General features: G+C 38.0%; 1 protein-coding gene and 1 long non-coding RNA gene across 6 annotated transcripts; one reads left to right on the plus strand and one right to left on the minus strand.

Annotated features, from left to right (window-relative positions):
* Positions 1–12,319: 12,319 nt before the first annotated feature.
* On the minus strand, positions 12,320–102,808 carry Ldah (lipid droplet associated hydrolase). Of its 5 annotated transcripts, none has more exons than XM_070025067.1 (7): positions 102,723–102,808; positions 92,049–92,204; positions 87,148–87,291; positions 77,125–77,294; positions 46,158–46,392; positions 28,048–28,130; positions 12,320–14,181 (listed from the first exon to the last, which is right to left on the minus strand). In XM_070025067.1, exons 2-7 carry the CDS (start codon positions 92,200–92,202, stop codon positions 13,990–13,992), a joined length of 978 nt encoding a protein of 325 aa, XP_069881168.1. In that variant the 5' UTR covers positions 92,203–92,204; positions 102,723–102,808; the 3' UTR covers positions 12,320–13,989. The 5 variants fall into 5 exon arrangements, with proteins under 5 accessions (XP_069881168.1, XP_069881166.1, XP_069881167.1 ...); XM_070025065.1 differs by lacking the exon at positions 102,723–102,808 and adding an exon at positions 102,540–102,634; XM_070025066.1 differs by lacking the exon at positions 102,723–102,808 and adding an exon at positions 102,112–102,530.
* Positions 102,809–103,001: 193 nt separating this feature from the next.
* Positions 103,002–106,342, plus strand: LOC138829076 (uncharacterized). Its single transcript, XR_011372480.1, has 2 exons — positions 103,002–103,094; positions 104,240–106,342. It is a non-coding gene; the product is annotated as an uncharacterized lncRNA (long non-coding RNA).
* The last annotated feature ends 37,837 nt before the right edge of the window (positions 106,343–144,179 follow it).

Below are 144,179 nucleotides of genomic sequence, written 5' to 3' on the forward strand. Positions count from 1 at the left end.
GTTTCCAACAGGATGTTTGCTTCCTGTAAGAATGCCTCGCGGAGCTCCCCAGATCTCCGCAAAGGTCAGCACCGCCCCGTTTGATCAGGCCCAATTTGGAGGGATCCGACACGTGGTAAAGTGTGTTGTTGTTGTTTTATGGGGCAGGCGAGGGGAGTGAAATGAAGGAGAGCTTTACCGCTGTCAGAGCTGATGTGACCTTGGGGGAGGGTGACATCTGCCAGGTTCAGGAGCCCTCCCCCCTCCCCCAGTTGCTCTGAGGGAGGCTGTGGCAGTGTCCTGAGGGCAGGCAAGGAAGTGAGGGCCAGGGGCAAGGCGGGGGGGAGGGACTCGTGGTCCCTACAGACTGCCAGGACGGGGTTCCTAAGAAGCTGGGCAGCCATCAGGGCATGGGGCTCCAGTGTATCCAGGCCAGCTCCAGCGGCAGGGTTTCTCTGCCAGGTAGCTCAGCTCCAGCGCCCCCAACATATGCTTGTGCTTAGCTTTACAATCTGCCTTGGCCTTTATGTGCTTGCAGCACTCAGTTGTTGCTGTCGTTTTATTGGCAGTGTGATAGTAGTGGGAAGTGAAGGTACACACAGAAGTGCTTCACCCCACACCACGCTTAGTCAGACTTAAATTCACAGTCCAGACTTTCAGAGCAGGAGGAAGGCTGACCCTCCTCCCACACCCTCTCTTTCTCCTGGCTCTCAGTTTGGCTGCTGTGGGTCCTTTCTGAAGAGCAGGGCCTTGTGTGGGTAGAGCTGGTTGCAAACCTGTCTCTCAGTTTCTGACGTTTGTTCCCAAGAGTCTTATCCGTGGCAAGATTTTCTAAAACTGAGCTCCAGCATGCTAGCCTTCGTTGTTTGCTTTGCTTTGCTTTGCTGATGCCACCGTTCCTTGTGGCATTTCTGCTGATGGCTGGAAGAGAAAGAGAAGTCAGTTGGACCCCACCTGTTCACAGTTTCTTAAAGAAAAACAAAACAAAACAAAACAAAAAACCCTCCCCAAACTGTACTGTTGTTTAAAGCTGGAGCTTTTCTCTTTATTGTCCTGGAGATCCATTAATTCTGTCCTTGGCTTGGATGTCAAGGTCCAAGGCAATTTATATGTACCTTAATTCTTTGTCGTTACACTTTACATTCTTGAGAGACAGGAAAGACAAGGCTACTTTCTTTCGGGGTTCTACCTGAGTCCTTTAAATTTTTTAAAATTCTCCTAAAGGGGGTAAAAAAATCTGTGTATAAATTATTCTTAACATTAAGATGTTCCCCTTTTATAATGTAAATGTATATGCCATTGCTATGTGAGTAACTATAAATAATCAGAAAAATTTGAGTCTCCTAAGCTTAAAAAAAATCCCATAATGGCTGCTCTGGTTAAAAAAAAAACCAACAAAAACAAAAACACAAAACAATCCATCACTTTTTAGTGCTTGGTCAAGATGGTGTCCAGATTTCTGGATTTTGCCAGGGACTCCCTCTTCTAAGTGATGATGTTAATATTGATTGAGCTGATGTCCATCATAATGGAAAAAAAATTAAGATACTAGCTAAATGCTGTTGAATTAGAAGATTTAGAAAGTAAGTTAATGAGAAGTCACAGTTTATTATTTTGAGGAAATTTTAGGGTATTTTCTCTCTTTGAACTGAAGCAAGCATTTTGATACTTTTTTGTTATTAGGAGAAAAAAAAACAACTCCTGGATGAAGAAATGTTTTTGATTTAGCTGGAGATTTTTATAGTAAGAAAAAATGTCCTTTTTTTCTTTCTTATTTTCTGCTGCTTCCTTGTAAAAAGCTGTGCTGTGGATAGCATAGCAGTAAGCATCGCTCTCAATCTTTCTAAGCCAAACCTTGTGAGAGAGGAAGGGTCATTGTCCTCTTCAACAGAATGGTTTCTTTCCACTGCCCCTGAGGCCTCCTATGCTGTTTATTGAATAGAAGGAATGGTTCCTCGTTTTTCCTGGGCCTTCCTGGACCCTCCAGGGACTGCAGTAGATGCCCTATTCCAGCTGTGCCTAGACCTCTGTTCATCCACTGTATAATAGCATGTGTTTCCCTGTGAAAAGGTTCATTTTTGACATAGGGTTGTCAGGTTTCTGTTGCTAGACTGTGTTTAGACTGGTTTTGCTAATAAGCCTCTGTCAGCACAGTAGGTAGCACCCTGCACTGTCTGCCTATCTTTTAGGTGATAGGAATGGGCTGGGATAAGCAGCACACTCATTTGTACCACTGATGGGAGTGTGGAACAAGGTTCAAAGGTGTCAGGATTGTGGGTGACGCCACCTCCTGGCTGAAGGAAATTTCCTATTAGAATTAGACACTACCACATGAGGTCACAGCACTCTATCCTGAGTCTGGGGGTGGGACAACCCTGCTCAGGGAGAAGGGCTGCTGCTGAGGCTGCCAAACACCAAGACGATGTTGTTATTGTGGCTGTTGCTTGAAGCCAGAACTTCTGTATTAAAGGAGACCCTCCCCCGCCTCCCTACATTGGTGGACGGGAATTTCTAGGATTCCCAAAGGCTGGCCTCACAGAATTCTGGCTTTTCAAGCAGCTGGGCTGGGTCTTCCAGTGAGGGTAGCAGGCTTGCTTGGTGTGTCAGGCTGGAGCTAACTGTGCTCCTTTGGTACATACTCGTTTGGCAGTTGAGTGCTCCAGTGCCTGGGGAAGAGAAGCAGCGCACAGGGCTGGCTTTCCCTGACTGCACTCCAGGCGTTGGCAGGGAACAAGGTGTGACTCCTGAGGAGGGGGGTGAGGAGCTGATATAGATCCTCTGCGCCCCACATTGTCAGCAAGCTCACCCATTCACACAGGGTGCCACTGGGGCTGTAGACTGCTGCTGTGCTCAAAATAAGGAACAGAACTGCATTCTTTCTGTGAGCAGCTTTTGTACAAGAGCTCTTGTACAAGCACATCCTTGGCTTGTGTGGCCTTCAGAAATGAAGTAAAAGGGACAGGACAGGGAGACATCCCCTTCCCCCTCCTCCCCCCCTCGGGCCAGGGGAGCTGAACCCCCTCCCCCAGTGGGCTGAGAGAAGGATCAGCAGCAGGTAGGAAACAGAGTGAAGGGCTTGCATTTGCCCTTCATGAAGGCCAAGGGTGGGAAGGGAAGAGAACAAGCAGATGACCAAACTTGACAGATATCATGCTTTTGGGGGGAGGTGGGGAGTTGTTAGGTCCCTGTGGGGGCTGGCATGTCTGAGTGGCAATAGTCATGCCTATGTGGGCTTCAGTATACCACAGAGTCAACCACACTGCTCCACCTACTGTGTGGTCTGCACCTGCCCGGAGGGAAGTCACTCAGGTGGGGTTCCAGGGTGGATCTCTTCCCCACCCCCCCCCCCAGCCCAGAGGCAAATTGGTCATGACAGCCTCCCTGCTGGAGGGGACTTGTCTTTAAAATGAGGCCCTCTGAGCTGGGAGCCTGTAACCCTAGCTACTCAGGAGGCTGAGATCTGAGAATTGCGGTTGGAAGCCTGGGCTGGCAGGAAAGTTGGTGAGATTATTAGCTCCAAATAACTATCCCTAGCCCCCCCAAGTGGAGCTGTGGCTCAAGTGGTAGAGCACAAGCCATCAAAGTTCAAGGACAGCGTCCAAGTGAGTTCAAGCAAAAACAAACAAAAGTGAAGCCCTTTCCAGCCCCTGAGTCCTAGGATGCGACTACAGGAAGCTCACTCAGCTGCTTCCAGTGCACAGCAGAGCAAATGAGACTGTTCTGAGCAAAAGGGCCTCGTTGGAACCAGTCACAGCTGCATCTGGTCAGTTGTACAACACTTGTGGCATGTGTGCCCATGCAGGCATATATATATGTGTGTGTGGGGGGGTGTCCATCTTAACTCCAGCCTCTGCTGATGCTTTACCTGTGTAGCTTCCATTTCCCCCTGGTATGAGGCTGGGTGGAGGAGGCCAGGACCTGGGGCTGGGGGAATGGGGCGAGGGGATGGGAGTTGGCTTTTCTAAAGCAGGAGCTGTCTCATGTCCCCTAGCTTAGGTGAGCACTGCTTACCTAGCTCCCCCGATGCTCCTGTGCTCACACTGGGTGAGTAAGTAGGTTGAGGTTGGTGACTGCCAGCGTTCCTCTGTGGAGGGCAGCAGAGGGCAGGGAAGGCTGAGGCCTGAGGACAGCCCAGGTGGACCTGTTCCCAGAGGCTGGGAATGAGACAAGCATGGCAAGGCAGACAGGCCTGTCTCTAGGTCTTCAGTCTGGGCCAGAGCTCAGAAGCGCACAGAGGACTCTGAAGGACGTTCTGGTGAGGGTCTTCTTTTTAAATTTATTTTCAATTTTTTTTTTTGGAGGGCTATCCTGGGGTATCACCTGCTCAGAGCAGCCTGCCGGTACAAGGCTGGAAGTTGGCAGTGAGTGTAACAGGGCAGGCACGCTTTGTTGTGATGTATGTATGTTCCTGGTGTAACCAGAGCTACCTTCTCCCATCCATGCAGCAGGGGGTAGTGGTGGGGTGTGTGTGGGGGTGGTGGTGGGAGGCTGTACTGTGTCTACAGCTGGCCTGAACTTAGCACCAGACTTCAGCCAGGCTGAGTTGGAGTTGGTTCTTTATAGTGGGTGGCAGTGGCAGCATCAGCAGCAACAATTACTGCAGAGCAAGCAGGAAGGGGTTGGGGAGTTGGGAGGTCACAGAAAAATCAGTCTGTATTTCAAAGCCTGCCTCTGGTGGGCTGAAAAATCTCAACTTTATCTCCCTTCCCCCACTCCATCCTTTCTAGATCTTGCAGGCCTCCAGCATCTGTGCGAGGTAGGGGTGTGTGTGTGTGTGTGTGTGTGTGTGTGTGTGTGTGTGTGTGTGTGTGTGTGTGTGTGTGTGTGTGTGTGTGTGTGTGTGTGACAGAGCCAGGACTGGTTTCTCTCACACGCATCTCTCTGAATGGCAAGAAGGCTGTGGTGTCCACAGGGATTTCCTGTTTGTGCACAGGCAGGTGTTTGTTGGCGGGACCGCTTGGTGTGAAGGCGTGAGCAGCACAGTTCACTCTTGTCAGGTGAACTTCCCTCTGCTGGGCTGGAAGCTTCATTCAGAGGGTGCCCTGAGAGAAGTGGTAGTGCGGGAACTTGTCATCCCATTTCAAGGGACACGGAAATAAGGTCTAGAAAGGCAAGGAAAAGCTGAGACCAAACCTAGGCACCTGCAGGTGAGGTGGAACAGACTTTTACGATGATGCCAGCTGTTTTGTTTTTGCATTTGTGTTTTATCACCCCCACTCCTTTTTTATTTTAGCAAACAGAAGCACAGTGAAGGCTGGAGATGTGTTAGGTCAGGCAAGGGGCTTTTTTTTTTTTTTTTTTTTCAGTCTTGTCTCCATTGCTTCATCTGACCATCGGCAGCATCCACACTATCATTTCTATGTCTAGAGATGCCTTGTTTTGAATCTGGGATCTCTAGAACCATGGCTGGCTCTCCAGGGGTAGAGAGAGTAGCCTAACATTAAGCTCAGTCTCAGAGTCCTGCTGAATGAAAAGTTTGCAAAGGTTCATTAGCAGTGTACACGTTTCCCTGACACTCTGGGCTTCTAACTGTGCACAACCTGTCCCTTTTTGAGGAGAACCCCAGGGGTCCCCCTTCCCTGAGCCTGGCCCTGCCTATTCTACTCACAAGGGCCCTGGCGTGGGGTTCTCTGTGAGACAAATCTGAAATACAGTGATAAGGTGGGTTGAGGGCCTTTTCTTGCCACAGATGTGTGTGTGTGTGTGTGTGTGTGTGTGTGTGTGTGTGTGTGTGTGTCTCCTAGCCTTGGGACTGGGGGGACTTCACCTAGGCTTGAGGGAAGTGGGCTGGCTTGAGGAGCAGGCCCTCCACATGCTGCATGTTTCACTGCAGCTTCACTGCTGAGCCAGAACAAGTCAGCATTCTTGTTTAGAAAATGATGATCCAGGTTGGTGAGAAAGAAAACTCAGGATGAAATGTGTCTCCTGGCTGGGAAATAGGCAGGTGTTCCAGGCTAGGAGCAGAAACTCTACAGAGCAGAATGTCTCTGGCCTTCTCTACTTCGGATAAATTACAGATTAAACATGAGCATCTTTAGTGTGATTTTATTTTTGCATTTCACTTATACCATGGGGCCAACACCTTCTATGTTTCCTTTTTACAAAGAATTAGAATTTCATCACATTAGGTCTCTTAGCTGGTTCTACTTCAAATGAAAAGTCAGTTAATCCATTAAAAAGTAAGGATTAATGTGCTGTCTACAACTTGTCCTTTTAGCTAATGAAAATAGGGGCTCTGAAAAGTTTAGGATTTTTGTTTTGTTGTGTGTATAAATGAAGAGGCAAATCCTTTTGCTGTGAAGATTGCTGCTGAACTCGTGCACCTGCCTTCAGAGGGACGCTGGTTAAATAGGCCGTGGGTGGGCAGAATGCAGTTAGTTCATGGTGAGTGGCTCGCAGCTTAAAAAGCAAATTTAATCTGATTCTCAAACGTTGGTCTTAAGGAAATGGCAAAACTCAGTGACGGTAATGCCATCAAGGCTCCATTACACGCCATTCCCTCAGCCACTAAGAACAAAATTAATTATTTTCAGAGGAAGTCTCTTTCATTTTGCAACAACACCCACTGTTTCTTAGCTTGGCTTGGGAGTAAGAAGGTCGGGGGATGTGGGAAAAGTTTTACAAACTCATTTGGCTCAAACTGAAATCTCCTTGCAGGCAATCTGCCAGCTCTGGTTTGGGCTGAGCAGAATTCTGGGGCTTTCAGGTTGCAGATTGACTGTGTCCTGCTGCCCAGCCTGACTAGGTGGGCAGCCCTGGCTGGCATTGTGAGATGGAATTAGTGGCCAGGCCAGCCAGCAGAGAACCTTTCAAGAAGAGGTAAAAATCCACATGGGTATATATTCTCACATTTAAATAGACTGTACATATTGAAATGTAAATGACTTGTAAAACAGCAAACTCTATTTTTCTTGACTATTACATAGCAGTATATATTTGCTTAAATATGCTTGTATACTTGTCATTAACCATTTGAATATTTTGTACAGATCCGTTGATTAAATATTTTATTCATAAAACTGCTTATGACTGTTGTTTAAAGATTAAGATTTGGATTTTGTTTAGATTGTGCTGATCTAATCCTTTTCTATAACAGAAAACAGATAGCATGACCGCAGGTGGGATCCTGCTGATCTTTATGCTGACCACTGCCCTCTGAAACACAGGGTCTCAGGTGTGGAGTGTGTGTGTGGGGGGAGGCCCGCTGCACCCTGGGTTCCTGTGAGCACTGTAAAACCACATAGGACACTGTGCGTAGCCCACACTGCATGAGGTCACTGCACAGGAAGGAGAAGAATCAGGCTTGAACTCTGGAGAAGAGGCCAAAATGCACTGGAAAATATTCTGACTTTGGAGAAATGATCATTACAATTGTAAAGAAGGACCATTCATTCCAAACACAGTGGAATGGAAAGGTTTGGGGTCTGTATACACCAGAGGCTGCTGTAAACCTAGCGCACTGCAGAAAATGTGAGTCGCTCCCCACTCCCCCCAGCACAGGCCATATAGCCAGGCCTCTGAATTCATGAGGCCTCTAGTCCCATGGGAGTAGCTTCTTCTGCAAGACCCTGGCACTTTTCAGAGAAATCACCTGAGCCTTACAGCAAGTTTGACAAGCCATTTTGCTCAGTCTCTGCTAGACAAGGTCAAAGATCCCATGTGCTTGGTGACAAGAACGCTAGACTTATCTTTCTCCAACAACATCTGCCCCAGGGTTAGACCTAACTTCTCTGCAGATGAAGGAGAAGTTTATTTCATGTGTGTTCCTCACACAGGCTGGGAGATGATTTTGTGGAGGAGCTGCAGTGGTGGGAAGCAGCCAGGGCCTTGCTTCACTAAGGACTGGCTCCCAGGGCCTCCTCTTTTGGGATCCACCTTAGGTGGCAGCATGGGTGTATTCTGACTGCAGTTAATGCAGGGGCCTGCGGTTGCTCATGTGAGCGCCCCTCTGCTGACAGATAAGCCTATTCTCTTTCTGCTCCTTAGCTTCATCACTCTTAAGGAAGAATTCTTATTTATTTATTTAAGGGAGAATTCTTTTTTATTGAAAAAGAAAAGAAAGACCAACCAAACAAAAGCAAACTACCTTCCTCTTTTTTTGGGGGGGGGGGTCAGTCATGGGGCTTGAACTCAGGGCCTGAGAGCTGTCCCTGAACTCTTTTGTTCAAGGCCAGCGCTCTACCACTTTTAGCTACAGCTAAAACCCATTTTCTGGTGGTTAACTGGAGAGAAGAAGGTCATGGACTTTCCTGCCCAGGATGGCTTTGGACCATAATCCTCAGATCTCAGCCTCCTGAGTATCTAGGATTACAGGCGCACCTTCCTCTTTTTAATGAACTCACTTGCAGGTCCAAGTGATTAGCAGGCCCTGTAACATACCATAGAAAAATGTAAAGTCTTGTCAAGCTTCGTTTACAACAACCCTAGGCAGATTCATCATGTTCCTGTTGATCAGTCTCACGTGGCCTCAGCATTCTGTGCAGAGCCTTTATACATCAGTAGGGAAGAAGTGGCTCCAGGAAGAGAGTAGCATCAGGGATGGTGTTTAAAATTGTATCGCTGGGCACTGGTGGCTTTGGTGATGTGGGGATCACAGTTCGAAGCCCTCACAGGCAGAAAGTCCCCATGGGACCCTACTTCCAATTAACCACTCAAAAAGTGGAAGTGGAGCTGTGGCTCAAAGTGGTAGAGCGCTAGACCTGAGCAAAAGAGCTCAGGGACAGTGCCAGGCCTTGAGTTTAAGCCCCACAACTGACCAAAAAAAAAAAGTATTTAACTTCCTACACACCAATGAGAGCAAGTCTATAGTGACTGATGCTGAGAGGTAGCTACCACTGATTGGCCTGCTCCCTTCCTGAGCTGCCATGGTCTTTATGTGATGCTGTTCATTTCCAAGCAGGACTAAGTACCAGTCCATTGGGGCATGGATGCATACAGCTTCTGTGCCTCAGGAACCTGTACTCATGAGCTTGGAAGGAGCAGCGATCTAGGGAGAAACTTGTCTATTGGGATTTGTTGCCAGTGCTCAGGCATCAACCTTGGGGCTGCCTGTGGGCGTCTGCCTGTCCTAATGACATGCAGGTGTGTGGCCCTTCAGCAGTGGCCAGTAGAAGAAAACCCAGATGTTCTGGAGATCCTGAGAAGGGTGGATTTGCAGGAAGGGGGAGCTAGTCCCTCTTGGAGGGAGACCCTGCAGGTGCACCACCCCCCACCCCCTGGCTGTAATGGAAGCCCAGTCATGGGGTCACATTCCCATCCCAAGGAGAGGAATTTTCCCATAGACTTACTCAGAAAGCAAATCCACCTCAATGCAGAGAGGTCAGCACAGACCCCATTTGCCAGAACATTTGAGGAATGCAACACCAAATGCGAGTATCTCCAAGCAGTCCTGCGTATTGTTGCTGTAATTCCCACTTGGGAGGCTGTGTTGGGGTTAGTAGTTCTCAACAAGTAAGCCATGTATTTAGCAGTTGCCAAACTCCAGGGCTTTTCTAATCACAGAAGCATGGAAGTAACAGTTGCAGGCATACCAACGGGCCAGGAGGTATCAGGGCCTGTTTTCTTGGGTGCCAGGAAGCAAACAGTTGATGTCCTTGAATCTATGAGATACAGTTGTACATAACTCTGATGGAGAAATACGAGACAAAAGTGTCTGTGTCCAACACTTTCATGGACATACATACACAATTTGAATGTGAAGATGTCCTAAAATGTCTCTTCCTACTCATTGTGAGAATTGGCACTATTTTTTTTTCATGCCAGTCCCTGGGCTTAAACTCAGGGCCTGGGCATTGTCCCTGAGCTTTTGTGCTCCAGGCTAGTTATCTACCACTTGAATCACAGCTCCACTTCTGGCTTTTTGGTGATGAATTGGAGATGAGAGAGTCTCACAAACTTTCCTGACGGGGCTGGCTTTAAACCATGATCCTCAGATCCTAGCCTCCTGAGTTGCTAGGATTACAGGTGTGAGCCACCAGTGCCTGTCAGGAATTGGCATTTCTTGACTGCTTGCCTATTAGGTAGGGTAGAGAGGTATTAATGAAAATACCTGAATTTGTACTATATTCTTCTGGCATGCCCAATTTTCTAAGCATTGCAAGGAAAGAAAAGACTGAGATACAAGTCTGTCTTCTAGAACGCTCCTTTGAAGGACAGGAAGTGGCATTGGTGGCTGGCAAAGAGAGGAGACAACCAGGAAAGGTTCTGTTCCTTTAGTGATGGTGAGAATTTCCATTTCAGTTTCTACTGCAGTAGAACGTGGCCAGAATGCAGAAGCTGAGAGGAGGGAGGGAGGGCGGGCTACGGGAAGAGAAGCTTTTGGTAGTTTGGGCCAAGGTTCAGCGTGTGAAGTAGATCATGCGCACGATTCCCGGGGGGTTGGAGAAGAGTTGATGAGGTGCTGGATCCAGTATCTCTCTGTGGAGCACCAGATGGCTAGTTGGGCATGGCAAAGGTGCTTGGTGATTAGAACCGCAGACCTGACAAACTCCCAGCACGTGGGCTTCCTCTTTTCAACCTAATGCTGGATATACTTTACATCCAAAATCCAGTGAGTTACAGCTGTCAGACTTTTACAAAGACTCCATCGTTACCAATTAGCTACTCTTTATTTCACCTACCAACAGCTGTAGCTGTCCTTGGAGCCTTTGCTAGGTTTGCTTGTTGTGGCCTCCAGGGCTACAGGAGGCAGCATGATGCAGGACCTCTGGAGTGGCTCTGGAGTAGAGGCTGTACTAGAATCCCAGCTCTGCCACCCACCAGCTGCAAGGCCTGGCACCTTGGTAGTGATCTGTGTGACAATCACAGCCTTCCTGGATTGGGAGCCCACGTGAAACCTGTGATTGTGCAGAATAGTCTTCACCAGAGATTATTCTCTATGCCTCCAGGAGCTTTCTATATAGAACTATGACAATCAGGGCTCTGAGTGACACCCTTAGAGCCTCATCAGGTATCACTTCCACTGACAGCAGCCTTGCTCTAGAGTTGCCTTCAGTATAGTGGGAGAGGTCAGACCCAGACCATGCCCCACAGCCACACCCGGTGTAGTGATCACTTAGCCACATCTATCCGTAGGGGCACAGGAAGGAGTCAGCCACTTGGAAAGCGATGAGGAGTGCACCCCCAGCCCCACCCCCACAGAAGGCCAGTTAATGTTAACACTGATCAATCTGTGAAAATTATCCTAATAATTCATTTTCTAACAAGAACCTGTAATCCATATAGGAGTCATGTTAGGTTGTCATATTTCTTTAGTCTCCTTTAATCTGGCTTGTTTTTGTTCTTAATGTCCTGTAGTTTGGCTTGGTAGGAGGGCCCTGGCAGCTTTCAATACGAGTTCCCCCAGCTCCTGGGGTTGGCTTCTAGAGCTTAGCTCTGGACTGCCCCAGTGGCTCAGAGCAGACTAGGAACTACACTGGGCACGGAACAAGGCTACCACTGATGCTTTTCACTCAGCCTTGGACAGCTCTTCTGGAAAAGAAATCATGGACAAAGAACAGCCATGCAGAGGACAGACTTTAAAAGGTATCTCAGCTACTACTATCTTATCAAGTTTTGTCCTCTGTGTAATTTTTCTTTTCAGGAAAAGGATTTGAACTCAGGGCCTTACACTTACTAGGCAAGTACTGTACCACTTGAGCCATACCTCCAGTCCCTTTCTGCTTAGTTATTTTTTAGATAGGGCCTATGTTTTGGTGTAGGCCAGCCTCAGACTACAAATCCCATGCTTCCTGCATAGCTGGAATTAAAATTACAAGCTACTATGTCTGGCTTGCTGAACAACTAACTTTTTGCCAGGGCTGGCCTCAAGTAATGATCAGCTTGATCTCAGCCTCCCAAGTAGTTGGCATTAAAGGCATGAGCCATTGCACTTAGCTCTTAAGTGTAATTCGTGTGTGTGTGTGTGTGTGTGTGTGTGTGTGTGTGTGTGTGTGTGTGTGTGTGTGTGTGTGTCTTTGCTAGTACCATGGCTTGAACTCAGGGCCTTAAGCCTTTGCTTGGCTTTCTTGCTCATTGCTAGTGGATGCTCCACTTGAGTCACACCTTGAGCCAAATCTCCAGTTTGGCTGGTTAACTGGAGATAGAGTCTCTTAGACTTTTCTCCCTAGGCTGGCTTTTGACTCTCAATCATGCAGGTCTCAGCCTCCTGAGTAAGTAGGATTATAGGTATGAGCCATCAGCACCTGGGTTTCCTTGGTGTAATTCTTAACGAGAAACAATGAATTTTGGTCTTCTAAAATCTGATTCTTCCTTGTTTAAAAGCAGTGAGAAAGTGGGTTTTCTAATAACAGTGACTCAGATAAATTGCTCACAATACACAGAGATTGGGCCAGACACTAAGTACTGATAAAACATTTATTTTGAAAATTAATAAGGTGTTTAGATGAGGAAAGGGAATTAGGGGCCAGAATCTCTTCAGTTCTCAGGAACAAAAGATACAATTTCATAAAGCACACTTTGGAAATAGAGAGTAATGCCAACTAACCTCTCAAAGAAAAGCAGTGGATATGACTCTTGTTTGTGGGAGATCTGATTTAACAGTACTTGTTTATGTGCATCAGTTTCATGCTATCAAGCCTCTTGTGTATGCAAGGCTCTCAGACGTGAGTCCCAGCTTCCAATGTCAGCTTCCCTGGCCTCCCATAAGAATACCAAGAAGGACTCAGGCAGCTCTGGAGCTGTGGCCTGAGTACCTCGTGACTCTTTCCCTGGGACAAGAGCACTTTCTGATCTCAGGTGTGGTTTCTTCCTTCTGAGAAGCCAGTTCCTTTGACATGAAGCATGCTGAAGCCTGGGGAACAGCATATTGCCAGGGCGGAATGGTTCATCAGGGGGCTTTTGGTTTGGAGGGAAGGAATGAGGAAGCATGAGAGCTTTTCCTTTGAGAGGAAATGGAATGTTTCTGACTGATCATCAACTGTCACTGCGCACTGCAGCTGATGGGATTTGCTGGCCCAGAAGGTCTCAGTATTGAGTCAGTTTAGGGAGGTAGCACTACTGTTGGCCCTTCCCTAGCCAGAGAGAGGCTTCTTCTTTACTACACTTAATGTGTCCAGGAGGGGTGAATTCATAAAATTTAATAGCTAATACTTGGATTCATTAGTGAAATGATTTCTAACGAAGTTAATGCAAATGGAGAACCAATTTATATGACTAACTCAGCAATTTATAACATCTATCAGGAAGTTACTTACTAAGACATTTTCAGAAGTAGGTAAGAACATCAGCATTAATGACTAGGATAGTAAGTACTTGGCTTGTGTCTGGTCTCCAACTGAGCATTACTGCAAGAATCATGGACACAGCAACTGCATGGCTGGCCATGGAAGTCTGATTCTGGACAGCCCCATGCCTCCTTGACTGGCTCTGGAGAGGCATGGAGGGTTAAGGCTCAGCCTGGAGCCCGCTTATTGGTTGCCCTGCAGCAGGAGGCAGAGTTGGGATCCAGAATTGGTTAGTTGACCAGAGTAATGTCTGCCAAATGTCTGGCAAACTTGACTATCGGTCAAATCAGGAAAAGCATGAAGTCAAACAAGGATTATACACCATTAGTCTGGGCTAATTTTCATCTTCTGTCTTTAAAAGAAACCCAAGTCCACTTCCTGCTATGGGAACAGAAGTCTGTTCTTGTCATGATCCCATGCCCTTCACATATCAGACTGTGTAATTCAGATCCACTCATCTCTTTTCCATTTGCTAGTAGGTATTTCAAGGTTTCTTCCAGGAGAGTCTATTCTGCAAGGAAACTCAAAGCCACCTATATTTAGCTTTTTCCTTTTTTTTTCCTTCAAGGATCCTGCTGGCCCCAATCCACTATATTGTGCCACTGGCTATCTTTTGCAAAGGAAGTCATTTAAATGACTGTGTGTGCTCCCTGATTGATTTTAAGCCAAGTGGTGCTCACATGTTCCTTTTCTAATATCAAACATTAAAATCAAACATTTACATCTTATGCATAGGACACCTACTGTTTCACATTCGGCCCATAGGTGTTCATTTCTGCGTCAGTTTTTATATTTTGGACAGATTATCCTTTAGCCAGTCAGCAACTATGACAGCTATTTCCTGGCTAAAATTGAGGATAAAAGCATGAGGTATATTTTTCTCACAGAGTCGAATATCTCCTTCTGGAAAATCTTTCTTGATGTCTTCATAGTATTTTACTGGACACCAACCATCCACTGTGCCATAGTAGAATGTAAGCTGAAAGACAAGGCAAGAACATCCCATTAGGCCACGCTTTCCCTCCTGGCACAGGGATGGTACCAGTGGACTGCAGTGCTTTGAAGGCAGCATCTATGTCTGGCTCCCTCTGCCCACCCCAAGGCTCCCTCCAGAGTGTGGCTCTCTTGAGGTGGCAGGCCTTGTGGGTCCACGTTCATTATATTACAATGCATTCCTTATAAGACCTGAAGGAAAGAAATCCATGTAGGGAGACTGCTGTGTGAACTGGTGTGAAGGCAATGAAGGTTCATTTGATAATAAACAATGGTTTTCACACAGACATATGGGTCCCATTCGTTGATGGAATACAAAGAAAAATCAAGAGAAGGGATGGTAGGGGAAAAACAAAGGAGGAGGTTACAATGCTGGATAGGAAATGTACTCATTACCTTGCTCATGTAACTGTAACCCTTCTGTACAGTATTTTTACAATAAAAATGTATATAAAAAAAGGAAAATCAGACTGATTCAGAGTTTTCAATGTAGCAGATAAAATGTGACGTTTCTAAGAAAATGCTCCAAGTAACAGGGAAGAGTGTTGAATTCAGTGGAGAGGCTTTGTAAACATACGTCAGATGACTGTGTGCAGGATGGATGGAGACAAGACTCTCCTTTGAGGCATTACTGAGATCTTTACTAGAGACATATCTATATCTGCATGAACTATAGGGATAGATACAAGTACCACAGAGATGTCACATATACTCTACTAGGCTGCTATGTCACTGAATAACTGCTATATATTCTGTATCTGTTTAAAAGAGGCAACAAAAGTTTTTTTTTTTTTTTTTTTTGTCCGGTCATGGGGCCTGAACTCTGGGCCTGGGCGCTGTCCCTCAGCTCTTCAGCTCAAGGCTAGCGCTCTACCACTTGAACCATAGCGCCACTTCCGGCTTTTTTCTTTTTGCTTATGTGGTGCTGAGGAATCGAACCCAGGGCCCCTGGCATGCAAGGCATGCGCTCTACCACTGAGCCACCTTCCCAGCCTGGCAACAAAAGTTAAATGTTATATCCAGAAGGGCACACAGTAGTGTATGTATATATATATATATATATATATATATATATATATATATATATATATATATATATATATATATATATTTTTTTTTTTTTTTACAAAAAATAAAAACTAAAGCTTAAGACCCTTATGACATGTCATCACTGAAGAAAAATTCATGACCAGTTCTGGCCCCTAAGTGGTCAAACAAAGCCACTTAGAGCTTCCATAATCTGCCAAATTGGCTTACTCACTCAAATAATCACTTATTCAGTAATTTGTTTAGCAAATAAGGACTTCCTTTGTAGTGCAGCCTGGGAGACAGATAATAAACTTACAAGGCTAGGGATGCCTGGGGGAAGCAAGGCAAGATGGAGTCCTCAGACAGTTAGCTGATGCCTGAGTGGAATCTTCAAGCTTGGGTGCACACTGTGGGGGCAGACTAAGGAAACCACAAGCATTCAAGAGCATGGTGATGCTGCGAGATTAGAATGAAGAGAGCACGGCTGGACTATCTGGTGGTAGGAGACAAGCCTAGGGGGGCAGAGTGTGATCAGGTCATGACAACTTTCCATGTACACCAAGGAGGGCACAGAGGAGTCAACAAAAACTGTCCCAATGAAGGGACATGATCAGGTGTGCCTGTATGAGTCAATCTGGCTGCGTGGGGAGAACAGAGGGGAACCAGTGTGGGGGATGAAGGGATGGGAAACACACTGCCAGTGGATTGTTTTCCATTAAATCAATCATGTGAATAAGGGAGTAAGTGGGACTACTCTTATAAAAACACTGATCTTTATTACAATGACATTTGACATGAACAATAGCTAGAGACTCAGGGAATCAACTATTAACAACTAAACCTGAATGGCATATAGACTAAATCACTTCACCGATTTTTCTGGTTGTCACCTAATATATTCTTTCATTTTCCTATTTTGCTCATTCCAAAGTCCCTAAAACCCCAGTTCTTTTTGTCTTGGCTCTTAGCAGGGGAAGAACTATTTTTGCTTTGCAATTGTCTGGTTCTTCCTTCTGGTCTCAGCTCTTTGGATAGCTGTAAAATAACTTGTTCCCCAGTTCTGAGCTGTGACCTCACCACCAATGGTATCTATTCTAGCCAGTCACAGGGAGCAACCACTCTGCTCCAGCTTCCCTCTAAAGAAACTGCTGCAAGCACAAGTGATCTACAGGCATCAGTCAAACTACCAATAGGGTGAGTGATAACTTCAGGTTCTCCCTAAACCACTGCCTGCCCTTAACCACCAGGAATCCGTAAAACTACTCACACAAGGGCACATGTGGCAGTTGCTCCGCACGGTGAGTCAGTACTTATACAGAACATGAACTAGCATTGAGAAATCTAGAAGTTCAGACTTGGGTCATCACCTACAGGTCTGCTGCTCTGTTCTAACACATGCTTCTTATGGGCACTGCAGAGGCCATTTTGCCTTCCCTCTCCCGTGGTCAGTACATGCCATGGTGGTGAGTCTTGAGAAAACTAGTGTCAGTCAGAGGAGAAGCAAGGCAGAAAATACCCTCACAAAGTCACCTGGACAAGGTCATCACTGTCCGTCTGCACTTGCTGTTGCTTTCCGCTGCACATTTCAAGAACAGTTTTGAAGAACTTAACATGTCCTTGTCAGAGAAGCATTTCTAATGAGAAGCCCAGCTTGATGAGCCCCTCACACTGGCAAACTCCATCCCTTTCTTCACATGTGAAGTTATTACAGCTGAATCAACATGGAACTCTGTACTGACCTTAGGGTGTCAAGAGGAAAATCGTGTCCCAGCAATTACAGGCACAAAGTGCCCATGCATGGACTAGGAACTTAACAAAAAGTGGTTTTAGTGGTGTAAGACAGCATAGCATAACAGCAAAGATTCTCAAATTTCCTTATGCTCATCTGAGTTTTCTTTTTAATTCTTCATTGTAACTGCTTACAATGAGCTTCCTGAACTGATGGTCGGGCCAAGCTCTTTTGAGCTTTCTTTTGCTTAGTTTTAAAAATTCCTCTTACTCTATACACACTGATGGCCTCTCTTACAGTTTTTGGCTTCCAGGTAAAACATATGGCTATCTAATGGGTTTGTAAACACTAGCTTGAGCTACTTCCTGTTCCATACAGATTATAAATCACAGGCAATAGATCTGACCAGAAGTTACCTGTAACCTTAAACAGGAAAATGAAAAGATATGGGCTGTGCGAAGGTAGTGGTGGGAGATGGAAGAGGACAGGTGAAGTAGAAAGGAAGATGACTAACTGGACACCAAAACATAGTGGTGAAGTGTGTATGTTACCATACTGTCATATGAAAGAAGCTGCAATGGGTTATGGTGAACTGTAGGAAGTGAGAATGCTATGTAGGCTCTGTGCTATTGGCATTCAAACTATTCTCTCAGTGATCCTTGTAACAATATTCGTAGGGATGGTTTTTGTCCCTATTTTTCAGAACAGGCTTAGTGTAAGCAATGAGTAAGTTGTAAACCTGGGTTATAAAACCCAAAGGCGGTGGGATGCTAGTGGCTCATGCATACCTGAAATCCTAGCTACTCAGGAGGCTGAGATCTGAGGGTCACAGTTCAAAGCCAGCCCAGGCAGGAAAAGTCTGTGAGACTCATCTCCAATTCACTACCAGAAAACCAAAAGTGGCACTATGGCTCCAAATGGTAGAATACTAGCCTTGAGCAAAAGACCTTAGGGACACTACGTAGGCCCTGAGTTCAAGCCCCATGACTGAAAAAAAAAAATCCAAGGGTAACATCTCCAAGGGTTACTACTATACCACTTATACCCAACAATGAACAATGCTACCAAAACACAAAACTGGAAGAATAGACTGTATGTAGAAACTAACAACACTACGGTAATTGTCAACAAGAATAAACCCAACTTCCTTCATTTAAAGCTGTCTCCAACTTTATATTCTACCTAGACATCTCATGCTACAGAAATGATAACTACTCTGAAAATATTAGAATTGTTACCTAAGAATTTCAGGCTATCAGCAGGATATTTATATTCAGAGATTTTGAAGAAAACAAATTATTTCTTTTAGATTATTTCTCATAGCATTTGTTTTGATACTCATGAGAACTGATTAAAAAGTTCATATTACTGAGATGGAAAATTTTGTTTCCAAATTGTTGTCATGCTAAGTAATCCATTTTTCTATTAAACACACAGTTTACTTTTCTCAGTTCTTCTAGATATTGATTTACCTAGGTTGCCCTTGGCTTTTCCTCTTGTGTTTTCTACAGAAAGGTGGATCATAATCTCTCTGTATTTTCCTTTAACGTGTTCCTCCTAAATGTTTCTAAATTGCTGCAGCTTGTCTCCACATAGAAGCCAATTGTCTTTACTCAAGTGTTCCTCACCCTGGGGTGCGTGTGCGTGCGTGCTGTATGTGCGTGTGCGTGTGTGTGTGAGCATGCTGTACGTGTGTGCGTGTGTGTGTGTGTGTGTGTGTGTGTGTGTGTGTGTGTGTGTGTGTGTGTGTGTGTGACAGAGACAGAGGCAAAGGCAGAGACAGAATGTTTATGAACAGGCATTTTTAAACACAGTAAACCAAAGAAGCTGAGAGTTTCAAATGAGTTCCACCTAAAATGACTTTGAACCTACCCCACTTCTTGTACTAGACTATGTAGTTGAAACTTATGAGTAAGACAGCCTTTGATTCGGAGAAGTTCTCAGGTCAAGGACCAGGCCTGAAACAACTGTTTCCTAAACACAACAGGTGGAGATGTGTACAGAATACTGTGGAAACCCAAAGAAGAAAACAGAATTCTGCCCTCTGGGGGCCAGCAAAGCTTTGTTTGAATACATACTTTGGGTTGCTGGCTTTTCTGCATTACTTTAGAGGATTTATGACGAAGAAATATTAGAAAGTATAGCGTGATTTGGCTAATAGCAAACAAAACCATTTCAACATCTTAAAATACTAACTACAAAGAAAAAGGCACACAGAGAAAAATATCTTAATTATCTCTATTCAATAGCCCAGTAGGACAACAGGCATTATAGGAATGACAACTCTCATAAAATGTAAGTGTGTGTCAATAGAATTTTATGCTTCCATCAGAAAGAACAACATTGCTCCATTCGTAAGGAAATGGAAAGATAGAAAAAAATTATATTAAATGAAGTAAGCCAGTCTTAAAAAAAAGTAGGTTGCATGATCTCCCTCATTTTTAAGAGCTAGAATATGTATATGATATTCTTAACAGGGGATCTCAATAACCCAAATGCTTAGTTCATAGGACCATATAATGTAGCATATCAACATGAACTCCAATATATGGAAATAAGAGGTCTTACTAGACCCTGTATGTAGTTTGTTCTTTTTTTTTCTATTGCTTTTTTTCTTTGCTTCTCTTAGTTTTTTGTACCTCATGTTTTGAATATAAGATTAAGCAATATGTGGAAAGGAAAGGGAACCATAGAAACAGCAGGACAACAGATGAACCAAAGCAACATTGATACTCACTTGACACTATGTTGGATATGAACATTACAACTTGGGGGGGAGGGGAACAGGAAGGGGAAATAGGAGATAATGAGGGATGGGGTAACATTGATTAAAAACAAATGTACTCATTGCCTTACTTATGTAACTGCAACCCTTCTGCTCATCAACTTTTCAATAAAAGAAAAGAAAAAAAGTGTGTTTGTGTGTACATTTTTCTTGTTAGTCTTATGGATAAACCAAATTTTATCAGCTCCTTGGGTTTTAATTCTCCAGCCAAGTTCAACACAAAATCAACTTTATTCCTCTGGCAGTTTGTTTCACAATACAGTGTATGTCGCCTGAGGAGCCCAGCACGTGGTTTTCCTGGAGGTGGCATGTTCATAGTCAAAAGGCTTTTCATAATGCCTTCATGCTATAGTATGGTGAAGTTATTTATATTATGGTAATCGTTTGTGACACTGTTCAAGTTCATTATGCAGGAGCTGGCACTGGTGAGCATGATGAAGAAGATGGCTCGCAGTAGACCTCCATCTCTACTTAAAGAAAAGAATGTCACTTCTGCCGTCTCCACTTTTGCTTTCCTTTTCCCCAAAAACGCCCTCCTTTTTTTTTTCTTTGTATGTTTGAGTGTCGGTAAAAGAAGCAAATGTTTAGATACAAAGCACCTAGTTGCTTTACCCAGGGATCAAATTAGTGTCCATACATGGGAGCCTCTGTGTTAGTCTGATGCCTGAGATGCTTGATTTACAAAGAGAAAAGGTTTATTTTTGCTCTTAGTTTCAGAGGTTCCAGTCTATGACCCTCTGGTCTAGATGCTCTGGGCATGGGTGAGGTAGCACATCACAATGGGAGCATGAGGAACTGCTCACCTCAGGCAGTGGGGAACTGAGGCAGAAAAGAGTCTGCATTCCCACGATCCCCTTTGAGGGCACACCTCAAATAACTTACGAACTCACATGAGGCCCCTCTTTGAAGGTCCACCACCTCCTAATAGCACCATGGTAGGGCCACGCCCTAACACTACCTCAGGGGATAGTCCAGATCTAAATGAAAGTAGCCCTCTAATTCCCAGCTAGATTTCCCTGTTTGCCTCCTTGCTGCCCTCCTCACCTTCCAGTTTCTACCTAGGGTACACTTTTAGGTCCTCCAAAACATTGCCAATTCTGAGGTGAATCTAGGACAAGCTGGATGACAGCCACAGGCTTCTGCTTTCTCCTCTCACCAGAGTCCAAGACACTTAAAACTCTGACCTTATGAAGCTTAAGGGAAGCCTACAGGCATTTCCTTTAAGTCATTTAAAAGTCTTATCTTTGTGAATACACAAATGGTTATAGAGCTTTAAACTTTCACTGTGACCTTTCTGAACAACCTGAGCAATTCTGTCAGAACTGTCAAAGAAAGAGAGATGATTTGGGACATTTTCATTTCAATTTTTTTTTTTTTTGGGTCCGGTTGTGGGGCCTGAACTCTGGGCCTGGGCGCTGTCCCTCAGCTCTTCAGCTCAAGGCTAGCACTCTACCACTTGAGCCACAGCACCACTTCCAGCTTTTTTCTTTTTGCTTATGTGGTGCTGAGGAATCGAACCCAGGGCCTCAGGCATGCAAGGCAAGCACTCTACCACTGAGCCACCTTCCCAGCCCCATTTCAATGTTTTGTTTCTACCTTTCATCTTTTTTATGGCTTAATACTATTCTTGAGAAAATAGGAATTGAAATCTCCAAAGGAGATAGAGGGGAAAACACAATACTTCCACATGTAGAACCCCATCTCCTTTTGCAGGCACCAGGAGAGCAGTGGGAAATTTTCCTTGCCTGGCCCACTAGTGTTTCCTCAGACACCCAGGAAGCAAGAGTTGGTCTCTTTGCCTGGCCCACTCTTGGTGTTTTGAACACTATGCACACCAAGGTGCTTTACGCAAGGCTAACTGGTACAAGGCCAACACTGACTCTTCCCGCACCGAAGTCCCAAAGATATCTGGTGATTAACTTCATCTTTCTTGTGTGGTACTGAACTACTATCCTCTGGAAGGTAGCCAAGTTTGAGGCACTGCGAACCAATTTCCCTAACTGTATTTCTGTAGCTTCCTGGTCCACTGGCTCGGGAAAGTGGAAGGAATGTGGTGATAATCATATTTAACTGAGATATGGCAGAGCCCAGCTCATCAGCATTTCTGCACTTGGGTACAGAGCCTGAGTCCTGGTCAAAATTAAGTACTACTGTTTTCCCTTAGTAGTGATAGTTCCCTTAGGCATGTTAGGGAAGAAGAATGGTATGGGAGCCTCTCGGTCACATACTTAATGTCATTAATATTTTTTATTACACAGTAAAAACATATAGGAAGGAAACATATAGGAAAGGAGAGGAAAAGTTACGAAAATAAGTCTTTCTCTGAAAAGTAATCAGAGGCATATCTGAGCTACAACTAACTTTATAGCAGCAATGTACATTTATTGAATACTAACTACACACTAGACACTCCTAGCAGGCCTGAATGACAAGGTATGGGTTGCAGTATTATCCTTCTGGAACAATGTTATAGGAATAGATCCTAGTATTAAATGATTTAATTGATGGAAAAAAGGAGGCACAGTAAGGCTCACTAACTTAAGGTCTCATAGCTACCTCATCAGCAGAGCTGGAGTTTAAACCCAGGCTGTGGTCCTAAGGACTCTGCTATGCAACATTCACCCCATTTCTAACAGGCTCCACCAGAAAACTTGATGGTATATTAATGCACTTGCCTCAGATGAAGCTCTTAAGGTCAAAGCGGTTGAGATAAAAAGAAATCTATCTGTTTCCAGGATGATTATGACATTCTGGATGAGCTTCAAATTAAACAGGCAGAACTAACACAATCCGTTTCAGATTCAGGCTCCGCAGAAAGGCAGCACTGGTTAGTTGGTCCAGGGAGCACTTCCTATGCTCCACCAAGCAGGACGTGTGCATGTCAGAAGGATTTGCATGTCCATTCGGCAAGCAGCAGCAGGGTTGTTCCTAAAAACAGCATGCACCAGGCAAACTAAGGAGAGGATGGGGAGAGAGCCAGGGCAGAGGGCTCCTGCTCCTGAGGACATGTTGCCTCTTTTTCAAGGCACACCCAGACTGAGCCTGGCCCTCGGAGGCAGAGACAACATGCCCTACAGGCAGGCCATTTACTGTTGCCCACTTTCACCCAAATGCTGCACTCCATGTGAACAATTCCAGACTCTTGTGTACTGACAGTGAAACTCAGATTCAGTCTGGAAGTAGCTTAGAACAGCTGTTTCCATAAGTTTGGGCCAAAGATGGTCATGGCAGTTTAGAATTTCCCTCCTAAGTGAGTTTTAAATGAAAACTTCAAGTTTATAACCAAATACGAATTCACTTTTGTATGAATGAGACATGTATCCTCTATCGTTTAGAACAATGACCTCCTCACTGCCTCAGATACACCAGGTGCCTTATGAAGCGGAGCAGACTCCAGAGGCTCCCAGACAAATTGGGTCTGGAGTGGTGAAATGAAGTCAATTTTCTCCCTTGGTTTATTCCATCCTGTTTCTCAACTATAACTCCATTCCCTTTCTATTCTCATCAGCTCCTACTCCCTCCCACTCATTGCCCCAGTTCTTTTGGGCTCCTCAGGGACTGATCTTTAAAGGTCTTCTCTCCTATACTGCATACGCACACATCAGTACAATGCCACCATCCAAGCTCCTGGCTTCAACTACAGGCCTCTCATGTCAAAATGAAATTGGAACAGTACTCTCTTAAGCTTCATACCATACACTGGGCTGTCAGAGATGTGCCCACCTGGATGTCCCACAGGTATCTCAAACCCAAGTACCAAAATAAACTACTCTCTCAGCCAGCCACCTTCCAAACCTTTAAGCTAATTCTCCTTTCCGTGTTACCAAATCTACAGACAGAAATAATCCTAGATTTCTCCATCTTCATTACTATCTTTATTCACACCAAGTGCCTTTGCTTTTACCACCTAAATCTTCCCATCCCCAAGCCCACTGGCCCTTTTTGGGGTGGGGGTAGAAGTCTTATAAATGGTCTGCCTACTAAGTCTTATAAATGGTCTGCCTACTTACAATTTCATTGCTTTCTAATATCCTGCTGCATATTTCTCCCAAAATAATGACTGTGATTTGTTAATTCCCCATTCCTAGGATAACTGATATGTACTGGTGCCTCTGAATTGACTGTTGGCAGCTCGTTCATGTTCTGATTGGTCAGTGGCTCTATCACATATAATGGTCAAGTATTCTGAACAATATCCCAACTGTTAATCTTTTACTAAAATCTTTCAATGGCTCCCCAACAACTTAATCTCTTTTGTACAGAGATCATGGCTTGCTCTCAGGCTAGTGCCCAAGCCATCATACGGAGCGATCGGGCCTTTTCTCATTTCTCAAATGCAGGGCTTCATTACCTGTGCAGGTCCTTGAAGGTCCATGGGTTGAGGTAAGTTATGTAAACTTAGAAAAGGAGTATCTATATTTGTATTTACTTTTAACTGTAATCTAATGATTCCTCAGTTATAAATATAGACAATAAGCCCTAATATCAGTAATATATTTTGTCACTTACAGAAACTATAGGTATTTTCAAATTATAGTAAATTTGCTGCAGATAACTAAAAAAAATTAAATGATACCCATCACTACAAGCTTTTGATAGTAATTCCAACTGCTATTATATCATGCTAGTCAATTGTGTTAATATAGGTGAGTCCATTATTAACCACAAATTAGTTTTTAAACTATTTTGGTAGAATCCCCATCAATCTGTTTTTCCACTTCATCGCCTTAGATTTATTTACTGACTTCTTATCAGATACTAAAAATTGTCTTGGGACTTGGCGATTTTAAGATGAGAATAACAATTCCATACCCCAACGTTGGGGAGAGGGGATGGCTGATCATTTATATATGGTGTGACAGATTCAGTATTACAACTTTACACATGAAGCCGTGAGAACCAAGAGCTAGGACATCTTTCTAAACCAGGCTAGGCAAGATCTCCTGCAGATGATGATGAAGTCAAGTCATAAAGAACACATAAGGTTCACTCAGGTGAAGAAATAACACACCTATGATGCCACACCATAATATAATCTTTCAGAAACAACTATAAATTAGATATATTTGTTTCAGGCAAGGGAAATTACTACCCAGCCCCAAAGCACTAAGACAAATACAAACATCCATTATTCATTATGAAGTCTCTAGATTTTGGAAGGAAAATCATTAACCCAGTAGACATTTCAGAGACCAATTTCCATTCTGTAGGTATACCTCAGTAGTACAACACTTGTCTAGCAAACATATGGGACCTGGGTTGAATCCTAGCACGCCAAAAGAAATAAAAAAATCAATTTCCCCAAGAATTAAAAGTTCTCTTTATGTGGGCAATGGAAATCAGTGGTAGAAAATCTGAACCTAGAACCCAAACTTACTGATTATAGTATGAGAATATTCTAGGGTAGGAGAGAGAATCAGAAAATCTTCTCCAAGATTAGCAGTGAGGCTAATATTTTAGACTGGTTTTCTCATAGATTCTTGGCTAGATGACACAATTAATTATTTTTCAGGATATTTTTTCACAATATTTGTTTTTTCACAGTATTTGCTTTCTGTTGAATAACAGATATGTGACATAATTTTTGCAGTGATATGAGGCTCAATAACTCTTCATATTGGAGACCGTTGGTTAAATGTGAAGTTTCTGAGGAACTTTCTTTAGATGGAAATGGGATAGAATGTCCTTGACTAGAGTATCTAAAATAAGTTCATGCCAGGTGCCTGTGGCTCACGCCTATAATCCTAGCTACTCAGGAGGCTGAGATCTGAGGATCATGGTTCAAAGCCAGCCTGGGCAGGAAAGTCCATGAAACTCTTATCTCCAATAAACCACTAGAAAACCAGAAGTGGTGCTGTGGCTCAAGTGGTAGAACACTCGCCTTGAGCTGAAGAGCACAAGGACAGCACCCAAGCCCAGAGTTCAAGCCCCATTACCGACCAAAAAAAAAAAAAATAAGCTCATTCCTAATCTCAGGAATTGTTTTTCAAGTTGACCACTTTTAAAGAGTATTTTGAAGGCAAGAGTCAGTGCTTTGACTCGGAAATAACCATGTGCTCTGTTGACTTCCCTTATTTTCTCAAGCAGACTAGGGTATATTATGTTTATTAAACTTTTATCAATATTGAACTATAGCATGTTTCATCTTTTTCAGTACAGAAACAAAAAACTGCAATAAACTTCCTGTCTCTTTATACCTAGTTTCACTTAGGAACTGCAATTGTACTATTTGAGTGGAGGGCTCAAATTTAACTGGTAGAAAACACAATCAATAAACTTCAAGGTAGTTGAGGACCATTAAACTAAACAATGTCTTGTTTCCTCAAATTCTGTAAGTACATTTAATGTTGTCTTAGAAACAAAATTATTCCCATAAAGTCCATTCGTGTGACTGTGTGTTAATACTAACCTTGAAATGTCTGCCACCTACCATTATACCCCCATATTTCTCCATAAAAGTTTCAGTAAACTTACAGTCCTGACACAGTATGAACAAACCTCTATCTGGGAATGATTAAACTTGCATATGGATTTAACTTAGCACAGGAATAAGTTAGCACCTTTCTTTGACCTCTTTCTGAGCATAATACACACCAGGATCTAGAAGTGATGAGGATTTTATAGCAGCTGGCTTCCCCAGGTGGTAAGACAGGCTCTAACACATGATGGGTCCAGTTATTTGGCAAGTGTGAATTTTGGAAGTGAGTATCCTCCACTCTTATTATAAACTGGGAGTTGAATTGTTTTTATGAACTTCTACCCTGGAGAACTTAAAATGTATTGTTGAAAACAGATGAGCTTACAATTTAACTGGGAAGAAAAATTCTGTTTTCTTGCATTTTCACATGCTTTGATGGTTAGTAGTTGAGAGCCTTGGAGGAAAATTTCTCTCCTGTGGCTCCTAGCATTCTCCATTAAAAAATGAGGGCTTGGGCTGGGAAGGTGGCTCAGTGGCAGAGCGCTTGCCTTGCATGCTCAAGGCCCTGGGTTCGATTCCTCAGCACCACATAAGCAAAAAGAAAAAAGCCGGAAGTGGCGCTGTGGCTCAAGTGGTAGAGCACTAGCCTTGAGCTGAAGAGCTGAGGGACAGTGCCCAGGCCCAGAGTTCAGGCCCCACGACCGGACCCAAAAAAAAAAAAAAATGAGGGCTTCCTTCTGATTTAGATCTATCTCTAGATAACTGCTCTTTAAGAAATATAATGCCCACTCTGGCCATAAGACAGAGATTGCCATTTGTTAGTCCTTTCTAGATGAATATTTTCAGTATGTTGAAAATATTTTCAAAGATATAAATATTTCAAAGAAATAAATATAATTTCTTTCAATTAGTGCTTGGTAACATGCACAACTTAAAAAAATTTTTTATTAAGTAACTAGGTACTGGTGGCTCATGCCTGTAGTCCTAGCTACTCAGGAGGCTGAGATCTAAGAATCAAGGTTCAAAGCCAGGCAAGGCAGGAAAGTCTGTGAGACTCATATCCTATTAACAATCAGAAAACTGAAAGTGGAGCTATAGCTCAAAGTGGTAGAATGCTAGCCTTGAGCATAAAAGCTCAGGGACAGCACTTAGGCCCTGAGTTCAAGCCCCACACCCAACAAGAAAAAATTCTAGTAACTATGATAAATGGTACAGAGGAATAGGTGAAATCACCATTTAATATATTTTATTTAATATGTCTTAAATATTATTCAACATTCAGTTGGCATAAGTACTTTCCCTTTTAGGTAATAATTTTTCCCTTTCCTTTTTCTTCTCTTCTCTTCCTTTCTCTCCTCCCCTCCCTAACCCAGCAAGAAGAATTTTAGTGAAAATTAGAGACTTTCCTGCCTGGGCGGTCATTGCATCTCTAGCTTCAGATCTCAGCCTCTTGTGTAGCTAGGATTACATGTGGGAGCCACTGGGGCCCAAGTCAGAAAATTGCTTTCTTTTTTGTGTGCATTAAACAAGCCAGTCTTACTCTAATGGCTTAAGAGTAAGAAAGAAGAAACTTACCAGTCACCATGTCACACATTATTTATGTTTTAACATAATCTTATCATACAAATAATTTTAATTCTCCTTAGTACTATGCACTGTCAAAATAGATAAGAATTCTAAAAACAAGTTCAATAAAATAGGTGACAAAGTATATTCAAGTAGCTAATCAGCTTTACTTGCACTATGTAACTTTTAGGGATAACATTGATTTGAACTAGAAGTAGAACTCTGTATAAACTGACAAATCTTTAAGGTCATACAGAATTCCAGCCCTTCATTCTCAATAAAATTTCTGTATCTAATTAATTGCTTGTAGTATTTAAGTGATTACCTTGGATAAATTCTGCCTTATGGTTTCGTCATCTCTCTTCACCACCTGCATCATTTCTTGGGCTCCAAGGTAGGCAGCATTAGCTACATTTAGCAAACAAAAAGCCAGATACTTAGAATGTGCAAAACAAACACAAACATGAATTAAGTTTTGTAAACTCACACATCTCCCCTTTTCAACAGGTCAAGTGCTGATATGAGATATTGGTAAGGCCATGAGAGAGACATATGCAGGTAACACATATGGCATCTGGAAACGAACAGATCTTGCTAAATTTAGTACATTTTTAATGTTGGGGATGGGCAAATACAAACAAACAAATACATAGTACAATGTGAGACCAAAATAAGCTAAGGAGATAGACTGTGCAGAAATGTGGTATCTATTTCATGTAAAGTACACTGGAGTGCCTCAAAGAGGGATGTCTGAACTAGATTGACATGAAAAGAAGGGGTTGGGCCAGCTAAACTGCGGGAAGAAACATTTCAGACAGAAAGGGCAGGGCAGACACTTTCTCTAGCTGAGGATTGTAGAAGCCCTATGCAGCTAAGGATAACTTTTAAGGGAGAAAGCTAGCATGGGTAGGGGATCTAGTTTGTTGTTCCCTCTCATAGTGGTGCTTGCCTGTGGTTCTCTCTCTGTTGTTTTGTTGAGTGTTGTTTTTGATGACTTCTTAAAGGAAAGCATACTAGAATACATATCCTGTATTTTCTTAGCCTACTTTCTTAAGTTGAGACTGGACCTTTAGTCTATAGCTATACATTAAGCAAGTGCAATACAAAGCTTTAAGTCCTATTTCCAAAGTCAGAATATCTTTGTTTTCCTAACAAAACATAAGGTATTTATAATAACTGAATGGATTAAAGCAACAGGAATTTGGTTACTACATTGCAGTTCATCCACTCAATTACTCTACTATACTCTATGGTGATGAATACAGAATGTCAAATACATATTTAAGAGTATCATAAAAAGGAGATTTTAAAAAATGCCTTGTGATCTCATTGTTGTAGAAACAGTGTATGGTTGGGATATGTATGAAAAGATGGAGAACAAAATAATCACAGTGATTATTTGTGGTTAATGGACTCTCAGGGGATTTGCTTGCCCTTCCTTTTACCTTCTTCCCTTCTACTGGTGACAGTGTTTCTTTTTTTCCTTTTGTACATTCTCTGTCTTTCTATAATTAATTATTTCATTAGTCATGCACAAAAATTCCCTTTTTCTTCAATAATCTATCAATGTTTGCAGATTTCCATCAAATTTGATTCCCAAGTAACCAACAGACCTAATAATTTGTCTATCACATCCTTCTTCCTGTACAGCCTTCCTTTTCTTTCTTTCTTTTTGCCTATCTTAAACTGATTGCTCTCCAAACTTGCTGCATAGCTGTCACCTGTGGGCTTTTCTGGACTAGATTCTTTGTTTTGCAGATTCTATCCATGACTGTCTTTCTTTGGTTTATTTTTTTCACTGAAGCACATTAGTTAGATTTTATAAATGTTTACATACCTAATTTTTTTGCATTGATTTATAGTTTGGCTGTGTATAGAAGTTTAAGCTAGGAATGGTCAACCCTCCACAATCTAGCATTCAAGGTTAGTGGTTACAATTCTAGTTTTTATGAATTTAACTACTTCCCTCAAATTCTTCCCACCTCCTTCATTCCTTTACTCTCAAGCTCAAGAACTCTTCTTAGTATCTTCATCTCAATTCTGTAGGAACACCAATTCATAGGAATTTTTAACATATTAGGGCCAGACACCTAGTCGGCTTATTTATTCCTGGACTCATTGAATTCATTTCTGAATGTTTCCGCCCCCCCCCCCCGCCCCCATTATTTCTTTGATAATTTCTTGTCCTATTTTCTCTACCTTTCTGTCTGGAACTTCTACTAGTAGGCTATTAGGCCTCAGAGATTCATTTGTTAAATTATGTTTTTCTTTTTTTCTTTTTTTGGGTCCGGTTGTGGGGTCTGAACTCTGGGTCTGGGCGCTGTCCCTCAGCTCTTTAACTCAAGGCTAGCGCTCTACCACTTGAGTCACAGCGCCACTTCCGGGTTTTTTCTTTTTTGCTTATGTGGTGCTGAGGAATCGAACCCAGGGCCTCAGGCATGCAAGGCAAGCACTCTACCACTGAGCCAACTTCCCAGTCCTAAATTATGTTTTTCTATAACCTTTCTCTCTTTCTATTTCCCTTATTCTCTAGAAGATTTCTTCAACTGTTTCTTCAGCAAAGATTTTCCTGTTCTTTTTCCATTTTCATAGCCTTTTTTCTTTGTTTTACAGATGTTTTGTCACCTTTCTGAGATTAAAGAGCTTTTAACAAATGTCTTCCCCCTGCTTTTTCCTGTTTGTTGCATTATCCATTTCCTTGGAGTCTTCCTTTCTTTGAGCCTGTATTTCTGTTTTGGTCTCTCTTATCTTGAGGAAATTCCTGATGTACTTGCATCATATAAAGCAATCTGCTCTTAAAGCAGCACCTGATTCTCTTTATCAGTCTTTAATTTTGATCCAGACTTAGATTACTTGCTTGCTGTTCAGAGCTACAAAATCATGAAGGACAACTGTCTTACTGATTTGAAAAGATTTCATTTAATAAACGTGTCTGGTAGATGTCCATATTTTCCTTCTGTGATAATTGTTTCCTATTTTTTCATGACAAATTGGTATACTATTATTTCTCCTTCAGAGATAGGAGCTATAAAGTTGAGGAAAAGCATCTTTTCATGTATCCTCCCTAGCTTTGACTTTCTGAAAGTCCAGATCCTATGTTCCTAGACCTGTGTTCACTTCTGGATAGAATTCTCCCACTGAGATACAGGCAGGATGCCAAGTTTCTTTTCTGTTACAGCAGGTCTTGATGGGCAGCCATCCATCCCCAGCAATTCTTTATAATGGGGTGGTCACTGAGTGACATGGATAGGCTAGCCTCAGCTGAGATTCTGCATTCTTGACCCAGTACTTCCAAAGCACTTTATCTGCAGTGTAGACTCATTTAGTCAAGAGGGTACACAGGACTTGTTCCTCTCCCTTCACTGTAGACACAGCCTGTTTGGGTTTTATTACCAACAGACTGAATGCCAAACAAGTGCTTTCTCCTACATGAAGTAAAAGCCCTACTGGCAGTCCTCATTAGTGCACTTTTCTCTTAGGTGGAATTTTCCCTATTGCAACTCAGGGCACTTGAAATCAACACAAAAAACATGGATAACTGACTACTGATAAAGCATTACTCTGTCATTGTAAACAGATTTATCCTTACCCTTTTTCAGAGATCCTATAATCAAGTCAATTCAATGTTTGTTTCTTGTATCAGAAACAGAAAATGTTTGCTAGAGCAACATACCTTTAATTAACCTTCCTATAAAGATGTCATTATAGATAGTCCAGAATCTACAAGGGGATTATGTTACAGAAGTTGGACTAAGTGAACCAAGTTGAACTTGGTACTTGTTTCTTCAAGGTGGTGGAGATAGGGATGGGGAAGGAAATTCCTATAGTAATACAGGCTTACATCTTACCTACTACCTAGATAACTATGATAACCTAGATAACTGATGCTAATATCAGATATCCTCCAAGGTCAGTTAGTCCTCTCTTATCACAGAAGACTGTACACGCAGTTTGAAACCTGGTGTGGTGTGGGAAGGCCCAACTTTGGTGCGTGGCAGCCATATGAGATGCTTTCTGGGCTGCCCACACCTATATATTTTGAAGTATACGGTTTTGTAGAATTAAATGTGCAGTTTTCATACCTTGTACTTGGCATTTTGTTAATAATAAAGTTTTATAGGAAATACTCCAGTCATTGTTACTGAAAAAATTTTGACTTTAAGCTGCTTATAAAAAAATCCTTATGAAATTTAACATATACAGTAGATTTCTATGAAATAAAAATGTTTTCGGAGATGGAAATCTCAACTGAATTTTGATTTCAAATGGAAATAACTTCACAGTTCTACTTCTAAATAAAATGGAGTAAGAGGGACAAGATTTGCCATCCTTCCTAAAAACAACTAAAAAAGTAAGACAAAATATATGAAAAAAAAGTTTTTGAGATTCTAGATAGTGGGCAAAGACAGTGATCTCGGAGAAAAGAGTAATCAATTATAGAGTAATAAAAGTATAGAGCAAAGTATAGAGCAATGAAATGAAAAGAATCACAAAGCACATGGATGAATATTGCAAACACTATGTATAAAAAAAGCCAGCCATAAGAGAATGTACATTAGGTAATTTGAATAGGGCAAAATTCAAAACCAGGTAAAATTAAATAATGTAACTAGATGTCAAGGTGGTAGTTACAGCTGGGAGTTCAGATCAGCAGAGGCAGAGGGGAGGCCTTTGGGATCTGTGCATTGGTGACTTTTTGGTGGGGTGATATTTATGGAATTCTGTTTTGTGACAATTCAGGTAAGTATACATTTGTGTTTTAAGCTTTTTTTGTTATTCTTAAATTAGAAAAAAAACTTAATTCAAATAATTTATAAGGAGTCTTATATTTCTGGAAACCAGTTCTTCATTGGGGAATGTATTAACTTTATTCTTATTGTTACTTATTTTGTCCTGCTAATATCCCATCTAAATATGTAATAATAATAATAATATATAAAAAGCACATAATACTATTTCCTTTTTCAGTAATTGCTCTGAAGAAGCCACCTTTGTCATTCTTCAAAAATGCTCATAATGCAATTCTGTGCTCAGAAATAATAATACCAAATAGAAGTGTAATTTCCTAAGTGGAAAACACATTTCTCTTGGCAACAACGGTTAACAACATTCCTGGAAATACAGCAGAATTCAGAGCGCTTCAAGGACCATAGTGAAGGAAATGTTTAGTACCAGGAGTAATGGAAATAAAAACATGGAGAGGGAATGATTTATAAGAACGCAAATTGCTTATTTTCCTTCACTAAAAATCTAAACACAGGTATAAAAAAGACTTGGAGGAGTCTAAAATTCACTTGCTACTATCATCATCTAACACCTAAGGTATTCAACATATGGATGTTGTGATGGGACATCAAATGAGAGCAGGAGCTGAGAAGTTCAGGATAGCTGAAAAGTGAGGATTAACATTTGAAGCTCAACAGGGCCTTCATCTCACATTTCAAATGTTTTCACTGCTATTTTCCCCAAGTGGTACATAATCAATGCCAGAAGGCTGTCTTCTGTCCTTCCCATTGTCTATTTTGATGCCATTTTGTCAGCCTAGAAAAATCCCAAGTCCTTTTCAGATCCAAGCTCATGTATGTTCTTCTGTTACTTATCTAGGTAGAACTGATCTCTCCTAAGTATCATTCCCACCCTGTGTCTGTTTTTATGATATTCCTTCCATGATACAGTAAACACTTTTCACATTTGTCCCCTGTAATGTACTCCAGTAACTCAAAGGCATTTCATTCATTTTCTCCTGTGTTGGAGCTAGTTCTAGCTTCATTGCATATGTGTGTGAGGAAGAATTGTTAAAATAAATAGGAATGGCCTGAAAGTGGCAGTTGGTCAAGTGTTTTGAAGAGGTGTAGAGAGGAAAAGTTTGCTGCATGATTTGAAGTGGTCCTTAGCTGACATCACAAGAACTAGATGCTGAAGTACGCTCATACTTGATAAGCCAACCTAGAAGGTAGTAGTGTATAAGTGGCATAAATTACAGGAAAGAGGGCAACTTTAAAAGTTTTTCTTGAGATTAACCAGAAACTAGTTTACATGAACACAAAGCATCCAGGGACAATGTAAGCAATAAGTAATAATAATTAATAAGGACTAATTATTATAAATACATGTGCTAGGTGCCGGTGGCTCACACCTGTAATCCTAGCTATTTAGGGGGCTAAGGACTGAGATCTGAGGATTGCAGTTCAAAGCCAGCCCTGGCAGGAAAGTCCGTGAGACTCTTTTTTTTTTTTTTTTTGTCGGTCGTGGGGCTTGAACTCTGGGCCTGGGCGCTGTCCCTCAGCTCTTCAGCTCAAGGCGAGCGCTCTACCACTTGAGCTACAGCGCCACTTCCGGTTTTCTGGTGGTTTATTGGAGATAGGAGTCTCATGGTCTTTCTTGCCCGGGCTGGCTTTGAACCGCGATCCTCAGATCTCAGCCTCCTGAGTAGCTAGGATTACAGGCGTGAGCCACCAGCGCCCGGCCCGTGAGACTCTTATCTCCAATAAATCACCAGAAAACTGCAAGTGGCACTGTGGCTCAAGTGGTAAAGTGCTACCCTTGAGTTGAAGAGCTGAGGGACAGTGCCCAGGCCCAGAGTTCAAACCCCATGACCAAAAAAAAATTATATACTGCAAGATTATATAAGGAGCTGCATAAATAAGATCATAAAGCAAAACATAGAGATGGAAAGTCAAACTAGTACAATTTCCAAGTAGAATGCCCTGGTATTTTATTTTGCCTTCATATTGGTAGAAAAGATCAACGGTGCTAAAGCAAAGGAATTCCTATAGATGGTCACAGTTTAATCAGGACAGGTGAATTGTGGAGATAGGAAATTTGCCATATATGGCTGTGTATATTGCAGTGAAAAATGTGATTGTTATGCTCTATTCTGGCAAAGATATTTCTAGGCACTTTGAACTTCTTTAAAAGGGTTGACAGATTCTATACGTACAAAATAATCCAAGTAAAACTTCATCTCTTTTAAAACTTCATCTCATTTCGAGATTTGGTAGATATGAAATGGGTTTGGTATACTCATCTCCATGATGGAAGAGTGGCTGGGGAAAGACTAAAAGAAGTGACAGAGTAAAGTTTTTATTTGGATGTGGCTCAGTGGTAGAATGCTTGTCTAGCATGTGCAAGGCCCTAGGTTTGATTTCTAGCACCACAAGAAAATTTTTATTTTAAGTGAACTTTAAAGTTAATAAAGTACACTAGTCACTATGGGAATTGAGATGGACTCTAGTATGAATAGGGATATCTAGACATGCTTTCAAAACAAGCAGCAATTAGGAAATAAACTACAGACCCTAATCTGAGGTTATCACACCAGAGCCTGTGAAGTCCAATGACATTCTGGGGAAATGAGGCTATGGTATTTTAATTACAGTGGATTTCAGTCAGAGATTGGGGTGACATGCCTGAATGAGGTGTTGGGAGGTGATTTACTTATAAAAAGATGAGTCTCAAGACTGTCTTGAATTTGAACTGTAGTAGTGTACAATGTATACTTAGTAGTATACAATATACTTCTCCAAAAGCCAGCAACAAACCCCCTCAGTTCCCGTGACTGCTTCTACTTAGACATGAAAGACAAAACAATGACTTCCTGGCTTCTAGTTTATAGAAGGAATATTCTGGGAAAGAATCTCTCCCTCCTTCTTTCCTCTCTTCCCTAGGCTGACCTCAAGCTCAACATCTTCCTTAGCCTCTGGAGAGATGGGATTACAATCATGTGAGTCTTTTCTTTATTAATAAGTCAAAGGTAATCAGGGACAAGCCTTTTTTTCTCTCTTGTTCCCTTCCTTTCTTTCAGTGTTATACGGGAGGCACAAGGTTGCAAGAGGAATCATGTGACTATGAGATACTGAGCAGGAAGAAGCCTAGATACTAAAGGATAACAGCGTGGAAATATAGAAAACCCACATCTCTGAAGGCCCAGTGGGACATTTGTTTACTTCAGTCTCAACCGCATACAGCTATATGCTTTGGCCACTGTGATTTAGTTTTCTGTTAACTACAGTCAAACTCAATCCCAGCAGATGAAAAGTGAAAATATGTCCTTTACATTTTCTGGGTGTTTGTGGAGATGTTCTGCTTACCTTCCACAAGATTCTGATATTGAATATGGGAGGAGGGTGGCATCATGGCATATCTATACACATCCACAGCTTCCCTGGGAGAAGGTAGAAGTAGTAGCTGACTATAAAAGAGATTTTCCAAGTACCCTTCTCAAAATCTGCCCATCTCAGAGATGGCAAGATTAGCTAGGAATGCTTGAGTCAGGCAAAGGTGCACCGTGGCAGGATTAGGGACATATTTAAGACTGGAAGATCCTGGAGACATGAGCAGCAGCTAAGTAAGCAGAGATTAAAAATGACAGAGAAACTTGGTCAGAGCAAGGTGAGAAGTCAGAAAGGCATCAGACAGGAGGAGTCTGTCCGAAGATTAAGCCAAACTAGAAATGTAGGTAAAGCTGCTGAACAAGGGAAAACTGTTTAGTAATTCCTTATTATCTTTTTCAGCTTGTTTTCCATCTTTTCCAGTGGTGCCAGATGTGGCTTTTAAGAAAGTAGAAACTAGACACAGAAAAGTTCTTTCATTCTAAAAGTTCTTTATGATTTGGAAAAATGTTTCTTATTCATTTATTTTATTATGCTTCTCTACGGCTGGGCTTCTGGTTGTTAGGGTCCTCCTTTCAGTCTGTAGACAGATACTTTACTCAAATGACAGTGTGTTCACCACAGTGAAGAGTACACAACTAAAGGGATTTAAAAAACTCTTTAAGCTGGAAGATAATGTAAAAACATAAGCAAATATCAACATACATGGTATCTATATATGAAGCTTGTATAAGGAAACTTGCTAAACACTATTAAACAATGGAGGGGGATGGGGAAAGAACAACAGATGAGCTTAATCTGACTAAATCATAATATGTGTATGTGTGAATATGATGTGCATATATTATCATGATGAAACCCCTTTGTACAATTAAACACTCTAAAAATGAAATGAAAAAAGAAAATGAAAACAGGCTACATTGGGGGGCAGATACAAGAGGGAGTAGAGTGGGCCACAAAAGAAGTTAAAGGAAAGTGATCGAAATACTTTGTATACATGGAAAATAGAAACAGAATATATAGAAAAATGAAAATAGAACAATAAAACCTGTTCAAATTGTGTTAAGAAGGGAGGAGGGCAGATAAGGGAGAGCTAGAAGAGGGAAGTTCGACTGAGTTACATTGTAGGTATGGAAATGCTACAGTGAAACCTTCACTTATACAACTAAGATGCTAATATAAATCTTAATAAAGAATAAAAACAATCAAAATTTCATTTAGAAAAATAGTAAGATATTAGCATGTCTTAGTTTTAGACAAGTGATGCTATCTCAGCTCCATATCTAGTCACCTTTGGTTTTAAATCTAATACAATACAATTTTTTCCTCATTCCTGGATTTTAGGCTGTTTCTATATATCATTAAACATTGCAGTTGGGTTTCATAAACAGATTTCACAAGCTTCTCATTTAAATGAGTGAATAGTTAACATGGGATTCTGAGTTCTTGTTAAAAAAATTATTCTGGAACTGGATTAAAATATTCCAAGAACTCAAGGATTTGTGATTCTTTTAGTGAAGCTTGTGTTGTTAGCTTGCTAAACAGTTCAGTCATTTTATATTATTGTAAATGTTTAAAAATGTTATTTCCACATTAAGTTTAAGAATGATTAAAGTTTCATTTAAAAGAAGGTATTCAATGAGGTAACATAACCCTATATCTCTGTGCTATGTTTTTCTAGTTAGGTAACTGAAAGGAACTAAAACACCAATTTAGCTGAATGAAAAGACCTTCGAATATTTTAAAAAGTTAATTATTTGACCTGTGATACTGCTGAGCTAAAATATATTTTCTTTTACTTTGATCAGAAAATCCAATTTAGCTGTCTTGGAAAGTCTATTTCTCATGAAATGGAATAACATCTATTTTAATGAAAATATGTAGTAGCAAACATTCCAGGATTGAGATTACAGAGGAGAAAATCCATGTTCTTTAAAATAACTTTTAAAACAATCTAGTTACAGAATTTATCCTCATGAATTCTCTGGCAACTAACTTAGAGCTACTCTTCTCTTAATGCTGGCTAGAAAATGATGTTTTACTTACTCATATTGGAGAAGATTATCTAGCTTCAGCCTACAAGAAAGGATGGGGCATCTTTGCCAAAGAACAGCAGCACTAGACATATTTGAATAGTTTGGTTCTTGAAGTTTTCAGACTTTATACCAACAACAACAACAAAAAAATGAGTGCATAAAGAATACAGAAAAAGTTTCTATCTAGATCAGGCAGGACTTATTATCCACTATTTGGACTTGCAAATTTCCTCCATTTGTTTCCGCAAGATCTGTACTGAAGCACAGACATTACATAATGTGCAAACACTGCAAGGCCTCCTAGGAGTCAAGCTGGCAAGCTAAAGGTCACCGTCTGGATGTCAGGCCATAGAGGAACCGGTCTGTGGGAGGAATGTCCTGCTGCACCCAACAGGACCACTGGGAATAAACTCTGACTTGGTCTTCTTTTTTCCTGACAACTCTTCTCCTCATGTCACCTGAAAACTATGCCACCAGCTAATGTGGCTTGTAAATCCTGGCTGCCTTCACCATTCACAGCAGCAAAAGCTCTGGTAGAGCCCACTAATCACTACAAGGGTGAAGGTCTTTCATTACAAGCAATGTTCTCTCTCAGCCAGACCTTCATCCACTTGAAGTAAGCAAGGTACTAGGAGTCACTTAGGAATGCCTGGGATATGGTTGGTAGCTGTAATGATTGTTGCAAGAGAAGGCAGGGTGTGACTGAGGATTCCGGTGGGACAAACTAGGGACTAGGATGGTTGAGATGCTTGCTTAATGATCAGCCAATAGTCATGCCTAGGAGAAAAAGAACATCTAATTCAGGCAGTTAGAATATAGTGGTCTTCTATCCCATTGAAGAAAATAAAAGTCCTTAGCTGGAAAATGCTTTTCATTTTTATTCAACTTTTAAGACAATTGTAGATGCACTTGTAAAGTACAAGAAATTCAGAGACATGGCTGTGCAACCTTTACTCAGTTTCTCCAAATGTAACATCTTATAAAACTGTAGAAAATATACACTGTGGAATAATAATACATTAATACAATGAGGTTACAAAGTAATTCAGTTGTCTCTCTCTCAGTCTGAGACTAAGTCTCACTATGTAGCCCAGGCTGGCTTTAAATTCTTGACTTTCCTGCCTCAGATTCCTGACTGCTGGGATTATAGGCATGTACCACTATGTACAGCCTAAAGATCTCTCTTATTGCTCTTTTATAAATGCACTCACTTCTGTCTTTGCCTTTTTTCATTTTGAAGCCTTAACAACCACTACTTTGTTCCCTATTTATAGTTTTATCATTTCATGAATTCTGTGTACATGACATGCTATATCTATGTTGCTTTTTATTTTTTTCCTCACAGAGCATAATTCTCTAGAAACCCATCCATGTTTTGTGTGGATTACTAATATATTCCTTTCTGTTTCTGAATAGTGTTCTGTGGTATGATTCTACCATAGTTTAACCATTAATCCACTGAAAGATATCTGGGTTATTTCCACTTTGGTGCTATTATGGTTAAAGCTACTATGGAATTCAAGTAGGTTTTTGTAATGTAAGCATTCTTTGAACAGGGATGAAAACAAGGATGCTTTGGTATTATTAGACCTGTGATCTCATTTAAACCTTTTTTTTTTGCCGGTTGTGGGGCCTGTACTCTGGGCCTGGGCGCTGTCCCTCAGCTCTTCAGCTCAAGGCAAGCACTCTACCACTTGAGCTACTATAGCGCCACTTGCTTTTTTTTTTTAAAGGGAAAGACTCATCTATAAGAAATTTCCATTTGATACCAAGTCTCCTGTTTGTGCCAGGAAGATGATTCTGGATCAGTAGAGGCTCTGTTAATAGACAGGGAACAACTTATACCTATACAACAAACCTTTCCTTTGCTTAATTTCTTTTTCTGGGCACCTGCCCATTCCTGAATTCCTACATCCTTTGGTTTGTTTCGTATTTCAGCCTGAATTCAAGGCCATCTCTTTGAAATGTACTCATTTCTCTGTGAATCTATGTGTATATAAGATGTTCATGTTCGTAAATTTATACCTTTATTTTATTAATCTGTCTTTTGTTGCAAGAGTCTGTTACAACTAAGAACTATAAGGGTAGAGATTTGTTTTTTTCCCCCTCCCCTTTCCTGAACCTTTGGCTGAAGACAGATGATGATTTCTTTGTCTCTGGCATTTCTGGGTTGCTGGCTTCATGTCTAGGATATATGCAATAAAAAAGGAAAAATGAGATCTTATGACTTTTTTGAGCCTTAGGTCTCAAGGTCCTAACATAGCCTATCTTTTTCCCCCTCCACCTTACAAAATCTTCTTATGCTTGTTTAACCTAGAATATTGATAGTCTTTACTACGTAGCAGGAGAAATGGGAAATTTGTATTTATACCCTATTCCCTAAAGCATAATTTCTAGGAAAAATAAAAGCCTTTAATAGAGAGTACTTTTAAAAATCCTCTGGAAAGATACAAGGAAAATGTCAAAGAGGGAAGCTGTGAGGAAAATTAAAATGGCCTTACTGAAATATAAGTGGAAAGTTTCACATACAATTATCACAGGTACGTAGAAATTGCTTTTGTTAAAAATAATGAACTCCTCACTTAGGCCTATCAGTTAACTAAAAGCAGGATAAAAACCTCAAATTGCTGCTTTCCTTCCTCATTTGTCTCTGATCGAGTCTTTCTCTCCTGTAGCCATCTTGTCTTCTGGGACTAACATCTTTATGACAAAGGAACAAAAGTCTCCCCAAGGAACAGCAGAGGGCCACAGGACAGACACACCCTTCTCCAAGCCAGCAGTAGTAATAATCTTGTTTCCCTCAAGTGATGACAATGGTAACGATGTCTCCAGAAACCCTTACAGAACTGAGAAATCAATTAGACTACATCTGAACTACTACTGTTTAATCATATCTACCTTTTGCCCCTTGCTCCCTGTCCTGATTCTTCTATTTAGCCTAAATCTCATGTTTGTATCTTTACCAATACACAATCTCTCTCCTCCCCCTCCCCCCTTCCTTCCTCCATCTCTCTCCCTCCCTTTCTTGGTCCTTTTGGAATCTGATCTCAGTGCTTACACTTGGCTGGGTTGTACTCTATCCTTGACCCAAGATTCCAGGCCTTTTAAAAATGGTTATTTTTGAGAAAGGGTCTTGAGAAGTTTTCTGCCTGGGCTTAAAGCATTATGCATAGTAATTCTGCTCTCTACCTCCTGAGACAATTTCTATGTCTGTCTGAGCCTTGCTTCACTTTCTTTCTATTTCATCCTTTTCTACCACAATGCTAAGGCTATATTCAAAAACAGGAGTTGAGGAGAGAATGGAGAGGAAAACCAAATTGTGAATAGAAAATGTAATATTGAGTCTTGTATTTACAATAACCACATTTGGAAAAAATGTCTATCATATTTACCTCTACAACTGGAGAGGCACAGAAGTGACTTAATTTTAGATTCACTATACATATGATCTTGTGGCATTCTTAAGATGGATAATGATGCTAAACTTCGGGAGTCCTGGCTTTACCAGTAACTAGGATAAAAAGACAACAGGAGCAGCAATAGTGAAAGGTGACAGTTTGCTTGAATTAGAACACTATTCACTAATTGTGTGAATGAGCTAACAACACCTTAGTTTCTCCATCTGTAAAATGGGAACTATAGCAATCCTAAATCTTAGTTCCTCTGGAGATCATAAGTAAAAGCTTGAAACAGTGCGGTTAACTATGCTTACAATGACTGTTGGGGTATTGGAGGCCTGTTACAAATAAAATACTAGATAGATAGAGCATATATTACTGCATTTAATTCTGGAATAATATTTTGAAGTATGGGGCATTATTATCCTCACTTTTATAGATTAAGAAATTAGGATTATTTTATTATGAAAATCATTTATGGATATAGGATGTTATCTAAAAATATAGATTACATTCTTGAAGTAACTTTTGGGGATAAAAAAAATAAAGTTCCAATTTTCCAAAATAGACCACTTTTTAGGTCACAAAGCAAACTTGTCCAAATTCAGAAACATTGAAGTTATACCTTGCATTCTCTCAGACCACAATGGAATAAAATTAGAACCTAACACCAAAAGCCACCAAAGAAAGTCCTATAACATATGGAGACTGAACAACACACTGTTGAATCACCAGTGGGTCATGGAAGAGATTAGAAATGAAATTCAAATGTTCATGATATTCAACAAAAATGAACACACAAATTACCACCTCCTCTGGGACACAGCAAAGGCAGTACTCAGAGGCAAGTTTATAGCTTAGAGTTCCTACATCAACAAATTGGAGAGATATAAAACCAACAATTTAATGAGACAGCTGAACCTCCTTGAAAAAGAGCAGCAAGATAAACCCCAATCCAGTAGACAGAAAGAAATAATTAAAATTAAATCAGAATTAAATTAATTAGAATCCCAAAAAACCATAGAAACAACAAAACAGAGTGGGTTTTTCAAAAATATTAACAAAATTGGAAGTGGCGCTGTAGCTCAAGTGGTAGAGCACTCGCCTTGAGCTGAAGAGCTGAGGGACAGCGCCCAGGCCCAGAATTCAAGCCCCACGACCGACAAAAAAAAAAAAAAAAAAAAAAAAAAATTAACAAAATTGACAGACCCTTAGCAAATCTTATCAGAAAAAGAAGAGAACACACCCAAATAAATAAACTCAGAGATGAGACTGGAAACATCACCATAGAAACAACCAAGATTCAGAACATTATAAGGGACTACTTCTCAAACCTTTATGCTAATAAGTTTGAGAACTTGACAGAAATGGATCTTTTCCTAGCAAATATCAACATGCCGAAACTAAACCAAGATGAGTTAAACTATCTTAACAGGCCTGTATCAAGCACTGAAATAGAAACAGCAATAAGAGACCTCCCATCTAAGAAAAGCCCAGGATCAGATGGATTTACAGTGGAATTCTACAAGGCCTTCAAAGCAGAGCTCACACCAATACTCCTCCAACTCTTCAATGAAACTGAGAGAGAAAGTTCACTACCGAACTCATTCTATGAAGCCATCATAACCCTCATCCCCAAACCAGGCAGGGACTCATCAAAGAAAAAGAACTATAGATCTATTTCTTTGATGAACACTGATGCAAAACTTCTCAACAAAATTTTGGCCAATCGACTTCAACAATTCATCCAAAAAAATCATACACTATGATCAAACAGGATTCATTTCAGGGATGCAAGGCTGGTTTAATGTATGCAAATCAATTAATATAATTCATCACATCAACAAGAGCAAGGATAAGAACCACATGGTTATCTCAATAGATGTAGAAAAGGCATTTGACAAGATCCAACACCCCTTTATGATGAAGGTTCTGGAAAAACTAGGAATCCAGGGAACATTCCTCAATATAATAAAGGCTTTATATGACAAACCTACAGCCAGCATTATACTTAATGGTGAAAAACCATTTCTTCTTAACTCAGGAACGAGACAAGGATGTCCCCTCTCTCCACTTCTCTTCAATCTAGTATTAGAATGCCTAGCTACAACAATAAGCCAAGATAAAAACATAAAAGGGATCCAAATAGGGAAAGATGAAGTAAAACTCTCCCTCTTTGCAGATGACATAATTTTGTATTTAAAGAATTCCAGTCTCCACTCCCAAAATACTCAAGATGATTCAAAACTTTGGCAAAGGAGCAGGGTATAAAATTAACCTTCAAAAATCAATGGCTTTCTGTAAGCAACACTGAGAAAAGCGTGGCTGAAATCAGGAAGGCAACTCCATTCGTAATAAATAAAATAAAATACCTAGGACTTAACAAAAGCAGTAAAGGACCTCTATGATGAAAACTTTAAAAACTTGAAAAAGGAAATCAAAATAGAACTTAGTGCAAAAACTCCCATGCTCCTGGATTGGAAAGATCAACATCATGAAAATGGCAATACTTCCCAAGGCTATCTACAAATTCAATGCAATACCTATCAATATTCCAACCTCATTCTTCAAGGAAATAGAAGAGGCAATCCAAAAATTCATATGGAACAATAAAAGACCCTGAATAGCAAAAACGATCCTTAACAGAAAGAACAGTACTGGAGGAATACCAAATTTCAAACTCTACTAAAAAGCCATTGTAATCAAAACAGCTTGGTTACTAGCACAAGAACAGACCTCAGGACCAACGGAATAGAATTGAAAGCCCAGAAATGAACCTACAGACATATAGCCATCTAATCTTTGATAAGGGAGCTAAAAAAAATAGAATGGAAGAAAGACAGCCTCTTCAGTAAATGGTGCTGGCAAAATTGGTTAATCACTTGTAGAAAACTAAAGCTAGATCCTTATGTATAACCCTACACCAAAATCAACTCCAAATGGATCAAAGACCCCGGAGTCAAAGTAAACACTCTGAAAACATTACAGGATGGAATAAGAGAAACCCTAGGTCTCCTTGGCACAGGCTGAAATTTTCTTAATAGAGACCCAGAAACACAACAAATCAAAGAAAGGTTGGACAAATGGGATTGCATGAAATTGCAGAGCTTCTGTATGGCAAAGGACATAGCTAGCAAGATCAATAGAAAGCCCACGGATTGGGAGAAGATCTTCACTAGCCATATAACGGGTAAGGGTCTCATATCTAAAATATACCTGGAACTCAAAAAGTTAAATCCTCCCAACAACAAATCCTCAAAGAAACAACTGCCCAATAAATAAGTGGGCTAAAGACTTAAAGAGAGACTTCTCTGAAGAGGAAGGAAGGATGGCCAATAGACATGAAGAAATGCTCAAACTCCCTAGCCATAAAAGAAATGCAAATCAAAACAACATTGAGATACCACCTCACCCTAGTTAGAATGGCTATAATCAAGAACTCTAATAACAACAGATGCTGGAGGGGATATGGACAGAAGGGAACCTTACTTCATTGTTGGTAGGAGTGTAAACTTGTTCATCCACTTTGGAAAGTAGTATGGAGGTTCCTCAAAAGACTCCACATAGAGCTCTCCTATGACCCAGCAATCCCACTTTTGGGCATTTACCCAAATGATCACAAACAAGACCATACTAAAGCTACCAGCACAACTATGTTTATTGCAGCATTATTTACCATAGCTAAGATGTGGAACCAACCCAGATGCCCCTCAGTAGATGAATGGATCAAGAAAATGTGGTATATATACACAATGGAATTTTGTGCCTCCATCAGAAAGAATGACATTGTCCCATTTGTTAGGAAAAGGAAAGACATGGAAAAAATTATATTAAGTGAAGTAAGCCAGGCCCAAAGAAACCTAAGTCCCTTAGCAGAAAAGGTCAGATAAGTTGATGTTAGGGGAAATGAACCCCAAGATAAGTATTCAAATGTTTTTTCTTTCCTGCGATTGTTTCTAATATATTTATAAGATGATTTCTTTGTTGCTTTGTATGTCCCTCCCCCACAGTATAACCCCTGCTTTCATTGTATTTGATGCTGGTATAATTTGTGGAGGGGAAAGGCAAAAACAAACCATTTAAATAGGGATACAGGTGGACCCATTGCAACAGTGAGATGTATAAGTCCTTATGTGGAAAAAAACGAACTTTACAACTTTGGCCTGGGGGTGGGGGGGAGTGGGATGGGAAGGGATAGGAAGGAGAAACAAAGGAAGAGGCAACAATGCTTGATAAGAAATGTACTCATTACCTTGCCCATGTAACTGTAACCCCTCTGTATGGTATTTTCACAATAAAAAATTAAAAAACAATAAAGTTCCAAAAATACTTCCTTGCACATTCAGAAAATATATTCAGCAAAGCACCCAATATTAAAATATATTACAATGGTGATTATTTATTCATTTTTAAAAATACAGACTTCTCCAAAAATTACTTAAAGGAGAAATAATGGGCCTGATTTTCTCAGGCTGTTTTTGCAAAATGGTAAACTAATAGGGCACACCCAGGATTTCTGTATGGGTTTCAGACCTGCTGTACACTATCCACTGAATGCTTCTCTCCATGTTTGCAGTGGAGTGGAAAATAAGAAGTGTAAGATTAAAAGAAAGCTAGCTATCATTCAATTTTGAATTTTCTTTATTTCTAGTCTTAAACTTTTGGAGGAAAAAAATTCAGCAATGGCTTGCTGGGATTTTATCAACTGTCTGAGCTTATTCTGCTACTATTTCCTTATATAACTTGATGGGTGAGGTTGAGATAGATGCAGGGTGGGAGAATGATGAAAGGGATGAAACTGATCAAGATGCATTGCACACATAAAATAATACGTTAAACTGAAACGTTTCTGCCTAATTATTCAAAGATTTTTTATCATCTTTTGCTTACCGAAGCAGAACGGCTGTAATATTTCTTGTGGCAAGCATTCACGCTTCATGTTCATGAGATGAAGGCTCATTTTGATCACCAAGGACTTGATTATCTCAGGACACAGTTTAAGTACAAAGTAGCCAGGAACGTAGAATATATAGCGAAGCCAGCACAATATTGGAGTGGCAATCCTGCCATTGGGTGACTCAGATAATCGTTCAATTGTTGGGAACAGCAGAAAGGTGTGAAAGACCTACAATAAAGAAACACACTTTGATGAGATGTTTTCTTAGGGGATATGCCACTGCTTTATTGTTTTCCTATATTCTACTGACAACTGGGTTTTAAACTATGACTACAGAATAAGGAGAACCACCATTAACTACCCTCTCATGCCATAAAGCATGAGGATGATATTTGCTATATTAGAGCTAATTTTTAGGAAGAAGAACCAGATTCCCAGAAAACTCTGAGATTATGACAAAAAAACCTCATGATTCCTTGAAGGATTGCTAAAAACACAATTAATGTACTACTTTACTAGTTATACCAGTTCAACTACTGATGATACCAGGAGCAAACAGAGCCATATGAAACACTCCATCACCAACCCAGCATTGCTTTTGCCAGTGGTACTTAGTTCACTTCTGAAAAGCTGTTTTACTCCTTAATTCTACCAGCAAGAGTCATCTTTTAACATCTTGCAACAATGGTTTGATCTTAATAAAGTGCTACCTAGATATAAGGAAATGGAGGATTTCTACCTACATAGGAAAATGTTTAAAGAGAAAAATATTTGTTCAACACAATCTGTTAAGACAGTACAATATATATTTTAACAAACTGACAGAAGAAAAAGCATCAGCAAAACCATTTGAAGTCTAACATTACTTACCATATTATCATTTTGAAGTTAATATATACAAACAAGTTCTATGGGGATGAGAAAAGTCAAAATAGTTAAACATAACTGCTATTAATAATCTAAGTGGAATAGATGAATAACACGAAAAGATTGCAGAACAGGAAATGAGACTGAATATAATATTTTTATCTTTTCTAAAAGACACATTTCAAACTGTTAAGTATAGCACACATAAAGTAAAGTACATAAAGTATAAGTATGATGTAACAACTAACTATAAAATGAGGTTAGATGAGAGGAGTGAAATAGTCAGAAGTTCTGCTTGTATATCTGTTCATTACAATTCCTTTCTCTGCTCATAGGTGAAGTAACCATTCCTTCCTATCAATATTTGTCATCTCAATGATATACCGACTTCCTTATATTGTTTCACACCAAAACTTATTTTCTTCCGTGTGTGTGTGTGTGTGTGTGTGTGTGTGTGTGTGTGTGTGTGTGTGTGTGTGTGTGTGTGTGTGTGTGTGTGTGTGTGTGTGTGTGTGTGTGTGTGTGTGTGTGTGTGTGTGTGTGCGTGCGCGCGCGCTGAGGCTTAAACTCAGGGCTTAGGCACTATTCCTGAACTTCTAGGCTCAAGGCTAGCACTCTACTATGGTAGCACTCTAGGACAGCTCCACTTCTGGATTTTTGGTGGTTAACTGGGGATAAGATTCTCATAGACCCCCACGACTGACCCCCTCACCCCCCCCAAAAAAAAGATTCTCATAGACTTTTCTGGCCTTGTGGGCTTTGAACTGTGATGCTCAGATCTTAGCCTCCAGAATAGTTAGGATTACAGGTGTGAGTCACCAGTGACCAGCTAATTCTTGTTGATGAATCTCATGAAAATACAATCACACCACATGCTTTTGTGGTTTTACTTCTTTCACTAAACTTTGTAAGATTTATCTATGTTGCATACCTGTTTATCTTTGCTACAGCTTATAGCATAGGATTTACCAGAAGTTGTTTTACTGATAGATACTTCGTTTCCAAATTTTATGCAGACCTGAATTTCTGACCTATATTATTTTCCCTCTAAAGAACTTTAGTCATTTCTTGGAGGGCAGATACTGACAACAAATTACTTCAATATTTATTTGTTTTAGAAAGTCTTTGTTTTTCCTTCACTTTTGAAGGATAATTTCACAGGGCACAGAATTCTAGTTTTTTCTTTCTTTTCGCCACATTAAATGTTTCACTCTAATCAGTTTGCATGGTTTCTGAGAACTGTTCCTTTGTTCTTTCTCTTTAAGGAACTTGTTTTTCTCCTCTGTCTTATTTCATCAGAATGTTCAGTTTTGATTTCTTGTAGTTAAAAAAATGATGTCATTCTTATTTGTGTTTATATGTATATATAGTCAATGAGCACATCAATTTGCATGAGAAAGACAGAGAGGAATGTTCTTTTTTTTTTTTTTTAATTGTGAAAATGCCATACAGAGAGGTTACAATTACATGGGCAAGGTAATGAGTACATTTCTTATCAAGCATTGTTGCCTCTTCCTTTGTTTCACCTTCCCATCCCTTCCCATCTCCCCCCCCACCCCTGTCCCTGTCCCCTCCCCCCCATCCTCCCACCCCTGGCCAAAGTTATAAAGCTCGTTTTTCCGACCTAATGTCTTGTACATCTCATTGTTGCAATGGGTTCACCTGTATCCCTATTTAAACAATTTGTTTTTTCCCTTCCCCTCCACAAATTATACCAACATCAAATACAGTGAAAACAGGGCTTATACCATGGGGGAGGGACATACAAAGCAACAAAAAATCATCTTATCAATATGTTAGAAACAATCACAAGAGAGAAAAAAACATTTGAGTCCTTATCTTGGAGTTCATTTTGCCTAACATCAACTTATCTGACCTTTTCTGCTTGACTCATATATATACTAGATATTGCAAATAAGGGAAACCATGGGACCTATGTTTCTTTGGGCTTGGCTTACTTCACTTAATATAATTTTTTCCAAGTCTTTCCATTTCCTAACAAATGGGGCAATGTCATTCTTTCTGATGGAGGCATAGAATTCCATTGTGTATACATACAACATTTTCTTGATCCATTCATCTACTGAGGGGCATCTGGGTTGGTTCCACATCTTAGCTATGGTAAATAATGCTGCAATAAACATAGTTGTGCTGGTAGCTTTAGTGTGGTCTTGTTTGTACACATTTGGGTAAATGCCCAAAAGTGGGATTGCTGGGTCACAGAAGAGCTATATGTAGAGTCTTTTGAGGAACCTCCATACTACTTTCCAAAGTGGTTGAACAAGTTTACACTCCCACAAACAATGAAGTAAGGTTCCCTTCTGTCCACATCCCCTCCAGCATCTGTTGTTATTAGAGTTCTTGATTTTTGCCATTCTAACTAGGGTGAGGTGGTATCTCAATGTTGTTTTGATTTGCATTTCTTTTATGGCTTAGGGAGGTTGAGCATTTCTTCATGTGTCTATTGGCCATCCTTCTTTCTTCTTCAGAGAAGTTTCTCTTTAAGTCTTTAGCCCACTTATTTATTGGGCAGTTGTTTCTTTGAGGATTTGTTGTTGGGGAATTTAATATTTTGAGTTCCAGGTATATTTTAGATATGAGACCCTTATCCGTTGTATGGCTAGTGAAGATCTTCTCCCAATCCGTGGGCTTTCTATTGATCTTGCTAGCTATGTCCTTTGCCATACAGAAGCTCTGCAATTTCATGCAATCCCATCTGTCCAACCTTTCTTTGATTTGTTGTGTTTCTGGGTCTCTATTAAGAAAATTTCAGCCTGTGCCAAAGAGACTTCATTCCATCCTGTAATGTTTTCAGAGTGTTTGCTTTGACTCAGGTCTTTGATCCATTTGGAGTTGATTTTGGTGTAGGGTGATATATAAGGATCTAGCTTTAGTTTTCTACAAGTGATTAATCAATTTTGCCAGCACCATTTACTGAAGAGGCTGTCTTTCTTCCATTCTATTTTTCTTAGCTCCCTTATCAAAGATTAGATGGCTATATGTCTGTAGGTTCATTTCTGGGCTTTCAATTCTATTCTGTTGGTCCTGAGGTCTGTTCTTATGCCAGTACCAAGCTGTTTTGACTACTATGACTTTTTAGTAGAGTTTGAAATTTGGTATTGATATTCCTCCAGTACTGTTCTTTCTGTTAAGGATCATTTTTGCTATTCGGGGTCTTTTATTGTTCCATATTAGTTTTTGCTATTCGGAGTCTTTTATTGTTCCATATGAATTTTTGGATTGCCTCTTCTATTTTCTTGAGGAAAGAGGTTGGAATATTGATAGGTATCACATTGAATTTGTAGATAGCCTTGCAAAATATTGATATTTTCATGATATTGATCCTTCCTATCCAGGAGCAGGGGAGAATGTTCTTCTGGCTCCTTCCCCTGCAATGTATATTATTGATACTACTGTAAATATCAATTATGGTTTCTGCTTTTAGGTATGTTTTGTGATTTTTTTCTTGGTAGGTGGACACGATGTATCAGGTAAAAGTAACTGCTGTAAATATGCCATCAGTAATAAGTGGCAAAGTGTGTGTAAAGGACATTCTACCGTCCTGTGATGTCAGTTTTTATGAAACTGGTGTCTCTAGATTGTGAACTCACATGTATTCCTCAGCATTTTTCTCCCTTCTTTGTTGGGATAGGATGGCTACAGTTGGATGGATTGGGTATTTTCTTTCTCCAATGTGGAAGGTTAAAGTTGACTGGAGTTGAATATTTCTGTTTCCTCAAGTCAGTGGTCTCCGATTATATACCAGCAGGTTAAAAGCTAGTTTGTCTTGAGAGCAGGCCTTGTCTAGAAGGTACATAGTTCAATCAGTTCCTTTTTCTTGCTCCATTCCAAAAAAAGAAGTACAAAGGATATTCCGCCTCCCCCTCCCCCCCGATATTTATCATGAAAAACCAATTGAGCTCCTGGAGGTAAATCTTAAAAAAACTGTGTAGTTCCTATAATACTGAATCCTCTGGAACTTTTAACTCCCAGAGTTTTCCACAGTGAGCCTCCAGAACTTTGCTCATTATAGTGTATTTGTTCTAACTTGGTTTCCTGCCACAATTTTCCACTTGTGTATCTATGGTCTGGTAGCTGTGATCTTTTGTATTCCCGTCTCTCCAATATTTGGAAACACTGGTTTGCCTTGAGTCTTCTTTCCTAAGAATCCAGGAAGAGTTGTTGGGTGTTGTGTCTGTTTAACTTGTTATTTTTTGTTAAGATGGGATGTCAACTTTTCCAAGGTCCTTTTTGTGGTTACTGGAAACCAGAATTTCTATTAACGTTTTGGTACATGTGTATGTGTATATATTTTTATTGGCTACATCATCCTGAAGCAGCAATTCTGAGTCATATGGCATGCAGGTGTTCAGTTTTATCAGACAGTTCCAAATACTTTTCCAAAGTATTTGTTATCTATCTCTTCTATCAGTAAACCCTGTCTACCAACAGTGCACAAGATGTACAAAGGTTCAATTTTTTCATACCTTCATCAAAATTCATTTTTTACTTTTTTAATAGTCATTCAAACATGTGTTTAGGTGATATAGCATTTGGTTTCCATTTGCATATCTGTAATGATTAATGATGCCAAGCACCTTTTTGTATACTTGGGGCCACTGTTTATCTTCTTTGAAGAAATAAAGGTCCATTTAAATTCCTTGCTCATTTTTAAATTGGGCTCAGTCATTTATAGATATTGCCTGTTGTCTTAAAAGAAACTGCTTTCTAACATGAAATCACAGACATTACCTTTTTCCATTCAAAAAATCGTTTTTGTAAAAGTAGGTTAGAGAATGCTATCTCTTATCTACAATGTAGGCTTAAGCTTCAGATTGTTAATATCAGCTGTGAGTCTGTTCTTTGATATCAGATATCAACTATGACTGCTTTAACATTTGTTTGGCTTCTGGTAGATGCTGTGCATACAGGTAGTGTTCTTCCTTTATCTTCTGTGATGAACAGCCTTTCTCCTTGTAATCTGCATACTGACATTTCCCAGATGTCACAGTTTATCAGACATTCCCTGCAATTCTGCCTTCAAGTCTCCTTAGTAGAGAACCTCATGTTGAATGAAACCTGTAGAGGACTTTTTTCTTTCTAGTCTTCTTGTTTTTCCTTAGTCATATCTCCAGGCTGAGTGCTCAGCCATTTCCTGTATTTTTCCTTTTCTCTTATAAATAACAAATATTTTAGTTGTTTCTTTTTTGATACTATAATTTGACCTCCATTGGGTCTCCTTCTGTCATGTAACTAAGAGCATACATGTTCTTAAAACACCTGTATGACTTTGATGATTTGTAAAAAGTATTCTTTGCGAAGAGGGAGCAAGTGTTCTCAGTCTTAAAGTGGCAAATTTTCAACAATAGATCGCAGATGCTTCTAATGTGTTTTTTGAATAAATGCAGTTTTAGCTATAATGTAAAAATGAGATCCTCTTTTTTCTAACATTTTCTCAAGTATAAAGCACAGGCAGAGTCATTGGATGAACCTGACTGTCTTAATAAAGGCTTTAGGCAACATCAATTGGTAGTTGTAATACAGATAGTAAGGGTTCCTGAATGTTGTAAATAACAGGCTCTAGATTCCTTACTCACAGCCAGTTGCTTGTACTGCCACGGGCTTATACAAAGCTTATACACAAAGAGTCACACAAAGTTATGGGGCCTATGTGAAGTTTGGTTGGACAAAAACATCAATAAGGAATCATCCTTTCTGGATGCCATTTTCAGATCAAAGCATCAAACACAGACAGAAGAGGACATGAGATTAGAATTTTTTATGATGTTTTGTCATCTTCTTTCCCCAATTCTAGCCTCACAAAGGAATATACTATTTCTGATTCAGCAGTAATCACTACAGTGTTGAGAACACATGAAAGGCAGGAAAAAGTTTATCAAAAATGATAAAAAGCTAACCTTTCAGCTTGGGCTAATGGGGAAGCCTTGTAGGCCACAGTTTGCAGTCACCTCAGGGTCACGGGCAGCCAATGATATTCTTTAGAAATCTCTGGAAGAGAGCAGTGTTTTTGGCTTTCACACTTAGGTCCATAATCTACCTGAAGCCAATTTCATTATATGAGATGAAATATGGATGTAATTTAATTCTTTTCCCATATGGAAATCCAATCATTCCAGCATGATGAACTGCATCAGCGGCCCTCTCCCTGTTTTTCTGAAGTGACACTTCTGTTGTAAATCCTGTATATGTGTGAATGGACATATGTTGGGGCTTTCTAATCTGTCCTACTGGTCGACTTTTCTAACTCTACACCGAGTACAATGTCTTATTTAATTAAAGCTTCATAATATAAGGTAAGTTAAATCCCATCTTCTTTATCTTCAAGAATGTTTAGGTATTTTTGGCTCTCTGCATCTATGTAAATATTTTAGAATTAGCTACCTAAGTTCCAAACACATCTTGTTGAGATTTTGACTGGTACTGTACAACATTTAGTTATATCTTTATAATATTGAATCTAATAGTCTATGAAAACAGAACTGTTTTTCCTTTATTGTAAATATTTATTAATTTCTCTATAAGACATTTTGTGCATTTAACCTGGTCACTCTGCCCCATCTTTGTCAGATACTCATCACTTCTAATGTTATTGCAAAGAATATACATATATATATATATATATATATATATATATATATTTTTTTTTTTTTGTCAGCCGTGGGGCTTGAACTCCGTGGGCCCTGTCCCTCATCTCTTCAGCTCAAGGCTAGCGCACTACCAGTTGAGCCACAGCGCCACTTCCATCTTTTTCTGTTTATGTAGTGCTGAGGAATCGAACCCAGGGCCTCAGGCATGCAAGGCAAGCACTCTACCACTGAGCCACATTCCCAGTCCCTGCAAAGAATACTTAAGAATTTATTTTCTAAGTGGGTGTTGCTGATATATAAAATAGAAATATGTATTTGCATATTGATTTTGTGCCCAGTAACTTACTAAAGTCTCTTATTAGGTCTAGTAAATTATCTATAGATTCCTTAGGATTTTCTAAGTATATGCTCCCATCCCACATATAATGACACTATTGTTCTTTCTTTGAAAATCTTGTGTCTTTTATTTCTTTTTCTTACTGAATTGGCCCAAACCTAAAGTAAAATACTAAATATTTGCAGTTCTTGCTCTTAATCTTAAAAGAAAAACAATTCAGTTTAATCTTAAAAGAAAAACTAATTCAGTGTCATCATCTGAATTAGTCAAAATAAAGCATATATGAAAGTTTTATTTTTTTTTCTCTACTCATTCTTTTTCTTCTTTTCTTTTTGAGACAGTCTTGCTATTTAGCACAGGTTGGCCTTGAACTCATGATGTAGCCCAGAATGTTCTTAAACTCACAATTCTCCTGCCTCACTTCGTGTGTGTGTGTGTGTGAGAGAGAGAGAGAGAGAATTTGAAAGTTATAACCTTTTACATTCTCCTTCCCTCCCTCCCTTTTTTTCTTTCTTTCCTTCCTTTTTCTTTCTTCTTTCCTTCCTTCCTTCCTTCCTTCCTTCCTTTCCTTTCTTTCTTTCTTCTCTTTCTCCTTCCTTCCTTCCTTCTCTCTTTCTCTCTCCTTCTTTCCTTCCTTCCTTCCTTCCTTCCTTCCTTCCTTCCTTCCTTCCCTTCCTTCCTCTCTTTTGCTTGCTTGCTTGCTTTCTCTTTGCCAGTCCTGGGACTTGAACTGAGGGTCTGGATACTGTCCCTGAGCCTCTTTGTATTCAAAGCTAGCACTCTATCAGTTGAGCCACAGCACCACTTCTGGCTTTTTTTTTTTTTTTCTGGAGATAGAAGTCTCATGACTTCCCTGACCTGAGATCCTCAGATTTCAGCCTCCTGAGTAACTAGGATTACAGGAGTAAGCCACTGGTGCCCAGCTCTCACTTTCTGAATTTCTATAACTTATCTAATCCTATAATTTTTGTTTTTGTCTAGTACATTAAATATATTTTTACCTACAGTAATTGCTAACATTTTCTATTAAATCTAAAATACAAATTTCACATTTTCATTCTGGGCCTTAAAAAAAAAATCTTCCTATTTCTTCTTGTCTCTCACCATATTTTTATATAAAGACATAAATAAAAAAACACAAAATGCATTCATCTCAATAGATGTAGAAAAATAATCTAATGAAAATTCAACATTCTTTCATGATTAAAAAAATCAATGAATTAAGCACAGAAGAAATGTAACCTATTCTAAATTCTATTTATGACAATCTTACTGCTAGTGGGATACAGCATAGTGAAAAGTTGAGAACTTTTTCTCTAAGATGAGAAATAAGCCAAGAATGTCCAGTCTCACTACTACGCAGCATAGTATACTACTCAGCATTAGACAAGAGAGAGAATCAAAAGGTATCATGTTAGAAACAAACAAGGAAAGTTGTTCCGGGTTGCATGGAAGATTGCTGTATGTATAAAAATATAAACAAATATATAAAAAACAAACCAACCAAACAAACCCACACCCTAATAAATGAATTCAATAAAGTTGTAGGATTAAAAAAATCAGATATCAATGGACGGAAATCAAGAAAACAATTCCAATTTTAATATCTGTCTAAAATGAAATTAAACACTTAAGAATGAGTTTAATCAAGAAAGTGAAGACCAGTACACTGCAAGTTATAAACTTGATGAAATAAAGTGAAGGCTGGGTGCTGGCTCACACCTATAAGCCTAGCTCCTGAGGAGGCTGAGATCAGAGGACCAAGGTTCCAACCCAGCCCAGGCAGAAAAGTCCTTGAGATTCTTATCTCCAATTAACCACCAGAAAGCCAGAATAGCACTGTGGCTCCAAGAGCTACATAGAGCTAGGCTACCCTTGAGAGAAAAAGCTTAGGCCCTGATTTCAAACCCCATGACCAACACCCCCACCCCCCAAAAGCAGCAGAATGCAAGGAAATGGAAAAATACTCAATTTTTTAAATTGGAAAGATCGAATACTTTAAAATGTGCATATTCCTCAATGCAATCTATAAATTCAATGCAATCTCTATCAGAACTCCAAAGACATTTTTCGAATAAAGAAAAACCCTGAAAGTGTATATAAAGCCACAGCCAACTACATCATACCAACTGACTTGAAGCAAAATATGCTGAAAAAGAACAGCAATTAAAACAACATGATAATGGCATAAAAAACAGACTCACAGACCAATGGAATCATAAAGAATCCCTTCCCCCATGCATTTTCACTCAATATATTTTCAACAAAGGTTCAAAGAATGCACAATGGGAAAAAGACTGCCTCTTCAATAAATGGTATGGGGACTACTAGTTCTCCCTATACAGAATAATGAAATTATACCCTTACCTCATACTATAAACAAATAACAAATATAAGGCCTTAAAAATAAGACCTAAAACTATAAAACCACTAGAAGAAAACAAGAGAAAAGCTTGCTGAAATCAGTGTAGGCAATGACTTTCTTTAGCTATGATCTCCAAAACAGGAGCCACAAAAGCAAAAAGATATTCAAAGAATTGCATTAAACTGCAAAACTCCTTTATAGCCAAGGAAATGATCAACAAAAATGAATGTAAAAAAGAATATAATGCACCATCAATAAACTGTGAGAAAATACTTGAAAATTATATATTTGATAAGAGGTTAATATAAAATATGTAAGAAATTAAAAATCCTTAAAAGCAAGAAAAGAAATAACTAGGCTAAAACTTAGGCAACGGATTTGAATAAGCATTACTTACACAAGTCTACCAAGTATATAAGAAAATATACAATATCATTAATCATAAATGAAATTTAAAAACTCTAAGACATATTACCTTAAACCCATTAAGATGATTATTATGAAAGAGAAAATGCAAGTCTGGGTAAATATGCAGAGAAAACCAACTGCATTTATATATTATTGTAGATTACAGAAAATACTGTAGCAAAATGCTTCAACAGGAAAATGAAACTAAATGATATCTTACTATATTGCTTATGAATGTAGACATATATGTTAAATACACTACAAATGTATTAAGTGGGAAAGTTAAAAATAAATGTTCTTTCTTGGTAAATTTCTAGTTAACTGGGATAATCAATTAATGAAAACAATCTGCTTTTCAAGAAACTTGATCATTTCTTTAGTCTTGTATGGTAAGCATTATTCATTTTAGTTTCCAGTTTATTCACTCCAAAATGATATACTTCCTTATGTTTGTTAATGTTCTTCAAAGACTTAAGGAATTTAAAAGGTTAATTCACTTACTATCAAACTAAAAGTACCACAAAGATTCCATACTAGTTATGTAACTCATAGTACATTGGAACTTCAGACTGATCAAATCAGCTGGCAGAAACAGGAAGCAATCCATTACTTTTATAAATGATCCCTTACTGTGACCCATGTTAAAACAAAATTGCATGCAAGGGAAACTAAACATACATGAGCAACCATGGGTTATATTTGGTTGATCTATATCAATAACTAATTGAGAATTAAAGTGCACTCTGAAATCATGGGAATGGACCAAAACAATAAGGAAGTTCTAATATTTTCTCTGAAAGCCTCACTGCCTCCCCAAAATATAAGAAAACCAAAAACTCTTTATTATAACTAATACTTAGTTGATGGGACAGGGTTTTTTCTTTTGCCACAGGAGAACAATTTTTATCTGCTGGGTGAAGCATATTCTCCCTAGATACCATAATGATACTTTCAATGAAATTTATAGTCTAAATTTAAAAAGGTAAGTCAAAATAATAGGAATTAAAAAAAATTCTTTATAGTGAAACAAACTGGCAAAAAAAATCACTCAGGTCAAGGAAGTATACCTAATTTTATAACACAGCTGTGCAGAGAAGGTTTCCAAATCTGTATATATGACAAAACATTTTCTTATGTTACTGTCTCATTAAAGAAAGAGCTTCCAGGCCAACCAAATCATTCTGCTCTAGGAAAATATTTTCACATATTTCACATTTTCATTTGAAATCTACCACAGTCAGCTTTTGATAATAAAGCATGAGCAGCACAGGAAAGTAAATATGCACATTGGGACTTATATATTGGCTACATTTGTAAGGATTAGTGACAGTATTCTGGTATTTATTTTCCTTGAATTTATTATTTTTATTAGTCATTCTTTAGAAAATAAGTTAAAAAACAATTTGAGGTGACTACAGGTAAAGAGTATGATGCTCAAGTGTGGTTTGTGTGCAATATTTTAAATAAATAGGATTTATTTATTTTCTCATGGTGCCTGAACATTAAAGAGAGCAAATCTAAAACACCCTTCATGAACTTCATCATTTAGATAGCTACCACAGATGCATCCATTTTCTTAGGAGAGCAACAGTAATATCTTCTATGTTACAACTAAGTGAAGCCATGACAAACAGTACTTTTATACTGTCAGAAGAAGAGCACCACCACTACCCTCTTATTTGTTTATTAAGTCAGCCCACTGGGTGTAGTAATGTCAGTGTGCTTTCCTGTTCTACAAGAAGAAAGCTTATATAGCGCATAGTTTTTCTTTTTATATAATTTGCCAACATTATTAAGGCATATCTTAGTCAATGTGAAATATAACCCAATTGCCTTGAATGATAAAGTAGAGATCTAGAAATAATCATTGTTTCATTTGTCTCTTTCCCATAAGGTCATGTTTTCCTGTCCTTAGAATCAGACTGGAAATGCAGGTTTTGTTTAAGTTATTTCTATAACTATGGAGCTTATAAACTGCCATTGCATTTTCACCTTAAAGAGTATGTTTTTTGAGAATTATACCTGTATTTAAACTTTCATAAGTCAGAAAGACAGGAGTATGTTCCACAGTAGGGAAGTACATAAATACTAATAAAATTATTGACAGAGATATGAACCTAAGCCACCGAAGTGTGGCTTTTTAAACCACTTTTTAACCATTAAACAGGCTATACACAAAGTAATTTTTTGTAATAATTATTGCTTGGAGAAATAACTTCCTTACAGTTGAAACAATGACTACTGTTATTGTTAGACATGCGTCAGTATTTACAAGTACCTCAAGTAAGTTAGCTTCAGAAATAAATACCTTCATATCCTAATAAGTAAAGCATAAGGTTTTCCAGCCAGAAATTACTAAGATAATATTAAGCTATTTTAGTAAGCTTTGGTTAAGATGGTATAACCTCATTTACCATTTTTATTCATGTGAATTATATTCAGACCGGGGAAAAAGATTTGTCTCTACTTTACCCGAATGTAAAAAACAAAAACAGATTCATATATATTTCAGTGACACATCAAGGTAGCTAATTACAAGGAGTGCTTGCAGAGATCTTTATATAACTTATACAAGTATTTGAAATTTAGTTCAAAACCAGCTTATAGCTCCATTCTTCTCAAGTTTTTATCATTATATATCTCTCACATTTATTTTACTTTGAGTGTTAAGTAATCTTTTCCTCCATGTCAAATTCCTTAGAATTCACTTTTGAATCTTTCTGATTCAGAACTACCTTAATGATTCTTAAATTCACTCTGAAAATAATTCTCACAGGCTCACTGCAGATATTCTCCACACATTTTAATCTCTTATTAAGCAGGTAGCTTCAGAATGCAGTTTGTGGTGATAACAGCAAACCTACCTTCATGTCTATGGCTACAATATTTTCACATTAAATATTAAAGCCTTTGGCCTATTAGGCCCTTTTCATATTTCCAATGGCAAATCAAAACTGAATGTGAAAGATAGTTTTGTTGACCAAAAAATTCCTGTTGCAAGTACTCTGAACTTGAAACTATAGTACTATGTCTCTGTCATGAAGCCAGAAAACACCAATTGTTTAGCAATGGTACTAAGACTGTTTTAAATTAGAAACTTAAATCTTTAAAAAACTTAGGGCCAAAATGAAGAGTTATGACTAGGAGAAAGAATCATGAATACATTATTTCTATTGGTTGTTTATGTGCTTGTTCAGATATATTAGGTACTTAAAACATGCCATATGCTACGCTGTATTGTGTATTGGAGATACCACAGTGAACAGGACTGTCTCTGCTTTCAGACAACTTAAAATTAGGAGAGATATGTATGACAGTGGGAAAAAAAATCAGTCAGAGAAACTAACACCCCAAGAGACAGAGACTACAACTTGAAAATACAAGCAGTTAACATACGCAAAGGTTAGGTTCAAGTAACTGAGAAGTGCATAAATTTCCAAGTAGCCTAGATAATGAAACAGGCATGGATCTGCCTTGTTTAATTCAGGAAAAGCAAAACTGTATTTTCTTCCTCACAGGTCTCTGGAGGGGGTGTTCCTCTTCTCAGGGACTCCCAAATACATCAGCTTTATGAGGCATATCTCGAGGGTGCCTAATCTCAGGCTTAGCACTAACTTGCCTTAGTGTGCGAGTCCTCGCACATCCTCCTTGCATAGTTGACGTCTCAGCTTTTACAAAGCTTAGGGAAAGGGACAACTGCCTCTGGACTCTCACCTCTTCTGACAGGACTGGACAACACTCCTGACAGCCTATAAGGTATTGCTGCCAGCTTTGAAGAAAGACTACTTGGTTCATTAAACTATTAAACTAGTTCACTAACTAAAATCAATCAAAATATGTCCCGGGTATTTGAAAATGCTACATAATTTTTAGCTATCTCTAAAAAAACAATCTAATCAACTTATTGATCTTGGATAGTTGGTTAGTAAGTTGTTTAGTATTGATATTTTGCAAATATATACAGAGAAAGTTTACACTAAGATAGTAAATTTGGCGCTATTAAATCAAAGCAAACTGCTTTTGAAAGAATTTAAGCTCCATTTGTGTTTTGAAGGTAAAAAGCATTTTATTTGCAGCATTGTGCAACTTATATGAAAAGATTCTCTGAATTATAGGTTCTACTATAATTAGTCATGTAATAAAAGATATACATTCTCTTAGGAAAAGTATACTGTGAGTACTTCTAGTTAGTGTTCTACACATCACTATAAAATACAGGATATGAGATTTTATATTGAGGTAAAAATGTTTCCTTCCTTGAAAACAAATCACTCCAAAGCAAGAAGAACATGAAACAAACAACTTTCATCTCTAATAAATCTAGAAGACATCTATAACAACAAACTACCATATATATTCTCTCAATCTTATGAGGGTAAATGACCCTAAAAAGTTCCACATATAAGCATATCCTATTGAACTCAGAGCCAGGCACTGTCCCTAACCTTTCTCACTCAAAACTGACACTCTACCACATGAGCCACACCCCTACTTCTAGCTTTTTTTTTTTTTTTTTTTTTTTTGGTGGTTAATTGGAGATAGTTCCTGCCCAGCTGGCTTTGAACCACAATCCTCAGATCTCAGCCTCCTAAGTAGCTAGGATTACAGGTGTGAGCCATAGATGCTCAGTTTTAAAAATTACCATTCTTTTGTCAATTTCAGAGAGAAAACTGTACTTTAGATCCTAAACATGTATCTTTGAAATCCACTAAAAGACTGACAAAAATCACTTCAGAGATGAACAATTATCCTAGCTGGATTGCAACATTATATGAGTGGTTTGGTGATGCAGGGGGTGAGGTGTGTGCGTGCGTGCATGCGTGCGTGCGTGCGTGCGCGTGTGTGTGCGTGTGTGTGTGTGTGTGTGTGTGTGTAGGCAGGAGTTGGGGGAGAGAGCATGGGTATAACTCAGTATGTAGGAATTCACTCCGGTGATATAAATGGAATTTTTGGCCCTTCCAGACTTAACTATTTCCATAATTGTCTTCTTAGGAGAAGCCTGATCACTACACTAACATTTGAGATTCTTGACAAAAGAGATGACTTGTTTCTAATCATTACACAGGGGAGCCAGAAGTCCATGCCATTAATAAGTCTAGCTCGTGCAGAGAGATCTCCACATAACAAATTTAATATATACCTTAAATGTAAAAAAGAACCAAGAGGTTAACAAACTTAAGAGTAAAATTCCTAACATGGGAGACAGAGAAAAACTAACCAAAAAAATGGAATGAAATTCAAAGGACAATGAAGGAACAAACAAAATTATAATTTGTTTAGAAATAAGGAACTATTACATTAATAATGAGCAGGATATATGAGACAGTAAGGCAATATTTCTTAAATATTAAAAATAACTGTTCAATTAAAGAAGTCAAAACTCTGGAAGATTAGGAGTGGAAAAAATCCCATTGAAATCACAGAGACGAGCAAGTAGAAAGAAAATTAATTAGCTGAATCCAGGAAAACTAGAGCTCTACTAAGTGAATTCCAGGAAGAAAAGTCATAGAGAAAGCAGGAAGGGAATCTAACAGAAATGATGCACGACCATTTCCTGGTAAGCCAGATGGATAAGTCTTCACACTGTAAAACCACTCAATGTCAAGGATAGTGTAGCTGTTTCCAATAAGGGTTGCAATAAGGCACCACAATTACATGGTTCCAAGTAACAGAAATTTACTTGCTTGGATTTGAGGGCAAATGAGTCTTTCTGGGCTGAAACTGATATGTTAGTAGGGCTATAGTGTCAGGAAGCTACTTACTCCTAAAGCCTAAGAAAAATGAAAATAAAGTCCATGTAACCTATTATAAACAATAAAACAATAAAATATGGATAGCAGATGAGAGAGAATTACCAATAGCAGACCAGAGATGTCAATCTATTTTCAGAAGCTGGAGAGTAGACGGAAAAAGACCATTTATAGAACTTTTAAGGAGGGAGGATACTCACTGAGGTATCAAGCTGAAAATCTTTCATTTCCCCTACTCTTCAAGTTGCTAAATCCAATGGTCGATTCACAGTCCATACTTAACCTAAAGTATATGACATTCTTATCCATACACTTACTGTTATAACTTGTTTTTCTTCTCACTTCTCTGACTTGCCCATTTCAATCTCTTTTGATAGTAACACCTCAGACTTATTTTTTTTTTTTAAAGAAAGTAACTCTCCATTTTCAATTGGGATGTCTAAATATCACTTCAGCTGTAGTATTCCAAATCTAAATTTATGACATTTCTCAAAGTGAATCCATCCAAATTTCCTTAGCTCACGTGATGGTCACTCATCTATCTTGTTGCTCAGCCTTCAACTTGATAGCCAGCCTGATTCCTTCTTTACTCTCATAGTCCATATTTAATCAACTAAGAAATTCAATGGCTTCCACTTCAACACTTCTGCCCCCTCCCTGCTCCCCGCCCCCCCACCACAATTAGAACACTTTAAAAAAAAATCAACTGTTATCTTTATTATCCAATACATATGTATGCTATCATCTTTCACATGAATTACTGCAACAACTGGCCTTCTACTCTTTTCTCTTCATTCTAAACACAACAGCAAGAATATTTCTTTAAAAATCAGACTAAGGATGTAGCTCAGTGTCAGAGCACTTGCCTAGCCTACACAAATCCCTTGTTTCCAACCTCAACACTAAAATCAACAACAACAAACAAACAAACAAACCTAGGTCAGGTATTGCTTTCCTACTTAGAGCAAAGTCTTTTAGACAACTCTCCTGTCTATTATTTCCTACTCTACTTTTCTCCAACCACTTGGCCTTCATGCTATTCCTCAAACACACTTCTGGCCTTCAACCTTTGTAAAACCCATTTCTGCTGCTTAAAATCTCTGTCCCTGTGAGAATCACATAGTTAATTCTACCTCCTATAAACCACTTCTCAATTACGCCTACTTATTATCTTGCTTAAAAACAGAGTCAGATTGAAGGGGTTCCTGCTGGCCAATTTCCCCATCCATGTAATTAACTGCAATAGTAATTCATATATCTTTAATGAATCAAACAAGTCCATGCTGACAAGTAATCACATACACGCATAAAAAGGTCAAAAATTTGAAAGTAGAAATTTTTTGATTACAGAAGACTGAGTGCCAAGTGGGATATATGGAGAGAATATTATGGTTGGAAACCCATTTTTGCAACCAACATGGCAAAGATTAGATAGGAAAGGATAGATAAATGTTAAATATGGAAAACATCTTTGGAAAATTTTTTGGCTAAGACTGGGTTATTGCTTATAATCTTAAAAATGACCCATTACATATTGTTTGTTATTTGCTAAAACAAGGTAGCAACTATTCAGTGGAGTTGACTGGGTGTTCAGTAACATCACCAATGAAGATAAGCTTTGTGTAGCACACTTACACATGTACAACCCTGAGAAGGCCACAGCATCACCTACACGGCACTGTGTCCAAGGATATACAATCCCAATCTATTATAAGGGAACATGAGACAAACAGGAGATTCAGAATAATATTTTTGGTCTTTGTCTTTTTAAAGGAATTGTGTTCCTTAAAATGTTAGTTTGTGAAGAAACAGTTTACGAAGATGATTCAGACCAAAGGAGAATAGAGATCTGATAATCTAATGCAATACTTGATTCCAGACTGGATTCTCTGGTGGAATAGGAAAAATAGGGCATTAGTGGGTGAAACCACACAACAGGAATATGGTAAGTAGACTAGGCATTACACACCATTATGAAATTTACTGAAGTTGACAACTACATTGTGGTTAAAGAGACTCTCTTGTCTTAAAAACTATACATTTAAGGATGTATGTAGGGATATTCAGAATATTTAAATTAACCTCAAAACAGAATGACACCTGTACATGCACATACGTAGTAAAAATAAAGCAAATGAGGTAAAATATTAAAAACAAGTAAATCTGGGTAAAGAACATATGTTCCTTACTTTCTTGTGTTCTTCCAATGTGTTTTGCTTCTTTCATTTTATTTTTGCCTTCAAATGGTTTTACAATGGGGTTATAATTTAACGTGCCCATTTATTTGTCCAGTGCATATTGCTCAGTCACCCCTTCCATCATCAATTCTTGCAATCTTATTTGAAATAACTTCCAAGGAAAATGATAAAAAAGAACTTACAGTCCACCACTGCCCTCTATCCATCAGCCAAGGCACTTTCAATTCCTTGCTCTACTTTTTTTTGTTTTAATTTACTTTTTCCCCCTATTAAAAAAAAAATCACCTCTGAGAGTACTAATTTACTCACTTTTATGCTTATTTCCACCTCCTCTTAGTAGACTGTAAACCCTGCAAAGCTACTTCCTGTTTTGTTCACAGATGTGTCCAAGTCCCTCATAGGGGTGCACGAAACAGTTATGGCACAGAGGAATCTAAATTAATGGAAGATTTGCTGAAGGTAGCTAGTTAACCAGGATACCGGCCTTATCTAGTAACTCCACACAACATCTCTGCAACCTCAGTACAGTCTTGACAGTTTACTCTGTATAGGAATGGAAGGAAAGAGGTTCTGGACCTGGGCATATTAGGATGTGAAAGAGGCTGGAGGAAAGTGAATCATATGAAAAAGCGGGCAAGAGAAAACCGAACACTGAATGTGAGACTTTCACATGCAACATCAACCCTGTAGACTATGTGCTTCAAGGATACTGCTCTCAGGGAAGAATGCTGAAGATTCCTCCTGACCCCCTTGGAGAATCACAATGGCTCCAGAAAAACATATACAGAGGTAATGTATGTAGGAAATACTAGACACAAAAATATCATGGTACCTATGCTTGGGACTGTGCTGCTTTTTTTTATTTTTTTGCATTAATTTTTGATTATAACAGATTAACAAACAGGAAAATGAATTCAGAAATGAGATAAAGCAAGACAAGATTCTCCAATTTTGCTAAGACAGATACACAAATTAAAGGTTACTACAAAAAAGACAAGAAATTCATTGGATACAATTTGCATGAATGCTGAGATTAAAAGTTTAATTAGATTATATTAATTATATTAATTAGAACATAAAGCTGGAGAAAATACCCCATGTTTCTCATCATATAGAACTGAAAAAGAAAAGAGCTGGATGATGGAAAAGAAACTATGAACAAAACTATTTCTGAAAAATGTAACAATAATGAGAACAAAAGAAAAAAAACACGTGAATATGAATACTTACATAGTAAATATACCATTTCCAGATAAAAAAGTGTAAGCAGTCTAAGAAATATCATTCTAAAATATAATACTGGGGATAAAGTGAAGATTCTAAACTTTCCTGAGAATAATTCTCATATAAAGTAACAAGGTTCAACAGAATGACACACTTCTCAGTATCACAACTGGCAGGACTTAAAGCCAGGCAACAGCTGGTAATGGTGCGCAAAGGAAGAGGGGAGAGGACTACCTTGCTGCACTGTAGTCTTCCTGTCAGGAACATTGGGAAAGTGGGGTAAATACAAAAATCTCCTTGAAGAGCAGAGGAAACTGAAGAAAAATATTTTGGGAAAAAGGAAACGCAAAGAGGAGTACTATAAATGGTTTTTCCTTGTTATTTACTGATTTGTGGGCAGCAGTTAAGAGTCTCAGAAGCCAGAGGTTTCTGAAAATATTGAAGGAGAAGGTGCTTTAGGCTTTCAGTGGGACTATGGGCTTCAGTCTTTATATATCAGTATACCTCCCAATACCTAACAATATTACTTCTTCCTAACCAAATACAAATAGACTGAGCAGGCCTGGAATGTGAGATCTCGAAGTGACCACATTTTATTCTTGTGAAGTATCTTCCATTTAGTGCCTGCTAGGCTTTTTCCACTTCAGGGTTTTTTTTTTTTTGAGTGGGTGAGTAGGTGGGGTGACATTGCGTTTTGTTCACAGATTTTCCACACAAGAAAAAAGTGAGCTTTTATACAAGAAGCTCTTACATGGATAACCATAGTAGAGAACTTTTTCCTTTTGAAAGATCACACTCAGATTTTCATCTCCACAAATAGATCTAGAAAGCTTCAGGGTAAAATAAACAATACCCACAAAAAGGGAAGTTCCACAATTGCTGTTCATCTGTCTCTACTTTCCTGCTCCCAGTTCTCTACTGTAACAGTTATGCTCCACCCACTGAAACGTGAATTTGCTCTTGTTTGAACAAAGTTTACATGTGGAAAGATGCAAAGGTATATTTTCCAGACCTGTAGTCCTCCAATCACTGGGAAACTTACAAATAAGGTACTCTGCCATAGCAATACCCATGAATGGTATTGTTGGATCACAGGGTAGTTCTGTAGTCATTTTTTTGAAGAATCTCCCAACTGTCTTCCATAGTGGTTTTTCTAGTTTACATTCCACCAGCAGTGTATTAAGATTCCGTCCCCTCCTCACTCCCCATGTCTATACCAGTATCTGTTGTCTGTAATCTGGATGATGGCCATTCTAACTGGGGTGAGAGGGAGACGGAATCTCAGTAATGTTTTGATTTGCATTTTGGTGAAAGAGATGGGGCATTTCTAGAATTTTTAAGGTTAATTTTTCTTTTTCTGTGAAGAACTACTTGGATTTTGATAAGGATTGCATGGAATCTACATTATTTTTAGTAGTATGGCCATTTTCATACTAATTCTGCTTACAAACATGCCAGGTCTTTAAATCTGGTGTTTTCTTCAAGGTCTTACAGTTTTCATTGTAGAGTTCTTTCATCAAATTAGTTTTCTATTAGAGGTCTGTATTTAAAATAATATAGGTGCTCGTATCTATAAACTTTTCTCTTAGCATTGCTTTCATTATATCCCAAAGGTTCTGTTAGGTTGTGTTTTCATTTTTATTATATTTTAGGAACTTTTTGATTTCCCCCTTATTTCATCAATGACCTGCATTAACAATGTGTTGTTCAGTCTCCATGTGTTTGAATGTTTTCTGTAGTTTCTTTTGAAGATGATTCTAGTTTTATGCCACTAAGGACTAAATAGCGCCCCTCACTTAGAGGGGGCTATTTCAATTTACATTAAATATAAAACAGAGATGAGGTACTTAGACATTTTCTCTGACCTAAGCAAAGAAAACTCAAGGAATAAGTTAATTGGTCTTAATGACCCATATAAAAGAAAATACAAGCCAGGTGGCTCCTGACTCATTCCTGTAGCCAAAGCTACTTAGGAGGCTGAGATCTGAAGATAGTGGTTTGAAGCCAGTCTTGGCAGGAAAGTCCAGGAAACTGTTATCTCTAATTAAATGCCAAAAGGTCATGGCTCAAGTGGTAGAGTGCTAGCCCTATGCACAAAAGCTCATGGACAACACACTGGCATGCACACACACACACACACACACACACACACACACATGGGCGCATGCATATACACACACACAGGAAAATCATATAAAAGTATAATCTCAATCTAGTATTTACAGTGCTTATCCATATATAGGAAAGACAGGTGTTGAAAAAAGGGAGAATAGGAATATGAAATGATGCATAAAAGGCAACTAATTTTTCAGAAATTTTGAACTGTTGGGTTTATCTGGGTTGGGCACAAAATGAAATGAAATAGAAAATAAAAATATAAATATAATAAAATAAATACAATATACATATAAATTATATATAAGTATATAATAAATATAAAAAACCTGTATAAAGTAATGAACTTATAAAACAAGTATCTTCAAAATAAACTGTAATGAGATCTAACTATACTTTTCCTTTAGGTGATTTCACATATCAAGAAACTATGTGCTTGATAAAAAAAAGCAGTTTGTGGTACAAAGTCTGTTAGGTTTCTCTAAACACTAATTTTTAATTTACTTTTTTACCTCTAAAATTTGCAAATGCCTTAACTTTTATGATTAGGAAAAAAACACTCAGAGAATGATCTTGCAAATCAATTCCAAAAATACATTTTGGGAACAAAGAAAATCTAGATATGAACTATAATTGATGATATTGAAGAATCATCATTAGCTTTGATGGGTATGATAATGATATGGTAGTTATATAAGAGAATATTCTTTAAGACACCATGAAGTAAAATGAGTCTAATATAGGCATTATAATGCAAGTATTTAAAAAATATTTAAGGAAAAAGCAAAGATAATAAAAGCTTATTAGCTATGTTCTTCTGCTTTTGGGAGATTCCTTTCATGTTTATTTTTATTTCTCTCAAAATCTTCATAACAGAAATTTAAATTGTCATATAAATGTCTCTTCTTTTCCCTGTCTAATAGCATACACAGCTAAATGTCTCAGTGAGATGGTTTTCGACTGAGTATAATTTTAAACTCTTTAAGTTCCCTTAGGCTATGCCTAAAATTCCTGTCCTTAAACTAAACCAGGCCCAAATTAATTGAAGGCTCACACCCACTGATGTATGACATCCATCACCAGGATACTATTCTCATGAGTTACAATGCCATGGACATTAGAGTTTGTTGGAATGTGAAGGAGAACTGTAAAGCATAGGACTGAAAATTTTCACACAGAAGAGTAGATATTATTTACATCAGTTTCAACTGATGGACCTGATACCTTGCTGTTTAAATCTTGGAACTTAAGACTTCAAAGATATGAGAATGAAATACTATACACTACCATCCCAAATTTTATACAGATAACTCAAGAGAATGAGTTAAAATAAATCATGGAGGTGCCATTGCTCTTAACAAGCTGGAAGTTCTGTGCTGTAGACAAGGTCATAGGTGAAAAGAGCTTCAGTACATTCATACAGAAAAGACCAGAGAACTTGATTAGTATTGTTTCCTACTTCCAAGGGAAGACAGCTGACGTTACAGAAAGACCCAGGACAAATTTAATTGTCCACAGCTTTTTAGATGCATTCTATGTCTCAAGCTTTCAAAATGCTTAGTTCAGTGTTTCTCATGCTTGATCAAGCACCAGGATTGCTGATTGGTGGGCAACATTCCTCAGAGCTTCCATTCCACCATTGTGGTGGGGCCTCACAATGTGCACTTCATATGTATATGTGTGCATGTGCTGGTACTAAGGCTTGAACTCAGGGCCTGGGAACTACCCCTCAGCTTTTTCTGCTCAAGACTGACATGCTACACTTGAGCCATACCTCCACTTCCAGCTTTTTGCTGTTTAACTGGAGATAAAAGTATGACATTTTCTGCCAGAACTAGCTTCAAATCATGATCATCAGATCTCAGCCTCCTGACTAGCTAGGATTATAGGTATGAGCTACTGGCACATTATAGAATATGCATTTCTAATAGTATTCCAGGTGACAGAGCTACTGCTTTGAGAAATACTGGCTTTGATATCAATGTCTAGCACGATTTGTTATACTATTCATAACTATTCTTTGAATAGGAAGAGATAGTGACAAAATGCATTAGTTGGTACAAAGCTTTCTCGAGCCACTAGTCACTTCACCTCATTGCCATATCTATCCCTTTAAACACAACTCATTAACTTGCAAGGGTTGAGAGGATAAGAAAAGCTTTCTCTACTTGACAGTATATCATGGATATACAAACATTAAAATGGCTTAATGGTTAAACTTGAAGTGTTAAAAAATTCTCAGATGAAATGCATTAGATAAAGAACTAAGTATTAACATGCATGAAGAATGTTCTATTATAAACCCCTGTTTTCACTTTCTTTCAGCTTTCCAAAAAAATTAGCCTTTTGTGGTAAAATTTTCCATGCTTGGTTTCAGCCCAAAGGTGATTTTTTTGTGTGCAGACTTTGAGAAAATATATTAAATAGTTTTTGAGTTATGAAAAGATGAAAAAAGCCCACATAATTTTTCCACTTTGAAAGCAATTTCAAGATTCTTAAAAATATTCAGATAACTAAAAATGGCTGAAGTTGAAAAGTTGAAACTTTCCATGTGTCTAATTTTCAGCAAGGTATTCTCCAAGATAATTCTGAAAAGGCTATGTGTGTGCACAAACATAAACAGATACACATATAAAAATGCTTAAGTCACCATATTCAATACCAAAAATTTTTTTTAGAGTTTTACTATTTTCTGAAATGGAGTCTTCCACAAATCAGAGTAGTCAGTTACCTACTGCCTAACCTTTGTAGTTTTAATCCACCAGGATTCATTAATAAGTTATTCTGATTTCCATTTCTACCTTTGGCCCAAGCTTCAATGCCAGCTCTCTGTCTTCTATGTTTCCCAGCACTCACACATTCTCTCATTTCTCCAACTTTCTCCAAACACTCTTCAAAGCATTCCCTCTGATGTATCTGAAGAACCCAAGTATGCAAGAAACAGCAATAGAAATCTTAAATTTAGGGCGAATTGGATTTAGTGATTTCTGTTTTTTTTTGGTACCATTACTGTGGCTTGTACTTAGGGCCTGGGTGTTGTCCCTTTGCTTTTCTGCTCAAAGCTGGTGCTCTACCACCCACTTGAGCAATAGCTCCATTTCTGGCTTTTTGGTAGTTAATCGGGGAGAGTCTCCTAGACTAGTCTTCTATCTAGGTTGGCTTTGAACCGTGATCCTCAGACCTCAGCCTCTTGAGCAGCTAGGATTACAGATGTGAGCCACGGTACCCAGTCAGATTTACAGTTTCTGGAAGTAACTTACTCCAACCATCTATAATCTTAAATTTTGTAACGAATTCAAAAGAAAGCAGATATTGGGGAAGTTAGAAAACAACACAGTGTACTAGTTCTGCCACTTATTTGTGATTGACAACTGGACCAGGCAATTAGCTCCTGGAATTTCAGTACCATGAGAATAATTTGGTTTTTAAATAACACTGTTTCATGTAAATATATTTTGTGTATTTCAAATGAACATTATGTGTCATTATGGTTGGCAATGACAAAAATATCAACGTTAAAAGTTGACTCAGTCTTCTAAGATTGACTTGGAGAACCAAGTACAAGCACATAAAAATCTCCTCACTGAAAAACATTTTTACAAGGACGCAAAGATTAATGGTCTCAATTTTCAAGTGAACAAGCCTAAAAGCTAAAGAGAAGGAAATCTCCAATGAATATTCTCCTTTCTCTCTTATTTGCAACATCTCTGTTGGGTTATTCATCTCAGCATGTGTTAAAATCTCTCCCACTTATAGGAAAAAAAATGTTCCACGACCATTATTCCTTAATTAACATTTCATTCTTTCACTGGCTAACTCTTGGATGACTTTCCATTTCTTACCTAATTTCTTATATCTTCCACTAAAAATGGTTTCTCCAAGGTCATTGATGACTCTTCAATTACTAACTCCAGCAGACTGAAGTTCTCATCCTCTTCAACTTTTGTTGACTCAACTGTTGCCTTGTTTCAATTACCTATTGATGTGTAAAGCACCCTCCCATTCTTATAGCTTAAGATTACAATGAAATTTTTCTAAAGGTTTTATGGGCTCAAAATTCAAATAGTGCCCAAGTAGGTGGTTTGGCTGTTCTACTTTTTTTTTTTTTCACTTTGACTCACAATGAAAGATACGTTTCACACTGTGGTCCAAGTTATCAATACATACTGATAAAATGTGAAACAAATGTTTATATATATCTATCACAATATACTTATTTTATGTCTTTAAAAATACTGTTTTAGCATTCACAAACACATGCTTTCTTTCTCAGGGGAGGATCATACTGCCCACACTGATCAGTCTCAGACTTGGTCATGTGACTTGCTCTGTTCAATGAAATGTGAGTGGCCAGCGTTACTTCCAAGAAAGATTTTAAAATGCAGTTTTTGGTTCACTACTTCCTTTCTCTTCTCTGCCACAAGAATATTCCAGATAGAGGCTACTTGTTGAAGCTCCTGAACATTGTCTCTGTGTCATAGCCTATATCCATAAACAATTCACTGTTGTAATACACTGAATGATGCAGGATCCATTCATGAACTTATGGCAACAGTTTGAAAAATTACTGTGCTTTCTCTTTCTTTGTTTTTATTGTTCTTTACACAAAATGAAGCTCCTTAATATGTACATATCTATGATACTTTCTTTTCTCTAACAATCTCCACCAGCAATTTTATCCTATACATTGTCTTCATCATTTCTCATCTGGATTGTCAACTTGTCTATCAGCTGGTTGCCTTTCATTCTTTCTCTTCCCATTAGATCCCTTTGTACAGTCTCTTATACTAACACCTCACTCTACAATACAAACAGAACCAAGGTACTTTCCTCTTCTTACTTGTAAAAAAAAAAGATGGGTCTAGACTGCCTCTAAGGCCTACATCATTTCTAAGATCTAGGAGTCTAAAAACAATTTAATTTATTATTACAAGTCATGGCAATAATAACTTAGTCTCCAATTAACTAATTTCTTTTAAAATGCCTCATTCTGGACACTACTATTAAAATGATGTATTTCTACAGTTCTGTGTATCAAAGCCGCTTAAAAAAGAAAAAAAATACATGTACAATATAGTTTTAGCAGAGGCAATTATTCTTCAGTGTACTGAAATGTAGGTCATATAATCCATCTGACATATACAATGTCATTTATAACAATTTAAGATCCAAGTTGCTTATAATTAGTTATAAAAATATTGCAAAGAACTGAACCAAACTGAAAAGCCCAACAAACCAGCTACCAAACTACAAATATGTCTTCAAAATCTTATGGGATTCAAAAATTCCAGTAAAAATAACAGACAAGATGGAAACACAAGTTTCTTATTATCACACTTCATATGTTATAAAACATAACAGTGAACTTATTTTTGGCAAAATGATTAAGGATTGCAACACTCTCGCTTATACAAACTTACTTGATTGTCAAATGCATCTTAAATGGAGTGTGTCATGCTAACTTAAGGCATACAGGCCTTGGTTTGTATTAGAGTGGCCCAGAGACACTGACATTTCAACACTTCAACAGGAATAACACCATCAATATTAACTGGCACAGGTGTTTAACGGGAGGGGAGTAAGTGGGGGAGAATTTCAACAGTGTATTTAATTGAAACCAGATAAAGCTTTTGAATAATGGAAAAAAAAAACCATACGAATGTCTCTCTCCCTGAAAAAGGTGTCCTTTAGGGACAATTTATCACATACATTTTCTTAGCATCCACTTTTCTTTAAGAAGATAAAACATAATTTCACAAGTTTCTTTGAAAACTCTCTAAGTAATCACAGTATGAGTTATATCTCACAAATAAGACTAGGTTAAGCTCATATTTCATCTCCCCTGTCCCTTTCACTACTGTTAATATTTTTCTTTTTCCTTTTTCACACTGAGGATTGAACCCAGGGTTTCACACATGCTAAGCATGTGCTCTAACTCTAAGCTACACCCCAGCTTCTTTTACTATCATTCTTGCAAAGATAAGTTATAAAGCTGAAGAAGCTATAAGAAGACATATTAACCTTAAGATGACTCACACTGCTTTCCTAACAGACATTGTGAATATAATCCTGAAAAGAGAGAGGGGTTCAAAACAACATAAAGGATGCAACACTGATCAAGATATATTTTTAAACATATATTTATAAACATATTGAATTGAAATCCCTTTGTATAACTACTTGAAGGTATTTAAAAAATAAAATAAAAACAAATACATTGAACAACTGTTTTCAAATACACACAAGAGAAACTACACATTACATACAGAATAGATTTGGAGCAAACAAAACACAAAAGTACACACTGATGATTAAGTTAATAACTGTGATGAGCTAAAAATGAGTATTTTTCCTTATGCTTACAGAAAATACTATTATATTTCAAATATGCAAGTATCCTTTTTTATGTTACAATTTTTTGAAAATACCTGTAACAATAAAAGTTATAATTTATATCAGCTTGCTGTATACTTAACAGAACTGTCATTGCCTACATTAGAAAATAATTATTTTAACTTATATACTACTATTATCACATGATTGACTATATACCACTCAAATGACATGGGAGCTACACAGTGGTGAGTAGGCAGCTTTGACATGGCTCCCAATGCTCTTTACCTCCTAGAAATCATGCTTTTGTGTAATTCCTTCTCCTTGAGGGTGAGCTTCATAAAGTGTTCTGATTCTAATGCAAACAATACAAAAAAAGTGATGTGATGTCACTTCAGCAATTAAGTTATAGCCTGTGACTTTCATCTTGCCAAAGTATTCTCCTTGGCAGTTCTACCAAAGTTGCTCAGATGCAGCAGCCAGAGGCTGACCTGTTATGGAGGATGGATACAACTCAACTGTCAGTGATGAACTAAGGCCTGAATCCAAGTACTCTTGGAACTAAATCCTGCCAACAAACCATGTGAGGACTTTGGAAGCAGACCCACATCACTTCAAGTCTTTGATGAGACTGCAAGTGTGGAAGATACCTTGATTAGTATCCTGTGAAAGACCTTGTAGTAGGGGACCCAGATAATCTGTGTGAGATTTCTGATAAGCAACTGAGAAATTAAATTTGTTTCATTTTATGTTGCTAAAGTTAGGACAACCAGACAGAGAAGAGTAGATAACCAATACAGTTGTTAATCAGTAGTTAGCATAAAAACTGGGTCATTGGGCTGGGAAGATAGCTCAGTGGTAGAGCGCTTGCCTTGCATGCCTGAGGCCCTGGGTTCAATTCCTCAGCACCACATAAGCAGAAAAAGCCGGAAGTGGCGCTGTGGCTCAAGTGGTAGAGCGCTAGCCTTGAGCTGAAGAGCTGAGGAACAGTGCCCAGGCCCAGAGTTCAGGCCCCATGACCGGACCCCCCAAAAAAACAACAAAAAAAAAACTGGGTCATTGATTCCAGTGTCATTTCCATAACAACTTATTTAGAACTTTTCAGTTCCAGGTGCTATTCTTAATACTTTATATAATCCCTCACAAAAATCTTTTGAAGAACGTATAGTTATTCTCAGTTTGCAGATGGGGAAACTAAGGTAGGAGCTCAAAAATCTGTTCAAGGTTGCACAGATACAAATTGACAGGAAGTTGCTGAATACAGGTCACTGGCTAAAGCCAACAGTCATACCAACTATGCAGGCAGAACTGCTAGCAGATAGGGCTGAACACTGTATAGATGATAACCAAGTATACAGGACTAGTGCAGATTAAGGAAATAGACAAAATTATAAACTAACTAAAGTTAAGAAGGTTAACTAAAGGTTAAAAGCAAAAATAAGTCCTGTTTTCTGATTAAAATGTCTTACTTAGGAGAAAGATACAATAGAGTAGAAGCAATAATACAATGAATAGAGTGCCATCTTAAATTTGCCAAATTCACACTTAGGAATGAAAAAGGTATTTTTTATATCCTATAAGAGAAAAGTTAAAAAATCTTCACTGATATTAAAAACCACAGCCAAGAGACTTCAACTGTATTTTTTTTCCAAGGGCTATTATGAATAAGTGAATGTGTCAAGCTGGCTGGAAGTGGAACAAATTTTTAGTGGAGCATCCAAGATGCTAGTGGAGGTATGTCCTCATATGGAGTAAAGAGTCAAGTGAAAGGATCGTTTCCCTCTTGTCTTCAGGTCATTAGAATCAACTTCATTCCTCTCATCTAGTATTTATACAAGATAGTAGATATCACAACCAATGGTTAGTCTGATTTCTCCAGAAGACTCCAGGGCCTTTTAGCTGTAAGATTTATCTGGAAACTCCTCAGAACAAAGTACAGTACCTATACATGGAAATGCTTAATATGTCTGAACAAAGAAACGAATTATTTTGTGAACTGTTTCTACTCAGTGGATCTTTCTAATGGTATGTGCTAGTGAAAGTAGTTTCTTATAGTTCCTTTCCTTTTCTGAGCACTTTAAACCAATCTTTGTGACTCCAGTACCTCACTTAATATCTGGTATTCCATTTCCCAAGATGTATTTGTGTGGGGGCTAAGGATGTAGCCCAGGGGTGGAGTGTTTGCCTAGCATGAACAAGGCACTAGGTAAATTCTTAGTACTAAAAAAAAAGAAAAAAATATGTGGATGAAAAAAATGAGTGTATACTCATAAAGGTTGCTAAGCTATAGGTCATTTATAACTACTAAAAATCTATTATTCCATTAAGGGCAGATGTTTGTCTGCTATTAACAAAGACAGCAATACCTTTTTTTGCTTCATGAATATTGGTATAAAATACTTTCCTAATATATGCAGATTCCTTTTTTGTCTTGACTGTTCCTAAATACTCCTTCATAAATGATAGCAAGTTAAAGATAACATCAGAGCCAGAAAATCCTGATTCAAAGATATTGATGTAGAATATTCCATTCCCTCCCCCCCTGAGCATTATTCTTTGAAACATTATAGAAATTTCACAAACATATACTCACATGGATCCATAGTAATAGGGAGGTAAGGATACAAGAAGCCACCAAGTATCCTTGCCTTTTTTCTATTTCTCCTTAACCAAGAGACAAAAGAACAAGAAAAGCTGAGGAGAATTTGTGCACAACATAGCCAAGGAACTGCAGTCACTTCTCAGGCATACTTACTGGGAGCTCAGGGGCTTGCTTCAAGATCTGAAGAGCAAGATAGCAGCCTACTGAATGGCCAATGAGCATAAGTTTCATTTCCTTTGGCACATGAGTTTTCAGAAAAGCCAGTTTGTGTTCTGTTTGGCCATTCAACCCATAGACATCCTTAATTTCTTGAGCACTTGGATCTAAAAGCAAATATATAAGCATACTTTCACTCAAAAACTGTAAGTATCCACTAAGCTGCAAAGTAATTTTTTTTTAAAGAAAGCACAGGCAGGAGTAACTATTAATAAAAAGTCTATAGTGTATTTAGTTACAGTATTAGACACTCAAATTATGTCAACCAATACTCATCATCATTTTCATATCATAGTGAAAAATCTCAACACTTACAGACTCATAACAGGCTGACAGTTAATTCAAATACAGATCTCTTTGTTCTCAAAGCCCACAAACTTTGAACTGTCCCATGAATAACAGTTAGCTTAAATCAGGGTTCTCAAACTTAGAAAGGGAACCAATCCCCCAGAAGGCTTATTAAGAGATTTCTACGCTATACCACAAGTTTCTTACTTGGTAGATTTGGGTTGGGGCCCAAGGATTTTTATCACCAAATTTTCAGGAGATGTTGATAGGTCAGGTCTCAGGACCACACATTGAGAACCACTGGCTTGAACTAATTCATGTTATTAATAGACAATTAAGAAAAATGGCATAGTTTCATTAATTTAAATAAGCTGCTCATTTCTTTAAAGACCTCAGACTTAAAGACTTCAGTTAAAATGTAAACTGTTCTTTTTAACTAGCACAGTCTTGACCTGTGATAGTCTTCCTTTCTGTCAAAACTCTTTGCTAGGTTCTTCAATATTGAATTAAAAATGCCCCTTGCCTACAAGGAGATCACAGTAGAGTAAGAAAAAACATAGATAAAAACAATTATGAGACCCTGAAGTAAGTATCTCAAGAACTTACTTGGACAAAGATCAAAGTTTTATTGGATCAGGGTTAAAAAAAAGGCAGTACTCCTCTGTATTCATAAACATAAAAACTGATGTACCTTTCTCTACGTTAGCCAAGACACGTAACTAAATTTACTAAACTTACTGTATGCATATACATATATGTAATGTTTACATACAAACTGAATATAAATGTGTAAGTTTAGCTATCTATTTTCATATAAACTGTATTTACAATTCCTCTATGACCACAGGTCTGATAAGACTAGATATTAGCTATCTGAGCCTTTAGCTAAGCCTGAATCTGCAGATGGTAACTTCACATCTCACAGGAGAATTTTCTTGGTTACTGAGCTCTTCCATCTTGCCCCTACTATTGCTCCAAAGTGACATGTTACTAATGATTTTAATTAAACAATTTACATAATAAAGAAGCTGAAAACAGAACATCATATTTGTAAGAGTGCTTTGAGCAGAACAAGTGAATTGTTTACTCTTTAGATGTCTTGGGATTTTTGTTTGTTTTTTGTTTTGGTGCTAGTCCTGTGGCTTGAAGTCAGGCCTAAGCACTGACTCTGAGCTTTTTTGTTCAAGTCTAGTGCACTACCACCTGAGCAATTGCTACACTTCTGGCTTTCTGGTGGTTAATTGGAGATAAAAGTCTCACAGGCTTTCCTACTGAGCTAACTTTGAACCATGATCCTTAGAGCTCAGCCTCCTGAGTAGCTAGGATTATAGGAGTGAGCCACTGGTATCTGATGTTTAGATAATTAAAAAAATACAATAATATTGTATTATTCATCGTACATATATAACTAAAAATACAGAAACAGCCAGAAGTGATTTACTCCAAATTCATGATGGAACTGGAGACAGGATACAAAAAGAACTCTCTGTATTATCTCATATATTTTATTAATAAAAATGTCAAAATAATTATGGCACTGTTAACAGTCAATTGTATATAATTGAAATTGGATTGTTATACTAAAATGATAAAAAATGCTTTGATATGTTTTCCCAAGACATTTTACCCCTATTTTATAGGTAAAATTACTATTCACATCATTATTACTCAAATGGGAGACAGGGGCCCCAAGAGACTTTTTGGGTTCAAGCTAAATAATGATCAGTAAAATAGGTAGATGATAACTGTGGTCTTTAATTCTTTATGTTTAATTTACTGGTCCAAAAGTCTCCTTACACAACTCTCCCCAGAGATTACTAAGCTAACATGAAAGTACATTCTCATCTGGACCCAGAACCTTAAGTGTTTGGTTTGCTTCCTGAATCTTAACATTGGCATAATTCTGCTAGCTCTAAAAGTATGATAGACATTCTACTCAAAACTTCTATTTTACTTAAAAACAAAAAAGGTAACCTGTTAACTCCAATTACATATCTTATAAATTAATATTCAATTAATATTCTCCAAACAGATGGTAATATAAAGGATCATCAAACTATGCTTTCCACTAACACAAATGATCTGCTAAGGACTCCAAGAAGAGAAATGAGGAGCATGGGAGAGATTCAGCAGGAACAGCAAACTGACTTAGCAAACGACAAAAGACACTAAGAGTGTGAGCTATTTTGAAGACAGCCATAAACACTGTGGGTATCTGTGGTTATTGGGAGACATGGAGCAGAAAGGTCAGAAAATAAGACTGTCACTCGTCAGGTAGGATGCATGCCATCACACTGAGGGATCCAGAAGATCTCCAAGGCACAGCATGGTCTGCTCTGTGGTACAGGGAGGAACTGTCATTCTGACACTTCCTAGTACAATAAAGATTACTAAATACAACCAGAAAGAGGAATTTGGGTTTAAAAATGTAATTCATAGACACTGGCTACTTCAAACAGAAAAAGAATTTATTTAGAAGATATTGAGCTTTACAAGTATTCATGGAACATTCAACAAGACAGGACATACACTGGACCACAAAAAGAAGACTAACAAATTTAAAAGACTTGAAGTCTTTAAGTGTATTTTTCTCCAACAATAATGAAAATAAACTAGAAAGCAATAATAGGAAAGAGGAAAACTTGCAAAAAATCAGATATGACTAATATTCTTTTAAATAACTCATAGGGCAAAGACAAGATCTCAAGAGAAATAAAAGATAATAACGTATCAAAATCTGTGAGACACAGCGGAAGTAGTGAAGAAAATTTATAGTACTAAATAAATGCATTGTAAAAGAAGAAAACTCTGCTACCAACAATCTAAGCTCTCACTTTAAGACCTAGTAAAAGGAGAGTAATATGTAGGCTCAATACTCCCTATCCAAAATGCTTGGGAACAGAAGCTTTTAAGGGTTCTGATTTTCTCCCCCTGTGGATTTTGGAATGTTTACATAGACTTTACCAGATGAGAATCTCTCATGTAAAAATCTGAAAACTGAACAACTCCTTAGTCCTTCCTCTCCTCTCTTCTCTGGGGTTCTAATAATGTGATGGACTCCTAGTTTCTTTTCTAGCTCTGCCTTTTGGGTTTTGCTTCTTTTCATCTAGAACCTTGTTTTCATGTCTAGTGACCATGGGTCCTGAGATTTGCCTGTTTGCGTCTTCTTGCCTTGGGCTCACCTGTCATTCCATCTTTCTCTATTTCCCCTGCCAGGCCCTATCTTGGCAAGAAAAAGCTCTACCAGTTTCACTCTCTTCCTTTCTATTACCAGGGCCACATGGAAGTAGCTTCCAAATCCATGGTTAGCTGCAAGATTGTACAAATTTTGAGGGGTAAAAATTAAACAAGTATGATTTCTAGCTTCATATATATACTTGGTGCTGGTAATGGGACTTCAGTTGAAGGCCTGGGCACTGTCCTTTACTTAGCTTTTACACTCAAAGCTAGTGCTCTACCACTTGAGCCACAGCTCTACTTTTGGCTTTTCAGTGGTTATATGGCTGGTTTTTGAACCGTTGTGATCCTTAGATCTCAGCCTCTTGCGTAGACAGGATTACAGGCGTGGGCAGCTGGAACATGGCCTATTTTATACTTTTCGAACAAATGACCAGAATAATTGACAATAAATTTGCCATCAAGGAAGATTATTTTGGTAAATCAAAGCCATAAAACAATATATGCTTCTATGGGGCTGGGAAGTTGGCTCAGTGGTAGAGCGCTTGCCTTGCATGCCTGAGGCCCTGGGTTCAATTCCTCAGCACCACATAAGCAAAAAGAAAAAAGCCAGAAGTGGTGCTGTGGCTCAAGTGGTAGAGCGCTAGCCTTGAGCTGAAGAGCTGAGGGACAGCGCCCAGGCCCAGAGTTCAGGCTCCACGACCGGACCAAAAAAAAAACAAAAAAAAAACAAAAAAACAATATATGCTTCTAATTAGTCAAGTTTTCCTTTTGCTTTTTTTCTTGAAACATTTTTTTTCTGTCACTGGTGAACTTCTGTCCTCTGAATTATTTTCACATTTTTGATTGTCATAATGTAGTGCAACTAAAATGTTATTTCAGCTATTTATAATCTTAACATATGTCAATACAAAGCAAAACATATGGTCAACATTTGATGTATTGTTACAGCTTTCTCTCAATAATTACATGCTTTTTCACACTATTTTGCATGCCAGAAAACTAGACCTTAGGACAATAATCTTCAATGGTGAAAAATACATCTGCTCTGCCTACACAAAGCCATCTACTATAGCATACATCTGTCAGCATAACCTCCAATATATGGGACAGGTGAACTTAGAACTGTTCTGGTTGAATGAGGAAGTAATAAGGCTGAGGGTCCAGCTTATCCTTCACAGAACTTTTGAGGCTACTCAAAATAAATATGGAGATCAGTATCCTAAAAGATGGCATTTCTATTCCTCTTTCATTCTAATGCAGCACCACACATAAACTAGTTGATTGTCCATAAGTCCTTGCTAATGACAAGTTAACCTTTTCTTTAGAAACCACAGCTGCTACTGGCGCTGTGGGGGCCCTTAAGGAGAATGCCTCTAGATGGCACTGTTTTCATTAGGGAGCAAAGAACCCAGGCTCTAATTACTCTTATTAACTCAAGAACATACTCAAGATCACCTCAAAAGGTAGCAAGCATACTTAAGTAGTTACAAGAACTTTAAAATAATTCGTAGAAATTCAGACACACAACAGATACTTTTTTTTTTTTTTTATAAAAACAACAGATGCTTTTTACCGGTTTTGTTCACTTGTGTTAAGTTGGGAAGATCTAGGGCAAATGGCTCTGAAAATGTGATCCCAGGACTGACAATGTGAACATTACTTGGGTACTTGTTGGACAATTCTGTTTCCATCACAGATCTATTGAATCAATAACTCACAGGGTGACCTTTTATGTCTCAATAAATCACCTAGGAGAATCCTGAGGCATACTAAGGTTTGAGAACCACTGATCTATAGGGTGTTTTTCCAAGTCTGTTTTAAGTTGCTATTTAGACTCTGCTGATTCTTTTCTGTCTTTGCATGTGCAGATAGCTACTGTGATTGCTGATGTTGTGCTAAATGAGAAACGGTCTCTTCAGTAGATAGCCTTTCTCATCCAGGTAATACTGTAGGAATAAGACATGCTAGCTACTCAACATTAAGAAGTTTAAGCAAATAAAAAGAAGAGAAATTCACTTTCACTGGGTATCTTGCTTCACTCCTATTACTTCCCAGTTCCTATGGCCTTGAATTATCTCTTCTTTTGCCAGAGTTCTGACAACAGGCCAGTACAGCTGGCAGTGTTTGGAACTCTGTAAGAGTTCTATCACTGAGCTGTCTATCCCCGGTTAAGAAGAATTCTTTTAGTCCCTATTTTGCAAGCACAGCATAAGACTGAACAACCAATCATATAAATTTCCTGATGAAAGAAATACTATGATACCTTTAAGAGTATTTCACAGCAGTGCATCTAATATATTTAATTGATTTTCAATAATAATTTAATATGATTAATGTTGAAATAGGTATTTTTAATCAAAGCAATACAACATGTATATTCGGTTTTACTTCACTATCCCTTTTAAAATCTTTTACAGGTAGGTAATAAAAATTCATTTTTTCAAAATGCACCCTGACTTACATAGAAAGCATTTTATTGTGAATTTTCACTGCTGCGATATAGGAGAGCAATTAACTTTTGTATATTAACCTTGCATCACTTTCTAATTCCAAGAGATTTTGTTGATGGTGCTTTGGAATATCCTATGTAGACAATTTCCCATGTTGTTGGTGAGCTTGCTAATCTTTTTTTTTTTTTTTTGGGTCCGGTCGTGGGGCCTGAACTCTGGGCCTGGGCGCTGTCCCTCAGCTCTTCAGCTCAAGGCTAGTGCTCTACCACTTGAGCCACAGCGCCACTTCCGGCTTTTTTCTTTTTGCTTATGTGGTGCTGAGGAATGGAACCCAGGGCCTCGAGCATGCAAGGCAAGTGCTCTGCCACTGAGCCACCTTCCCAGCCCCTTGCTAATCTTTTTTAAAATATATATATATATATTTTATTGTAAAGATTCTGTACAGACCTTTTATTTCTTCTTTTTGTCTCACAACCTAGGCAGGAATTCCAGTACAATGCTGAATGGGAGTGATGTGAAAGGACATCCTTGACCATACCTTATTTTAGGAGGTAGGCATCTATATTCTCACTGCTATGCATGAATTTAGCTGTGGGCTTTTTTTATTTCTAGTTTGCTGAGGTATTTTTTTCTTTTTCTTTCTGGTCATAAATGTGTTAGTTTGTTAAATGCATTTTCTATAGCAATTGATATTATCATATAATTTTTCCCTCTTTGACATGTTGATGTGATGGGTTGATTACATTATGTTCAAATGTTGAACCAGTCTTGCACACCTGTAATAAATTTTATTTGATTGTGGTATATAATTTGTTCTTTATAATGTTAAGAAGAGGTATTAGTCTACAATTTTCCTTTCTTGTTAGCTATAAATGTTTATCTGATTTTGGTAATAGGATAATGCTGGTTTCATGGCCTGAATTAGGAATTGTTCCTTCTCCTTCTATTTTTCTGGAAGAGATTATAGAGAATTGGTATAATGTTTTCATTATTATTCATTTTTATTTATTTATTTTACTATAAAGGTGATGTATGGGGGGGGCTACAGTTACATAAGTCAGGTAATGAGTGTATTTCTTTTTGAAAAGTGTCACCCCCTTCCTCAATTTCTCCCAGTTTCTTCTTCTCGACCTCCTCCCCTCCAAGTTGTATAGCTCATTTCCAACATAGTATCTAGTGAGCATCACTGGATGTTTTCATTAAATGTTTGATAGAATTCACCAATGAAATCATCTGATCTTGGTACTTTCATATTTAGAAAGTTATTAATTACTGGCACAATTTGTTTTCTTGATTTAAAATCTATTCTCTTAGAAAAACTTCAAAGACAGGATAGTACAGTAGTAACTGTAGTAATCTTACCATAATTAGATCTCTAGAACTTATAATTCAAAGTTTTTACCTATTCTTTAATATATTTCCATTTCTCCTACTCCCTGGCCCGCATAAACCACCACATAACTCTATTTCTCTGAGGCTGACTTTTTAGGATTCCATATACAATAAGTGAGATTATATGTACTTTTTTTTTAGTACTATTTTGAGTTGAATTGCTTATTTCTTTACAGGGATCATAGTAAATGTAGCTGATTTTTTTCCATATTGATTTTGTATATTGCAACATTACTGAATTTATTTCTTTGCTCTAATTTTTGGTGGAGTCTATAGGGATTTCTCTATTATAAGGCTTTGTTATCTGAAAACATATTATTTACCTGTTTAGTTTATCTTAGATGTCTTTTATTTTGCCTAATTGTTCTGAGTAGGATTTTGAGTATTATATCAAATGAGGTAGTGAGAGTGGACACCATGGTCTTATTCCTTTCAGAGGAAGAACTTTCAGTTTTTCACCATTGATTATGTTAACAGTTGGCCTGTCATATATACCATTAATATGTGGAACCACATTCATTCTATACTAAATTTGTGGAAAAGTTTTTATTACAAAGGTGTGCTAAATTTTGTCAGATACCTTTGTCAGATGCATCCTTTGAGAAACTTATAATTTTTTCTTCATCTTGTTTAATGTGGTAATTAATTTGCACATTTTGAAGTATCTCATTTTGAAATTAATCTCATGTATTATTATCTGCTCAAAAACTCATTTTATTACCTGCTCAATCTCTTGTGTCTGAGCAGGTAGTAAAAAGCAAACAGATGTTGTGAAAAAAAATACATTCAGAATAAAAAGGGAATTATTTTACTAAGGCTTAAGATATGCATTTCATCATGCCATTACCACAGGGAAAAATAGCACTAAAAGTACTGGACAGTATTTAGATAATTATTTCAGCCTGAATACAACTTGTCAACTATTGTGCAATGTGTGAAAGACATTGAGAAATAACTGAGAAATTTCATCTCTTTGTGCCAAGGCACTAACTTTTGTTTCATTTAGTGCTGAAAAAGTTTTAAACGTAATTAAAACAAAATACTATAAAATTATGATCTCTTTTTATATTATAGAATACACTTAACTTTTAAAATTTTCTTATTTATACTTTTCTGTGTTGGCTAAATTTTTGTAATAAGAAAATGAACTTTTAATATAAAAATAATAAAGCCAATCCATTTAAAAATAAATAAAATTTACAATGCTATTCACTGAACCTAAAAGATGAGTTAAAAACTAAAGACAAACTAGCTAGAATTAGATAAATTGATACTGGTTATCTAATCCAAGTTAATATTAGATTAATAAATTAATCTTTAGAGGGCATCTAGAAGAGTTCACATAGTTATATTAATTGCCACTAAATCCAAATTCTAAAATGGAAACAAAACATTACATTTGATATGATGGTGAATGCCAAACTCAAGAGTACATAGTTAAACTAAACCATAACACAAACTAGTCTGCTCATTCACAGAATACAGATTTTGTGTATTCAAATATGTTTATCTAAAACAGTCCCCTAAGAAACAGGATCCAAGAGGGAAGTAAAACCACTTCTCTCACCTCAGAAAACAAGGAGAATAACCAAGGACAAAAGATCCTTGAATGTGATGCCTATGGAGAACTGACATTGATATGTTAATTGACATATTTTTTCCCTCTCTTTTTAAAAAAAATTCAGGAGAGTGAACATGTTAGAATCCTAAGTAAAAAGCAGGTAGTCTGCATGTCAACATTAATACTTCTTCCATTTAAAAGCTTTTAGCAGTCTATCATAGTCCTAGCTTTCTCAACTTTCACAATTCCCCTTAAACTAGCCCCTTAAACTGTACCTCCTAACTCTCACTCCTTCTGCCTGTTACACCTCTGCATTCATGTCCACCCCCAAATCCAAAACTACACAAGTTGCAAAACCCACACTAGAGTCTATTATATGCATTTCTGTATATGCTGAAAATCCTACGATCAAATGTAATAGTATTAGAAAATGGAATCTTTACAAGGTAATTATAATTAGATAATTACAAAAACAAAGTCCTCATGATTGGAACTACAAGAGGATTACCATAAGAGGATATAGCTAGGAAAATGCATCTATGAATCAACAATAGGCACTCCTCAACATATAGTAAACGGGCCTGTATCTTTATCTTGTATTTACTCAATTCTAGCTTATGTTTATAAGCTAACTGTCCAAGGAATTCTTCCTTATCAGCCTATACTGACTTATGACATCTGATATTTCACAGTTTCTTCTCACCTACACTGTGGGTTTGTTTATTCTTTAGACTTACATACAATCAGCAGCCCTGAGTATATCATGTCATCATTCCCTGAACATGTATAAGACCATGTATAAGACCACATCTTATACATTTTCTCCACTAGTCCTCCCTATACAACCTTGGGAAAATATATTAATAAATGTATGGTTGATTAGTAACTGGTAAAAAAAGGATTGAGCTATCTAAATCCTGATGACCTTCAGAAGAGTGAAGTCTCTAAAATTCTTAAACATGCTAAAATGTAACAGCATAATGAGCCCTGCAAGCAGGGATTTTCCCTGTCAAACTCTTAATGGTACTCGTAGTATTTCTAGAAATATGAATAGCTATTTATCATAAAGGATAACAGATGTTACCATACCTTCTGAAGGTGAACGAGTCGTTTTGTTTGCAGGGGCCAATACATGTCCAGCATGAGAAATAATCCAAACTGGAAAGCATCTGCCAGTCAAGGAATACAATGCTTTTGCAAATGATATATAAAAGAAAGGGAAACCTGGGTTACCTAAGTAAAGAAACAAAGTTCTCAGATTAACCAATGCAATGAAGTCAGGTAAGGTAAAGTACAGACTAGAATGAAAGGGTTTATCTGTTCTCACTGTCCTCTACAAATCCAGCAACATCTTTCTATATCTTTAAGTCTAGGAATACAATTTCCAGTGGGGAATTTACAAAACAAACAAACAAACAAAAAAAAGCCCTGAGGATGTTTCTGCTCCAATGCCCCCTTCCACACAGTGTATTCATATTCCCTAGGTGGAAATTCAGGTTCTACATGGAGTACCTCTTTCTAAATGCTTAATAGCTGTTTTCCCACACAACAAGATGAAGCACCAGATTGTTCTTCCTTTCAGAAAACTGTTCAGATTTATTTTGTTTATCCAGCAAATAAACTCAATATGCTCTCTAACACTCTTTAACAATATTCTACCTATGAGAATGGACCATAATCTTGATTGACTGTACATGGTGGCATTATTTTTTACTTACCAGTGTCACTTTCTAGATACAGATATTCATGTGAAATATCCTGGTATATTGCCATCTTAGGATTGCATTTACTTACTAATTTAAAGTGTATAATAATATTCCAAATAATAGCATTATTTCAAAATAATAATGCCATTTGTAGATAATAAACACAAGAATATCCAAATGGCTTACTCCTTATTTCTTCCTTGGTTTTCAACACAGACATGGATTGTTGAATATATTGCATTATGATGGGTGAGAAGTTTGTTTGGTTCATATTATTTGATCTATAATCCTTCAGATAGTTTTGCATAGCTTTTCTACTATCCCTCCCCCCAATTACTGGAGGCTTTACTCAATTAAGATTTTAAGGACTTTATCTGCAGAACATTGACTCTAGATTTGTCCTGCTGTCCTACCTCAGCTCGGTGACTACCAACCATATGTAATTAGGCAAGCTATTTAGTCTCTCTGAGTTGCAGTTTCCTGCTGGGGAAAATTGGGGATTATATTTATAACTACCTCACAGGATCTGTGAAATGTACTAATTACCTTAAATAATTCATTAAAGCTCTCACAAAATTTCTGGCACATAATAGATACTTATTTTTTTCTAATGATTCCCATTAAGTTTTATGATAACTTGACAATGGTATTACATTTTTTTTTTCGTTTGAAAAAGTCTTAGAAAGCTTCAGAAAAAGTCTGGGAATAACAACCCAGAAAATAAGTTCTCCCTATTTCTTTCTTTCTTTTTTTTTTTTTTTTTGTCAGTCGTGGGGCTTGAACTCTGGGCCTGGGCGCTGTCCCTCAGCTCTTTAGCTCAAGGCGAACGCTCTACCACTTGAGCTACAGCACCACTTCTCGTTTTCTGGTGGTTTATTGGAGATAGGAGTCTCACGGTCTCTCCTGCCTGGGCTGGCTTTGAACCTCGATCCTCAGATCTCAGCCTCCTGAGTAGCTAGGATTACAGGCGTGAGCCACCAGCGCCCGGCTCAGTTCTCCCTATTTCTTAACCCACTAAATGGAACTGTCAATCATAAAAGTGCTTAAATAAAAACACTAGGAATCATTCTTGGTTTTTCCTAGGTTTTCACATCCATTAGCCTCTAAATGAATTTTAAATTTGCCTACTTCTCTCCATTAGTGCTTATCATCTGTCACTAGGTTTTCTAGAACAGCCTCCTAATAGGTCCTCTCTATTCTTCTTGAGAGAGAGAGAGGGAGGAGGGTAGGCAGAGTGTTCCCCCAACTTCAAATCAAAGCATAGAAGGTGATTATTTATTTGCTTATTTATTTAGTGCCAGGGTCTAGGTACTGAACCTGGAGTTGATTTTTTTTTTTCTTTTTTCTCTCAAGATTAGCACTCTACCACTACAGCCACACCTCTACTTGTGGCTTTTGGGGAAGTTAATTGGAGATAAGTCTCATTGACTTTTCTGCCTGGACTGGCTTTGGCTGTGAACCTTAGGTTTCAGCTCCTTAGTAGCTTTGATTACAGGTGTGAGCCACCTGGTACTGGGGCCTGAGCTAAGGGCCTCTTGCTCTTAAGGGCCTCTTGCTCTTAGTTGGCCTTTTCACTCAAGGCTGATACTCTCCCATTTGAGCTAACGCTCTACTTCTGGCTTTTTGCTGGTAAATTGGAGATGAAAGTCTTATGGACATTACTGCCTGGGCTGGTTTCAAACTGCCTTGGCCTCTTGAGTAGCTAGGACAACATATATGAACCATCAGTGGCTGGCAGAAATATTCTTTTTATTGTTAATTTCTATTTTTTTTGTGCTAGTTATGGGTTTGAACTCAGGGCCTCAAGCTCTTGTTCTTATGTAACTCATTCTTTCTATATTGATTTGAAATGCCTTCTAATCTAATACTAAAAATTTTACTAGTTTGATCATTTTAATTCCAAATAATGCTGCTTACTGTTTTCTTTTCCCCTTTGTATAGCAAGGCAAATCCCTTTATTTAGAAAAATCTCACTGGGCACCAGTGATACATGTCTGCAATCCTAGCTATTCAGGAGGTGAAGAGTTGAGGATCATGGTTCAATGCCAGCATAGGCAGGAAAGTCCATGAGACTTTTATCTCCCATTAACCACACACACAGACACACAGACACACACAGATACACATACAGCTGGAAGTAGAGGTGTGACTCAACTGGTAGAGTGCTAGGCTTGAGCACAAAAACCTCAAGCCCTTTATTTTCCTAAATTTTCTTGGTTAGTCTCTCATAATTTACAGTTTTAGTTACACTAATTTCAATTTTTACAAAACTCTTTAGGATTCTGAATAAAATTTCATTTAATTCATGCATTACTTTGCAAAGATATACCTTTTTATTACTAAGAATAAAATCTTTCAGAACTGTGTTCCATTTCATATTCATATTTTTTTACATCACTGACTTAAATGCTACAGATTCTTCATACGGCTAGAAGATAACAATACCTAACATTTTAAGTGCTGTTATTAAATGTACAAATGCACACACACACGTAACCACACACATAATCATCTTAATTTTCACTATAGTTTATATAGACTAATTCCCAAAATAAAACATAATTCTGAATCTTATAAAGGAATGAGAAGAGCTAGCCTAGAGCTTACAAAAATTCAAGAAAAGGGCCAAGAGAAGAAAAGGACAAGCATAAAAGAACACAAGAAATAAAATGTGGGGGGAGGAGAGGGAAGGGATAGTGGGACAACAACAAGGAAGGGAAGGGGTAACAATGGAAGGGAAACAATGTAACAATGATCGACAAGTAATGTACCCATTGCCTTACTCATGTAATTGTAACCCCTCTGTACAGCATATTAACAAGAAAATTTAAAAAAATAAAATGTGACTTGAAAATGTCAAAGCACTACAAGCAATGAGATTCCATCTGCAATGCCTTCACTGAAGGCTTCCTACACCTCCTACTGTTATCAGAAACCTGGCTCCCCAGTGATGGACTCTTCCTTTCAAGCCTTTTCAATAGAGGACTCACTCAAAATTCCCTAACACCACCACACATACCTCAGTAACAGCAAAGACTTTTACAACACAGTATTCCTAACACCTGGGATAAACGGAAGAATAAATGAATACCACTAGTAGAAGTAGTAGAATAGGCTGTCTGTTTACTATTTTACCTTACAGTAGTTTATTTTTTCTTCCTAATTAAGCCAAACATATTATGAGGCCTAAAGAAGGGAAGAAAAAATTACTCTGGAAAAGAATGAAAGTGAGCAAGGACAAGTATTAAGTGATATGTAAAGATATCATAAAGCTGCAGCTACTAAAAACATGAAGAATGCATGAGGAAAGAGAGAACACAGCAATAGACTCCAGCTAATGGAACAGCTGTTTTTATGATGTTAGCATTGCACACCAGTAGGGCAAAAAATTATGCAGTAAATTGAGGGCCAATTTGTAAGCCATCTTACTAAGAAGGCTTCTTCAGTTTCTGCTCTTATATTTTATAAGTGCCAGACTTTTAAGACTATAAATAAAAGTGTAAAAACACATAAACACAGGGTAAAATTGTTTTATAATCTTGGAATAAGGAAGGGCTTTTCCAAGAAAGTCATTAAACCCAGACATCTTGAAGGAAGAGACTAGTAATTTTGATCAGCTTCCTAAGAATGAAAATTTCTGTACAACTAAGTAAGGATTGTAAATGAAGATAAATCAAGATTCTTGTTCTATATGACAGAGAGAACACAGTTTTACTTTATTAAAATAAAGGCTTATTCAAAGTCAACATGAAAAACATTGAAAACACAATTGAAAAATGAGTAAGCTTTCAATTTAACAGTTCATGGAATAAGGTCTCCAAATGGATTGGATTTTAAGTAAATGTATTCAAACTCACAATATAAAAAGCACTTTAAATGACTGCAATTAATCAAATATCTACCATTAATAATCTATTCACAATAAATGCAAATTTAAGAATAAACATAAGGTAGAAATTTTAGAAAAATGATTAAAATATTAAGTTGTAAATTCAAAGGAAATCTCACAGGGAAATTACAGAACTGAAGATGGTAAACTTCCAATTGTCACTTGCCTTATAAAATTATATATCTATACATAATAGACAACAATACACCTGATCGAAATGTATAGAAGAAAAACAACAACAAAAAAGGCCCAGCCACAAAAATGTTAAAACTGGTTACCACTAATAGGTTGAGTAATTTTATTTCCTCTCATATTCTCTATAGTTAAAGCTTAATGGTAACTTTAAAATCAGGAACATTTAGGAGCATTCATATAATTCAGATTTTTATACTCACCAGGAATAATGACAATAAGCAGTTTAGGCCTATTGATACTTTGCTCATTAAAAAGGTCAGTCCAGGGTCCACATTTCAGAACCTGGGTTTCAATTCCACCACAGAGAACAAATTCCTCAAGCAAAGGGACTTCTTCCTTGGTTTCTGAGTCCATTTCTAAACAAAGAATTTTTAAAAAGCAATATATAGTATAAGTAAAATGTAAAGTCTTGAGTCAAAGACAATACTGAAGAAAGGGTAAATTTCATAATACCTAAAAGGAAATACTATAGGACATATAGAAGATAAAAGAGTATGCAGATATTCTAGATTATAGGACCAAAAGACAAATTAACTAGCACAACCATGTTCACTGCAGCATTGAATATCATAGCCAAGATATGGAATCAACCTAGATGTTCCTCAGTGGACGAATGGATCAAGAAAATGTGGTATATAATCACAATGGAATTTTACTCATCCATCAGAAAGAATGATATTGGAACATTTGTAAAGAAATGGAAAGACTGGAAAAAAATATATTAAGTAAAGTAAGCCAGAGCCAAAGAAACACGCTGCATGCTGCATGGTTTCCCTCATTTGTGGTAACTAGAAAGTGCCTATAAATCTACAAATAGACACAATGAGTGCTTAAAATACATGCACACACACTGGGACATGATAAATTATATAGGACTCTAGACAGTCACACACTGAGGCCAAAGGAGGACATGCACAGGAGTGGTTGACAAAAGCTCAATAGCTATGTACAGATGACCACATAAAGTAATGTTCTGTGAAATGAACTCTAAGAAAATTAAACAAGAGGTATTTTTTAGTTGTCATTGTTGCTGTTTTTATTTTATTTTCCTTTTGTCTTGTTTGTATTTGGGAGGGGAAGGGAGAGCAGTAAAAGCTGGAATAAGGGGGAACAAATACAACAGCGATACTCACTAGACACTGTATGGAAAATAAACTGGATATCTTGTGGATGGTGACAGGAGGGAAAAACCAGGTGAGAGCAACAGAAGGGGAGACATGGTTCATAAAGAATTGTACTCATTACTCATTACATGATTCAGGTAACTATAACCTCTCTGTATACCAACTCTACAATAACAATAAAAAGACAAAACATGTCTTCAGTGCAATAACAGACCAGGCGAGGGTTTAGATTAGCTTCATCAGATTAGATCCCGGTCCATTCTAAACTGACAATGACCATGGATCAATTCCTTTTTCCCTGGTTTAAGCTGGGGGAAAAGTCCAGGGCTATGACTCGACTTTATATTTTCCCCAGAAGGGACAAAAGAACAGTGAACATATTTATGCTAATTTCTATATTAATCTTCTGCCCAAGATTCTTTTTTTTTTCTTTTTTTGGGGTCCAGTCGTGGGGCCTGAACTCTGGGCCTGGGCGTTGTCCCTCAGCTCTTCAGCTCAAGGCAAGGCTAGCGCCCTACCACTTGAGCCACAGCGCCACTTCCGGCTTTTTTCTTTTTGCTTATGCGGTGCTGAGGAATTGAACCCAGGGCCTCAGGCATGCAAGGCAAGTGCTCTACCACTGAGCCACCTTCCCAGCCCCCTGCCCAAGATTCTATAAAGGTATTTTCATGTATTATTACATTATGTATTATTTTTTGTGTAGTATTAAAGCATCAAATTATTAAATTATGGAATAAGTAGTGAAATCTCTTCCTTCCAGGATATAACATCATGAAAAATTTCCAGTATAATACATGTAGATGCAAAAATGTAGTTCCAAATTACTCAAATAATTTCTTAATCTCTACCTTTACTGTCTGTGTATAGACAACACTTAGTCTGAAGCCTTCAACAGTCAATATTCTTCTTCCATACATCTAAAACTCTTGACTTGAAGAGTCAAGACACTACATACCCTTCCAGCTTTTTACCCTCTCAATACTATACACTGCCTTGGCCCATTCTAGTTTGCCTTGTCCTTGAATTTCCTTAATGTCCCTTCATACTCTTCTACTCCTAATTTGTCTCATATTTCAGTTCTCAACTACTTCCAGAATGCTGTCCCTCTCTGTGTTAGTTATCAAGTTAAAGCATTAACTCAACTAAAATATATATCCCTTATTGCCTTCACTGCTTTAAAAATATGGATCTGGGTCTTCAAAACATTTTTCTTTAGCCAGCTGATCCAACATTCTAATGGGCCAGGGGAGTGGAGTGAGCTAGAGATGCTTTAGTGGGGAAGTTTCTGGCAGGTTTCATTTGTTTGTGGTACTGTGGTTTGAACAAAGAGCCTTGTACATTGAAGGCACAGCACTCTGCCACTTGAGCTATGTCCCAACTCTTCCATTTCTCACAAGTGTGACTCTTACCCACCTTCTAATAGCCTGTGAAAATTTCCTAGTGCATTGGTTTCCATATATAGAGGATTTTGTTTCCAAAGGATATATGGTAGTATTTGGAACTGTTAATTTTTTATTTACATTTGTAATATGATGGAAAGACTATTGTAGATCAATATCCTACACTGGACTAGAGAGCCTCCATCAGACCACCTATTCTACTTCACCACCCCAGGACAAATAATTTATCCAGCACTAAACGCCAATTACACCAAGGCTGAAAAACATGGCTCTAGTACAGATGCCTAAAGGACACACAGCTTTCACCAGCATTTGGTTGATTGTTGTATACTCTTCCTTCCTATCCCTTTTTTCCCCTTCTACCCCCACTCAGGTAGCAGCAACGTCAACATTATACCCAGGAGCCCCAGACCGGGTGGCTACTTTCATTTCTTCTCTTCAGCTCCCATGCAAATCCTTCTAGAAAGCCATTTGATCTTTGTCTCACACAGTAGCCTACAACTGGCCTTGTCTCAACCTATTCAAAAATATTCATCTAGGATGCTAAACAAAGTTCAGCAATACTTGGTATGCTCCAAATCTCCCTGTAATTACCTTTCAGTTTAATTACCTGAGCCCCAAGGCCTTTCCCAAACAGACAGCATGCACTCCAGGATCAAATGTACATTATTAGTCTGACTTGACCCTACACGCTTTCCCATCAATCTAGTCTCACTTGAGGTCACAGCTTTGGCACAGAACATTTGTTTGCCTTGTCCTAGGCAACAGCCACATCTACAATGTGACCTGATTGCGCCTACTTTCTTTCTTTCTTTTTTATTGTGAAAATACTGTACAGAGGAGTTACAATTACATGGGCAAGATAATGAGTACATTTCTTATCAAGCATTGTAGCCTCCTCCTTTGTTTCCCCTTCACATCCTCCCCCTGCCCCCCCAATCCTCCCCGCCGCCCCCCCCCGAAAGTTGTAAAGTTTGTTTTCGACATAACCTTGTACATCTCGTTGTTGCAATGGGTCCACCTGTATCCCTATTTAAACGATTTGTTTTTCCCCTTCCCCTCCACAAATTATACCGACATCAAATACAGTGAAAGCAGGGGTTATACTGTGAGGGAGGGGCATACAAAGCAACAAAGAAATAATCTTATAAATGTGTTAGAAACAATCGCATGAAAGAAAAAAAAATTTGAATACATATCTTAGGGTTCATTTCCCTAACATCACCTTATCTGACCTTTTCTGCTTGACTCAGACTAATACTAGATATTGCAAATAAGGGAAACCATGGGACCTATGTTTCTTTGGGCCTGGCTTACTTCACTTAATATAATTTTTTCCAAGCCTTTCCATTTCCTAACAAACAGGGCAATGTCATTCTTTCTGATGGAGGCATAGAATTCCATTGTGTATATATACCACATTTTCTTGATCCGTTCATCTACTGAGGGGCTTACTTCACTTAATATAATTTTTTCCAAGCCTTTCCATTTCCTAACAAACAGGGCAATGTCATTCTTTCTGATGGAGGCATAGAATTCCATTGTGTATATATACCACATTTTCTTGATCCGTTCATCTACTGAGGGGCATCTGGGTTGGTTCCATATCTTAGCTATAGTAATTGCCTACTTTCAATTTTATCATTCCTTAGGTAGTTTCCTTCAGCCTCAGTGTATCTTTTAGAGTTCTCTTTATACAGTAATGTTGCAGCTTTTCTCCTTATCGTAGTTTAAGAAGATTTTTAGGTGAAACTATTTCTGTGTGGCTTCTGTCTCCTGATTTTTGATCCAGACGATATACCATTCAAGTGTCTTTGCCAAGTGTTCTTTATATATCTTTCCCACCTTAGATTTGGCTTGAATTCTGCTTCCTAGATGAAAGCTTTTATGAGCATACCAGGTTAAAAAAAATTATTCTTTCTCTAACCTTTTAGCACTTGTCTTCATCTTAAGTGGGCAGTAGTTAAGATAGGCAGCTAAGCTTTACTTGATAAAATTTATTACTTATCTGATGCTACATTTGCCCTAGCATCAAAGCTAAGGTGTTTATGGGAAGCACCAATTGTCTCTCTTCATATTTAAATTTAAGATAAAAGGAATGCTGGTTAAATATTCAGTGAAATGGGAACTTTCACACATTAATAATGAAAATTGTCTTTGGAAAGCAATCTGACAGGCATATACTCTGATTTAGTAATTTTGAGAAATTGATTATAAAAAGACAGGATATGTTTTTTATAAGACTAATGCGTGGAATTCTTCTTACAAGAGTGAAAAGCTGAAAAACCTAAGTAATCATTAATGGAATGGCTGAGTAAATTATGATAAACCACCTAAAAACATTATAATCATATAATGATTCAATATTGGGCAATGATTAAATAAACCGGTGGCCAATATTATGATCAAATATGGTTTATCAAGGCTGTTCTGTTGATTGGTTACCATTTATCTGTTTTCTAATATTTCATTCTTTAGTCTTATGTTCTGTTAATTTTTCCATTCTTTTATTCCTTTTAGTTTTACTGCCATTTTAGTAAATATAGAGAGGAAAAGGAAAGAGGCATGAATATTCTAACTTCTGTGTTCAACCATAGTCCTTATCTGATTTTTCTAAATTAGGAATCCTTAGAAAATACTGGTGACAATGGCTCACTCCTGTTATCTTAGCTACTTAGCAGGCTGAAATCTGAGGACTGTGGTTTGGAGTTAGCCTGGGCAGATAAGTCTGTGAGACTGTTGTCTCTAATAAATCATAAAAGAGCCAAAAGTGGAGCTGTGGAGCTGTGGCTCAAGTGGTAGAGTGTTAGCCCTAGTTCAAGCCCCAGTACTGGTACACACACACACACACACACACACACACACACACACACACACACACACACACACACACACACACACACACACACACACACACACACACACACACACACACACACACACACACACACACACACACACACACACAGAATGCTTAGAAATATGAAAAATCCTCACTAAAAAATGGGGACAATGCAAATATAAATGAGTGAAAAGTATCACTTTTTTGGGGACAACTCAAATATAAATGAGTGAAAAGTATCACTTTTTTTGGGGGGGGTCCGGTCGTGGGGCCTGAACTCTGGGCCTGGGTGCTGTCTCTCAGCTCTTCAGCTCAAGGCTAGTGCTCTACCACTTGAGCCACAGCGCCACTTCCAGCTTTTTTCTTTTTGCTTATGTGGTTCTGAGGAATCAAACCCCGGGCCTCATGCATGCAAGGCAAGCGCTCTACCACTGAGCCACCTTCCCAGCCCCAGTATCACATTTTTATAGATTTCAAGTTAATAATAATAAACGTTAATAAATGTTACTGTAGCCTAGTCTCCAAAATTATCACTCATGTTTCTGACTTCCCCATACCTGTAAAAGAAGCAAAGAAAAATGGAGGCATAAGAAACCAAACTCTATCTTACCTAAAGTTCCAAGGAGCATCAGATTAAGAAAGAACAACGCATTTCAATTATATATCATGGAGGCATGACCCAACCTTCAGCCTCAGGCTTATTGATATAAATCTGTGTATCCAATAGCATTAACACTTTTGCAACTTTATGTAAGAGACCTTTTCCCAATTAAATCTTATACATACCTAGACAATGTTTAAAACAGAAAAATAGCATTTGATTAGTTTATCTTAGGGAGGTCGATTCTACAATATTTATTTTGTCATTTATTTTATATCTATACATCTATATCTATCTATGTGAGTGTGTGTGTTTGCCAGTCCTTAGGCTTCCTGAGTTTCTTTTGCTCAAGGTTAGCACTCTACCACTTGAGCTTTTTCTGTGTGATACTGAGGAATCGAACCCAGGGCTTCATGCATGCTAGGCAAGCACTTTACCACTAAGCCACATTCTCAGCCCCTATTATAAAATTTATAATGTAAAAATGTACATATTAATGAGTCTTTGTAATATGGTCAGTTGATGGAACAATATGGCTGAACAAATGGACAGAAGTATTTGAAATGGAATTATAAAGATAGCTATTTAGCTTCAGCATCCAAATTGTCTACAGTTTATTGTAGCTACTCAGAATTCTGCTTTAACCATGTAAGAAATAGAAATGACAAACATTTTAAAGCTGTGTAAGAATGTCTAGAATCTTCAATTATACCTTAAACTTGAAAAAGAGTTATTAAAACTAATTCATATTATTTACCATACATATAAGGTGGCTGAAAAGTTTCTAAGATCTCCTCAAATGCTAAAATTTTATAGTGATATTATCAAATATAGACAAACTTTACTGCCTTTGCAATTATCCTACCATGTGGGATAACACAAATATAAGTATCATTGAAATATATGGTATGTGTGTATGTGTGTGTGTGTATATAATGCTAACAGATTTTGTGGGTCAGAAATTAACATAGCAAGGACGTAGCAAGGGATAAATCTATCTTTGGCCTAAAGTCCAGGGCCTCATCTTAGAACAATCAACAGCTTCATGTGGTGACTTGTTCACTGGAGCAAGAATTATACATCTTATATACCTTTGTTCATAAGCTTAGTGATCGATTTTGCTGACCCCACCCCCCAAACACACACAAAAAGATTCAGACATTAATAGATAGCCTATAAGAAACTAATTTGGGTAGGTGCCAGTGGCTCATGCCTGTAAGCCTAGTTACCCAGGAGGCTGAGATCTGAAGATTGGGGTTTGAAGGCAGCCATGGCAGAAAAGTCCTTGTTGAGACTCTTACCTCCATTAACTACACAACAACTGGAAGGGGCAGTGTGGCTCAAATGGTAAAGTGCTAGCCTTGAGCACAAAGAGGCTCAGGGACAGCATCCAGTCCTGAGTTCAAACCCCACAAGTGCCCCCCTCCCAACAAAAAAAGAAAGAAAAGAAACAAATTTAACCCTATTTTGTCAGTGGTGATCCTATTAACCTCTCCACTAACATCTCACTTTCCTTTCTCAGAATAGTTTTAGAAAATGTTTAAGGCACAGGAAATGTGATGGTTCTGGAGTGACAAAGACTAAATTAAAATCTATTTTTAAAGAAGATTATAAAAAACAACAATACAAAACTATACCAGAGTTTGAAAGCTACCAAAGGACCTAAACAAGAATCGAGGGCAAGAGCAGGAATTAAAACATAATAACTGAAATAAAATATTATATGAACCCAATGGCAGAATGAATTAATTGGCAAGAGAACAGAATCAATAAAGTTGGACAAATCCATATGATTTACTCAATCTGATTAAGGGGAAAGTAGACTAAAAATAAGCAGCCCTTGAGGGACATAGATGACAATAACAAATCATCTAAATTCATATAATCAAATCATATAAGTAATAAGCCTGTAAACTTCTCAAATTTGGTAGAAGACATAAATCTAAACCCTAAGGAGGATAAATCCAAAGACAAACAAGTCACAGTGTAGTCAAACTTTGGAAAACTAAAGGAAAATAAAATGTTAAAAGCAGCCAAAGAACAAATAAATTGGCTATCATCAGATTTCTCACTAGAAACTATGGAGACTAGAATAAAGTGGCATAGTAATTTTCAATGTTGATGGAAAAGAATTGTCAAGCACAATCTTATATGATAAAACCATCTTTTAAAAAATGAAGGGGGAATGGTTTCCCTTATTTGCAATAATTAGTATATGTCTGGGACAAGCATAAAAGGTCAAAAGCTATGTACATATGACCAGATAAGACGATGTTAAGTGAAATGAACCCCAAGACAGGGACACAAGTTTTTTTTTTCTTTCTTGCTATTGATTCTAATGTTTTTATAATGTACCATGTGATTTTTTTTTGTTTGTTTCTTTGTATGTTCCTCCCACATAGTATAACCCCTGTTTTCACTGTATTTGATGTCGGTGCCCTGCATCTTGTATATACACTTTTCTAATTTGGGGAGAGGAAGGGAAAAAACAAAATGCTTAAATAGGGATACAGGTCGACCCATTGTAACAATGAGATATACAAGACCCTATGTTGAAAAAGGAACTTTACAAATTGGGGTTGGGGGAGATGGTAGGGGAAAAACAAAGGAGGAGGCAACAATGCTTGATAGGAAATGTATTCATTACCTTGCTCATGAAACTGTAACCCCTCTGTACAGTATTGTTACAATAAAAACATATTAAAATAAAAAAGACTCATTTCAACAGGAAAAAAGTGGAGGGGGAAAACATTCTCATATAAAGGGAAAATAGTTTTAAAATTTCCAAACAGAAGGAAAATTATGAATGAATAAGGTTTACCTATAATAATGGAATAACATTGGAGTGGGTTAAGATAGTAGTAGAAATACTAGGCTATTCTTAAACTTAAATTCTATTTGAAGACTGAAGCAAAAGTTTTTACAATATCTGTTTGTACAGATATCTGTACGAACAATATCTGTAATGTACAGTACTGTCCCTTACCCAGGGTTTTGCTTTCATTTGTATTTTACCATGGCAACTGTGGTTTGAAAATATTAAATGCAAATTTTAGAAATAATCTATAAATTTTAAATTATGTACTGTTTTGAGTTGCCTAATCCAATGTGGAGCTGTTTCACTTGTTTCTGTCCAGGGGAATCATCCCTTGGTCCAGCATATCCATACTGTATACACTACCTGCCCATGAGACCCTTAGCAGCCACCTCAGTGATCAGATCAACTGATATCACAGTGCTTGTGGTTCAAATCAGACTTATTTTGCTTAAGCATAAATATTATGTGTAGGAAAAAACAATAAAGCATATTAAACTATTAAAAATAGTAATTTTTCTTTTCTTAGAATATGCGTAGACTTCAAAACTAAATGCTTAATCCTAAATATTATAGTAATACTACAAGAATATGCCGAAAGGGGAATCAATCTTTATTACAAAGAAAGTCAATGTTATCAAAATACAAAATGTGGAAGTATAGCTTATAGGATTCCTTATAGCTTACAGGAAGAGGCTGCAGAAATTCAATTATCTTTTTTGTGAGAAATGGAAGAAGACACAACAGAGACATCAGACACTCCTACTTATATTTACAGAAAGTGTTAGCCCAATAAGCTCCCTTCCTATAGCTTAGCATGCTCCTTTTCTAGGCAACACTAGGCCCTTTTAGTAAAAGCAGTAAATAATCAGCCTCCAACTCCCTCTCCCCCTTTTACCTTGAGATGGCACTCCTCTGAGGCAGCTACCACCATATAAGGCAGCAATATCCCCTTAGAGTGACCTTCAGGTCTGGGCAGCTGCAGCCTCTTATCTACTACTTGGGCAGCAGCCATAAATCTTAGCTCACCATGGTTAAGCCCCTGGCCTACATGTCCACACCAAGGTCTCCGCCTTGTAAACCTCATAGGTTATACAAGGTTACTAGACACTATAGCTGGCACTTCTCTCTTGTGAAGTCCCTTTACTGGTAATAAACCTTTTCTTTGTTCTTTGTACCTGGATGTCTCCGTGGTTTTCTGGCAAAGACTAATTTACTCTAACAGAAAGAAGTTTGGAAACAAATCTCTGTGAATAAAAAAACCGATGATTTTTCTTTAAAAAATTTGTTTGGAGGTTTTATTTGGCTACTCTCTCCACTCCTCCCTGTCCACGTAAGAGTGTGCTTTCAGTACTGAAAGGTCAGACGGCGGAATGTCACCTGGTGGCCTTTGGCACCCAGGGCGCACAAACAGGTGTCCAGTAATTCCCTACGGGGAAGAAATGAATGAATGAACGAACCACGGAAGGAAGTGTTTTTACCTGAATCCAGTCTTGCAAGGAGAAAAAGCTCCCAAGGTCCAGCATTTACAATCGGGGTCTTAAGAGTGAATGAGAAATGGGGTGTGTGCTAGGTGCCCGCTGCACAGAACGTCTCTGACTGTGTTCTGGTCTCCCCTGGCCTCTGGGAGGTGGCAGGGCCGATTGTCCAAGGGGAGCCGTGTGAAGAGGACGCGGGTGGGCCGCCCTTCAGCGGTGCCCAAGAGCGGTGTTCGGGGTGGGGCGCCGGCCGGGAGGCCCGCCACAGCCTCCGGCCGGGCGGCACGGTTATTTCCGCCTCAGCCCCCGGCCCCTCTTCCCGAGGGCAGGAATCTCTCCGCAGAGAGGCAATCAAAAAGGAGCCCGCGCGTGCCGGCCCACACGCTCTTCCCCAGACAGATACCCCGACACGCCGCGGAGCGGTACCTCACCTGCCAGCCCATTAGGCAGCCGGCCGCCTGTCCCAGAGCTTCCGGAGGTGTCTTCAGTCGGCCCCGGAATTCCCGCCTCCCTACGACGTCATAACACCGCGCCGCCGCTGACACTTCGCGCAAGTTGACGCCTTTCGGACGCTGGGCCCGAGGGCGGTAGGTCGGCCGCTCGGGCGTTCTTACCTCGAGGCCTGGTACCCGGCTCTGCCGAGGCCGCGGGGAGAGTGCAGTCCTTTTTCTTTTGTTTTGACTTTTAGCTGCTCCTGCTCGTCTGTTGTCCTTCTCGTACGCCGGTCTTCCCTTCTCTGCCCTTTGTCCTCCGTGGCTTTGGTCTTGGGTGCAGCGCTCCAGGTGATTCTCAGGTGACCTTCTTTACCGGCGGCTTTAACACACCCGGAAGACGTAGTTACCCGTATGTGGCGACTCCTCTTCTGTCCTCAGCATCTGGCAAATAGTCGGTGAATAGTAGATATCTGTTCAAAGCTTTGCCTTTGAACAGGTGAATGTGACTGTTCAAATGGGCGAATCCTTTGCCCTTTCGTCAACATCTCAGTGGTAAGCACCACCATCCAACCAGATGTTGGAATTAGATTGATAAACCTCTTTATAACTTCTCTTCTTTGCTCACTTCCACTTCCCAAGCAGTAGATAACACTTAATGAGTTTAGAAAAAGTTATTCACAGGGTTGAGTTTTTCATGAAATGACCCCTTTTTAACACAGTAATTCTAGGAGGTCCGGATTAACAAATGACCAAGTGTCACATGATTAGAAGGACAAAATGTTGTCCTTCACACTAATACATAATTCAATGTATGTGCAAAATTCCCACAAACATAATTTTCACTAATTTCAATTCTTGCCTATCATCTGTAATGTATTGCTTCACATGATTAATATCGGTGCACTGTCTGCCAGAAACAACTAAAGAGTTTTCACATTCTAAAATCTTTTTAGACTGGTGTCCCACTCAGTATTATCTCTATCCATAGCATAAAAGAGGCACAGATAAATTACAATTAACTAATTGTAGTTTAAGGACTTTGCTCCAGGTCAGTAGGCAGAGCTGGGTTCTGCTATTACGTTTGTATTTATGTGTGTGTGCATACATGTATACTGTATATGTTCATGTATATGTACATATATATATATGTGTGTATCTACATCTATGTGTCTATGTATGTACAACTTGACATAACTTCTGAATTGTTCTTCATGTCTTCTCCCTTTTCTTACTATTTTTGGAATGCACATGCTCTTTCCTATAAAATTGTTATGCCTTGGTATATACTGTTTTCTGCCTCAGTTACTGTTATTCCTTGCCTACCCACTCCAGCTTCTCCCCAACACATCATCCAGGACTCATTTCCATTTAATTTTAAACATGATTTCTCCTCTTCTTTGACCTACATTTTTTAGAAAGATTCTATTAGACTCACTTTGAAAGGTACAGAAACGAAGAACATCTTTTCTTAGTGCAGGTATACATTCAATAAAATGAGATATAGATTATTACAACAATAGTAGCAAAAGAACTGAAACCATTATTACTCTTGCCACATTCTATGTTTATATTTTTTTACTTCATAGTTTAAGAAGGTTTCTATCTACATACAGTAATTAGATACATTGCTTTTAAAAATGTTTACAAGTATAAAAATAATTGCATATATATTTTTTTTTTTTCTTTTTTTTTGACAGTCGTGGGGCCTGAACTCTGGGCCTGGGCCCTGTCCCTCAGCTCTTCAGCTCAAGGCTAGCACTCTACCACTTGAGCTTACAGCACCACTTCCGGCTTTTTCTGCTTATGTGGTGCTGAGGAATCGAACCCAGGGCTTCATGAATGCAAGGCAAGCACTCTACAACTGACCTACCTTCCCAGCCCAATTGCATATATTTTGAAAGAAAAAATTTTCTTCAAGGAAACAGTTTAGGAAAATGTATCCATGAAAGCATTTTTGAATCTTCAATCTGGAACATTCAAAAATTCAAGCATAATTAGTCTAAAATTTGAAAATGCTTTGTCTATGCTCAGATGTTTTGTCTTTCTCAAATGATGCGGGGGTACACAGACTGAAGGCAAAAGTGATGATTAAAATCAGTGTCCAGCAAGCCACAGGGTTATAAAATAATTGAATTTATAGAAGCAGGGTGAAGCTTCATTCATATGGAAGTTACTGACATTTTAGAAAAATATCTGATTCAGAGATGATTTTTAGGTAAACTATCAATTTAAATATTAAACAGTATTTATCAAATGCATTTTCTTAGAAAATTGTATTGGCATTCTGTATGGCTATGTGGCACAAAATGCAATTCAAAATATAAATATAAAATATAAGCATTATAAACAGTTTACTGAGTAAATAATAAGGTCTAGAAAGAAATCCAATGAAAAAGAACATTTTTGCTAAAATTATTACTGTTATTATAGACTTGTGGTATTAATATTTTTCTTTACATATCATCGTGTATTAAAAAGTCATTGTTCTCATAAAGAAAAGGACTCGTTTTCAAGTGGCTTTTCTTTATTTTTTTATTTTTTTATTTTTTTGGGGGGTCTGGTTGTGGGGCCTGAACTCTGGGCCTGGGCGCTGTCCCTCTGCTCTTCAGCTCAAGGCTAGCACTCTACCACTTGAGCCACAGCACTACTTCTGGCTTTTTTCTTATGTGGTGCTGAGGAATCGAACCCAGGGCCTTGAGCATGCAGGGCAAGTGCTCTACCACTGAGCCACCTTCCCAGCCCCTCAAGTGGCTTTTCTTGATGTCCACAGGTACAATGAGATTTCCTCCCTTATATTTGTATTATTATCATTAGCATTCTCATGTGATTCTACCTATCTCTAAGAACAGACTATAAAGTCCTAGAAAGTAAGCACTGTTTCTCTCAACTTTGTATTCTGTACATTCAGAATAGGTTCTGAATATGGCAAAAATGGTCAGAATCTATGTTAAAGAGCTTAACAATAACTCACAACCTTTGGACCAACTTGAATTTGTTTTAAATGACTCCACTCAGAACCATATTTATCACCTAATCCAAGGGCAGGAATCCATTCAGTCCTCTATACACAAAGGAAATGAGATCTGGAAAACAGTTGGGAACTAAGGCCCTCTGTTTATCCATCACACTGTTGTTTGATCTACAGGCTATGCGATAGAATGTGGCTTTTATGGCTCATGCTGGTTGAGTGGAGTGTGCTGGTAGACCTACTGAGTCTATTTGGCACATATTCCAGGTAAAATGTATATTGGGGTTTTTATATATAGTGTTTAGATAGTGAAATGTGTCCTAGAAGCTCATATATTGAAAGTTGGGCCCTTCATGCATCAGTGTTTACAGGTAGGAAGATGATTGGGCTGGGAAAGTACTAACATTATAATTGGACTAATCCATTGATGAGTTCATATCTGAATGGGGATAGGCCATGGTAGAGGTTACTGATAGGTGCCTTTGAAAAATATAATTTGTCCCTGCTTCTCACTTTCTCTGTTTCTCTCCTTAGTCGTCATGACATGAGTAGCTTTCTTCTACCATATATTCCCTCCCCATCATGATGTTCTGCCTCGTAACAGTCTGAAAGGGGTTGCGCGAAGTAGACCATGGATTAAAACTTTTGAAACACTGAGAAAAACAGAGTCATTCCTCTGTTAAGTTGTTTTGCTCAGGTATTTTTGTCACAGAGAAAATTGAGCAACACAATGTGTGTTTGTTCATTTCTGTATTTGTTTCCAATTTCCATTAAGACAGGGATGATATATTGCACTTTTATAATCCTTAAATAAAGATTGTGTGTTAAAATCCTTGTATATGTGTTTATTCATTTGAAAGTTTGGAGAATGTTTTAATTAAGCCAGCTTTTTAGTATCATCTTAAATTTTAGTGTGCATAAGAATTACATGGAGGAAGCTGGGCATTGGTGGCTCAGGCCTGTTATCCAAACTACTCAAAAAGCTGAGGTCTGAGGATCCAGTTGAAAGCCAGCCTGGGCAGAAAAGTCTGTGACACTTCTATCTCCAATGAACCACCAGAAAATGGGAAGTGGCACTGTGGCTCAAAACGGTAGAACGCTACCCTTGAACAAAAAAGCTCAAGAACAGTGCCCAGGCCTGAGTTCAAGCCCCACAACTGACCCCCAAAAAATCACATGGAAGATATGTTCAGAGTTATGATTTGCTAGGTGTTGGGAGCTTAAAATTTGCATTTTAAGTAAGCATTCATACATTATTACTGATTGTAGTGGCCCTTAGGCCATACTTTGACTAACTCTAGTGTATAGAATAGAGAAATTGCTTGGAAGTAGGATATTAATCTTGATTTATAGGAACTTGTACTTAGAATCACAAGATAGTCTTCCTGAAGAATCAGTGATAGGTTACATTATCAAGGAATATAGAAAAAGGGAAGAAAACTGCCTTGTAAGAGAGAAACACAGCAAGTGTTATGATTTTAGGGGATTGTCAAGCATGTGAAGCATTTACCTGGTGGAAGTTATGGTATAGTATTGAACCTTCTGGAATCATTGAGAAAAGGAGAAATTTTACATTTGTGATATGATAAACTACACAAAGACCCTTAAAGACAACTATTTATCCACAATTTATGGAGATGCTTTAGCAGAACTGAAGGAATAGTTGGGGATACTTTGTAAAAGGACTGAAGGGCCCACAATAGCATTTACATTGAGATGGAGAAATAAGTATGTTTTGAGAACACTGGAAGGTTCTGTGCTTACCAATTAACATTCCCCTCTTCCTTATCATTCTATTACACAGAAAGTAGAAATTTGTGGTTTAAAAAGCTCTTGAATTAGGATATATAGACTGATGATCATATTAAGAGAAAGAAGAGTAAGAGAAAGATCAAAGAAAAGGAAAAAATTAAGCTCTTTTTTTCTGTGTATAGAATGCAACTAAAATTTCAATGTATATGTTAGAGGTAAGACCAATATTAGTGAAGTTTGAGTTGAAATTTTCCAGTGACCCTAGCTAATGATTTCTCTTATTTGTACTTTTATAATAGAAGTATCTGTAAATATTCTTAAACATATGACTATTTGACACAATCTTAAATAGTGGTGTTCCATGGAATCCTCATTACCTCTTCGTTCAAACACCATAAATCAAGAAAACAGAATATCTCATCTTAAGCCTAAATTTAAAATCACAATATGTTCTTTTTCAGTTTATGAAGGTATATTATTTTAGTCTTTAAAAATCTATGGAAAATAGAGATAATAGCTCAGTATTGACAAAGCCATTTTCAACTTCCATATTATAGCTAAACTGTTCACCTTAGCATTTAACAATGCAGAAACCCAAACAGATAGATGGTCCTAAAAGTCAACAATTTCAGCTATAAAACCCAGAGATTTTTGCTAATGGTCTGTTCATGGATTGTATGGCTTCACAGAGGCATTTGTCTTATTAATGAGTATAAACAAAAATGACAAACACCAGAATTTAGGTGTTCTTTCTACCCAAAATTATACAAAATATTAATATACATATAGTTGTGCCTATGCACATATATATGTGTAGTAGTATAATAAAGTATTTTTACTGCAAAACATTCAAGATAGTTTACTATATATAGTATTGCTATACCCAAAATGTTTTGTTTTAATATGTGTTGTACTCTATTAGTCTCCTTCAATGAAACCACACCATAAAGAAGCTTTTAGTGGCAGGGACAAGCAGAGTGAGGATGAGAAAAATATGGGAGATGTAGTTCACATATCTCTATAAATTAAAAACAAAGCAGGGATTGGGCCTAGGCACAGATGAATACCCATTTGTTGTACAGTATGTTCCCATTTTATTGGCTTCCTCAGAAACAAATTGCTCCATTCAACAGATGTTTTGTGGGCTAATAATATTACTACAGGGCTTTTACAAAACATTCCTTTTTGTTTTTTAATGAAGACTTTATATTCCCTAGTAAAACTAGAAGTGATTTTTTTTTCAGAGATTATGATGCTTTTCCTACCATCCAACTATCCAAATGTGTTCCAAATAGGTTCACATTTAGCAGCTGGAGCTGGTTCTAGGCTACATTTACATGGCACAAAGGATATTACAGATGTGATTAATACGTGTTAAGAATCTTGAGTAGGAGAGAGTACCCTGGATTATTCAAAGTATAAGAGCTAGGAGAAGGGCTGCAATCACAACTAATTTTCTGATACTGGAAGCTGTTGGAGAGAAGGAAACATGATGGTAGAAGTATTGGGCATGGCCAGAGAGTACAACTGGAAGATATCACACTGCCTGCTTGAAGGTAGAGGGAGGAGCCATAAACAAGAAATGCAGGCAATTAATTGCTGGAAAAACTGAAAAAGGAATCCCCAGAAGGATACTGGTCTGTGAATGTCTTGATATTTGTCCCATTAAAACTGACGTTTTCAAATTCTGATCTACATTACAGAATGATACTGCACCAAATTTATGGCAATTTGTTGCAGTAAACACAAGAGACTAATATAGCAACTAAATAAATGCTCAGACTAGTTGTGTTTTGAGCAGGAATGGTATTTCTGTTGCATTTTTCTTCTCTTTTGAAAAGGGTCTTATGTAGCTCTGGGCTGGCCCCAAACTAGCTCTTGCCTCAGCTTCTCAAGTGCTAGGATTCCATTTCTACCCCACCACACCTAGATCTTCTCTATTTTTACTTTGTTAGTTTGAGATGCCTTGAAAAGTCTCACATTTGCCTGCCTTTTCAGTCTTGTTCCTTCTTACTGAACTGTAGTCACAGCATCAGCACAGAGTTCAAATCCACTCTTAGATTCCGTTCTAGTCATGATTTGAACTTGACCTGCTGATGCCAAATTTTAAAAGAAATGTTGAATTCCAGTATTTTTAAAGGATTCAAATTTACTGAGCCATGCATTTTTGTTTTGAATAACATTTCAGGAAGACCAGGGAATCATGGTCATGTTCTTTTCCACTCTTGTTTATTCCTTCAGATGGTGAAACTGGAGTGTCAGTTCCAAAGAATGTGGTATTAAGTGGATTTGATAGTCCTTCCCTGTGTTTAGAGAATGCTTCCTGTCATACAAAATCCAAAGGCTTGTGCTGGGCTTGTTTTAAGACCACTTGTAGCCCAGGAGACAAGGTTATCCTTGTAAAATCGTATTGAAACTCTGAACAATCTTGCCAATTACAATGTTAAATAGCATACTCCTGCTGGGCATGGTGGCTCACACTGGTAATCCTGGTTACTAGGGAGGCAGATATAGGGACAATTCTGATTTGGGACTAGCCTAGGAATAAAGTTTGAGAGACCCCATCCTCACCAATATAAAGCAGGTACGGTGGCATGTGCCTGTTATCCCAGCTACATGGGAAGTATAATTAGGAGGATTGGAGTCCAGGCCAGCTAAGGCCTGAGACCCTATTTGAAGAATAAAACTAAAAGGGTTAGGAGCTGTGGCTGTAGTAAAATCAGAATGTGTTTAAGAAGAGGAAGGAAGGCTTTGACCAAAGGAAAAAAAATTTTTTTTGTTTGTCGTGGGGTTTGAACTCTGGGCCTGAGAACTGTCCCTCAGCTCTTCAGCTCAAGGCGAGTGCTCTACCACTTGAGCTACAGCGCCACTTCCGGTTTTCTGGTGGTTTATTGGAGATAGGAGTCTCACGGTCTCTCCTGCCCAGGCTGGCTTTGAACCGTGATCCTCAGATCTCAGCCTCCTGAGTAGCTAGGATTACAGGCCCGGCCAAAGAAAATTCTTGAGTCCTGCACTGGAGAATAATATTCACATAAAGGAGATAGAAAGTTTCATTATGAATAAAGAGGTTAATTTTATAAAATATATAAGAATAGTATCACGTGAAGAAAAACTGACTTGTCAACTCTTATAATTAAGACTAGTTTCCCCTTTATCATAAATGCTTTCACTGGAGTTGTTTGCAGTTTCCACTGAAGAATTGACTCAAGATGCTTTATACCTATTTCAAAATACTTCTCCAAAACATCTCTGCCTTGGCAAGCCTGTGCTGTCTATCTAAAACAGTATTCCCTTTCCTAATAATCATACCCCAGAAAGCCCAAATATCACTTTTGTAAGTTCCTATCTTGTTTGAGTCTTGAGCTCTCCAGATACTTCGAATGTATGTGATCTAGCATTTACTGCATTTTCGTTAGGCTTTCATGATAGGTCTTTTTTTGCTGGAACATTTAAAAGCAAAATTGTGCTCTCTCTCTCTCTCTCTCTCTCTCTCTCTCTCTCTCTCTCTCTCTCTCTCTCTCTCTCTCTCTCCCTCCCTCCCTCTCTCTCCCTCTCCCTCTCCCTCTCCCTCTCCTCTCTCTCTCTCTCTCTCTCTCTCTCTCTCTCTCTCTCTCTCTCTCTCTCTCTCTCTCTCTCTGTGTGTATATGTGTGTGTATGCATGCATGCATGCCAGCACTGGGGGCTTGACCTCAGGGTCTGAGTACTATTACTGACCTTTTTTGCTCAAGGTTAGCTCTCTACCACTTAAGCCACAGTTCTACTTTTGGTGGTTAATTGGAGAAAAGAATCTCATGACTTCCCTGCTCTCGCTGGCTTTCAAACCTTGATCCTCAGATCTCAAGCCTCCTGAGTTGCTAGGATTCCAGGTTTGAGCCACCAGCGGCTGGCAAGCATATAATTTCAACCTAAAATACTTCTACATGAATCTGGAACCTGATTTTAAAACAATGCCATTATTGCACACAAAATTATTAACAATTTTTAATACCGTCTTATTTATACTGTCTATTTAATTTCTCCAAAATAGATTTGATTGACTACATCCTTCTGGGTCTGTTAGGGTTACTTTGCATTTTACTATGGAAGGACCTTAACATCATTTAGCCTCATCATAGAATCTGCTGTTTGGGCTATTTTAAGCAACACAAGAACAAAATTTAAAACAGAAAACAGTGCATTTGTAAGTCAATTTTTTGTTGCTGTAATAAGTGCCTGAGGATGAGTACCTGATGATGAAAAGAGGTTTATTTAGCTCACAATTTTGGACACTGACACTACAAGATTGAGAGACTGTCCATTGGGCTCTGGTGAGAACCCATCTGGTAGCATCATAACATAACTGAAAAGCAGGAAGAAAAATGACCACTCTCATTAAGAGGCATGTGTGGAATAGCCTCACTGCATTGTTGCTGAGAATTAACCAGAAACTATATTAATTACTTCCAGGCTATGGCACCCCTATGCATTAGATCCTACCTCTTAAAGGTGCAGCACCTCTCAACATCCCCACATTGAAGACTAAGCTTCCAATACATGAAGCCTTGGGAGACAAACAATATGGAAACCATAGCAATGGAGAATAAATTTCAACCTTGGAGTTGGAATTTGGCTTTGGGTTTTCTGAGTCAGTTCATAGTCTAGGGGCAACATCCTTCTTTCTCATCAGCTATCCTCAAAGGATATCCAAATAAAAGCTATTGGTGTAATAGAATAGCCTCCTGCAGGGTAGAAGGAAGGGTCTCCCAATGGTTCTGTCTCTTGAGGCATATAAACCATAGGTTAATGATTAACCGAATCAATTTAAAAGAAAACAAGAAAAATCCAACAAGCTGGAATATATTTTCCACTTTCAATGTTTCTTTCCATGGTGAAAGACCTTAATTAGTGTAACATTCTTGGCCTCTCTCACTCCCTTCTACACTCTGCCCCAGGGAAAACAGACTTGCCAGATAGATAAAGTTTAGAACATTAAACTATTACTGCTTAAGTCATCTGCTTTCTTCCTTCTGGAGCTAGCTTCCTGTGAGGAGTTCGAGGGCTGTACTTCAAGACACAAAACAACCTGGACAAGTCTCATCCTTGTAGAAGTCTGCGTGTGAATGCGTGTGACTCCATGGGTAAGTCTGGCTCATGCTGGGTTCACTTTTGATGCTATTGACTACATACCAGATATGGATCCTCATATTACCTTTATCAAAAACAAGAAGGACTTTGGATGATCATGTACTTGGTTTCTATTGTTATTTTTTTCTAGAACTCAGATGAAAATGAAAGATACTATTCTTAGGGTCCTGTCACATAAAACTCGTGTTATTTTAATATGTTGCTATATGTTGTTTGGCACTATTTTCTATAGGATTTTCTTTGTATTGACATTCTGAAGTAGGATATCTCAAGCGTGGTTTTCTTTTGGGGATTTTATTTTATTTATTTTTAAAAGTTTTATTGTCAGGGTAATATACAGAGGGGTTACAGTTACATAAGTAAGGTAGTGATTGCATTTTGTCTAACTTGTTACCCCTTCCCTCATTTCTCTCCCTCTTGCCCTTTCCCCCATCCCCCCAAAGTTGTACAGTTCATTTCCAATGTATTGTGAGTATTGCTGTTGCATAGGTTCCCACTTTGTCCTTTGTCTTGCCATTTTGTTGTTACCCTTCAATTCCCTAGTTCAGATGCATATATATACAATACTGAGGGTACCAAAATCGAATGCTGTGACAACAGGGGATAAACCATTGGAGGGAAAACGCAAAAGAAAAGAGAAATCATATAGTACATTGAGAACAACAACAACAAAGAAAAAACTCTTGTGTCCATGTCTTGGAGTTCATTTTGCTTAGCATCATCTTATATGGTCATATGTACATAGCTATTGAGCTATTATGCTCATCTGTTAAGATTAGCCTAAATGTACAAATAAGGGAGACCATGGATCTTTGGGTCTGGCTTACTTCATTCAATATGATTATTTGGGGGGATTTTATTACTAAAATCATACTGGGTTTCTAAAAAGAACATGGATGCCTTCTATTTATTTTTTATGTTCTTAAATAGTATTGGAATTATCAGTAGTATATATTTATTTAATGATCACCTTTTAATTCAGGTTCTTAGATTTGTTTGTTTAGAGTTAAACAAAGTAGTCACTTATGTATCTTTAATTTTCTTTTGTATTTGTATTCCATTTTCATTTTTATTTTTTTGTATTTTTCCACAGTTTTGTACCATTTATCTACTTGGGCACATGTCCTAGCCATTTATTCTTTCCTTCTGCTGTTGTTTCTAACTTGACTCTTATTGGTAAATATAAATTTTCCAACAATGAATTTCCTCTGATTTTTTTTCATGGTTTATATCCTGTATTTCTGATGTGATGATGAATATATAGTTGGTTAAGAAATGGGGCTTTCTAAGGGTGAACCAATACAGCAGTGATACTCACTAGACACTATGTTGGAAATGAACTATACAACTTGGGTGGGAGGAGAGGGGGTTACAAGGGGAAAAGCTGGGAGTAAATGAGGGAGGGAGTGGCACTGTTGAAAAAGAAATGTACTCATTACCTAATTTATGTAATTGTAACCCCTCTGTACATTACCTTTATAATAAAAATTTAAAAAAAGAAATGGGGTTTTCCAGTTGTGCTATTATTGTGGGATCTATTATTGGATCAATTGTTGCATCTATTCTTTGTGTGAATATGTTGTAGGGCATCTCTGCCCTTGTCAGTAAGACTCTTTTTTGTGCATCACTGATATCAAGCGTAGCCCTTTGTCTTGCTTACAGTGGAATGTTAACAGAATGTACATTGTGGGATGGTGCCATTCCTCTTTCTGTACCAAGTAAGACCAGCATGTTCTGGGCTGTGGCTGTTCCTTTCTTCTGGGTCCCATAATGAGGAAGGCATAGAGTAAAAGGTGCAGCCAGGCAGTGAAGGACTCAGAATAAAGCAGAGATAAACCTTGCTTGTTTAAAATGGATAAGATTTTAGGGTTATTTTTTTAGCAAATACAAGCAAAACTGGCTGGTATAGCACATACTGAAGGCATAGTAAAATATACTCAAATATTCATTATATATATCATTAAGTTTTATATGCAATGTATACCTAAATATGATTAGTGAAATCTTTTGAACAATAATGTGTAGGTATCTGTATGGGACACAAATGTAATATTTACTATTTAAATCATTATAAAAAATATAGTTGTGTCTTTGATCTTATAGCACAGTTCTTTATGTTATTGTGACTTGTTTGATGCCAAGTGTTTAGTCAGAAAAGTTCCCCTGGATAAGAAATGTACCCATCACCTTGCTCATGTAACTGTAATCCCTTTGTACAGTATTTTCACACACAAAAAAAAAACTTAATTAAAAAAAAGAGAGGGCTGGGAAGGTGGCTCAGTGGTAGAGCGCTTGACTTGCATGCATGAGGCCCTGGGTTTGATTCCTCAGCACCACATAGCAAAAAGAAAAAAAACCTGGAAGTGGCACTGTGGCTCAAGTGGTAGAGCCCTAGCCTTGAGCTGAAGAGCTGAGGGACAGTGCCCAAGCCCAGAGTTCAGGCCCCACGACCAGACCGCCCCCCCCCCCCCCCAAAAAGAGAAAAGTTCCCCTGTTCCAATTCTGTTATATCAACTTTAGGACATGGTTTTAGAAATTCAGTCCTATGACAAAAAGATTCAGTCTTGTTTGAGAATTTTAGAATCTGATTTTTATTACTTCTTAAAATCAGTGAAGGCCGGGCGCTGGCGATTCATGCCTGTAATCTTAGCTACTCAGGAGGCTGAGTCAGCCCAGGCAGGAAAGTCTTGTGAGACTCTTATCTCCAATAAATGACTAGAAAACTGGAAGTGGCGCTGTGGCTCAAGTGGTAGAGTGTTCACCTTGAGCTGAAGAGCTCAGGAACAGTGCCCAGGCCCAGAGTTCAAGCCCCATGACCAATAAAAACAAAACAAAATGAAGCCAAAAATCAAACAACAACAACAAAACAGTGGAAAGAGCTTATAATTGTGGTGACAAAATTGAAGGTAATTAAAAAATATTATTCATGTGAAGAAATTCTAACTTTTTATTGAAAGTACACTCAAGAAGTCAGGTAATACTTAAAGACCGCTGGGCTGGGGCGGGTGGGGGGGGTTGGGGGGAGTTATAGTTCAGTGGTAGCCTGCTTGCCTAGCATGTACAAAACACTGAATTTGATCCCTAGCACTGCAAAAGAATGTTAAAAGTGAGCATCATGTTTTGACACCACTTACTGAGCTGTGCATTTTATTTAATAAGTGCTTGTAATTTTATAATTGTTTTAACAGTATATCTCATAGGAAAAATACATCAAATATCAAAAATGTTTCAAAATAGTGTTTTTAAAATACTCTCTATGCTACATAGTTGCTATTTTATATGGAAGAACAAGACTAAGTTAATTTTTTAACTTTGTTCTTAGAAAGCCAAATTTTCTTTATGGTCTTACAAATCTGAGTTTTAGTAGGCTAATCTCTGAGGAATCAGATATGCCTAAGAAAAAAAGCATCCACAGAGGAGCTACAACTAAGGACCATATGATTTACATTATTAGTGTTTCCATGTAATAATTCTACACATTGTTATCATTAGCAACACTATTTCAATCATGAATATCACCCAGTTCAGAAGAAATCATTTTTGAATTGTCTCTATTAGACCATGATCAAGAGGAAAAAATACAAGGCTGAGTTTTTCTTTAGTGTTGTATCTGACATTTTTAAATAGACTCATTTTCTGTGGTTTCATGTGACCTATTACATTTGTCACTGAATGGCAAGGAGGCCTGTGTCTCATTAGCACTTCCGCTAGTACTTGAGAAAAATATCCTGAAAGAAAAAAAAAATGCAACCCCACCCCCAGCCCCACGCTCCAACTCCTTGGATTTGGAGGCATTTGAGGTTTTGAGAATTTTGGAGAATATTGTCTAATTTTAGTTGAATACTCATCACTATATGTTGTTTTGAGATATTACTAACCTACTATCCAACTAGAAATATGTTTCTCTTTGATCCTAATAATGGTTTCTGATTGAAAAATTGGCTGTCATGTTATGGGTGAGATAGGATTTGTATGTGGGGGAAGGAGACTGTTCTATAAAAGAGAACAAAAGAATAGATGAGAGTTAAATCTGTTACTTTTCAAAACACTAGTATTTTTAGTCTGGTGCCCATGGCTCATGCCTGTAATCCTAGATATTCAGGAGGCTGAGATCTGAGAATCCTGGTTTAAAGCCAGCACAGGGAGGAACGTCTGTGAGACTCCTATCTCCAATTAACTAGCTAGCACAGGCAGGAAAGTCTGTGAGACTTTCTCCAATTAACTACAAAAAAAAAAAAAAAGCTGAACGGGTGGGTTGGAGGGATGGGTGAGAATGCTTTTGATTACATGCATGATAGTCATACACTGCTTTATTAAATGGCAACTTCTTTACTTAAAAGTAATAAATTTTAAAAAAAGAAAAAATAAGGGCTTAAAGTAGAGCTGTAGCTCTACGAAAAACTCTTGAGATTGACACTGTGAGGCGTGAGGCTACCATATCAACTATTTCTGAATTTCTTGCTTTGCTGTTTTGTTTTTGTTTAGACAGCATCTCATTATGTAGCCCAGTCTGAGTTTGAACTTGCTATGTAGTCTAGGCTGGCGTCAAATTCACAGTTCTCCTGCCTTAGCCCTACTGAGCACTGGAATTACAGGTGCATACCACCAAGGCAGCAAGCTACTCACAGAGACAAGACTGACCCAGGGACCACTGAGTAAGGGAGAGCTCATTAGGACTAACTGAGGGCCCCTTCAGCCCTTGTTCCAGGAATCAGGCTTCCAGTGTAGCATGCTTCCTTCTCAATAGCTGGATACTCCAGTTGTGAGCAAGAATGGTATTGATTCTTGTAGGGCAGGCACATAGAGAGGTCTTTTGCTTTAACTCCCTCATTTTAGCATCAAGAAGTGAGGACCAGTTAACTGGATCAGCAGCAGAGCCAAGTCAATTTTCAATGAAATAAAAATTTAAAAACAGTGTGTTGCACATTTTTACAGAGAAGAACATCTTTACTTTCTTAAAAGTATTCCATTTGCAAAGGCATATATGAGCCACAGCCACAAATAGTAGATGTAGGAAAAGGGTAGTTTTGTCTACACCTGTTTTCCAAGCTCTTGTAATGCATCATGACAGGCAAGTTTCTCTTGACTCCATCTACCAGCTAGTTTTCTGGAGGAAAATACGTTTTTGTTTTCAATAAAATCTTCCTTTGAAGGGAAGTACCTAAGGATCTGAAGGGAAAGGACATTTACTTACAGAGATGTCAGTTCAGTGGGATATAGATTTCTAATGTCTGATTGAAGTTTGATTGTATCGAAAGCTCTTTACTCAGTTCTGATATTTTATCAAAATTTTTTATTTTCTATTTCTATTATAAAATGTATATGTACATTACATACATGCATACAATATACTCCATTGACTTCAAACCCCCCAACACTTCTAAGCTCTTTCCATCTTTGCAAATTGACACTTTACACCCATTAAAAACAAAACCCACTTTTCCTTCAGCCTGTGGCAGATCTATTCTACTTTGTCTCTCAAAAATTACATATTCTAGCTATAAGATTCTGCTATTTTCTTTGCTCTTTCTAGGTGGCAATTTGAACTTGGAACCTAGCCAGTCCATCTTCGATAATTTCTGACATATGTTGATGCTGAAATTATGTTAATCTCTAAAGTGAGTTTTATACTTATTTTTTAATTTAGTATTTTATATATCACATTTCCTTTCTTCAATGCACTTAACACAAGATAAAATCTTAGGATGTTAATATCAACAAGTAGGTGAGATAAGTGTGTGAATATAATATAATAAGCTTTTTCTGTAAGTGGAGTGATTGCTAGGTTGCCACTCATCTTAACCAAGTCATTATTATATCGAATCACCTTTGTAACTTTGAAATAATTTTTAGGGTAAGATGCTTCTGAAACATTAGCTAATGCAGTTTCATTCTTGGTCTGTTTGTTTGGTCCTTCTTTGACCAGTCAAATGGACCTTCCATAATTCCTATAGCATGGAAGGAAGACAGAAGAAAAGAAGGTCATTCTTGGTTTGTGCTTGAAAACTAAACCACATAAAAGGAGAGGAAGTCAAGTGAGTATGAATAAATTGGAAAATTATATAGTAAGAGAAAACTTGTTAATATTCCATAGGCTGAGAGTGGTGGCAGAGAACAGGAGAGAGTATCTCTAATCAGTGGGAAGCTTAGTGGAATTGTGATAGATCATGGGAAAGGAAGATAGAGATGAGATAGACCAACATTCCATACTCCACTTGAGCAGGCAGATGAAGAATTCTTTACCTGTAGTCATAAGGGAGTTAAGTCATTCATTGCTCATGGGCTTACTGTATATTCACGTATCTATTTTATGTATTTATATTTATGTATAATATGTTTATATCCAATTATAAATATATAATATATAGAATGTAATATATAGTATATTATATATACTGTATTCTATATATATAAGCAGTTTAATATATCTTAGACATTTGATTTCAGGACTCCAAAGATATTTCAGATATAAAAATTCCCATATATATGTATGTATTTATACATAAATATATACAGATAGATATATTCATACATATATATAAATTTTTATAAGAAATTTTCCATTGCTCTAAGTGTTAGTAACATTAGCTATAAACAAGGAGGTATTTGGTTGGTGGCTGTAAGTACTAGTTTGTATTTTTTTTTTACTTTTTAGACCATAGAACATTTTTGTTCAATAAAATACTATTACCCTTTTTGGCTTGGTATTGTAGGACAAGGTGTACTTATAAATTGAGCCTAGCAATTTGTTCAGATTCATGTGTGCAGAGAGGCTAGACATTGGCAATGTTGATGGAACTAGCATTGTGATGGGAACAGACAAAACCTTTACTTTATTCTGATGGTTATGCCTGTACTGAGCAGTACAAACTACATTAGATTTTTTATAAGAAAGGGATAAAAAGCAAGGTCCATCCAGGGTAGAAAAGTAGTGTAAGGAAAGTCTTGGAACTTATGAGCACTGGAATGGATGAAAGTGGGCAGGTTTTACTACTTGGGCAGAAATTCTGAGAAGGAAAATGGAAAATAAGGCTGGCTAAATGAAGGCCTTGGACATTTATTCATCAGGAAAGCATGGCCATATTGTTAATAACAGGTAAAGAAATGGCTTAGGAAGACTAAAATGACAGTAGTGTATCAGGATTAGATTTGAATGGCTGGATGGCAGAGAGAAGTTCTTAAGAACTAGATGGAAACAGAGAGAAGAAAATAGGAGATTTTATTCAAAGGTTTATTAACCCATAGAATAGGAAATGAAAATGAATGTGGAAATGAGGATGACTTAGGACTTTGGAATAGTGGATAGGTGATGCCATCAAAAGGAGCAACAGACAAAATTTGTTCTGGGGGCCTTTTCAGTGTAAGGCAAATCACACACACACACACACACACACACACACACACACACACACACACACACACACACACACACACACACACACACACACACACACACACACACACACACACACACACACACACACACACACACACACACACACACACACACACACACACACACACACACATATATTTATATGAGAGAGAGGGGGCCGGGGAGAGGAGAGAGAGATTGTTTGTTTGAAACAAGGTCTTTCTATGTAGCCCAGGCTGGCCTTAAATTGAAATTCCCTTCCTGTGCCTCCAAAGTGCTAGGATTATGTTTTAATATATCATTTTATTTCCTCTTAAAAATAAAATGTTTCTATTTTCTTTAAGTAGTTGTACAAAGGAGTTGCCATTCAACAAAGCAATTTATGAATACAATACATCTTGACCAATGTCACCCCTTTCATCATTCTCCCCATCCCTCCCTACCCCAGCCCTTCCCTCATTTTCTTAATTTTGTACAATATGCATTGAATTTTAGGACTGTATTCTCTCCCCTTCCTCTCTTCATTAGTCTGTCCCTCTCCCTTTGACCTCTCCTTTCAAGTACCTGCTTTCTGGTTTTTATTTTGTTGAGCTGTGTTAGCTTTTTAAAGGAATTATACCCTGAATCTACTGTATTTCAGTTAATACACTTGTATACAACTGTATACAACCCTTTAGTGTTTACTTACATATTTATAAATTAATTCTAGCTTCCACATATGAGAGAAAACATGCATCATTTGTCTCTCTCTGCCTGACTTCACTCAACATGATTTTCTCCAGATCTTTCTATTTCTTTGCAAATGATGCAATATCATTCTTTTTAATGGATGTGTAAAATTCTATTGTGTATATATTCCACATTTTCTTCCTCAGTTTGTCCATTGAGGGGCATCTGGGCTGATTCCATACCTTGGCTATAGTGAATCATGCTTCAGTAAACATGGTTGTACTTTAATATATATATATATATATATATATATATATATATGTTTATTCATTTACTTTGTCATTTACTTTGGGACATAAGTGCTCATACATTTGGTCAAATGTTATTCTGAATCTTTTCATGAACATGGTTTCTAATGAGAAGACCTTTAATAAAGCAGAAGTCCCTCAGTGTACATAGGCTTTATCCAATCAGAGGGAAATGTGGGTAGGTATGTGGTTGTGGGGAGGAGATAGGTCAGGGCAAAATATACCCTTCAATGACACATCCACGGTGACCTACTTTCTCCAACTAGGCTCCATTTCCTAATAACCCCTTTAGTATGAATTCATAATGAATTAAACCATTGATGAAGTTAGCACCTTCATGATCCAATCATGTGTAAATGATTGGATCCATATGAACCTGTTAGGGGGCCCTCCATGCACAGACCATTAATACATGGATTTTATTTTTAAATGGCTTAAAATAACTGTAGTTTATCATTTAGGGAATCAATTTGTCCTTCATTTGGCTAGTGTGAGTCTTTCAAGCTGATTTCTGTGTCTTTGTGACATGTTTTTTTTTGTTGTTGTTGTTAGTAGTGGGTCTTGAACTTAGGGCCTAGGAACTGTCCGTGAGCTTTTTTGCTCAAGGCCAACACTCTATCCCTTTGAGCCTCAGCTCCACTTCTGGTTTTCTGTGGTTAATTGGAGATAAGAGTCTTATGGACTTTGAACTGCGATCCTCAGATCTCAGCCTTCCTGAGTAACTAGGATTATAAGCATGAGCTACCAGTGCCTGGCTGTGACATGATTTTTTAAAAAATATTTTCTAGTACTTTCTCAGTTTCTGGCTTACCAGTTGCTTTAGGTCTATATTATACCTGTTATGGAACTTAGCATTTCTGATAAAACCCTGGTTTCTCATAGTGGGGGGTCTGTTGTCACACCTTTGAGTATTTACCAATATTTTGGGTAAGAAGTATATCTTAGCATAGTTCTGTTTGTTTTTCTGTTTTGAGTGAGGCGAAATATCTTTTCACCTGCTTTAAGGCATATTTCTGTTGTATGTCCATTTCAAAGGATTTTTCATCTTTTTTCCCTCAAATTTTTGTCTTCTTTTTTAGTATTGGAGATTAAACCCAGGACTTTGCACTTGCTAGGCAAGTGCTTTGCCACTGAGCTACATCCCAGTCCTTGCCCTCAAATAAAAATTCTTAAAGTTAAATATGTTAATCAGTTATTTGTGATACTTTTTACCCATATTTTGTATCAGCTTTTGTGCTTCTGAATTTTGGTAAATAAAACTTTTCCCTCCATTATAATTAAAGTAGAACTGATTCATGTTTTCTTCTAGTGCTTCTATGCTTTCACTTAGCTGACTTGGATATTTATTTGATTCTCAAGTTGTATTTTTTCCTTAAAGATTGTTGATATTTATGTCATCTTAGCTATTTGCTTTTAAAAAAACATAAGTAATTATCTGTTAACAAATTTGATTATAGTATTTATTATGCAACATACACCTACATAAGTATATATGCATATATATACTTATATATGCATATATAAGTATATATATGCATATATATGTATATATGCGTATATATAAGTATATATACACATATATATGTATACGTGTATGCATACAAAATCATCACATTGTGCACCTTGAATATTTTCTGTTTTTGTCCATTGAATATTTAATAAAAAATCATCTAATATAAGCTTAAAATAAGGTATAAATAGATAGATAATTAATTATTATGTCCAGCAATTTTAGTGGTTTTTATAGGGAATAGTATTGAGAACATTGAGTCTACTTTGATGCTGGAAATGGAAGTAGGCTAATCCCTTCTCAGCAGCCCTTGAAGAAGATACATTCTTTGTCTATCCACTTCCTAAATCCACATTCTTACCATATATAAGCTCATATTCTTTGTACTTGTCTCTTTTATAGCCCAGAAGATTTCACATGGTAGAATTTCCATTTATCAGCAATATAATAGATGAAAATGAAACTCAGATTTTTAGAAAAAAATCTTTCTGCTCCCCAATACATGTGACCTGGTGCAGTTGTTGTTTTTGGCACTTGGAGATTTGAAGCCAACTCCATAGACATTTCTCTGGGATGGTCTATGCATCAGGGCAGAATTGCTCTACCAGTTCCATCCAAGAAAAGCTTAGTGGCTGTCAGCTGATCTGAGGTCTTATTACCTGCCTGACTTCTCTGTAAATTCTCTTATACTCTGGATTTTGCAAAATATTTTGATTAAAAGAGAATCCTGGTGCATTGTAGTCTTTAAACAGAAAATATATCTTGAAAATTATTGTTAGTTTTAACGATTAAGATGATGCTAAGTGAAATGAACCCCAAGATATGGACAGAAGAGGTCTTTCTTTTGTTGTTGTAGCTTTTGGTCAGTCATGGGGCTTGAACTCTAGGCCTGGGTGGGCACTGTCCCTCAGCTCTTCAGCTCAAGGCAAGCACTCTACCACTTGAGCCACAGTGCCACTTCCTGTTGTTGTTTTTAATGTACTACGTGATTTTTTTGTTTCCTTTGTATGATCTTCCCCCTCTGGTATATCCCCTGTTGTCACTGTACTTGATTTTGGTACCCTGCATTTTGTATATACATTTGTCTAATTTGAGGAGGGGAAGGGTAATAACAAAACACTGAAACAAAGACACAGGATAAGCCATTGCAACAATGATACCCACAAAACAGTATATTGGAAATAAGCTTTACAACTTCGGGGTGGGGGGAGTGAGGGAGGTGGGGAAGGGAAGGGATAGAGGGAGACCAATAAGAGAGGAGGTAACAATGCTCGACAAGAAATTGCTCATTGCCTTACTCATGTAACTGTAATCCCCTCAGCATAGCATCTTTACAATAAAATAAAATTTAAAAATATAACTTTAAGAGAAGATCCTCCTTAAGTTCATAGTCTTTAACTATGTTCCGCAGTTTTCTCTTTACCTCACTTCCTGTGCCTTTTGGAAGCTGCATGAATCTTTGGAGCTAGTTCCCTCCACAGTGTTTGCTTTATAAATATTTGTGGCAGAATCATCAGACAGCAGTAAACAAAATTTGAGGACATGCTGACAATTCTCTTTGATCTGAAATGGTTTAGATGATAGTCAATTATATGGAGCAATGGCCACTTAAGTCTTTGGTTGTCTGGTGAGGGAGTTACCATCATTATAGTTGGCTAGGAATATTGTAGAAAACATAGGCAGCAGTGCCAGATTATTTCAAAATTAACTCTAGGAATGTGAAATATTTGAAGGTCAAAGTTATGGATCATAATAAAAGGAAACTAAGCATATCAAAACTCTATGATGTCTGATATGAGATATCTATGGAAACTCTGAGATTCCTTTCTCATGGTGGGTTTTAGATTGCATTCATGGATGTGGTTCCTGTCTGAAACTCACAGCAGTCTTATGGAGCAGATGGCTCAGAAAAAAACATGCCCCTTTGAGGTACAGCACAGAATATGAACCTTCTAGGTTTTCTGGCATTATTGTCAGGGTTAAGACTGAAACTCAGCACTTGGCATTTGACTGAGTACTCTTTCTCATTAAATATCAGGAAGATATAAGAAAAGAAGAAAAAAAGTTCAGTGTCCAGTTAGGTTTAGAGGTTGTTACAAATGGCAGATTTAACTTAATACATTTTGAAAATGTAATGAAATTGGTGAATGTTGGAATGGACTTCCTAGGGGAAAACCACTTTTTTAAAATGTTTGAATATGATGTAAAAATAAGCACTGTAGGATAACAAAGCACTTAGTGGGAGTAGATGTTAAGTATAAACAATGCTACAGGATAATAGGTGAATTTTTGTTTCTTTGTAGAGAGATCCAAATCGTGCTCCCATACGCAACAAAATCACTAGACTTTTGACTCTTCTGGGAGTTTTTAAGTGGATCCATGGTAGCCAGTAGATAGCCAATGTGGATTTCTGCTTACTGAGAAATTTCAGACATCTTTCCCTGGACCTTTAACTGTAGTCTTGGGAAAGGAAATGATAAGAATGAAGGGAGGCGTAGAGTAGGTTTAGGAGGCACATACTTGGCTGTTGTCATTGTTTGAAACTTTCTTGGTGTAGAATATGGGTTAGCACCACCATTTACTGTGATATACCACTTTCTAAGGCTCAATTTTTCTTTTATTTTTTTAAAAAATTATTAATTTACTTTATTGTTATTATAGAGGTGATACCTTCTGAAGTTATACACTTGAATACACCATATATAAAGTAAAGAAGACAGACTCATCAAAAAATAAGAGCAGTCTTTTGTTTCTGTATCTTGGAGTTCATTTCAATATGTATACTATTTTATATAAATATGGAGGGTCACTTAGGCACTGTGCCTTTGTGTTTCTCTCCTAAGAATATCCACTTTTGGTCTTACTTTGTGTGAATATCTAGACACCTGTATATGTTATCATGCTCCAGTGTATTTTAGATTTAATTCTGCATATCAGAGAGCTAAGGCTCAGATTTTCCATTGCATTTTTTTGAGCCTGAGAGAAAGGCAAATAGACTTTTCCAGGACTGCAAATGACAGTCCTTTACATGGCTATTCTTCCATCTGCTGCCAGACACCTTGAGGTGTAGAATAAAATGTCCCAGTCTTGCTTCTTAAGGAATTGGCTCTTAAGGAATTGCTGTAGAAATCCATCACCTATTCTCTAGTTTACTTGGTTAAAGTACCTTTGTGAGAAATCAGTGGAAAACAACAGCCATTAAATCAATAACTAAAACAAATCTGTTTTTGGATAACTAATATTCTTGAGTCAAAATCAGGTATTCTAAGATATAATTTAGGGACTGCATCAGGTCACAATATTTTTTTGCAAGTCCCATCTGAAGTTCATGCATGATAGAGTTGTTAAAATGTAAGTTATTAGGCACAAAGCCTGGTTAGAGACGCTATGCCAAGTTGACACAGTTTTGGTTTTCTCAAGGTTAGGAAAGCTTTGCATCTTCTCTGGGGCTGGAGCTGGAGCCAGGGTCAAGGTTGACAGATAGCTAGCCACACTCCTTAGAACATGGATGGGACTTTAGGAAGTGAGGTGTAAATCTAATCATGATTTAGAGAATTTTCTTTGTGGTAAATAAACACCCGTAAGTACAAATTAGACCTAATATTTGAACTATTTTTTTAAATAAGTGTTTTTATTGTGAAAATACTGTACAGAGGGGTTACAATTAAATGAGCAAGGAAATGAGTACATTTCTTTTTCTTTTCTTTTTTTTTTTTTTGGGTCCGGTTGTGGGGCCTGAACTCTGGGCCTGGGAACTATCCCTCAGCTCTTCAGCTCAAGGCTAGCGCTCTACCACTTGAGCCACAGCGCCACTTCTGGCTTTTTTCTTTTTGCTTATGTGGTGCTGAGGAATTGAACCCAGGGCCTCATGCATACAAGGCAAGTGCTCTACCACTGAGTCACCTTTCCAGCCCCATGAGTGCATTTCTTAACAAGCATTGTTGCCTCCTTCTTTGTTTTTCCCCTACCATCCCAGCCCCCCATCTCCACAACTACACCCCCTGCTGTCACCCCCTGTCCCTGCCAAAGTTGTAAAGTTTGTTTTTCTTTTTTTTTATTGTTAAAATACCGTACAGAGGGGTTACAATTACATGAGCAAGGTAATGAGTACATTTCTTATCAAGCATGTTGCCTCCTCCTTTGTTTTTTCCCTTACCATCCCTTCCCAACCCCTCCCCTCTCACCAAAGTTGTAAAGTTCTTTTTTTGACATAGCATCCTGTACATCTCATTGTTGCAATGGGTCCACCTGTGTCCCTATTTAAGCAATTTGTTTTTTCCCTTCCCCTCCACAAATTATACCAGCATCAAATACAGTGAAAACAGGAGTTATACCATGGGGAACGGGCATACAAAGCAACAAAGAAATATCTTATAAATATGTTAGAAACAATAGCAAGAAAGAAAAACCATTTGAGTCCTTATCTTGGGGGTTCATTTTCCTAACATCACATTATCTGACCTTTTCCGCTTGACTCATACCTATACTAGATATTGCAAATAAGGGAAACCATGGGACCTATGCTTCTTTGGGCCTGGCTTACTTCACTTAATATAATTTTTTCCAAACCTTTCCATTTCCTAACAAATGGGGAAATGTCATTCTTTCTGATGGAGGCATAGAATTCCATTGTGTATATATACCACATTTTCTTGATCCATTCATCTACTGAGGGGCATCTGGGTTGGTTCCATATCTTAGCTATGGTAAATAATGCTGCAATAAACATAGTTGTGTTGGTAGCTTTAGTATGGTCTTGTTTGTGATCATTTAGGTAAATGCCCAAAAGTGGGATTGCTGGGTCATAGGGGAGTTCTATGTGGAGTCTTTTGAGGAACCTCCATACTGCTTTCCTGAGTGAACAAGTTTACACTCCCACCAACAATGCAGTAGGGTTCCCTTCTGTCCACATCCCTCCAGCATCTGTTGTTATAAAGTTTGTTTTTCGACATAGCATCTTGAACATCTCATTGTTGCAATGGGTCCACCTGTAGCCCGATTTAAACAATTTGTTTTTTCCCATCCCCTCCCCAAATTATACCAACATCAAATACAGTGAAAACAGGGGTTATTTTCTTCACCAGCCCCCTTTTGGCTTCTCCCTCCCCTATTTGCCCTTTTCTTGTTTTTCTTTCCCTGGCTGCAAAGGCATTCATGTATTCTCTTAAGGTCTACAGCCTCCTCTAATGGTTCAACACATTTACAAATGTCAGTATTCAAGAGCCAGCTGTCCTGAAGCCTTTGTGAGGCAGAAAAGAGAATGGCATAAACTCTATGTCCAGGAGTCTTTCCAGGCTCTGTTCCAATGTCCACAGTAGCTGGCCAGAGCAGTCTTCCCAAAACACAAATCCATTCAGGTCACACATAGTTAAAGCCCTTCTGGGATGCTCCTCCAGCTTCACATCTCACCTTAAAAATAGCGCACACCCAGACCTTCATGATTTTCTACATTTTCACTTATGTGGCTCCTTCTACTTGAGAAATCAAACATACAAAAACACAAGCCAGTAATTAAGCAAACAAACCTACTTGGATTTCATGGCTCTGTTTTAATATCTTTTCTTCTGTGAAGATCTTACACCCTTGCTTTTACTTGTAAGACACAGTTATGCTTCTTCTCCCATGTGTCCAGAGAATGCAATGCTTACTTACAAGTCATATGATCATCTAACAATCACACATGCATGCATGTATGCGTCCTAAAGGAATTTTCAGATTCTTGTAGGATGGGCCATATCTTCTTCCTACAAGTATGGTTCTGGATGATGAATTAATAATAAATTAATCAAATTAATAAATGCAACAATCCCAGAATGACTAAAAATTATGCATGCTTGAGAGTTTGTCTTTATAGAAGAGAGAGGGAAAAGAGGAGAAGGAGGGGAAGAAAGGAAGGAAGGAAAATAGCATACTGAAACCTATGAAAATTCTTTTTAAAGAGGAGAATAAAGGGGCTGGGAAGGTTGCTCAGTGGTAGAGCGCTTGCCTTGCATGCATGAACCCCTGGGTTTGGTTCCTCAGCACCACATAGGCAGGGAAAAAAAGCCGGAATTGGTGCTGTGGCTCAAGTTGTAGAACACTAGCCTTGAGCTGAAGAGCTGAGGGACAGTGCCCAGGCCCAGAGTTCAGGCCCACGACCAGACCCCCAAAAATGGGGGGGAGGATTGGTTAGGGGGTTGGGGGGAGGATGGGAAGGGATGGGAAGGTGAAACAAAGGAGGAGGCTACAATGCTTGATAAGAAATGTACTCATTATCTTGCCCATGTAATTCTAACCCCTCTGTACAGTATTTTCACAATTAAAAAAAGTATAAAGAGGAGAATAAAGAATGAAAGGAGAATATGAATTCACATTATATTCTTGTATGGAAATATAATCTATATAATATAAATATAATATATAAAAATATAATATAATTTTTGTACATTAATATACACCAACAAAAAGTTTGAGAAATGGCTTGAAGATCCATAGAGAACACTCATATCAGGTAGGAAGCAAAATGTAATTAAGTTTAGTGCCAAAAGTAGTGGCTTATGTCAGCAATACGAGCTACTTGAGAGTTAAATATTAGGAAGATCACAGTTCAATTTCAGTCCACTCAAAAAAAGTGATTGAATTCCCGCTCTTTCTTTGCCCTCCTCCTCTTCCTTTTTCTCCTCTTCCTCTTTCTTCCTCCATACTCTCTTCTCCCTTTCTTTAGGGGTTTGAACTAAGCATCTTGAATTTTCATATTTACTCATTATCCTCTCTGTCTTGTCTGTGTCTGTGTCTCTGTCTCTCTTGGTTCTCCTTAAACAGTCTCCTGTTTTACATTTCATGTTATCTTTTATTTTGGGGGAGTTTAGTTTCTGCATGTGAGAAGAAACAAATGATATTCTGAGTTTGGCTTATTTCACTTATTAAGATAATCTCTAGTTCCATCTATTTTCTTAAAAATAACATTATTTTATTCTTCTTTATGGGTGAATAGAACTTTATTATGCATACATGTCACATTTTCTTTATCTATTCATTAGTTGATGAGCACCTAGGCTGGTTCCACAGCTTGGCTATTGTGAATTGTGCTGTGATCAACTTAGGTATGCAGGTATATATATATTTTTTAATTTAATTTAATTTTATTTGAGAACATACTGTACAGAGGGGCTACAATTACATGGGCAGGATAATGCATACATTTCTTTTTTTTTTTTTTTTTTTTTTTTTGTCGGCCGTGGGGCTTGAACTCTGGGCCTGGGCGTTGTCCCTTAGCTCTTCAGCTCAAGGCGAGCGCTCTACCACTTGAGCTACAGCGCCACTTCCGGTTTTCTGGTGGTTTATTGGAGATAGGAGTCTCACGGTCTCTCCTGCCCGGGCTGGCTTTGAACCGCGATCCTCAGATCTCAGCCTCCTGAGTAGCTAGGATTACAGGCGTGAGCCACCAGCGCCCGGCCATACATTTCTTACCAAGCATTGCAGCCTCCTCCTTTGTTTACCCTTCACCTCCCTTCCCAGCCTCCCCCCTCCCCCCACCCAGTCATACCCCCCTCCCCCCCCCCACACCGACATTGTAAAGCTGGTTTTGACATGACATTTTGTACTTCTCATTGTTGCAACAGGTCCACCTGAATCCTTAAACGACTTGTTTGTCCCCATCTCCTCCACATGTTATACTGACATCAAATATAGTGAAAGCGGGGGTTACACTGTCGGGGAGGGACATACAAAGCAACAAAGAAATAATCTTATAAATGCGTTAAAAACACATGCATGAAAGAAACGAAAACATTAAAATACATATTTAAGGGTTCATTTTCCTAACATCACATTATCTGACCTTTTCCGCTTGACTCATACCTATACTAGATATTGCAAATAAGGGAAACCATGGGACCTATGCTTCTTTGGGCCTGGCTTACTTCACTTAATATAATTTTTTCCAAACCTTTCCATTTCCTAACAAATGGGGCAATGTCATTCTTTCTGATGGAGGCATAGAATTCCATTGTGTATATATACCACATTTTCTTGATCCATTCATCTACTGAGGGGCATCTGGGTTGGTTGCAGGTATATTTATTGTGTGCTGACGTGCATCCTTCATACATGCATGCATATATTTATATTTACATATGAATTTTTTTCATTGACAAACAGTGGAATTCAAAGTTTTGTTTTGCCTTTCAAAAATACTCATCTTTACTTAATGATAGAAGAGCAGAAGAAGAACTTGGAGGAAATATGTGAGCTGTTACAATTGGAGTTCTCCCATGCCAGAAAGAGTGAAGACTACACAGAAAGGGGGCCTGACAGTTCTTTCTAATGGGGGAAATATCTGTTGGGGAACTTTGAGTAAGGAAGATGTGGACTAGCTGACTGCAAGCCAGGATTCCCGAAGAGTCTGCTGCTCAAAGAACTGTGGCAAGTCCCACATCTCCAAAGGCTGAGAGCCTTCTGCCTCTTGGGGCAAGCAGAAGAGGAGCTGGAGCGTATGGCAAGAGTTCCACATTCCTTTCCCACCCAGCAGGATCTCTTTATTGAGGCTGAAGTCCTGGGTTTCATGCAAACTTCAGCAGCAAGCAGCTGGTAACATGGAGCTCTGAAAATGTTTTACCCCTATTCTAATGGGCATTGGAAACTCCTTGTTTTCCATCTAAGATAGAAATCTAAAAAAGCCAAAGGGGAAACAAATAGGTGAGGAGGAGGAGGAGGAAGAGGAGGAGGAGGAGAGGAGGAGGAGGAGGAGGAGGAGGAGGAAACTGGAGACACTACACTGGAAAGACAGAAGGAAAGGAACAGAAAATCCTCCTTGGCCTTAGTGAGTTCATGGCAGGGCTTGGGATGGACAAGTAGATGGAGACCTGCTGGCCCTGCCTGACCTGGGGACCTAGTCCAGGGGATGGATCTTGGAGCAGGAAAAAATTTGAGGTAATAATGGTTTTTTGTCTCCATAGAGAGCTAGAGTCAAGCTCATAAAGAGAGTTGGTAGACAGGGGACTGTTCCAGAGAAAACAGACGGACAAAACATAGCCTCACCCAAGACTTCAGGCCAAGAAAATGAAAATAGGAATGATTTCTTTATGAAATAGGAGTGCAGATAGAAATGATAAAACATGTGAAAGCTTAATTGTGTGGATATAAATTATGCTGTATAAAGTAGATTATTCCCTTCAAGGTCATTGTTAATCTTTGAAGGACACCATTTTATCTCCTTAAATAAGTACCCCTTAAAACAATGTTTCATATTCTCAGTAAAATTGACATTTAGGGTTCCAGATAAGTTGTCCTTTTAGGGCCAACCTGTGCATTATAGAATGTCTAGGGCATTCCTGGCCTCTACCCACTAGATATCAGGAAATCCCCTTCCCTAGTTGTGACACCAAAAAATTTCCAGATGGTGCTAGGTACCAAAATCTCTTTCCACAAAGACTACTGACTTAAATGTTCTCAAGAAGGTTTTTTTGTTAGTTTTTTTAACTACTTCATAATCAATGTTTTTTTGCCATTGAATGTATGTTTTATTTTTTTTAGTGGCATTGGGAATTGAACTCATGAACTAAAGTTTTTATACTCTGTAGAGTGCTTAAAGCACTGAATTTGGACCCTGAAAATCTTTGGCCAAGTGTCTGTAAGTTTATCTTGTCTGAGCCTCCAAATGAGTTTAATACAGACATGTAGCACACAATTACAGGCAATAGACTTTTATTTTTCTATTTCTAGGAGCCTATAAGCACCTAATGAACAGATGCCATTAGAAAGCTTTCTATATTTGTCTTTGCCAAAATAGTAATACATTGTGAATTGCATCAAACACTGGTGGGGCTAACTTCTGTTAATGAACTCATCAAGACAAATAACTACCAAACTCTTTTGCAGAGTGCTAGTGCCCATTGTACACTCCTGGTAGCAATGCCCAAGAGTTCCAGTTTCTCCACATTTTCACCAAAAATCATCTTTGCCCTTTTAAGACTTCGAGTGCCATTTCTTGCCATGTCTAGGAAGAAAAAGCATATTCCCAGTGCATACCTCCAGGAAGACTTGGAGGTCCAACTCCAGGGACTGCCTCTCTCAGAGTAGATTGTAAGTTTATGTAAACTGCTTGGTGACTTGGTATAAAAATTTAAAGACAAACTCCATAGCTGTGATCCTCATGATTTTACCATATTCATGTTCTCATACAAGTGATATATATCAACATGGAAGAAGTGGCCTAAAAGAGCACACTTGGGAAAATACTTAAATAAGCTATTAGTCCTGCCAACTCAACACCAGGGCATCTTGACCGCAAGCTTGGAACTACAAGAAACAAGTCATAAACTTCTGCACTCTGGGAATGATTACATCTGGCATGATGAGAAGTAGGGTGGACAGAGCCCATCAGGCAGCCACTGCCAATCCATGGAGTGTATTTCAAGTCTGAGAAGAAAGTAAACAGAGCCCAGGAGCCTTGCAGTTGTCAACAGGAGGGGTAGGATGGGTGGGGTGTGGGGTGCAGCAAGGGTCACATAAAAGGGTTACAGAAAATGGAAAAAGGTGGACAAAGGAGTTAAAGGCTGCCAAGGACAGAATTAAATGAGGTGGACTATGAGGAGGGAGAGAGGAAAGGAGAAAGAACTGAGCTTTACTTCCTTGAGCTGCCCAGTCCCAAAGTGAACATGGTTGTGAAATACGATTTCTGCTCTATAAATTGGTACTTTTCTAACTTTATTTAGGACTAACCTTAGGGTCCTATTAAAATTCAGATTCTGACAGAACTGGCCTCCAGGGGACTGAGAGTCTTATGTTTCTAACAAGCTCCCAAGTGATTGGATGCTGCTAGACTAATTTTGAATATCAAGGCTATGAATTAAAGATAAGATGGAATGGAGTGCCTTAGCTCATTCCTGTGATTTTGGCTACTCAGGAGGCTGAGATCTACAGGATTTCAGTTCTAGGCCATCCTGGGCAGAATAGTTCATAAGATTCTGTGTCCAAAATAGCCATCACAAAGTGGGACTAAAGGTGTGGCTCAAGTGGTAAAGCACAAAGCTGGGTAGAGCAGACTGAGTTCAGACTCCAGTACAGAAAATGAGTAAATAAATAAATAAATAAGGCAGAAAAGGAATGAAGAACGGGAAAGAAGAGAATGGAAGGTTATAAACCCTGGGAAGTCCTCTTCCTGTCATGCCAGAGAACAGGGATTTCCAGAGAATTAGGGACACTGTCATTATCCTATTTTGGTCCACATCAAAATCTCCACTTATATGACCCATTCATGTCTCTTAAAACTATGAGGCAAAATTCAGAGTGCTGAATGGTTCACTTTCCCCATTTTGTGGAGTGAAATGCTGGCATCAGGCCTGTGAGACTCACAGCTGGAGTGGAAAAAAAAACAACATAGAATTTAAGTGGATTTATGAGCATACATAAGATATTCCTGGGAATGCCTAGAAAGATATATTTTTTTGTTCAACATGATGAGAGTTAAGAGAAATACGTGGTCTCCCAAGGAACTCTGTGTGAGCTTCTCCTTAACGATGAGGGTCTTTCTTGTATGTGTGTTTGTTTAAAGTTTTATAAACTAGAGGCAGATGTTCTGAAAAGTCATAGAGAATACTTTTGCTCTTTGGGTATAAATGCCTTCACAATACTGCTGCTGAATAAAGTATCTGAGTGAGGTATAGTGGTTCACTCCTATACTCCTAGCCTTTGAGAGTCTGATGCAGGAAGCTTGAGAGTTCAAGCCAGCCTAGGATACATAGCCAGACTATTTCCCCCACCTCAAAACACCCCAGTCTTATTGGTGTGTTGAGAACAGTGGAGGTTAAATAGGTACCATTAGTGAGCAGCTGATTTAATATGACATGGATATTCAGAGCCTGCAAGAACTTGATGGGACAAAGGTTGCATGAGGATTTAGTACCTACTGCCATCTCCCATCTCTTCCAATCCATGTTTGGCATGCTTCTTCTTTCAGCCATTTTTTAAACAATACCTATTTTCATACTTACTGTCATTATCCCTATCTGTTTTTCCAGAACTTTATTGCAGGATTGAAATAATCTTTTTAAACAATCACAAACATTCAGTACTTTCTCTGAGGCCATTTGCAAAATTTATGAGAAGCAACCACAGAGACACATTAAATGCAATCTGAAGGCTTGTCATTTAAACTGAGATCTCTCTCCCAATCTTGGACTATCTTACTATTCAGAGCTCCAGAAGGTATAGCAATTTTCTTTCCTGTCAAGGCCTGGTAAAGATCACACATTGAACTGCTAGAAGAGTTTGCACATCTGATAGAGCATGGAGTTTTCTGGTGTCCATTATGGCACAAGATTCACTGGAAAGCATGATTGTTCAGAAATTGTGCCACCCTGGTGAATGGCACCAGGTACTTAGTGAACACACTTGTACACTTGACAAAGATGGAGAGTGACTGCCCTACTCAGTAACATGTTAATTCAGTTCAAAATCATACCATAATTAAGATGAAATTGAGAAACAACCCAATCCCATCTTCTGACTTTTGGGACATCCCCATATAATTAATGGGTAAAAGCAAAAACTTAAGTTGCTCTCATAAACTGAAAATAGTATTGGGCTAAATTTTAGTTCCTTCATTTAATAGGAGTCCTCAGTCATTTTTCTTACATGGAAAAAGGGGATCAAAGGTGCTGAAGGCCAATAATTCAAAATAAAAACAATGTTTTATTGGCTTTCATAATTACAATAGATCAAGTACTTTTCAAAGTTCAGAAACAAAAGTAAGCTTAAGAAGATGTGTCATAGAATGTAAGAAAGTTAAAATACTACAAGTTGTATACCTATAACATTTTTTCCTCTTCCTCCAGCTTTTGTGTTTTATAGAAAAACAGAGATGAATCATTTTCACTAGCTAAGCATATTCTAATGTTATATTAGAATATAACATTATTCCCTAGTGGAATGATTTAAACTAGTATTCTTTATGTTGCTCTGCATATAAATGTCTAACTTTAGAGTTTTAACTAAGATCCAAATTAAACAAAATTAGTTAACTTCATCTTTCAGTAAGACATTGTTCAACTAACATGCAGGTGTACTCTTTGGAAAGAAGCCAGCCAGAAAATGCTTGAAATTGAGTACAGAGAAATCATGAAAATGTACTAAAGAACGTAGGGTATAGTTTTAATTATTTAAAGAACCTTTTATTCAAACAGCCAGGAGAGGTTTACATCTTAGCTGAAAATGTTTGGGTAGGGTCCATTTTACTTGTTCTAGAATGTAAATCTTTTTGTTTTATTTCCTTCCCAAAGTACCATATTGCTTTTGGGTCATGCCAATAAATACAAAGTTCTTCTGAGCTGAAATATGGGCAAGCAAGAAGTAGTCACTCATTGTCTAGGTACTCTTGATTCACATGTCTAAAGAAGTTAGGATGAATGATACCCACTCTCCTTTGTTCTCCATATCAGGCTGAAAATCTCCAAAGATAAGATTTTCTTGCCGAGCTTCCAATAATAATATTTTATTATACAAGACATTGATGTGGCAATTGTTTCATATAATAATAGTGCTTAGCCCTTAAGCATTTGTTGTTATCCAAGTGTTGTAACTGTTTAATACTCATAAAATCAATGTGTAAAGTCAGCAAGCAGTGCATTATTCTCACTTCATAGTCTGAAAGTCTAGCCACTAAAGCATGTTTGTCTCCCCCATACAACTTGGATCCAGCTGGGTTGGATGAACTGTGAAATGTGCTACCTTCACCATTTCATTTTCTCTCACATGAAGCTGACAGAAAGCATTCTGGTACATGATAAACATTAGCTCAATTATCTTAACTTTGCAAAAATATCTGGTGAGTCGTTTTTGTGAATACAAGTGAAATGCAGGTCCAAGGCTTCTTTTTTCTAACTTCAGAATATTAGATTTGGGGACCTTCTTATTGCTTATTACAGAAAGTTCATTTGCTTAAGAGATAGTTGACACAGTAGTTTGAGATGAACTTTGAAGATTTAAAAGCATTTAACCTTCATGTAGACTAAAGAATTTAGAATTTTTTTCCTAGATCCAAGAGGATAATACTTAATGAAATTCTAAATTTATTAAGTCTATGGAATTAATTTTTACTAATTAATTTTAATTTAGAATTATTTTACTATATTTAAGAGGAAAATATTTAAACATTTTAAACAAAGCATTCATACTTAATATTAAAAATCAATTTGAGAAACAATAGGATGCAATAATTTATTCTAAAGTCTACTATCCCTGTCTCTGGGTCTAACTAATATTCTAGTTAAGGTTTGGTTTCAAGAATTCCAAGGAATAGTTAGAATATGTGCCAGGATAAGCATTATTTGTTTTTTCCCCCTAAGACCAGCACTCTACCACTTGAGTCACATGTCTACTTCTTGCTTTTTGGTGGTTAATTGGAGATAAGAGTCTCAGGTACTTTCATGCCCAGGCTGGCTTTGAACTGTGATCCTCAGATCTCAGCTTCCTGAGTAGCTAGGATTACAAGGATGAGTCATCAATGCCATCGAAACCTGGCTATAATATGATATTTTATATAAGCACAGCATATATTTTATATATATTGAGCTTACTTATATTTGCTATGAAAACTGAAAGCAAAATAAAAACTTACATTTTCCTTCTAATTGCCTTGATCATTTGAGAGAAGCGATCCCATTGGGAATGGATTTACCTTAGTAGATAATAGCAAAGAACTGATTTTGTTGTTTGCTCTCTGGGATATTTTGTCTTCATCCCTGTAAACAAATCACATGAAGAACTATCATATATTCTTTGAATGCTCAATCAAAATCCACAGTGTATGCATGCTGTACCATTAAGGTGGTATCAAATATGTTCCATTGTTGTGCCACCATTGTCACATCATTTTCCCTTGGAATCACTTGTACCTAGCTGACACTTACACTGCACTACTTGAACTGGCTGCTTCTGAGTTCATTAATAGCTCCCCCCTGATTCCCGAGTCCTGTGGATCTGAATCCTGTCTAACTGGCCTCTTTGTGACACATAACATTTGGTACCATGGTTTCCTTTTAGTATGACCAGATGGTGGCCTTTTTCTCCTCTTAGCTATTTCCAGTAATCTGTTTACATTTGCTCTCCCTTGTGGGATCCTCTTCCTTTGCCTTAAGAATCTACCTCCTTGAAAATCTATTCCTTCCTGACCTATGTACAACATACTGATCATTTTCTAGTTGACACTGGGAGTGGAGAGCATAACAGAACACTCCTGTAAGCTCAAGGCTTACTGCATTTGACAGGCACCAGAGAATATTCTGCAACCAGCCTCCCTACTAAGGGTCTTCTGAAGTATCCATATCCCAAGAGCTTCAGGTAATGGAAACAGTAATTGAGAAGTGAGCAAGATGAGAGATTTGATAACTGGCAGCACAGACTCAGAGATAAGTTAATTCTGAAACTCTTATAGTACAGTGAAGAACAGTGAAGAGCAGAACAGATGGTGTGCATATGTGGAGTGATACACCATCTTTCCATCTTTGCTTTGTCCTTCAGACCTTCTTGACTCCCGTATGGGAAACAGCTCTCCAGCTGTCAGCCTTATAATCCACTATATTAGAACACAGGAGGGGATCTCTGTTTTCAGGGAAGTTGTATGAGGAAAAGCTTTCATCAACCTAGAGGGGAGAGAATAGAAATCTAAGGACAGGTGTGGACAAGTGTAGTGGTTGGTGAAAGGCCCCTAGAAACCACTTCTTTTCTAAATTGAACTAGGAGTTATGTTATCACAGCATACAAGGACCAGAAATACATAGCCCCTGCCTCACGCTGGGTTCTTAAAGCTCTTTCTAGACCACAGTGTAGCTGGGACAGTGCTCTCTGAGATTGGCTGACTCAGAAGCAACAACAGTCATCCAACTTTCAGAACATAATGGCTGTAGTCAGTCAACCCTGGCAGTAACTGTCAGCATCATTGAGGATCTTGAAGTTTTAATATAGTTATAATTATAAACTGTTGAAAGGTTAGGTACTCTAAAGATTAGGAAAATTCAAAACACCTGGGAATGACAAATGATTGTCCCCAAGGAGTGCCACATTTCTCCTTTTGGACAATCCCTGCCTATCTTTCAACACTCACCTTAAGTTTCCCACTCTCTAGGAAGTCTTTCTATATCTGGCAGACTAAACTTCACAGCCCTTTCTGGGATTCCTTTGGATTTCTTTCTGTCATATGATTATGACAAATATTATGTCAGATGATTATGTACCATAATCATTTACTGACTTCTATGTCTCATCTGTTGGACTTCATGTTCCCTGGAGGTACCATGTGCATTTATGATACCTATTATTTGGCATGATGCTTGTGTTTGGTAAGTGAATGAATGAGCAGTACCTGACTGAATGAAAATTTGAAATGATTCTGGGGCACTCGGAAGTCATTCCCTAATAGACACCAATTTGGGGGTCTAGCTAAAGACAAAGATGTTAAGGTGCATTAGGAAGGTGCCAATCAAGAGAAACTGAAGCCATTGTGCAGCCAAGGATTCAAGAATGAGTTTTCCTAGATGCTCCATATAAAACATCAGGATGACCTTGGTTTCTCATTGAGGATCTTTACTAATGTATAACTAGGTATGCCTAATTAGAGAGCTGGACAAATCTGCGATTATTTTCTGTTGTTCTAAATAATTTTATTACTCTTTTTTCCCTATAAGAATGACCACTTTATGGAGAGACTCTTCAAAAGCATTTTCATAGCTTAATGAAATTACCATAAAACATTCAGAAAATGGTTCAGGTCTGTTAATGACTATGACCAGTGTCAGTTAATTTATTCTTCATCACATCATTAACTTGTTTGAAACAGATCTCTGGGTACTACCCTCTTTCCATAGTTCCCAGGCTTCAGTACATTGGTCTATGGATGGAACAAAAATTAGACCTGACAGTTATTTGCAAACCAGTTGTTTTTTTTATAGTTTTAAGAAAGCTATTTTACCTACAGTTATGATAACAGGAAATTTGGCCTATTTTCTAAATAAAAGATGAAAGCCTCAGCAAAAAATGACAGGCATTCAGGTTGTGTGTATTGCTGGGCAGAATGAGGAAAGGATGGATGGAGGAAAAGGCAAAGTTCCTATTGATGTGAATCTCTACCATATTGGCTCTGAGACAGGGAGGTTTTTCCAGACTAGTGGAAGGAAGTAGACTCCTGCTCCCTCAGGCTTAGCACCCCAAGTTGGCAAACTCATTCTGGAATATTCTCACTGCTTTTGCATATTTTCACTAGGCTGTTGACAAATAAGCACATGGAAACAATCTGCAGCTGGGCACTGATTACATTTTCCTTCAAAGGCATGGCAGAGCCTATGTCTTCTGTGAAAAATTATCTTAATCCCTCATTGACATGTAACCTACCTTCACATTTTCCAAAATTTCTTAATCATGCTTTTCAGAAGGTTTTGATTGCTGTTTCTCCTCCTCAACTTTGCACACAGTGTTTGCTTTTCTCTCTCCTTTCTGGGGTAAGAAGAAGCAAAAAGACAGCTAAGCAGGCTAACAACATTATTTGTAGATAGAACCTGACTTGAGTTTGTCCATCAAGAAACCCTGCCATGCAAGAGCCATTTCTATGGAGTCAGAATTGGCTCGTCTTTATCACTTTTCTGTGCTAAACAAGAACTTTTTCATTCAGATTGTGTCTTTCTCCCCCCACAATGCTATGCTTTCCATACAATGGGCCTTTGTTTATGATTTTTCGTTCATTGATGGAAAGTCTAGCAACTTCAACTGCATAATGAACTCTTCACTTATTTATTTAAAATGTTATAGGCTTTGTATTATGCTTAGAGTATGAAAAAAATGTTCACTTAAATATTTTCTCAGGCTCTTTGGTTGCGATGAGCTACTTTTTAAGAAATGCTGGCAAGAATTGGAGTTAGTAGCATCAAGATGGAGGAATAAACAATCAAATATCCATAAAAGTAGTACATAAACTTCCTCCAGTGTGTGTGAGAAGAGGATTTACCAGAAATCTGATGCAACTTGTTCATCATGGTTCTCCATTTGCATGTTTTTCCAATTCCAAGGCTCTGTTGACCCAATCTTATATTCCTAATATAAGATATTTTAAAAATATTAATTTTTTCAAAAGAATGATGTCTTTGTCTCTCACAACCGAAAAAGGTTTCAAACATCATTATATACTAAATGATTTTCCAAGTACCAGGCACATTGCAGTGTGTAAAACAGTAATTTTCCTGTCTTCATGTACTATCTTCTCCCAGCCTCTGGAAATGATTGATAAACTTTTAAAAACAAAGCTTTAAGTTTTTTTGAGCCACAACATCACTTCCGGCCTTTTCTGCTTATGTGATGCTGAGGAATCGAACCCAGGGCCTCATGCATGCAAGGCAAGCACTCTACTTCTGAGCCACCTTCCCAGCCCCAGCTTTAAGGTTTGATCAATTCCAATTTTTTTAAAAATCCCAACATTTTAAGTATATCATCCCATTGTCTTCTGGCCTCCATTCTTTCTAAGAAGAAACTAGCTGTTAATCTTATTGAGGATCCTTGTATGTGATGATTCACTTTTCTTTTTGTCTTTGTTTTTTTTTTTTTTTTTTTTTTTTGGGGGGGGGTGTGTGTGTCCGGTCGTGGGCCTGAACTCTGGGCCTGGGCTCTGTGCCTCAGCTCTTCAGCTCAAGGCTAGAACTCTACCACTTGAGCCACAGTGCCACTTCCAGCTTTTTTCCCCCTACTTATGTGGTGCTGAGGAATCGAACCCAGGGCCTCACGCATGCAAGGCAAGCACTCTACCACTGAGCCACCTTCCCAGGCCTTGTCTTTGTTTTTTGATAATAACAACATTGTGTCTCTATAGATTTTTCTTTGAATTTATCATGTTTGCCATTTATTGTGGACTTATAGATAGAGTTTTGTTTTTATTCATTGTGGGAAGTTCTATCATTATTTCATTCTGTGCAGGCATATATTATTATGTCTGACAATGTTCTTTTTTTTTTTTGTCAGTCATGGGGCTTGAACTCTGGGCCTGGGTGCTGTCCGTGAGCTCTTCAGCCCAAGGCTAGCACTCTACCATTTGAGCCACAGCACCACTTCCCGTTTTCTGGTAAGAGTCTCACAGACTTTCCTGCCCAGGCTAGCTTTGAACTGACATCCTTAGATCTCAGCCTCCTGAGTAGCTAGGATTACAGGCATGAGCTACCAGTGCCTGGCATGTTCATCAAATTTTTGAAGATGTTTTTTATCTTTTTTTCTGTTTCTTTGAATAAACTCAATTATCTTATTTTTAAAATTGGTGATTCTTTTGCTTATTCTTATCTGTTATTGAGCCCCTCTCTTGAATTTAAAATTTTCAGTTGTGTATTTTTCACTTCCAGCAATTTCTATTTGTTTCTCTTTAGAAAATTTTCTATTTCTCTTGCTATAATTTATTCTAGGAAACATATTTCTCATAATTTTTTGTTTTAAGTCATGATTTCCTTTAATTCTTTCAATTTATTTTTAATAATTGGCTTAACATCTTTGTCTAGTAAGTACAATGTCTGGTTTGCTTTGGCCACTGTTTCTCTCTTCCTCATACACATGGGCCACATTTTTTATTTCTTTGTGGGTCTTATATTTTGTTTAAAAGTGGACAAATTGAGTAATATAATGTGATGATTCTGTAAATCAGGTTATTTCTCCATCTCATGGTTTATAGTTCCTGCTGTTTCTTGTTGTAGTTATTTGTTTCTCCAGAGACTTTTTGAACCAATTCTGTAAAATCTATTTTCTTTGTTGTGTTTAGCCATTGATTTCTCTGCATGGTTAGCTTAAATGGCCAGTTAAGTTGTGTAAAGATTTCCTTGTCTGGAAGCAGTAATCTTCCTTATGTTCCTTATGATTAGAATTTTTTTTTAACATTCTTTTGGATAGTTAAAACCTTTGTAATTCTAGGGTCCAAAATCAGCCTAAGCTGAGAGCTTGGGGCCTTCTCAAGTCTTTCCTGAGCATGTCTACAGTCTCATACATGTGTATGATACCCAGAAATATGTAACAACTTTTCAAAGTTCCTATGCTCAGTTCATTCCCCAGCTTCTCTTCTAAAACTTTTTCAGTAGCAACTCTTATCCACAGGTTTCAAGCTGCAAAGTTAATCTATTGCCTCCAATTTGTTTTGAAAAATACTCCAATGAAAAGTCTTTTTAAACACATCAAAATACACAAAGTCAAAAAAAGATTTGCACATAAGGTCAAGTAATAATATTTCTTTGTGAATTAGTCCTTCAAAGAACTCCATTGCTATTCTGCCCACTCCAGTGGCTACTAGGTTAGTATTTTTAAAAGTGACTTTAGACTGTTGGCTTTCAAGGTTACTATGGAACTGAAGCCTGCGTGATAGGAACCCAGCAATTTAAAACATCTCAAGTCTCTTTGTTCTTTTAACACTTTTGGACTAGGCACTTGTAACTCATGCCTGTAATCTTAGCTGTTTGAAAGGCTGACAATGGGAGGTCAGTCCATATAGAAAAGCTCATGAGCTCTTTTTTCAGGCTGTAGCTGGGTACAGTGGTACATGCTTGCCATCCTAGGCTGTTTGGGAAACTGAGACAGGGAGGATTGCAGTTAAAAGTCCTAGAAATCCTATCTTAAAAATAACTAACTGGGGGGGGGGGTTGGAGGAAATAAAATGCAGACAAGAATGCATTGCATATACTACAGAATTAAGAAAAATAAGGAAAGGGGTGGGTTGAAGGGGTTGAAGTTGTTGAAGGGATGACAGATCAAGATGAATTATATACATAAACTCTTCATCAAATGGCAAAAATTCAACACATAACACAAAATTAACAGAAGTGAGGGAAGGGAGGGGGTGGAAGGTATGTATGGGTGAGATGTTGAAAGCGGTGGCATTGATCAAGAGGCACTGTATCCATAAGTTGCTTGGTTGAATGGAAACTCCTTTGTATAAACACTTAAAGATAATAAAATATTAAAAATTATTTTAGGATGCTGGGGAGGGAAGGGTGAGGGAGAGTTATGGAGAAGGGGGTAAGTTTAATGGGGTATATGTGCACCTGTATCAAAACGTTAAATGAACCCCCTCTTCTGCAACTAATATAATAAAAAAATAAAAAAGAGATGAGGAAAAACCCCAGCAAACTAAGTAGACTAGGTTGCAGAAACTAATAAAATTTTCTCTAAATAATCAAGAAAGAAAACCAACAAAATGCAGGGCTGGAGGTGTGTTTCAGTAATAGAGCACCTTCTTCTCAAGCATGAGGCTCTGGTTCCAGAACCTGAGGGGGAAAATTGTCTGGTTTTTCCTCTCTCAAATAAACACTTGTCTGATTCTTGCAAGTGCTTAGTTCATTCTTAGTTTATTTCAGAGCTCTAAAAAGTTTATTCTGATTAATTTTGCTAGTCTTCCCTTTTCTTTTCAAATAGAGTTTTGCAGACCTTTACTTGGCTGTTAAGGTAGATGTCACCTTCTGTCCTTTTTTCCCTATAAGGGATATTAAGAAATCCCATAGCTGAGACAGAATTGTGACAGAAATGTTGAAGTCAAAGTGGAGATGGGAGGTACCTAGTATTTGGGAAGGACCTTGAGACCATTGTAAAGTATTCAGATTTTACTTTGATGTGAGGATTCAGTGAGGTTTTTTTAAGTTGATGGAGAAACAGTTTAATTTATATGGAGTCATTCTGGCTGCTGAATAGCTCCTGGAACACAGAAAATCGAAAGACTAGAACCAGCACTCTCTCAGAGGAAATTCAAGTCTTTTCCTGTCCCTACAAAGCTCTGCTCTGCTCAGCCCTTTGATCCTGTATTTTACCCTCTTGTCCCTTTTCAATTCTCTTTCAGCTACCCTATATGCCTTGCTTTATCTCAAATTGGGTCCCTGTCCTAGAGACTTTTACACATGCTCTTTCATCCATCTGGAACACTTTTCTTACAGATGTTTGCATTGTTAATTA

This window comes from Dipodomys merriami, unplaced genomic scaffold (assembly GCF_024711535.1).
Source record: "Dipodomys merriami isolate MVZ:Mamm:240054 unplaced genomic scaffold, mDipMer1.0.p SCAF_17, whole genome shotgun sequence".
NCBI classification, from domain to species: Eukaryota; Metazoa; Chordata; class Mammalia; order Rodentia; family Heteromyidae; genus Dipodomys; species Dipodomys merriami.

What these genes read in the sequence shown, in the direction of transcription:
- Ldah (XM_070025067.1), bottom strand. Translation starts at nt 92,202, where the DNA reads ATGGACTCAGAAACCAAGGAAGAAGTCCCTTTGCTTGAGGAATTTGTT. An exon ending in GCTTATTGTCATTATTCCTG is followed by an intron (nt 87,292 to 92,048) that starts GTGAGTATAAAA and finishes TTCTTTACTTAG; the next exon opens with GTAACCCAGGTTTCCCTTTC. An exon ending in ATTACAGCCGTTCTGCTTCG is followed by an intron (nt 28,131 to 46,157) that starts GTAAGCAAAAGA and finishes TGCTAAATGTAG; the next exon opens with CTAATGCTGCCTACCTTGGA.